This window comes from Heptranchias perlo, chromosome 3 (assembly GCF_035084215.1).
Source record: "Heptranchias perlo isolate sHepPer1 chromosome 3, sHepPer1.hap1, whole genome shotgun sequence".
Lineage (NCBI taxonomy): Eukaryota > Metazoa > Chordata > Chondrichthyes > Hexanchiformes > Hexanchidae > Heptranchias > Heptranchias perlo.
This window is the reverse complement of record NC_090327.1, coordinates 132063764-132207942: the sequence shown is the minus strand read 5'-3', so window position 1 is coordinate 132207942 and position 144179 is coordinate 132063764.

Sequence of the window (144179 nt, the reverse complement as noted above, 5' to 3'; positions counted from 1 at the left end):
TTGGTATGACAACAAGAATGTTATCTTCTCACAGATCTGACTTTCTTCTAATAAGATAATCCTCCCAGTGAATCATTTTTCTGACGCCCCCGCAGTGAAAACTTGCTCTCCCATTGATGCTAGCATCCTTGCATCGTGGTTCAGTCTTGAAGCTATCAGCCATCAGCACAGGTATGCCCACAGCAGGTCCCCACTGGTCTTTACACAGTGAAGCAGAACTCAAACAAAAGCAAAATACTGCGTTTGCTGGAAATCTGAAATAAAAACAGAAAATGCTGGCAAACACTCAGCAGATCAGGCAGCCTCTGTGGAGAGAGACATGGAGTTAACATTTCAGGTTAATGGCCTGATGAAGATCTCAGTCCCAGCAGGCACAACCTTTTGGGAGAGAGAATTCCAGATTTCTACTACTCTTTGTGTGAAAAAGTGCCTCCTGATTTCCCTCCTAAATGACCTAGCTCTAATTTTAAGATTATGTACCCTCGTTCTTGATTCCCCCATCAGAGGAAGTAGTTTCTCTGTATCTGCCCTATCAAATCCTTCTAACATTTTAAACCCCTCGGTCAGGTCACCCCTCACTCTTCTATACTCAAGGGAATACAAACCAAGGTTATGCAACCATCACTGAATCCCCCACTATCAACATCCTGGGGGTCACCATTGACCAGAAACTTAACTGGACCAGCCATATAAATACTGTGGCTACAAGAGCAGGACAGAGGCTGGGTATTCTGTGGCGAGTGACTCACCTCCTGACTCCTCAAAGACTTTCCACCATCGACAAGGCACAAGTCAGGTGTGTGATGGAATACTCTCCAATTGCCTGGATGAGTGCAGCTCCAACAACATTCAAGAAGCTCAACACCATCCAAGAAAAAGCAGCCCGCTTGATTGGCACCCTATCCACCACCCTAAACATTCACTCCCTTCACCACTGGCACACTGTGGCTGCAGTGTGTACCATCCACAGGATGCATTGCAGCAACTCGCCAAGGCTTCTTCGACAGCACCTCCCAAACCCGCGACCTCTACCACCTAGAAGGACAAGAGCAGCAGGCACATGGGAACAACACAACCTGCACGTTCCCCTCCAAGTCACACACCATCCCGACTTGGAAATATATCGCCGTTCCTTCATTGTCGCTGGGTCAAAATCCTGGAACTCCCTTCCTAAGAGCACTGTGGGAGAACCTTCACCACAAGGACTGCAGCGGTTCAAGAAGGCGGCTCACCACCACCTTCTCAAGGGCAATTAGGGATGGGCAATAAATGCCGGCCTCGCCAGCGACGCCCACATCCCATGAACGAATAAAAAAAAACCTGTCCTCATAATTTAACCCTCTAAGCCCTAGTATCATTCTGGTGAATCTGCGCTGCACCCCCTCCAAGGCCAATATATCCTAAAACGGAATGCAGTACTCCAGATGGGGTGTGACCAAGGCTGTGTACAACTGAAGCATCACTTCCTCCCATTTGTAATCCAGCCCCCTTGAGATAACACTCCATTAGTCTCTTTGATTGCTTTTTGCACCTGTCCACTAGCTTTAAATGGCTTGTGTACTTGCACCCCCAAAATCTCTGCACTCTGCAGTTCCTAGTTACTCGCCATTTAGAAAATACTCCGATTTGTCTTTCTTGAAGGCAAAGTGGGTGACCTCACACTTTCCCACATTGAACTCCATCGGCCACAGTTTTGCCCACTCACTTAATCTATCAATGTCCCTTTGCAACTTCCTGCTCCCATCTACACTACTGTGCCTCCTAATTTTATGTCATCAGCAACCTTGGATACCGGGAGAGGTTTGTTGGCGGGGGGGGGGGGTGGGGGGGTGGTTAAAATACCGGAATCGCATAACCCGACCCCAACCCCCCATATTCCCAACCACCATAATATTTACGGCAGCGGTTCAGGCCCTGGACGAGGCTCCAGCTAAAAGCAGGCGGGGCCTACTTAAGATTCAGAAATCACGCCCCGATGATATAATCCGCATGGCAATGTATTTTTAACCTCACCACAGGGGGAGTCCTGTGCTCTCTGTTACCCGGCAGCAGAAACGTGGCGGAGGAGCCGACTGGCCAGAAGAGGCCAAAAGTTTTACAACTTTGCCTGTCTTTAAGCTCCTTGTGGGCCAGGAGGAGCAAGAGTGCAGCCCCCCAGGCCTCACAAAGAAGTTTTTAGCCTTCCCAGCCCCGGCCTTCAGCCGATCGTGCCCAGACCTCCTCCTCTCCCGATTGGGATTGTGCCCAGACCTCCCCCACTCCCGATCGGAATTGTGTCCAGACCTCCCCCCCTCCCGATCAGGATCATGCCCAGACCTCCCTCCCTCCCGATCGGGATCATATCCAGACTAAACCCCCTCCCGATCGGAATTGTGTCCAGACCTCCCCCCCTCCCGATCAGGATCATGCCCAGACCTCCCTCCCTCCCAATCGGGATCGTGCCCAGACCTTCCCCCCCGCCCCCGCCCCCCCCCCCGATCGCGATTGTGCCCAGATCCCTCCCCGCTAAATCAGGATCATGCCCAGACCTCGCCCCATCCCGATCGGGATCATATCCAGACTAAACCACCTCCCGATTGGGATCGTGCCCAAGCCTCCCCCCTCCTGATCAGGATCACGCCCAGACCTCCCCCCGTCCCGATCAGGATCGTGCCCAGACCACCAACCTCCTGATCGTAAGCATGCCCAGACCAACCTCCTCCAGATAGGGATCGTGCCCAGAGCCATTCCTCCTCCTCCTCTGACTATCAAGGACCGTTCCCACGGGTCCCCGGCTGTGGCCTCCTGCCGCTAATGTACCACCCCCACCTATCGGCTACACTGTTAATCTGGCGGGCCGTCGGGCGGGAGTCTGCACATATGTATTTAAATGAGGCCCTGCCATTAAGATTGGCCTTGCCGGGTTCTTCTCCCGCTACCGGGCTCCCCTGCACCCTCCTCACCCTCCTGTTAATATCGGGGCCTCTATTTCTTTATCGAATCATTAATAAATATGGTGAAAAGTTGAGGCCCCAGAACAGATCCCTGGGGAACATGACTAGTCACATCCTGCAAATCTGCGTACATTCCACTTTATCCCCACCTCGCAAACAATTTCCAACCCAAGTCAAAAGGCTACATCCAATCCCAAGTGCTTTCATTTTTGCAAACAATCTTTTGTGTGGAACCTTATTGAATGCCTTCTGGTAGTCCATATTGATAACATCCATTGACATTACTTTATCTATCTTAGTGACCTCCTCAAAAGATTCAGCTAGATTAGTCAGACATGTCACCTTTAACAAAGCCACGCTGACTCGCTCGGACCAGCTCATGTTTGTTCAAGTGCTCATTCACTATATCCTTAATGACAGATTCTAGTAGCTTTCCCACAACTGACATTAAATCACAGCTAATCGCAACTACCTTTTATAACTTATAACTTTATAACTTTTAGAACTTTAGGGCCTAGAAATTTGATCGCGCCCAAAAACAGGTGCGCAGAGGACTGGATGCCCGCTGCACGAGCCTGTTCACGTGGGCGCAGGGACAACGTGAAATTCGTGCAGGGACCTCATTATAATCAGTCAGATGTGCAGCCAGCGCCACCTGCACTGCTTATTGGCTGATTGCCTGTTTGTGGGAAGGGGGGGTGGGGGGGCGGGAAATTGGGCTTCACTGATTCCACTTAAAATTAGCCAGCACCTCTTAAAGGGGTGGTGCACTGTGGCTGCAGATAGCAGGAAAACTTCAGAAGTGGAAAAATGGCTACAAGACATCCATCCGTCCCTCCATTCCTCCGTCCATATGTCCATACATCCATACGTACATACACACATCCATTCACCCATCCAATACATCCATTCATCCATCGATCCATACATATATACATACATCGATACATACATACATCCATCCATCCAGCCATCCATTCATACATACATACATACATATATACAGCCATACATACATACATCCGTACATACATACATACATACAGCCATACATACATACATACATACATACATACATCAATACATACATACATGCATAAATAAATACATATGTCCATACATACATCAATATATCCATTCATACATACATATACAGCCATACATCCATACATATATCCATACATATTTCCCCTGATTGCCCAGTGCATTGGGCCAGAGTTGTGAGCTACAACCTGTTAGGGGGCCCCATATAATTAAACTGTGTTTGAGTCAAACAAAACCATGATTAAACACCATGTCCAACTCTCAAACTATTTTGTGTTTCTTGAAATCCTTGGAACATGCCCTTTCCACCTCCTTCACTTCTGCCTCTCCATAATAGGAAGAAAATTAGCAGGAAAAGTTACAACCAAAATCATGGGTTATGAGGCGAAATGTTCATATTTTCTCTGTATAATTTCTTATATTAAACAACCATTTTCAACATGCTTTTCCAGTTAACCACTGACCTGCATTTACCACCTGCAGAAGTATTACTAGAGTCATTAAAAACCTCAAGTACCTTGTGAGGAGTTGAATTCTGTGGGATGGTAAGGCATTTTTCATGGTAAATGTGTGCAGATAGCAGATTTTACTGAGAAATGTAATTATGATATTCTTCACATTCTGCATGTTAATATACTGCCAAGTTAAGCCACCTAATGTTAAATTAAATTAAATTATGCTAATTTACTACATTAATAACCATAAATGAGCCACTTAACCTTTGCTAATGAGTATAGCAAACAGATGGAAAAGTACAGGAAAGGGTTCTAAACCCAGAGTTACATAAATAAGTGCCATGCTTCATGGAGAAAGAAGTGCACTTATTAATTTAGATATAAAAAGCTATTTTATTAAAATAAATTATCTGAAGCTCTCCATAAACCACGAAAACCTTGTGGTAGCTGAAGTGGCTGAGCTAAGGTAACCCAAAAAATAGACACAGAGGAATACAAAGAGAAAGTATGAACAAATTTAATAGAACAACTTACTTTGTATAGCGCCTTTAATGTAACAAATATCCTAAAGCATTGGGGAGCACATGAACCTTTTAAGTGATAGCAACTGAAATGACTTGTGCAAATAAAATGCTTAAAGTGGAGGGAACTGGTTGGCACATTGGAATAAACACATTAAAGATCATTTTCAGCTTTGTCACCCGGGCACTAACCTGGCAGAGCGGATCGTCCGCCCTCGTAGAATCCGTTGGTTTTCAGCCCGTTGAAATCTGCCAGGTTACCACACAGGCAGCAAAGTGAAATATTGCCCCCATTGTCCTTTCACCTCTAGAAAACTAGGTTTGCAAGCGGCAAACTGATGGTTGGAAAATCTCCTTTCTCTGTTGGCTACAAGGATCCTATGTGAAATGAGTGTGGGTGACCTCAACCCTCAGTTCCTCATGGGCGTTGGACCAAATCTGTCCATAAATCGGCAATTTATGTGACTTGAACAAGTAAGATACTCATGCTAAAGGGGGAAGGGTGTCACAGTGAACAACCTGTTCTTTCACCTATGCAACCTGGCTCTGACTGTTTTCTGATGCACAGAGTAACTCTACCTGGCGCCTTACGCATGGGAAACTACATCTTCTGTAATGGATTTTCAGGTTAAAAACATTTAGGCAGGAGGACGAACTGCATCAGAATTACTGCGGTTGTTCAGTATGTGTCAGCAACATCACCAGCTAGACAGCAGGAATTGATTTTTCTGACATGATCTTGGGGTCGGCTGGTCTAGCCTGGGAATGGGTAACAGTGGCTTCGGAATTGGAAAGTCAAGTTAATCAGTGGGAGGTAGATGCGACCTCCAGGAGGCAAATAAAGTGGACAGGATTGCTATGCAAAACAGTGCATAAGGAATATATTTGAACTTTGAATAGGGCTTTTCCTAGTTGCTTATAGTGTTTACTAATACAATTGGCACAGTATAGCGTTATCCAATGGAAGGCTTCCTCAGATTCATATCAAAGCCCTTGTGTAATCAGGTTGCACCAGTGATTGATGTTTCATGAACTGGCAGAGTCATTTGCACTTACCTTGTATAAATATATGTTTGCATTCAGGTTAAATAAAAAAGGAAACACAGAACCCTTGTGTGTATAGAATGCTCAAAATAACACTTTGACACGTTTGGGTATTTGACATTTTGCTGCTTCCAAAATATAAAAAGTCCAACGCTGACTTGGAATAATATTCTGAATGGCTTTCATCAGAGGCAATCAATTGAACAGAGCAAGAGGTGAAAGGTTAATTATTCCCAAACAGCTGACCTTGCATTCATGCCTGTTAACCCTGAACTGAGTGAAAGATGGAAAATCAAGCAAAACAAGTGACCATAGTATGAACTACCCTTCAATAACAAACTCGAACATAATGTGAAGAATTGTGCTGACACTCACATACTGAAAGAAAGAAAAAGAAAAAACTTGCATTTATATAGCGCCTTTCACGACCTCAGGACGTCCCAAAGCGCTTTACAGCCAATGAAGTATTTTTGAAGTGTAGTCACTGTTGTAATGTAGGAAACGCAGCAGTCAATTTGTGCACAGCAAGGTCCCACAAACAGCAATGTGATAATGACCAGATAATCTGTTTTTAGTGATGTTGATTGAGAGATAAATATTGGCCAGGATACTGGGGAGAACTCCCCTGCTCTTCTTCAAATAGTGCAATGGGATCTTTTACGTCCACCTGACAGATCAAAATACCAACACGGGGCAATTTTCACCATCATCACCCAGGTGATAAAATGATGGAGCAGATCACCCGCTCATTGCAGAACCCGCCCGATTCTCATCCCATTAATTTCTACAATCCCATTGAGTTCTACAACGGGCAGGTGAACCATTCCACTAGATGGCCACCCAGGCAGTGAAGGTGAACATTACCCCAACAATCAATACCATCATTGGCTTTCCAAGAATGTGACAGTAACAAACTCAAAAAGGTTTGTAGAACTTGAGGACCGAGCAGTTCCCTTCCCAAGGACTATTGAATTTTTACCTGTCTCTGGGTAATACGCATTCGATGAGTGACATCCAGGTCAAGTCATAACTTTGATGGCTGTTTTTTCTCTGCATCTACAGAGTGGTGGGAAGCCTCAAAATTCCCAGTGGATGAGCACCAAACATGGACTAGTCATTTGAGGAAAGGATCGAAGTAGTGGACAAGCACTTCTTCATAGGGAGGAAGAGAGGAATTTCAGGCCCTTGGACTTTAGCAAAACCTTTGATAAAGTAGCACATAGGAAATTACTTTACAAAGTAGAAAAGCTTGGAATAAGAAGGAAGCTTTTGAATGAATAACTAACTGGTTGAGTCAGGAGATGCAAATTGTAGCTGTTAAGAGAGCAGTGGATCATATCAGTAGGAGGATTAAGGAGGCCACTTATTCCTTGGAAACTAAATGGGGTAGGGGAGCAGAGAGCTGACAATACAGATGTATAAATCATTAAAATTAACAACACAAGTTGATAAGGGCATAAAGAATGCAAAAGAGTACTGGGGTTCATTTCTAGAAGTAATCATGGTGTCATGGTGCTTGCTTGATTGATTTAGGTAGTTGGAGAGTAATTTCCCAGAGTTTTTCCTGAGTTTGGATGTGACTGTTACGACCAAATATCAGAAGCATATTTTTGAGTATTGAAAGTAGTAGGACTCCCATATACAAGGGATATGTGTGTACAATTTTTCACACATACGCAGTGTAAAAGCTGGGTTGGGCACAGCCACAACCTGTTGAGCTATAAAGGCACATACATAGAAATTAAAATTTATTCCGAGAGGTTTGTACAAACATCCGCAGAATGGTACTTCATTTTCTGGTTCTGCTCTGATGTGTGCTGTACCAGGAGAGCTGACAGACTTGTTGTCTTAATAGCTGATAAAAGTCTGCGGTGAGAAGCATTTCTGCTGAAAGACAACAACCGCTGCCTGCAGCACAAGCCCTTGTAATAGAGCAGCTATTAACGGGATAAATAGTGAAGAATCTGTTAAATAATACAGCATGTCAGCAGAGAATTCATTCTTAGTAAGTAAGCGTGAAATCGCCTTTAATCATCACAGGCTCAGAATAAATGAAGATGCAATGATCAAATTATTTTTCACATGTGAAATGATGTACCAATTAGTAGAAGCTTTTCCATGGAGATGGATGACAGTCTGCTGACTGGAAACTTAGAACCATATGTTTCTTAGATCTGGCATAGTTTCTTGTCCAGTTACACACATAGAATTATAGAATCGTAAAATGGTGCAGCACAGAAGGAGGCCATTTAGCCCATCGTACCCATGCTGGCTGTTTGTAAGAGCTATCTAATTATTCCCACTCCCCTACTCTTTCCCCATAGCCCTGCAAATTTTTCCACTTCAGTATTTATCCAATTCCCTTTTGAAAGTCACCATTGAATCTGCTTCCACCACCCTTTCAGGCAGTGCATTCCAGATCATAACAACTCGCTGCGTAAAAAATGTTTCCTCATGTCGCATCTGGTTCTTTTGTCAGTTACCTTAAATCTGTGACCTCTGGTTACTGGCCCTTCTGCCACTGGAAACAGTTTCTCCTTATTTACTCTATCAAAACCGTTCGTGATTTTGAACGCCTCTATCAAATCTCCCCTTAGTCTTCTCTGTTCTAAGGAAAACAACCCCAGATTCTCTAGTATCTCCACATAACTGAAGTCTTTCAACCCTGGCACCATTCTAGTAAATCTCCTCTGCACCTTCTCTAAGGTCTTGACCTCCTTCCTAAAGTGTGGTGCTGGGGCCTAACCATTGATTTCTAAAGGTGTAGCATAAGTTCCTTGTTTTTGTACTCGATGCCTCTATTAATAAAGCCAAGGATCCCTTATGCCTTTTTAACAGCCTTCTCAACTTGTCCTATCACCTTCAAAGATTTGTGTACAGACACCCCCAGGTCTCTCTGTTCCTGCACCCCCATTTAAAATTGTACCATTTAGTTTATATTGCCTCTCATTTTAACAAAATGAATCACTTCACATTTCTCTGCATTAAATTTCATCTGCCATGTGTCTGCCCATTTCACCAGTCTGTCTATGTCCTCCTGAAGTCTGTTACTATCCTCCACATTGTTTACTACATTTCTGAGTTTTTGAGTACCTCCTTTATCTATTTTTATCCTATCCAATTTCTTACTACCTCCTCCTTTGTTGTGACATTGGCAGCATCCTCTTTATTGAAGACAGATGCAAAGTTCTCAATTAGTACCTCAGCCATGCCCTCTGGCTCCACAAGAAGATCTCCCTTTTGGTCTCTAATCCTCCCCCCCGCCCTTCCTTTGACCACCGTTTTACTAATTATGTGTTTATAAAAGACTTTTGGGTTCCCTTTTATGTTACCTGCTGATCTATTCTCATATACCCCTTTTGTCCCTCTTATTTCCTTTTTCAGTTCTCCCCTGTATTTTTTGTAATCAGCTTCGTTCTCTGCTGAATTATGAACCCAACATTTATCATAAGCCTCCTTTTTCTGTTTCATTTTAATCTTTATATCTTTAATCATCCAGGGAGCTCCAGCTTAGGATGCCCTTCCTTTCACTCTCATGGGAATGTGTCTAGTGTTTACCTGAACTATCTCCTCTTTGAGCGCATCCAAAACTCTGCTGCCCGTATCCTAACTCGCACCAAGTCCCATTCACCCATCACCCCTGTGCTCACTGACCTACATTGGCTCTTTGTCCGGGAACGCCTCGATTTTAAAATTCTCATCCTTGTTTCAGATCACTCCATGGCCTCGCTCTCCCTATCTCTGTAACCTCCTCCAGCCCGACAACCCTCTGAGATCTCTGCACTCCTACAATTCTGGCCTCTAGCTCACCCCCGATTTTAATCGTTCCACCAGTGGCTGCCTAGACCCTAAGCTCTGGAGTTCCCTCCCTAAACCTCTCTGCCTGTCTACCTCTCTCTCTTCCTTTAAGACACTCCTTAAAACCTACTTCTTTGACCAAGCTTTTGATCACCTGTCCTAATATCTCCTAATGTGGCTCGGTGTCAAATTTTGTTTCATAATGCTCCTGTGAAGCGCCTTGGGACATTTTACTATATTAAAGGAGCCATATAAATGCAAGTTGTTGTTGTTGCTGTTGTTGTATATCAAGCAGATTAACAGAGCGACAAGCACGGGTAGTGCAATCAGTGACATGCACAAAGTATATACAGGAGATTAATACAGGGAGTAACATGCACAGGACCAAGGGGTTCATAGAGAGGGGCCTATTTTAACATGTGGAGGGGCATGTTCGGTCAGGCAGTGGTGCGTAGGGTTGCCAACTCTGGTTAGAGGCACTCCTGGAGGTTTGATCACGTGATGTTCTGACCACCTGACATCTGACCATGTGACGTCTGATCACATGACTTCTATAATTGTTATTGCATTTACCTTATAAAGGTTGGGTCCCCTGTACTTGAGTATTTTTGCTTGTGGCTTTGCACCAGCAGCTGTTGTGCGAGGAATTCCAAGAATCAGGAGGCCACCTGTGATCAGGTGAAGAGGGGAAACTGAGGGCGGGGGAGAGGGGAAACTGAGGGCGGGGGAGAGGGGAAACTGAGGGCGGGGGAGAGGGGAAACTGAGGGCGGGGGAGAGGCGAAACTGAAGGTGGGACTGTGGAGGCCCAAGGATTCCTTACAGAGCTTTCTGTTCCCCCTGGCCCATAAGGTTTCCACAGAAAAATATATTTTTTAAACTTACCTTGGCCTCAACAACAACAGGTAGTAAAATGTCCCAAGGTGCTTCACAGGAGCGTTATGAAACAAAATTTGACACCGAGACACATAAGGAGATATTAGGACAGGTGACCAAAAGCTTGGTCAAAGAGGTAGGTTTTAAGGACCGTCTTAAAGGAGGAGGGCGAGGTAGAGAGACGGAGAGGTTTAGGGAGGGAATACCGTAGCTTAGGACCCAGGCAGCTGTAGGCACGGCCGCCAATGATGGAAATGAGAGATGCGCAATAGGCAAGAATTGGAGCAGCGCAGAGATCTCAGAGGGTTGTAGGGTTGGAGGAGGTTACAGAGATAGGGAGGGGTAGGTTCGGCTGCCAGAGTTGGTCTCATGTGGGCCTCCCGAATGCTGAAGTTAAAATGCCGCCATCGTGTCCATGACGTCATGGGGCCAAGCCTTTGAGTTTTAAATTAGGCTCCTGCGTGCCTGCAGCGGGAGCCTCGACCGACTTCAAAGGTGGGCGGGACTGGTGCGTTCTCGGAGCGTTAAATGGACTCGAACTATTTTAACCTCTTCCACTCACTGTGCCCGACAGGCAGGATTAAAATCGACCCCAGAGTTATATATTACGTGATCAAAAATTGAGTTGTTTTGCAATGAAGCGGCACTCACTCACCAATAACCTGCTCACCGATGCTCAGTTTGGGTTCCGCCAGGACCACTCGGCTCCAGGCCTCATTACAGCCTTGGTCCAAACATGGACAAAAGAGCTGAATTCCAGAGGTGAGGTGAGAGTGACTGCCCTTGACATCAAGGCAGCATTTGACCGAGTGTGGCACCAAGGAGCCCTAGTAAAATTGAAGTCAATGGGAATCAGGGGAAAACTCTCCAGTGGCTGGAGTCATACCTAGCACAAAGGAAGTTGGTAGTGGTTGTTGGAGGCCAATCATCTCAGCCCCAGGACATTGCTGCAGGAGTTCCTCAGGGCAGTGTCCTAGGCCCAACCATCTTCAGCTGCTTCATCAATGACCTTCCCTCCATCATAAGGTCAGAAATGGGGATGCTCGCTGATGATTGCACAGTGTTCAGTTCCATTCGCAACCCCTCAGATAATGAAGCAGTCCGAGCCTGCATGCAGCAAGGCCTGGACAACATCCAGGCTTGGGCTGATAAGTGGCAAGTAACATTCACACCAGACAAGTACCAGGCAATGACCATCTCCAACAAGAGAGAGTCTAACCACCTCCCCTTGACACTCAACGGCATTACCATCGCCGAATCCCCCACCATCAACATCCTGGGGGTCACCATTGACCAGAAACTTAACTGGACCAGCCATATAAATACTTTGGCTACAAGAGCAGGTCAGAGGCTGGGTATTCTGCGGTGAGTGACTCACCTCCTGACTCCCCAAAGCCTTTCCACCATCTACAAGGCACAAGTCAGGAGTGTGATGGAATACTCTCCACTTGCTTAGATGAGTGCAGCTCCAACAACACTCAAGAAGCTCAACACCATCCAGGACAAAGCAGCCCGCTTGATTGGCACCCCATCCACCGACCTAAACATTCACTCCCTTCATCACCGGCGCACTGTGGCTGCAGTGTGTACCATCCACAGGATGCAATGCAGCAACTCGCCAAGGCTTCTTCGACAGCACCTCCCAAACCCGCGACCTCTACCATCTAGAAGGACAAGAGCAGCAGGCACATGGGAACAACACCACCTGCACGTTCCCCTCCAAGTCACACACCATCCCGACTTGGAAATATATCGCCGTTCCTTCATCGTCGCTGGGTCAAAATCCTGGAACTCCCTTCCTAACAGCACAGTGGGAGAACCGTCACCACATGGACTGCAGCGGTTCAAGAAGGCGGCTCACCACCACCTTCTCAAGGGCAATTAGGGATGGGCAATAAATGCCGGCCTCGCCAGCGACGTCCACATCCCATGAATGAATAAAAAATAAATTCCCCTGAACTTCTGAGGTGCAATTATTACTATTGTAATCATTCCCATTTTCCCATTTTTTACTGAATTCATAGACAGTGTTATTTTTCAGAACAAAGAAAGAAAGATCTTGCTTATATAACGTCTTTTACGACCTCAGGGCGTCCCAATGCGCCTTACAGGCAATGAAGTATTTTTGAAGTGTAGTTACTGTTGTAATGTAGGAAACGCAGCAGCCAATTTGCGCACAGCAAGGTCCCACAAACAGAAATGTGATAATGATCAGATAATCTGTTTCTCGGTGATGTTGGTTGGGGGACAAATATTGGCCGGGACACCAAGGAGAACTTCCCCTGCTCTTCTTTGAAATAGTGCCGTGGGACATTTTACGTCCACCTAAGAGAGCAGACGGGGCCTCGGTTTAACGTCTCATTCGAAAGACGGCACCTCCGACAGTGCAGCACTCCCTCAGTACTGCACTGGAAGTGTCAGCCTGGATTTTGTGCTCAAGTCCAAAAATGAAGTCTGGTGTGTGGTTGCTGGGTGATGGGGGATGTCATGGCTGACATCAGCAGCATCATTCACTTGACACACGAGACAGTCCTCAGTGAAAAAGTACATTTGTAACATAATCGCGACAAGATTGCTGGACTTCAATCTGCCATGCATTACTGGGAAATAATATTGCTCTACATATTACACAAAAGTAACCATGTATCTATACAGCTTTAATTCCAAATACGAAGCCTCTAAACAAATCTCAGCTTTGCTCTCATATTGTTAGTGACAACTGCTCTGTGCCGTTTTATAAATAAAATATATAGGATTACGAAGGGGTTGGGAGTCTGTAATTTAATTGAGCTGTTTAAATGATATCACAAACTATGAGGGTAAGGAATTACTCCTTTATGGATGCCATCTGATCTCTCAGATTAAAGCACTGCTTTACTATTCATTCCCAATCATTTATTACTTTAATGATACTAACAGATTTGTTGTGCCACTGCTTAAGGCAAGTGAGAGGTTGTAAAGGGGTGGAAAGGGTAAGGAAGTGATGCATATCTCCAGTCAAAGAATGTGGAAAGAAATTTGCAAGAGATCTCCCCGGAGACAGTGAAATAAATGTTTTCGATTGGATGTAAATTACAGGCAGCACACTCGTGATTTCCCGAGATGCACTCCCTGCAAGTGTCACTCCCCACTGCGAGCGCTGGATAATGGAATTACCTCTCATAAGATAGCTGCATTATATATATCCCTTTACATATTTATTTAACTTTAATCTCTTACCCAAGATACACAGCTAGGCAACATGTAAGAGGTTGAAGGTAGGCAGGTGGGGTTTAGCAGTAAAGGGTCAGATGTGGAGAGAGTTGTGGGTTCAGCAGCAGATATGGGGGACCTGAGCAGCAACGGGGTCTGGTAGCAGCGGGAGGAGATCCAGCGCGTGGCAGCATTGGGAATGCTGAAGGTCCTGGAGTCTATCGGCATTTTAGAGAAGTACCAGGATCTGTCAGCACTGGAGACACAGGGTCCCAATGTGTGGGAGCACTGCAGCCTGGAGCACTGAGGGTGGGTCCTCGCGTGTATCAAATCAGGGGCAGAGGGCAAGTAGCATGTGGTATGTTTTCTTTACCCACTGTAGTTGGATAAATAGGTAGGATGGGTGTATAATTACATTTTTCTGTAAACAAATCATTGTTAGGAAATATTAACTGTAAGCAATTCAAGCACAGGTGCCTCCGTTATCTCTTCCTTTCTGGACTACCCTCCCTTTCCAAAGTTCAAAACTTGCACTGCATTATAGATTACTGTGAAATTTCACCTCAGGCTGCTTCTAAAATTTATTTTCCAATATTTTCAAACTATTTGGAAAAGCAAACTGTTTGCTTTTGTAAAGATGCAAACCAAGTTTTCCACGAGAAAATGAAGTTTTTATAAGCAATAATTTTAATAGTTTTAAAGTAAAGGGAAACACAGTGTGCAATCAGCCATGTCTGCCTCTCTCCCTCTGTCTCACAGCTAGCCATCTTAATTGAAGTAAAAGCACGCTCAATATTACTTTAGGCTAAGGGCAAGAAAATTACCAAGGTGCCTGTTACCAAGGGGCAGTCAGGAGTCTGCAGCAGCTGAAAACCAATCCCTCACCAAAATGGCGGTGGGCCAGACATCGGCGAGAACAAGACGGTAAGTGATGTGCTGCCAGTTTCATCGTGCTACCGCCCTATTGCCACCCCACAAAGTGGGGGGGGGCGTGGGGGGGAGAGTGGGGATGGAGATTGGCCCCATGGTTCTTAAATGTTTAGAAATTCGACACCTTCGTAGCAATTAATCCATTGCTAAATCATTGGAATTCTATCATTACTGTGACATATTGGTGCGATTCATTCATTTATACATTTCCTTCAGACAAGCTAATGGAATTTTTGCAATGCATCAGGAACACAAAAGTTCTACTGCCTGCTTTATAAAATATTGGAGTATATTATTTAATTTCTATAATGACATTGCTAAGAAACCCTTCTGAATGATCTAGATCATGTTATTGTTTTTAGACAGCACTAGATTTATATTATTTTTAGATGGCTAGTAGCTCTCAGTGGTGTTGCTTACAATGGCTCAGAGATATTTTAAGAACAAGGGTATTTTTTGAGGTAGGATTACCAGGGTCACTGATTTATCAGCATTGGGGTTGATTGTGGGATCTGGCAGTACTGGGATGATGTCTCACGGTCTAGCATTACATTGAGGTGGGCTCCCAGGCTTCTAGGAACACTGGTGACGATGGTTCTAGGAACATTGGGCCAGGTCCTGGGATCTGGAATTGCTGGGAGAAGGATTTCTCAAAGGAATCAAAGAACACTGGGAATGTAGTCGTGGGGTTTGTGAACGTTTAGGTGAGCCCGTGGGATCTAGGAGTGGGGGTGGGGTGGGGGGATGAAGGAAGTCTAAGGAGGGAGACCCTTTAGTCCAGCAGGACCTGGGAAAGAGTTTGGAGCAACTAGGGCAGTTGGGATCTGACAGTATTGGGTAGAGCGGGGTCTAACACCCTTGTGGGGAATGGAGCCCAGGAAAATGGGATCCAAACTGACATAACCCCATTCAAACTGTCAGAGCCCTACCCTCACATGTTCCCTGTGTCAGTTACCCCTCTAACACTTCCCCCATCACCAGTCAGTTCATAAGAACATAAGAAATAGGAGCAGGACTAGGTAACATGGCACCTCGAATCTGCTCCACCATTCAATCAGATCATGGCTGATCTTCGACCTCAACTCCACTTTCCTGCCCGATCCCCATATCCCTTGATTCCCCTAGAGTCCAAAAATCTATCGATCTCAGCCTTGAATATACTCAACGACTCAGTATCCACAGCCCTCTGGGGTAGAGAATTCCAAAGATGCACAATCCTCTGAGTGAATAAATCCCTCCTCATCTCAGTCTTAAATGGCTGGCCCCTTATCCTGAGACTATGCCCCCTAGTTCTAGACTCTCCAGCCAGGGGAATCAACCTCTCAGTGCCTACCCTGTCAGGCCCCCTCAGAATCTTATATGTTTCAATGAGATCACTTCTCATTCTTCTAAACACCACCTGCACGTTCCCCTCCAAGTCACACACCATTCCAACTTGGAAATATATCGCCGTTCCTTCATCGTCGCTGGGTCAAAATCCTGGAACTCCCTTCCTAACAGCACTGTGGGAGAACCGTCACCACACGGACTGCAGCGGTTCAAGAAGGCGGCTCACCACCACCTTCTCAAGGGCAATTAGGGATGGGCAATAAATGCCGGCCTCGCCAGCGACGACCACATCCCATGAACGAATAAAAAAAAAGTATAGGCCCATTCTACTCAACCTCTCCTCATAGGTCAACCCTCTCATCCCAGGAATCAATCTAGTGAACGTTCATTGCACCACCTCTAAGGCAAGTATATCCTTCCTTAGATAAGGAGACCAAAACTGTACACAGTACTCCAGGTGAGGTCTCACTAAAGCCCTGTACAATTGTAGTAAGACTTCCTTACTCTTGTACTCCAACCCCCTTGCAATAAAGCCAATATGCCATTTGCCTTTCTAATTGTTTGCTGTACCTGCATGCTAACTTTCTGTGTTTCTTGTACGAGGACACCCAAATCTCTCTGTTTCCATCTTTATGTTCTTGCCTTCAAGCATTTTGGCATAAATGTTCTCCTTGTTAAAATTAGTGGACAGAAAATCATAGGTTGGGGATGCGCAATTTCCTGATACACCCTCCAGGCATGCAACAGAAGCACGCCATCAGTGAGTTCGCTGACTTATACAGTTTTTAATATGCATAAATTTACATAAGCAAAAGAAAAATTCATAATGCATTCAAATTCATTGTTAATGCAGTTTTTATATATATAAAAGTTAAGTTTCAAAAATACCTCTAACTGAATATATACTACCGAAACTAATGATTGACTAAAAAAAAATCCATTCTCTACAAACAATCTTTCTTTTCTTTTCTAATCAGCTACAAAAAACATGAACAGCTGTTATTGTCAGCATTTCTGTTTCAGTTTTTTTTAATGAGCAGTTCATAAAGAAAAGCACAATTGTAGTATATATAAATTCATCATTTGGCTGAAATAAAAGCTTTGGGAATTCAACCTTCATTTTGGAGGAAACAAAGAAATTCTCAATTCCTCAGGATGAGGTGACACACCCTTTGACCTTTCAACTCCAGTTGACGTACAGACTGCATGCTGGGAAATTCCGCAAACTGCACATGCTCAGAATGCACACAAATTATTGAAAATTCTCAATTAGCTGTTGAGAGATAAAATTGTCCAATCGAAGCCCAGGATTATGAGATGGCCTTCAAGTAAAGGGAAGAACTTAGTCAATTTAATATAAATAAATAAAATGGCAATGGAGAAAATAATGGGCCTTAAGATAGACAAATCTCCAGGACCTGATGGTTTCCACCCCAGAAAAGAAATAGGTGAGGAAATTGCAGATGCGTGAGTCACGATTTTCCAAAGTTCTTTAGATTCAAGATTTCTGCCATTGGATTGGAAAATTACAAATGTCATTCCATTATTTAAGAAGGGAGAGAGAAACCGGGTAACTACAGACTATAGTTTAACATCAGTTGTAGGCAAGTTACTTGTGAAGGGTAGGTCATCTCTGGCTAATCCAGTTAATTTTTTTGAGGAGGTCACTAGCATGGTGGATAGGGGAGGGTCTACAGATGTTGTCTATAGGGACTTCCAGAAGGCATTTGATAAGGTTCCGCACAAGAGATTATTCGAAAAAGTGAAATGCACACAGGTTAGTAATTGATTGGAAGGTTGGAGACAGAGTGTAGGAATAAAGGGAATGCTCTCTGATTGGCAGAATGTGACAAGTCCTCCAGAGATCCATACTAAGGCCTCAGCTTTTCACCATATATATTAATGACTTGGATGAAGGAATAGAGAGTTGTGTATCCAAGATGACAAAACTATGGTAGACGGAGTAAATGTGGGGAAGTGTGAGGTCATCCAGTTTGGATCTGAGAAAAACATATAGGAATATTTTCTTAATAGTGAGAGACTAGAGGCTGTGGAGGAGAACAGAGATTTAGGTGTCCATGTACACAGATCACTAAAAGCTAGAGCACAGGTACAAAAGGAAATCAAAAAGGCTAATGGAATGTTGTACTTTATCTCAAGGGGGTTGGAATACAAAATTAAGACAATTATGCTTCAGTTGTACAATTTTGGTCAGACTCCATCTGAAGTATTGCGTTCAGTTTTGGGCACTGAACCTCGGAAAAGATATTTTGCCTTTGAATCTTTGCACAGATTCACCACAATGATACCAGGGCTCAAAGAGTTAAGTTATGAGGACAGGTTACAAAAACTTGGCTTGTATTCCCTTGAGCTTAGAAGGTGGACAGGTGAGCTAATCGAGGTGTTTAAAATGATAAAGGGATTTGATCGGGCAGATACAAAGAAACTATTCCTCCGAAAGGGAAGTCCAGAACAAGAGGAAATAATCATAACATTAAATCTAGGCCATTCAGGGGTGAAATCAGGAAGCACTTTTTCACAAAAAGGGTAGTGCAAATCTGGCACTCTCTCCCCCAAAAGGCAGTTGAAGCTGGGAATCAATTGAAGCTTTCCAACTGAGATCGGTAGATTTTTATTAGATAAGGGTATCAAGGCTGGTGGAGCCAAGGCAGGTAAATGGAGTTGAGGTACAGATCAGCCATGATCTAATTGAATAGCGGAACAGACTCGAGGGACTGAATGGCCTACTCCTGTTCCTACGTCCCTAAAAACTTTAGGGCAGGCACAACAGAAAATTCAATTGATAAATTTAATCATGTTTTTGTGAAATATGTGATTTTTGAGTTTTTAATTTTTTTTTGTTTAAACCCTTACTTTGGAAATTAAAAATGTCAATTACAGAGGGAAAATTGGCAGCTCAAAACATTAAGATAATTGTTGACAAATCTGTTAAACATTGCTACCTGGTAGCCACAATATGTAACTATAGAGCTACAAGCTTTTGTTTTATTCGTTCATGGATGTGGGCGTCGCTGGCGAGGTCAGTATTTATTGCTCGTCCCTAATTGCCCTTGAGAAGGTGGTGGTGAGCCACCTTCTTGAACCGCTGCAGTCCGTGTGGTGAAGGTTCTCCCACTGTGGGAGTTCCAGGATTTTGACCCAGTGACGATGAAGGAACGGCGATATATTTCCAAGTCAGGATGGTGTGTGACTTGGAGGGGAACGTGCAGGTGGTGTTGTTCCCATGTGCCTGCTGCCCTTGTCCTTCTAGGTGGTAGAGGTCTCGGGTTTGGGAGGTGCTGTCGAAGAAGCCTTGATGAGTTGCTGCAGTACATCGTGTGGATGGTACACACTGCAGCCACAGTGCACCGGTGGTGAAGGGAGTGAATGTTTAGGGTGGTGGATGGGGTGCCAATCAAGCGGGCTGCTTTGTCCTGGATGGTGTCAATCTTCTTGAGTGTTGTTGGAGCTGCACTCATCCAGGGAAGTGGAGAGTATTCCATCACACTCCTGACTTGTGCCTCGTAGATGGTGGAAAGGCTTTGGGGAGTCAGGAGGTGAGTCACTCACCGCAGAATACCCAGCCTCTGACCTGCTCTTGTAGCCACATTATTTATATGGCTGGTCCAGCTAAGTTTCTGATCAATGGTAACCCCCAGGATGATGATGGTGGGGGATTCGGCAATGGTAATGCCGTTGAATGTCAAGGGGAAGTGGTTAGACTCTCTCTTGTTGGAGATGGTCAGTGTCTGGCACTTGTCTGGCGCGAATGTTACTTGCCACTTATCAGCCCAAGCCTGGATGTTGTCCAGGTCTTGCTGCATGCAGGCTCGGACTGCTTCATTATCTGAGGGGTTGCGAATGCAATCATCAGCGAACATCCCCATTTCTGACCTTATGATGGAGGGAAGGTCATTGATGAAGCAGCTGAAGATGGTTGGGCCTAGGACACTGCCCTGAGGAACTCCTGCAGCAATGTCCTGGGGCTGAGATGATTGGCCTCCAACAACCACTACCATCTTCCTTTGTGCTAGATATGACTCCAGCCGCTGGAGAGTTTTCCCCCTGATTCCCATTGACTTCAATTTTACTAGGGCTCCTTGGTGCCACACTCGGTCAAATGCTGCCTTGATATCAAGGGCAGTCACTCTCACCTCACCTCTGGAATTCAGCTCTTTTGTCCATGTTTGGACCAAGGCTGTAATGAGGTCTGGAGCCGAGTGGTCCTGGCGGAACCCAAACTGAGCATCGGTGAGCAGGTTATTGGTGAGTAAGTGCCGCTTGATAGCACTGTCGACGACACCTTCCATCACTTTGCTGATGATTGAGAGTAGACTGATGGGGCGGTAATTGGCCGGATTGGATTTGTCCTGCTTTTTGTGGACAGGACATACCTGGGCAATTTTCCACATTGTCGGGTAGATGCCAGTGTTGTAGTTGTACTGGAACAGCTTGGCTAGAGGCACGGCTGGATCTAGAGCACAAGACTTCAGCACTACAGCCGGGATGTTGTTGGGGCCCATAGCCTTTGCTGTATCCAGTGCACTCAGCCGTTTCTTGATATCACATGAGGTTGAATCGAATTGGCTGAAGACTGGCTTCTGTGATGGTGGGGATATCGGGAGGAGGCCGAGATGGATCATCCACTCGGCACTCCTGGCTGAAGATGGTTGCAAACGCTTCAGCCTTGTCTTTTGCACTCACGTGCTGGACTCCGCCATTATTGAGGATGGGGATGTTTACCGAGCCTCCTCCTCCCGTTAGTTGTTTAATTGTCCACCACCATTCACGACTGGATGTGGCAGGACTGCAGAGCTTTGATCTGATCCGTTGGTTGTGGAATCGTCTTAGCTCTGTCTATACCATGTTGCTTCCGCTGTTTAGTATGCGTGTAGCCCTCAGTTGTAGCTTCACCAGGTTGGCACCTCATTTTTAGGTACGCCTGGTGCTGCTCCTCGCATGCTCTTCTACACTCCTCATTGAACCAGGGTTGATCCCCTGGCTTGTTGTTAATTGTAGAGTGAGGAATATGCCAGGCCTTGAGGGTATAGATTGTGCTGGAATACAATTCTGCTGCTGCTGATGGCCCACAGCGCCTCGTGGATGCCCAGTTTTGAGCTGCTAGATCTGTTCTGAATCTATCCCATTTAGCACAGTGATAGTGCCACACAACACGTTGGATGGTGTCCTTAGTGCGAAGACAGGACTTCGTCTCCACGAGGACTGTGCGGTGGTCACTCCTACCAATACTGTCACGGACAGATGCATCTGCGACAGGTAGATTGGTGAGGACGAGGTCAAGTAGGTTTTTCCCTCGTGTTGGTTCGCTCACCACCTGCCTTAGGCCCAGTCTGGCAGCTATGTCCTTCAGGACTCGGCCAGCTCGGTCAGTAGTGGTGCTACCGAGCCACTCTTGGTGATGGACATTGAAGTCCCCCACCCAGAGTACATTTTGTGCCCTTGCTACCCTAAGTACTTCCTCCAAGTGGTGCTCAACATGGAGGAGGACTGATTCATCAGCTGAGGGAGGGTGGTAGGTGGTAATCAGCAGGAGGTTTCCTTGCCCATGTTTGACCTGATGCCATGAGATTTCATGGGGTCCAGAGTCAATGTTGAGGACTCCCAGGGCCACTCCCTCCTGACTGTATATCACTGTACCGCCACCTCTGGTGGGTCTGTCCTGCCGGTGGGACAGGACACACCCAGGGATGATGATGGAAGAGTCTGGGACATTGGCTGAAAGGTATGATTCTGTGAGTACGGCTATGTCAGGCTGTTGCTTGACTAGTCTGTGGGACAGCTCTCCCAATTTTGGCACAAGTCCCCAAATGTTAGTGAGGAGGATTTTGCAGGGTCAACTGGGCTTGGTTTGCCTTTGTCGTGTCCGGTGCCTAGTGGTCCGATGCCGGGTGGTCCGTCCAGTTATATTCTTATTATGACTTTTTTTTAGCGAGATTTTACAACTGAGTGGCTTGCTAGGCCATTTCAGAAGGCAATTAAGATTCAACCACATTGCTGTGGGTCTGGAGTCACATATAGGCCAGCCCGGGTAAGGACAGCAGGTTTCCTTCTCTCAAGTACATTAGTGAACCGGACGGGTTTTTACGACAATCCGGTAGTTTCATGGTCACCATTACTGATACTAGTTTTTTTAATTCCAGATTTTATTTAATTAATTGAATTCAAATTCTTCAGCTGCCGTGGCGGGATTTGAACTCATGAATCCGGATTGTTCGTCCTTAATGGAGAAATCCTATTACAAATGTGAGATCAGGCATTACCAGATGTGGATCAAATTAATATTCAATAACCCATAGACACTGATACATAGGACTTTTGAATGGAAAGATGACAGGACATAGCATTTTAAATCCCATGTCAGTCCCTCCCATGTATTGCACATGGGGAGTCAAGACCTAATGTGGTAGTTGGATCAAGCAGGTTAGAGGCCAGGAGGCATATTGGACCCAGGTGCGAGTAGGGGGCAGAGTTGATGGCGAGAGGCAGATGGGAGGGGGTGAAAAAGTGTGAGCACGGGGAGAGAAAGGGAGGGGGAAAGGGAGGGAAGGAGAGGGATGGGGAGAGGGATGGGGAGAGGGAGAGAGGGAGGAGGAGATTAAGGAGAGGAGGAGGATGGTGGACGTAGATGGGGAAAGGGGAAAGGAGGGGAGGCCAGGGTGCAAAAGGGAGATGGGGAGGTGAGAGGCAGAGAGGGGAGATGAAGGAAAAAAGGGCCCCAGGAAGAGGTGAAAGAGAGCGGGGAAGTGAGGGAGGCGGATGGAGTTGGGCGGAAGAAGGTCAGGAAACTCTCTCAGCGAGGAGGGGGTTGGGCAGCTGTCCCTCGGTCCAGGCCCCGAATCATTGTTCAGTGGGGAAGGGGAGAGGGATACGTCTCCATCAGTTCAGGACCTGAATTGAATCCTTGCTCGGTGGGGTGGGAGGGGAGTTATTCCTGAGTTCAGGACCTGAATCATTACTCAGTCGGGTGAGGTGTTGGTCAAGAACAGTCAGAGACTTTAAAAAGCACTTATGACTAGAGGGGGCCATTGCCCAGTTGAGCACTGAGCCATTAAAGCAAGCATTTAGGACCAGAGATCAGTTGTGGCTCAATGGGCAGTGCTCTTGTTTCAGAGATCAGAAAGTTGTAGGTTCAAGTCCTACTCCGGACACTTGAGTAAATAAATGAGGTTGACACTTTGGTGCAGTACTGATGGAGTGCTGCTCTTTTGGATGAGATATTAAACATCTGCCCTTTCAGGTGCATGTCAAAAAATCCCATGGCACTATTTCGAAGAAGAGCAGTGGAATCCTGGCCAATATTTATCACTCAACCATCTTCACTAAAACTGGTCGTTATCTGGTCATTATCACACTGCTGTGTGTAGGACATCACCATGTGCTAATAGGCTGCCGCATTTCCTACATTACAACAGTGACTACACTTTAAAAAAATGTACTTGTTTTGTTGTAAACCGCTTTGGAACATCCTGAGTTACATCGAAACTACAGCACAGAAACAGGCCATTCGGTGTTTACGCTCCACACGAGCCTCCTCCCTCTCTACTTCATCTAACCCTATCAGCATACCCTTCTATTCCTTTCTCCCTCATGTGCTTATCCAGCTTCCCCTTAAATTCATCTATGCTAATTACCTCAACTCCTCCTTGTGATAGCACGTTCCACATTCTTACCACTCTTTGGGTAAAGAAATTTCTCCTGAATTCCCTTTTGGATTTATTAGCAACTATTTTATATTTATGATCTTTAGTTTTGGATTCCCCCACAGGTAGAAACATTTTCTCTACGTCTACCTTATCAAACCCTTCCATTATCTTAAAGACCTCTATCCTTCTACCCCTCAGCCTTCTCTTTTTTAGAGTAAAGAGCCCCAGCCTGCTCAGCCTTTCCTGATAAGTACATCCTCTCAATTCTGATATTATCCTTGTGAATCTTTTTTGCACCCTCTCCAATGTCTCTATATCCTTTCTATAATATGGAGACCAGAACTGTTCACAGTACTCCAAATGTAATCTAACCAAGGTTCTATACAAGTTTAACATAATTTCTCTGCTTTTCAATTCTATCCCTCTAGAAATGAACCCTAGTGCTTTATTTGCCTTTTTTATGGCATTATTAACCAACATCACTACTTTTCGTGATTTCTGTATCTGTATCCCTAGATCCCTTTGCTCCTCTATCCCACTTAGACTTATTATCCAAGCAGCATGTGACCTCCTTATTCTCCCTATAAAAATGCACCACCTCACACTTATCTATATTAAAATTCATTTGCCAGTTACGAGCTTATCCTGCAAGTTTATTAATGTCTTCTTGCATTATGGCACATTCCTCCTTTGTATTAACTACACCTCCCAATTTGGTGTTGTCTGCAAATTTTGAAATTGTACTTCTGATTCCCAAATCCAAGTCATTAATGTAAATTGTGAACAACAGTGGTCCCAGCACCGATCCCTGTGGAACACCACTTCCCACCTTTTGCCAGTCTGAGTAGCTACCCTTAACCCCCACTCTCTGTTTTCTGTTTTGTAGCCAACTTACTATCCATTCTGAGGTCGTAAAAGGCGCTATATAAACGCAAATCTTTATTTTCTTATGCACTGGTAGACATACAATATTTAGACAGAGGTTACCTAGAAATTGCAAAGGCAACTTAATTAGCCTGCCAAGGACACTGGAGGCACACAAATAGGGTTGGGGAGAGAGCTGTGCCTTAGGACGGGAATCGGGAATACCTGGTCAGTGGCAGATGCAAGTGGTGTCGGAAAAAGTGGAGAGAGGTTTTGCATGATTAACAAGGATTAAAATTACAGAGATAAGGGAAAAGGGAAGGCTTTGTCTGCCACTACAGCCCATGAGGGATGATAGAAAATAGATTCCAGCTAAAAGAGCTGGCCATAGATTAAATTTTAGGCAATATTTTACACCTGGGAGGAGGAAATGAAAGGTTAACAAATTATTTAGAATATAAAAACATAAATAAAAGCTAACAAACTCATCTTGCTTTTTATATATATCTTGTAGAGTAAGAATCCAATAATGGTGTCAATTTGGAAGTGAGGAGAATGATTCACTGGTCCCCAGTGTATATTGCTGCTCCCCAGTGGCCAGAACTTACAACTGCAGCACGTTAATGGGAAAATCCTGCAATAGGCAGGAATTACCCGGTGTGGACACAATATGGAAAAATCCACATGCCGTGTTGACATAGGATTTTTGAGTGGAAAAGTTACAGGACATATCATTTTTAATAATAGATAGACGGATTGGTCCGGCAAGTTTAGCGAGGCCTGGCACAGAGCCTTGCTTGACAGGAGCATGGATCAGAGAATAGAGTGCGACCCGATTCAGGGTGCTGCAAATTTCCCAGTGATTAATCTTTCGCAGGGCTCTGCTCCTGGTGCCCTTGCATAAAAGATTAATCACCAGAAAATCAATCCTAATTGATCACCAGAAAATCAATCCACTTGCTGCGCTAATATTTGGAATACTGCCCTTCCCTTTTTACAACAAATGTTGCAATTGCAGAAGGGAATATTAATAGAAATAAGTCCTGAACTCCTGAGTACAACTCCAGCACTTACTTTTATTTACGTTCCCTTGTGCAATTCTGTGGGAGTTTATCAGAATAAGACTTTATTGAAGCCTTCACAGTTTTTAACTGGCCATGATTTTCTATCACCGATTTTAGGCTGGGACAAAAGTTCAGAGTAGAGGTAAAAATGGGCACAAAGTCTGTTCGCACTTCCTGCTGGTCTTACTCCCCATTTGTTCACATGTACTTTTTAATTAATTAAGAGGAAAATATGGTCTCAAGTTTATAAACAGAGATGTGCACAATGATGTGGTCAACAGAGGAACAGGAGTAGGCCATTCAGCCCCTCGAGCCTGTTCCACCATTCAATGAGATCATGGCTGATCTGTATCCTAACTCCATTTACCCGCCTTGGCTCCATATCCCTTAATACCTTTGGCTAGCAAAAATCTATCAATCTCGGATTTAAAATTATTAATTGAGCTAGCATCTACTGCTTTTTGTGGGAGAGAGATCCACACTTCTACCGCCCTTTGTGTGAAGAAGTGTTTCCTAATTTCTCTCCTGAATGGCCTGGCTCTGATTTTAAGGCTGTGTCCCCTTGTCCTTGACTCCCCCACCAGCGGAAATAGTTTCTCTCTATCTACCCTATCAATTCCTTTCAAAATCCTAAAAACCTCAATCAAATCACCCCTTAACCTTCTATATTCCAGGGACTACAAGCCCAGTTTATATAATCTCTCCTCTTAATCTAACCCTTGAAGACCTGGTAACTTTCAATGGTGTATCAATAGTATTTCCCCCCAGTACAATCCCGCCCTTACCCGATATCGGCAACTGCTCAATTTCCGACAGAAGTCATTGGATAGCAACCAGGAGCAGGAACCTTAGCTGATTGTTTGCTGTGCCTTACCAGTCACTACCTGAGACCAATGGTCGCACCCAGTCAGCTAATTCAACAAAGGTAATGATTGGACATGAGGCCTTCTTGTTCTGTACTCTTCAGGATAACACGATGCAGCACATTTATCCATTACACCATCAGAGGAACTGAGTAAGAACTGCCACTCAATTAAAAAGGAGAGAAACATGGAAATTAAAAAGTATTTTTAAAGAGATCCACCTTGTGTGAAGCAATTGGCTATCAATAAGTATGTACAGATTCAGAACAGACACTTCAAACTTTGATCAAAATGACTTCATTACCTTCAAGAGGGAATTGGATATGTACTTGAATTGGAGAAATTTATAAAGCTGTGGGGAAAGAACAGGATAGCTCTTTCAAAGAGTTGGCACAGACACGATGGGCCAAATGGCCTCCTTTTGTGTTGCATGATTCTATGATGTATTACAAGAAGACTTATTTTGTGATGATTTTCCCAATTCACCAACCCATGCTGAGTTTGTTCCATGTCTGGCAGCTGGATTTGGATTTATTTATCATAAAATCAAACCACCCACCTATACATTCCCCAACCACAAAAGAAGTATTTTGTATGTGCAAAAATGGGCCAATGATACCATTAGCAGGCCTTTCAACAGCTGTCATGACAAAAGTTTCCTTAGAAGAATAAATTCATCTTCCATCTATATCTGAATATATATAAACTATTGTTGCAATGTCCTTACACTCACCTGCTATTTCTTCAAGGGCAAATGTTACTGTTTGCACAACTAAACAAGCTCTCCTGTCCTTCATATCACAAGGGATCCTTGCAGGAAGAGGCCAGCCACTCTGATGACCATCCAGGCACTTCCAGATGCACAGGTGCTGCCATGTCATCACCAACCCCGTCCTTGCATCTTACCCACAGAACTGAAATGGCCCTTATCAAAGTCACAAATGACATCCTATGTGACGGTGGCCAGGATGAACTATCTCTCCTCATCCTTCTCGACCTATTGAACAAGCCATCCTCCTCCAACTCTTCTCCTCCGTTGTCCAGCTGGGTGGGACTGCCCTCGCCTGGTTCCATTCTTATCTATCCAGTCGCAGACAGAGAATCACCTGCAATGGCTTCTCTTCCTGCTCCCGCACCGTTACCTCTGGAGTCCCCCAAGGATCTATCTCTCGACCCCTCCACTGCCTCTGATTTCTCATGCTGCTTGTCCGACATCCAGTACTGGTTGAGCAGAAATTTTCTCCAATTAAATATTGGGAAGACCGAAGCCATTGTCTTCAGTCCCCACCACAAACTCCGTTCCCTAACCACTGACTCCATCCCTCTCCATGGCCACTGTCTAAGGCTGAACCAGACTGTTAACAACCTTAGAGTCCTATTTACTCTGAGATGAGCTTCTGATTCTATATCCTGTTCATCAGCAAGACTGCCTACTTCCACCTCCGTAACATTGCCCATCTCCGCTCCTGCCTCAGCTCATCTACTGCTGAAACCCTCATCCATTGCATTTGTTACCTCCAGATTTGACTATACCAATGCTCTCCTGGCACCCTCCATAAACTTGAGCTCATCCAAAGACTTTGCTGTCCATATCTTAACTTGCACCAAGTTCCGTTCACCCATCACCCCTGTGCTCCCTGATCTACATTGGCTCCCGGTCTGTCAAAACCTCGATTTTAAAATTCTCATCCTTGTTTTCAAATTCCTCCATGGCCTCGCTCCTTCCTACCTCTGTAACCTCCTTCAATCCTACAACCCTCTGAGATCTCTGCATTCCTCCAATTCTGGCCTCTTGTGCATCCCCAATTTTATTCGCTCCACCATTGGCGGCCGTGCTTGCAGCCACCTGGGCCCTAAGCTCTGGAATTCCCTCCCTAAGCCTCCCCGCCTCTCTACCTCTCTCTCCTCCTTTAAGACGCTCCTTAAAACCCAACTCTTTGACCAAGCTTTTGGTCACTTGGCCTAATATCTGCTTATGTGGCTCGGTGTCAAATTTTGTTTGATAATCGCTCCTGTGAAGCGCCTTGGGATGTTTTACTACATTAAAGATGCTATATAAATGCAAGTTGTTGTTGTTGTTTATCCGTCAAGAACCAGCACAGAGATACCCACTCATGAGGAATTAGTTAGACTGTCAGAAGGGTTGTCACTGGGTGAGTCACTGAACACTAGTAAAGAAAGAAAGACTTGAATTCATAGAGCGCCTTTCAGGGCCTCAGGACGTCCCAAAGCACTTTACAGCCAATGAAGTACTTTTGAAGTGTAGTCACTGTTGTAATGTAGGGAAACTCAACTGCCAATTTGCTCACAGCAAGGTCCCAAAAATATCAATGAAATGCATGACCAGATAATCTGTTTTAGGTGTTAGTTGAGAGATTTTTTATGTCCACCTAAGAGGGTACATGGTATAATGTCTCATCCAAAAGATGGCACCTCTGACAGTGCAGCACTCCCTCAGTACTGCACTGGAGTGTCAGCCTGGATTAAATACTCAAGTCTCAGGAGTGGGACTTGAACTCACAACCATTTTGACTCCAAGGTAAGAGTGTTACCACTGAGGTAGTGCCCATTTGTTTGTCTGATTACACCTCAATAAAGTACCTTGGGATATTTTTCTATGTTAAAGACGCTATATAAATTCAAGTTGCTGTTATTGTCATAGTATTCTTTTGCTTCGATATAATTACAATCCTTGTCAATGAACACAATTACTAGTTTCAGCTTGAACTGCATGGTATAAATGTTTGATGTTTTATGCCTTTTGGACTGGAGTACTTGGTGGGCAGTCGAACAAATCAGCAATACAATATATAAAAGGATAATTGTTCATCCTCTGACTCAGTCAGAGCACAAGTAAAGATAGAATTTTTGGATCATAATGTGGGAATGAGTAAAGAGAGTTCGGGCGAGCGTAGATTGTAACATCCACCCGCATAAAATTATCACCACATCTTGGACCAAACAGATCTTTTACTCTCGTCCTCTAACTTACTGAGGGTGAAATTCAACTTCAGCGGAGGAGCAAAACAGGCGACAGCAGATCCGTTGCCCATTATACATCCGCCCCATTGTTCCTCTGCCCCGTTGTTCCTCCGCCCCGTTGTATCTCCGTCCCGTTGTTCCTCCGCCCCGTTGCATCTCCGCCCCATTGTTCCTCCGCCCCATTGTTCCTCCGCCCCGTTGTATCTCCGTCCCGTTGTTCCTCCGCCCCGTTGTATCTCCGCCCCATTGTTCCTCCGCCCCATTGTTCCTCCGCCCCGTTGTATCTCCACCCCGTTGTTCCTCAGCCCCATTGTTCCTCCGCCCCGTTGTATCTCCGTTCCATTGTATCTCCGCCCCATTGTTCCTCCGCCCCGTTGTATCTCCGTCCCATTGTATCTCCACCCCATTGTTCCTCCGCCCCGTTGTATCTCCGTCCCATTGTATCTCCGCCCCATTGTTCCTCCGCCCAATTGTTCCTCCGCCCCATTGTTCCTCCGCCCCGTTGTATCTCCGTCCCATTGTTCCTCCGCCCAATTGTTCCTCCGCCCCATTGTTCCTCCGCCCCATTGTTCCTCCGCCCCGTTGTATCTCCGTCCCATTGTTCCTCCGCCCAATTGTTCCTCCGCCCCATTGTTCCTCCGCCCCGTTGTATCTCCGTCCCATTGTTCCTCCGCCCAATTGTTCCTCCGTCCCATTGTTCCTCCGCCCCGTTGTTCCACCGCCCCATTGTTCCTCCGCCCCGTTGTATCTCCGTCCCATTGTTCCTCCGCCCAATTGTTCCTCCGTCCCATTGTTCCACCGCCCCATTGTTCCTCCGCCCCGTTGTATCTCCGCCCCGTTGTTCCTCCGCCCCGTTGTATCTCCGCCCCGTTTTATCTCCGTCCCATTGTTCCTCCGTCCAATTGATCCTCCGCCCCATTGTTCCTCCGCCCCGTTGTACCTCCGCCCAATTGTTCCTCCGTCCCATTGTTCCTCCGCCCCGTTGTTCCTCCGCCCCGTTGTATCTCCGTCCCATTGTTCCTCCGTCCCATTGTTCCTCCGCCCCATTGTTCCTCCGCCCCGTTGTATCTCAGCCCCGTTGTATCTACGTCCCATTGTTCCTCCGCCCAATTGTTCCTCCGTCCCATTGTTCCTCCGCCCCGTTGTTCCTCCGCCCCGTTGTATCTCCGTCCCATTGTTCCTCCGTCCCATTGTTCCTCCGCCCCATTGTTCCTCCGCCCCGTTGTATCTCCGCCCCGTTGTATCTACGTCCCATTGTTCCTCCGCCCAATTGTTCCTCCATCCCATTGTTCCTCCGCCCCATTGTTCCTCCGCCCCGTTGTATCTCTGCCCCATTGTACTCCGCCCCATTGTTCCTCCGTCCCATTGTTCCTCCGCCCCATTGTTCCTCCGCTCCGTTGTATCTCCGCCCCATTGTTCCTCCGCCCCATTGTTCCTCCGTCCCATTGTTCCTCCACCCCGTTGTATCTCCGTCCCATTGTATCTCCGTCCCATTGTATCTCCGTCCCATTGTATCTCCGCCCCATTGTTCCTCCGCCCCGTTGTATCTCCGTCCCATTGTATCTCCGCCCCATTGTTCCTCGGCCCCATTGTTCCTCCGCCCCATTGTTCCTCCGCCCCGTTGTTCCTCCGCCCCGTTGTTCCTCCACCCCGTTGTTCCTCCGCCCCGTTGTATCTCCACCCCGTTGTTCCTCCGCCCCATTGTTCCTCCGCCCCGTTGTATCTCCGTCCCATTGTATCTCCACCCCATTGTTCCTCCGCCCCATTGTTCCTCCGCCCCATTGTTCCTCCGCCCCATTGTTCCTCCGCCCCGTTGTATCTCCGCCCCGTTGTTCCTCCGCCCAATTGTTCCTCCGTCCCATTGTTCCTCCGCCCAATTGTTCCTCCGTCCCATTGTTCCTCCGCCCCATTGTTCCTCCACCCCGTTGTATCTCCGCCCAATTGTTCCTCCGCCCCATTGTTCCTCTGCCCCGTTGTATCTCCGCCCAATTGTTCCTCCGCCCCATTGTTCCTCCGCCCCGTTGTATCTCCGCCCCGTTGTTCCTCCGCCCCATTGTTCCTCCGCCCCGTTGTATCTCCGTCCCGTTGTTCCTCCGCCCCGTTGCATCTCTGCCCCGTTGTTCCTCCGCCCCATTGTTCCTCCGCCCCGTTGTATCTCCGCCCCATTGTTCCTCCGCCCCGTTGTATCTCCGTCCCATTGTATCTCCGCCCCATTGTTCCTCCGCCCCATTGTTCCTCCGCCCCATTGTTCCTCTGCCCCGTTGTATCTCCGCCCCATTGTTCCTCCGCCCCATTGTTCCTCCGCCCCGTTGTATCTCCGCCCCATTGTTCCTCCGCCCCATTGTTCCTCCGCCCCATTGTTCCTCCGCCCCGTTGTTCCTCCACCCCATTGTTCCTCTGCCCCGTTGTATCTCCACCCCGTTGTTCCTCAGCCCCATTGTTCCTCCGCCCCATTGTATCTCCGTCCCATTGTATCTCCGCCCCATTGTTCCCCCGCCCCATTGTTCCTCCGCCCCATTGTTCCTCCGCCCCGTTGTTCCTCCACCCCATTGTTCCTCCGCCCCGTTGTATCTCCACCCCGTTGTTCCTCAGCCCCATTGTTCCTCCGCCCCATTGTATCTCCGTCCCATTGTATCTCCGCCCCATTGTTCCTCCGCCCAATTGTTCCTCCGCCCCATTGTTCCTCCGCCCCGTTGTATCTGCGTCCCATTGTTCCTCCGCCCAATTGTTCCTCCGCCCCATTGTTCCTCCGCCCCGTTGTATCTCCGTCCCATTGTTCCTCCGCCCAATTGTTCCTCCGTCCAATTGTTCCTCCGCCCCATTGTTCCTCCGCCCCGTTGTACCTCCGCCCCGTTGTATCTCCGTCCCATTGTTCCTCCGCCCAATTGTTCCTCCGTCCCATTGTTCCTCCGCCCAATTGTTCCTCCGTCCCATTGTTCCTCCGCCCCATTGTTCATCCACCCCGTTGTTCCTCCGCCCCATTGTTCCTCCGCCCCGTTGTATCTCCGTCCCATTGTTCCTCCGCCCAATTGTTCCTCCGTCCCATTGTTCCTCCGCCCCATTGTTCCTCCGCCCCGTTGTATCTCCACCCCGTTGTTCCTCCGCCCCGTTGTATCTCCGCCCCGTTTTATCTCCGTCCCATTGTTCCTCCGTCCAATTGATCCTCCGCCCCGTTGTTCCTCCGCCCCGTTGTACCTCCGCCCAATTGTTCCTCCGTCCCGTTGTTCCTCCGCCCCGTTGTATCTCCGCCCCGTTGTATCTCCGTCCCATTGTTCCTCCGCCCCATTGTTCCTCCGTCCCATTGTTCCACCACCCCGTTGTATCTCCGTCCCATTGTATCTCCGTCCCATTGTATCTCCGCCCCATTGTTCCTCCGCCCCGTTGTATCTCCGTCCCATTGTATCTCCGCCCCATTGTTCCTCCGCCCCGTTGTATCTCCGTCCCATTGTATCTCCGCCCCATTGTTCCTCCGCCCCATTGTTCCTCCGCCCCGTTGTTCCTCCGCCCCGTTGTTCCTCCACCCCGTTGTATCTCCACCCCGTTGTTCCTCCGCCCCATTGTTCCTCCGCCCCGTTGTATCTCCGTTCCATTGTATCTCCGCCCCATTGTTCCTCCGCCCCATTGTTCCTCCGCCCCATTGATCCTCCGCCCCATTGTTCCTCCGCCCCGTTGTATCTCCGCCCCGTTGTATCTCCGTCCCATTGTTCCTCCGCCCAATTGTTCCTCCGTCCCATTGTTCCTCCGCCCAATTGTTCCTACGCCCCATTGTTCCTCCGCCCCATTGTTCCTCTGCCCCGTTGTATCTCCGCCCAATTGTTCCTCCGCCCCATTGTTCCTCCGCCCCGTTGTATCTCCGCCCCGTTGTTCCTCCGCCCCATTGTTCCTCCGCCCCGTTGTATCTCCGTCCCGTTGTTCCTCCGCCCCGTTGCATCTCTGCCCCGTTGTTCCTCCGCCCCATTGTTCCTCCGCCCCGTTGTATCTCCGCCCCATTGTTCCTCCGCCCCGTTGTATCTCCGTCCCATTGTATCTCCGCCCCATTGTTCCTCCGCCCCATTCTTCCTCCGCCCCATTGTTCCTCTGCCCCGTTGTTCCTCCGCCCCATTGTTCCTCCACCACGTTGTATCTCCGCCCCATTGTTCCTCCGCCCCATTGTTCCTCCGCCCCATTGTTCCTCCGCCCCGTTGTTCCTCCACCCCATTGTTCCTCCGCCCCGTTGTATCTCCACCCCGTTGTTCCTCAGCCCCATTGTTCCTCCGCCCCGTTGTATCTCCGTCCCATTGTATCTCCGCCCCATTGTTCTTCCGCCCCGTTGTATCTCCGTCCCATTGTATCTCCGCCCCATTGTTCCTCCGCCCCGTTGTATCTCCGCCCCATTGTTCCTCCGCCCAATTGTTCCTCCGCCCCGTTGTATCTCCGTCCCATTGTATCTCCGCCCCATTGTTCCTCCGCCCCGTTGTATCTGCGTCCCATTGTTCCTCCGCCCAATTGTTCCTCCGCCCCATTGTTCCTCCGCCCCGTTGTATCTCCGTCCCATTGTTCCTCCGCCCAATTGTTCCTCCGTCCCATTGTTCCTCCGCCCCATTGTTCCTCCGCCCCGTTGTATCTCCACCCCGTTGTTCCTCCGCCCCGTTGTATCTCCGCCCCGTTTTATCTCCGTCCCATTGTTCCTCCGTCCAATTGATCCTCCGCCCCGTTGTATCTCCGCCCCGTTTTATCTCCGCCCAATTGTTCCTCCGTCCCATTGTTCCTCCGCCCCGTTGTTCCTCCGCCCCGTTGTATCTCCGTCCCATTGTTCCTCCGCCCAATTGTTCCTCCGTCCCATTGTTCCTCCGCCCCATTGTTCCTCCGCCCCGTTGTATCTCCGTCCCATTGTTCCTCCGCCCAATTGTTCCTCCGCCCCATTGTTCCTCCGCCCCGTTGTATCTCCGCCCCATTGTACTCCGCCCCATTGTTCCTCCGTCCCATTGTTCCTCCGCCCCATTGTACCTCCGCCCCGTTGTATCTCCGCCCCGTTGTTCCTCCGCCCCATTGTTCCTCCGTCCCATTGTTCCTCCGCCCCGTTGTATCTCCACCCCATTGTTCCTCCGCCCCATTGTTCCTCCGTCCCATTGTTCCTCCGCCCCGTTGTATCTCCGCCCCATTGCACTCCGCCCCATTGTTCCTCCGCCCCATTGTTCCTCCGCCCCGTTGTATCTCCGCCCCATTGTATCTCCGCCCCATTGTTCCTCCGCCCCGTTGATTCTCCGCCCCATTGTACTCCGCCCCATTGTTACTCCGCCCCATTGTTCCTCCGCCCCATTGTTCCTCCGCCCCATTGTATCTCCGCCCTATTGTTCCTCCGCCCCATTGTTCCTCCGCCCCGTTGTATCTCCGTCCCTTTGTATCTCCGCCCCATTGTTCCTCCGCCCCATTGTATCTCCGCCCCATTGTTCCTCCGCCCCATTGTTCCTCCGCCCCGTTGTATCTCCGTCCCATTGTATCTCCGCCCCATTGTTCCTCCGCCCCATTGTTCCTCCGCCCCATTGTATCTCCGCCCCATTGTTCCTCCGCCCCATTGTTCCTCCGCCCCGTTGTATCTCCGTCCCATTGTATCTCCGCCCCATTGTTCCTCCGCCCCATTGTTCCTCCGCCCCATTGTTCCTCCGCCCCGTTGTATCTCGGTCCCATTGTATCTCCGCCCCATTGTTCCTCCGCCCCATTGTTCCTCCGCCCCGTTGTATCTCCGTCCCATTGTATCTCCGCCCCATTGTTCCTCCGCCCCATTGTTCCTCCGCCCCATTGTTCCTCTGCCCCGTTGTATCTCCGCCCAATTGTTCCTCCGCCCCATTGTTCCTCCGCCCCGTTGTATCTCCGCCCCGTTGTTCCTCCGCCCCATTGTTCCTCCGCCCCGTTGTATCTCCGTCCCGTTGTTCCTCGGCCCCGTTGCATCTCTGCCCCGTTGTTCCTCCGCCCCATTGTTCCTCCGCCCCGTTGTATCTCCGCCCCATTGTTCCTCCGCCCCGTTGTATCTCCGTCCCATTGTATCTCCGCCCCATTGTTCCTCCGCCCCATTGTTCCTCCGCCCCATTGTTCCTCTGCCCCGTTGTTCCTCCGCCCCATTGTTCCTCCGCCACGTTGTATCTCCGCCCCATTGTTCCTCCGCCCCATTGTTCCTCCGCCCCATTGTTCCTCCGCCCCGTTGTTCCTCCACCCCATTGTTCCTCCGCCCCGTTGTAACTCCACCCCGTTGTTCCTCAGCCCCATTGTTCCTCCGCCCCGTTGTATCTCCGTCCCATTGTATCTCCGCCCCATTGTTCCTCCGCCCCGTTGTATCTGCGTCCCATTGTTCCTCCGCCCAATTGTTCCTCCGCCCCATTGTTCCTCCGCCCCGTTGTATCTCCGCCCCGTTTTGTCTCCGTCCCATTGTTCCTCCGTCCAATTGATCCTCCGCCCCGTTGTATCTCCACCCCGTTGTTCCTCCGCCCCGTTGTATCTCCGCCCCGTTTTATCTCCGTCCCATTGTTCCTCCGTCCAATTGATCCTCCGCCCCGTTGTATCTCCGCCCCGTTTTATCTCCGCCCAATTGTTCCTCCGTCCCATTGTTCCTCCGCCCCGTTGTTCCTCCGCCCCGTTGTATCTCCGTCCCATTGTTCCTCCGCCCAATTGTTCCTCCGTCCCATTGTTCCTCCGCCCCATTGTTCCTCCGCCCCGTTGTATCTCCGTCCCATTGTTCCTCCGCCCAATTGTTCCTCCGCCCCATTGTTCCTCCGCCCCGTTGTATCTCCGCCCCATTGTACTCCGCCCCATTGTTCCTCCGTCCCATTGTTCCTCCGCCCCATTGTACCTCCGCCCCGTTGTATCTCCGCCCCGTTGTTCCTCCGCCCCATTGTTCCTCCGTCCCATTGTTCCTCCGCCCCGTTGTATCTCCACCCCATTGTTCCTCCGCCCCATTGTTCCTCCGTCCCATTGTTCCTCCGCCCCGTTGTATCTCCGCCCCATTGCACTCCGCCCCATTGTTCCTCCGCCCCATTGTTCCTCCGCCCCGTTGTATCTCCGCCCCATTGTATCTCCGCCCCATTGTTCCTCCGCCCCGTTGATTCTCCGCCCCATTGTACTCCGCCCCATTGTTACTCCGCCCCATTGTTCCTCCGCCCCATTGTTCCTCCGCCCCATTGTTCCTCCGCCCCATTGTTCCTCCGCCCCATTGTTCCTCCGCCCCGTTGTATCTCCGTCCCTTTGTATCTCCGCCCCATTGTTCCTCCGCCCCATTGTATCTCCGCCCCATTGTTCCTCCGCCCCATTGTTCCTCCGCCCCGTTGTATCTCCGTCCCATTGTATCTCCGCCCCATTGTTCCTCCGCCCCATTGTTCCTCCGCCCCATTGTATCTCCGCCCCATTGTTCCTCCGCCCCATTGTTCCTCCGCCCCGTTGTATCTCCGTCCCATTGTATCTCCGCCCCATTGTTCCTCCGCCCCATTGTTCCTCCGCCCCATTGTTCCTCCGCCCCGTTGTATCTCCGTCCCATTGTATCTCCGCCCCATTGTTCCTCCGCCCCATTTTTCCTCCGCCCCGTTGTATCTCCGTCCCATTGTATCTCCGCCCCATTGTTCCTCCGCCCCATTGTTCCTCCGCCCCATTGTTCCTCCGCCCCATTGTTCCTCTGCCCCGTTGTATCTCCGCCCAATTGTTCCTCCGCCCCGTTGTATCTCCGCCCCGTTGTTCCTCCGCCCCATTGTTCCTCCGCCCCGTTGTATCTCCGTCCCGTTGTTCCTCCGCCCCGTTGTATCTCCGCCCCGTTGTTCCTCCGCCCAATTGTTCCTCCGTCCCATTGTTCCTCCGCCCAATTGTTCCTCCGTCCCATTGTTCCTCCGCCCCATTGTTCCTCCACCCCGTTGTATCTCCGCCCAATTGTTCCTCCGCCCCATTGTTCCTCTGCCCCGTTGTATCTCCGCCCAATTGTTCCTCCGCCCCATTGTTCCTCCGCCCCGTTGTATCTCCGCCCCGTTGTTCCTCCGCCCCATTGTTCCTCCGCCCCGTTGTATCTCCGTCCCGTTGTTCCTCCGCCCCGTTGCATCTCTGCCCCGTTGTTCCTCCGCCCCATTGTTCCTCCGCCCCGTTGTATCTCCGCCCCATTGTTCCTCCGCCCCGTTGTATCTCCGTCCCATTGTATCTCCGCCCCATTGTTCCTCCGCCCCATTGTTCCTCCGCCCCATTGTTCCTCTGCCCCGTTGTATCTCCGCCCCATTGTTCCTCCGCCCCATTGTTCCTCCGCCCCGTTGTATCTCCGCCCCATTGTTCCTCCGCCCCATTGTTCCTCCGCCCCATTGTTCCTCCGCCCCGTTGTTCCTCCACCCCATTGTTCCTCTGCCCCGTTGTATCTCCACCCCGTTGTTCCTCAGCCCCATTGTTCCTCCGCCCCATTGTATCTCCGTCCCATTGTATCTCCGCCCCATTGTTCCCCCGCCCCATTGTTCCTCCGCCCCATTGTTCCTCCGCCCCGTTGTTCCTCCACCCCATTGTTCCTCCGCCCCGTTGTATCTCCACCCCGTTGTTCCTCAGCCCCATTGTTCCTCCGCCCCATTGTATCTCCGTCCCATTGTATCTCCGCCCCATTGTTCCTCCGCCCAATTGTTCCTCCGCCCCATTGTTCCTCCGCCCCGTTGTATCTGCGTCCCATTGTTCCTCCGCCCAATTGTTCCTCCGCCCCATTGTTCCTCCGCCCCGTTGTATCTCCGTCCCATTGTTCCTCCGCCCAATTGTTCCTCCGTCCAATTGTTCCTCCGCCCCATTGTTCCTCCGCCCCGTTGTACCTCCGCCCCGTTGTATCTCCGTCCCATTGTTCCTCCGCCCAATTGTTCCTCCGTCCCATTGTTCCTCCGCCCAATTGTTCCTCCGTCCCATTGTTCCTCCGCCCCATTGTTCATCCACCCCGTTGTTCCTCCGCCCCATTGTTCCTCCGCCCCGTTGTATCTCCGTCCCATTGTTCCTCCGCCCAATTGTTCCTCCGTCCCATTGTTCCTCCGCCCCATTGTTCCTCCGCCCCGTTGTATCTCCACCCCGTTGTTCCTCCGCCCCGTTGTATCTCCGCCCCGTTTTATCTCCGTCCCATTGTTCCTCCGTCCAATTGATCCTCCGCCCCGTTGTTCCTCCGCCCCGTTGTACCTCCGCCCAATTGTTCCTCCGTCCCGTTGTTCCTCCGCCCCGTTGTATCTCCGCCCCGTTGTATCTCCGTCCCATTGTTCCTCCGCCCCATTGTTCCTCCGTCCCATTGTTCCACCACCCCGTTGTATCTCCGTCCCATTGTATCTCCGTCCCATTGTATCTCCGCCCCATTGTTCCTCCGCCCCGTTGTATCTCCGTCCCATTGTATCTCCGCCCCATTGTTCCTCCGCCCCGTTGTATCTCCGTCCCATTGTATCTCCGCCCCATTGTTCCTCCGCCCCATTGTTCCTCCGCCCCGTTGTTCCTCCGCCCCGTTGTTCCTCCACCCCGTTGTATCTCCACCCCGTTGTTCCTCCGCCCCATTGTTCCTCCGCCCCGTTGTATCTCCGTTCCATTGTATCTCCGCCCCATTGTTCCTCCGCCCCATTGTTCCTCCGCCCCATTGATCCTCCGCCCCATTGTTCCTCCGCCCCGTTGTATCTCCGCCCCGTTGTATCTCCGTCCCATTGTTCCTCCGCCCAATTGTTCCTCCGTCCCATTGTTCCTCCGCCCAATTGTTCCTACGCCCCATTGTTCCTCCGCCCCATTGTTCCTCTGCCCCGTTGTATCTCCGCCCAATTGTTCCTCCGCCCCATTGTTCCTCCGCCCCGTTGTATCTCCGCCCCGTTGTTCCTCCGCCCCATTGTTCCTCCGCCCCGTTGTATCTCCGTCCCGTTGTTCCTCCGCCCCGTTGCATCTCTGCCCCGTTGTTCCTCCGCCCCATTGTTCCTCCGCCCCGTTGTATCTCCGCCCCATTGTTCCTCCGCCCCGTTGTATCTCCGTCCCATTGTATCTCCGCCCCATTGTTCCTCCGCCCCATTCTTCCTCCGCCCCATTGTTCCTCTGCCCCGTTGTTCCTCCGCCCCATTGTTCCTCCACCACGTTGTATCTCCGCCCCATTGTTCCTCCGCCCCATTGTTCCTCCGCCCCATTGTTCCTCCGCCCCGTTGTTCCTCCACCCCATTGTTCCTCCGCCCCGTTGTATCTCCACCCCGTTGTTCCTCAGCCCCATTGTTCCTCCGCCCCGTTGTATCTCCGTCCCATTGTATCTCCGCCCCATTGTTCTTCCGCCCCGTTGTATCTCCGTCCCATTGTATCTCCGCCCCATTGTTCCTCCGCCCCGTTGTATCTCCGCCCCATTGTTCCTCCGCCCAATTGTTCCTCCGCCCCGTTGTATCTCCGTCCCATTGTATCTCCGCCCCATTGTTCCTCCGCCCCGTTGTATCTGCGTCCCATTGTTCCTCCGCCCAATTGTTCCTCCGCCCCATTGTTCCTCCGCCCCGTTGTATCTCCGTCCCATTGTTCCTCCGCCCAATTGTTCCTCCGTCCCATTGTTCCTCCGCCCCATTGTTCCTCCGCCCCGTTGTATCTCCACCCCGTTGTTCCTCCGCCCCGTTGTATCTCCGCCCCGTTTTATCTCCGTCCCATTGTTCCTCCGTCCAATTGATCCTCCGCCCCGTTGTATCTCCGCCCCGTTTTATCTCCGCCCAATTGTTCCTCCGTCCCATTGTTCCTCCGCCCCGTTGTTCCTCCGCCCCGTTGTATCTCCGTCCCATTGTTCCTCCGCCCAATTGTTCCTCCGTCCCATTGTTCCTCCGCCCCATTGTTCCTCCGCCCCGTTGTATCTCCGTCCCATTGTTCCTCCGCCCAATTGTTCCTCCGCCCCATTGTTCCTCCGCCCCGTTGTATCTCCGCCCCATTGTACTCCGCCCCATTGTTCCTCCGTCCCATTGTTCCTCCGCCCCATTGTACCTCCGCCCCGTTGTATCTCCGCCCCGTTGTTCCTCCGCCCCATTGTTCCTCCGTCCCATTGTTCCTCCGCCCCGTTGTATCTCCACCCCATTGTTCCTCCGCCCCATTGTTCCTCCGTCCCATTGTTCCTCCGCCCCGTTGTATCTCCGCCCCATTGCACTCCGCCCCATTGTTCCTCCGCCCCATTGTTCCTCCGCCCCGTTGTATCTCCGCCCCATTGTATCTCCGCCCCATTGTTCCTCCGCCCCGTTGATTCTCCGCCCCATTGTACTCCGCCCCATTGTTACTCCGCCCCATTGTTCCTCCGCCCCATTGTTCCTCCGCCCCATTGTATCTCCGCCCTATTGTTCCTCCGCCCCATTGTTCCTCCGCCCCGTTGTATCTCCGTCCCTTTGTATCTCCGCCCCATTGTTCCTCCGCCCCATTGTATCTCCGCCCCATTGTTCCTCCGCCCCATTGTTCCTCCGCCCCGTTGTATCTCCGTCCCATTGTATCTCCGCCCCATTGTTCCTCCGCCCCATTGTTCCTCCGCCCCATTGTATCTCCGCCCCATTGTTCCTCCGCCCCATTGTTCCTCCGCCCCGTTGTATCTCCGTCCCATTGTATCTCCGCCCCATTGTTCCTCCGCCCCATTGTTCCTCCGCCCCATTGTTCCTCCGCCCCGTTGTATCTCGGTCCCATTGTATCTCCGCCCCATTGTTCCTCCGCCCCATTGTTCCTCCGCCCCGTTGTATCTCCGTCCCATTGTATCTCCGCCCCATTGTTCCTCCGCCCCATTGTTCCTCCGCCCCATTGTTCCTCTGCCCCGTTGTATCTCCGCCCAATTGTTCCTCCGCCCCATTGTTCCTCCGCCCCGTTGTATCTCCGCCCCGTTGTTCCTCCGCCCCATTGTTCCTCCGCCCCGTTGTATCTCCGTCCCGTTGTTCCTCGGCCCCGTTGCATCTCTGCCCCGTTGTTCCTCCGCCCCATTGTTCCTCCGCCCCGTTGTATCTCCGCCCCATTGTTCCTCCGCCCCGTTGTATCTCCGTCCCATTGTATCTCCGCCCCATTGTTCCTCCGCCCCATTGTTCCTCCGCCCCATTGTTCCTCTGCCCCGTTGTTCCTCCGCCCCATTGTTCCTCCGCCACGTTGTATCTCCGCCCCATTGTTCCTCCGCCCCATTGTTCCTCCGCCCCATTGTTCCTCCGCCCCGTTGTTCCTCCACCCCATTGTTCCTCCGCCCCGTTGGAACTCCACCCCGTTGTTCCTCAGCCCCATTGTTCCTCCGCCCCGTTGTATCTCCGTCCCATTGTATCTCCGCCCCATTGTTCCTCCGCCCCGTTGTATCTGCGTCCCATTGTTCCTCCGCCCAATTGTTCCTCCGCCCCATTGTTCCTCCGCCCCGTTGTATCTCCGCCCCGTTTTGTCTCCGTCCCATTGTTCCTCCGTCCAATTGATCCTCCGCCCCGTTGTATCTCCACCCCGTTGTTCCTCCGCCCCGTTGTATCTCCGCCCCGTTTTATCTCCGTCCCATTGTTCCTCCGTCCAATTGATCCTCCGCCCCGTTGTATCTCCGCCCCGTTTTATCTCCGCCCAATTGTTCCTCCGTCCCATTGTTCCTCCGCCCCGTTGTTCCTCCGCCCCGTTGTATCTCCGTCCCATTGTTCCTCCGCCCAATTGTTCCTCCGTCCCATTGTTCCTCCGCCCCATTGTTCCTCCGCCCCGTTGTATCTCCGTCCCATTGTTCCTCCGCCCAATTGTTCCTCCGCCCCATTGTTCCTCCGCCCCGTTGTATCTCCGCCCCATTGTACTCCGCCCCATTGTTCCTCCGTCCCATTGTTCCTCCGCCCCATTGTACCTCCGCCCCGTTGTATCTCCGCCCCGTTGTTCCTCCGCCCCATTGTTCCTCCGTCCCATTGTTCCTCCGCCCCGTTGTATCTCCACCCCATTGTTCCTCCGCCCCATTGTTCCTCCGTCCCATTGTTCCTCCGCCCCGTTGTATCTCCGCCCCATTGCACTCCGCCCCATTGTTCCTCCGCCCCATTGTTCCTCCGCCCCGTTGTATCTCCGCCCCATTGTATCTCCGCCCCATTGTTCCTCCGCCCCGTTGATTCTCCGCCCCATTGTACTCCGCCCCATTGTTACTCCGCCCCATTGTTCCTCCGCCCCATTGTTCCTCCGCCCCATTGTATCTCCGCCCCATTGTTCCTCCGCCCCATTGTTCCTCCGCCCCGTTGTATCTCCGTCCCTTTGTATCTCCGCCCCATTGTTCCTCCGCCCCATTGTATCTCCGCCCCATTGTTCCTCCGCCCCATTGTTCCTCCGCCCCGTTGTATCTCCGTCCCATTGTATCTCCGCCCCATTGTTCCTCCGCCCCATTGTTCCTCCGCCCCATTGTATCTCCGCCCCATTGTTCCTCCGCCCCATTGTTCCTCCGCCCCGTTGTATCTCCGTCCCATTGTATCTCCGCCCCATTGTTCCTCCGCCCCATTGTTCCTCCGCCCCATTGTTCCTCCGCCCCGTTGTATCTCCGTCCCATTGTATCTCCGCCCCATTGTTCCTCCGCCCCATTTTTCCTCCGCCCCGTTGTATCTCCGTCCCATTGTATCTCCGCCCCATTGTTCCTCCGCCCCATTGTTCCTCCGCCCCATTGTTCCTCCGCCCCATTGTTCCTCTGCCCCGTTGTATCTCCGCCCAATTGTTCCTCCGCCCCGTTGTATCTCCGCCCCGTTGTTCCTCCGCCCCATTGTTCCTCCGCCCCGTTGTATCTCCGTCCCGTTGTTCCTCCGCCCCGTTGCATCTCTGCCCCGTTGTTCCTCCGCCCCATTGTTGCTCCGCCCCGTTGTATCTCCCCCCCATTGTTCCTCCGCCCCGTTGTATCTCCGTCCCATTGTATCTCCGCCCCATTGTTCCTCCGCCCCATTGTTCCTCCGCCCCATTGTTCCTCTGCCCCGTTGTTCCTCCGCCCCATTGTTCCTCCGCCACGTTGTATCTCCGCCCCATTGTTCCTCCGCCCCATTGTTCCTCCGCCCCATTGTTCCTCCGCCCCGTTGTTCCTCCACCCCATTGTTCCTCCGCCCCGTTGTAACTCCACCCCGTTGTTCCTCAGCCCCATTGTTCCTCCGCCCCGTTGTATCTCCGTCCCATTGTATCTCCGCCCCATTGTTCCTCCGCCCCGTTGTATCTCCGTCCCATTGTATCTCCGCCCCATTGTTCCTCCGCCCCGTTGTATCTCCGCCCCATTGTTCCTCCGCCCAATTGTTCCTCCGCCCCGTTGTATCTCCGTCCCGTTGTATCTCCGCCCCATTGTTCCTCCGCCCCGTTGTATCTGCGTCCCATTGTTCCTCCGCCCAATTGTTCCTCCGCCCCATTTTTCCTCCGCCCCGTTGTATCTCCGTCCCATTGTTCCTCCGCCCAATTGTTCCTCCGTCCCATTGTTCCTCCGCCCCATTGTTCCTCCGCCCCGTTGTATCTCCACCCCGTTGTTCCTCCGCCCCGTTGTATCTCCGCCCCGTTTTATCTCCGTCCCATTGTTCCTCCGTCCAATTGATCCTCCGCCCCGTTGTATCTCCGCCCCGTTTTATGTCCGCCCAATTGTTCCTCCGTCCCATTGTTCCTCCGCCCCGTTGTTCCTCCGCCCCGTTGTATCTCCGTCCCATTGTTCCTCCGCCCAATTGTTCCTCCGTCCCATTGTTCCTCCGCCCCATTGTTCCTCCGCCCCGTTGTATCTCCGTCCCATTGTTCCTCCGCCCAATTGTTCCTCCGACCCATTGTTCCTCCGCCCCGTTGTATCTCCGCCCCATTGTACTCCGCCCCATTGTTCCTCCGTCCCATTGTTCCTCCGCCCCATTGTACCTCCGCCCCGTTGTATCTCCGCCCCGTTGTTCCTCCGCCCCATTGTTCCTCCGTCCCATTGTTCCTCCGCCCCGTTGTATCTCCGCCCCATTGTTCCTCCGCCCCATTGTTCCTCCGTCCCATTGTTCCTCCGCCCCGTTGTATCTCCGCCCCATTGTACTCCGCCCCATTGTTCCTCCGCCCCATTGTTCCTCCGCCCCGTTGTATCTCCGCCCCATTGTATCTCCGCCCCATTGTTCCTCCGCCCCGTTGTATCTCCGCCCCATTGTACTCCGCCCCATTGTTACTCCGCCCCATTGTTCCTCCGCCCCATTGTTCCTCCGCCCCATTGTATCTCCGCCCCATTGTTCCTCCGCCCCATTGTTCCTCCGCCCCGTTGTATCTCCGTCCCTTTGTCTCTCCGCCCCATTGTTCCTCCGCCCCATTGTATCTCCGCCCCATTGTTCCTCCGCCCCATTGTTCCTCCGCCCCGTTGTATCTCCGTCCCATTGTATCTCCGCCCCATTGTTCCTCCGCCCCATTGTTCCTCCGCCCCATTGTATCTCCGCCCCATTGTTCCTCCGCCCCATTGTTCCTCCGCCCCGTTGTATCTCCGTCCCATTGTATCTCCGCCCCATTGTTCCTCCGCCCCATTGTTCCTCCGCCCCATTGTTCCTCCGCCCCGTTGTATCTCCGTCCCATTGTACCTCCGTCCCATTGTTCCTCCGCCCCATTGTTCCTCCGCCCCGTTGTATCTCCATCCCATTGTATCTCCGCCCCATTGTTCCTCCGCCCCATTGTTCCTCCGCCCCGTTGTATCTCCGTCCCATTGTATCTCCGCCCCATTGTTCCTCTGCCCCATTGTTCCTCCGCCCCATTGTTCCTCCGCCCCGTTGTTCCTCCGCCCCGTTGTTCCTCCACCCCGTTGTTCCTCCGCCCCGTTGTATCTCCACCCCGTTGTTCCTCCGCCCCGTTGTTCCTCCGCCCCGTTGTTCCTCCACCCCGTTGTTCCTCCACCCCGTTGTATCTCCACCCCGTTGTTCCTCCGCCCCATTGTATCTCCGCCCCATTGTTCCTCCGCCCCATTGTTCCTCCGTCCCATTGTTCCTCCGCCCCATTGTACCTCCGTCCCATTGTTCCTCCGCCCCATTGTTCCTCCGCCCCGTTGTATCTCCATCCCATTGTATCTCCGCCCCAGTGTTCCTCCGCCCCATTGTTCCTCCGCCCCGTTGTATCTCCGCCCCACTGTTCCTCTGCCCCATTGTTCCTCCGCCCAATTGTTCCTCCGCCCCGTTGTTCCTCCGCCCCATTGTTCCTCCGCACCGTTGTATCTCCGCCCCATTGTTCCTCCGTCCCTTTGTTCCTCCGCCCCATTGTTCCTCCGTCCCTTTGTTCCTCCGCCCCATTGTTCCTCCGCCCCATTGTATCTCCGCCCCATTGTTCCTCCGCCCCTTTGTTCCTCCGCCCCGTTGTTCCTGTGCCCCATTGTTCCTCCGCCCCGTTGTATCTCCGCCCCATTGTTCCTCCGCCCCATTGTTCCTCCGCCCCATTGTTCCTCCATCCCGTTGTATCTCCGCCCCGTTGTTCCTCCGCCCCATTGTTCCTCCGCCCCGTTGTATCTCCGCCCCGTTGTATCTCCGCCCCATTGTTCCTCCGCCCCATTGTTCCTCCGCCCCGTTGTATCTCCGCCCCATTGTTCCTCCGCCCCGTTGTATCTCCGTCCCATTGTATCTCCGCCCCATTGTTCCTCCGCCCCATTGTTCCTCCGCCCCATTGTATCTCCGCCCCATTGTTCCTCCGCCCCATTGTTCCTCCGCCCCGTTGTATCTCCGTCCCATTGTATCTCCGCCCCATTGTTACTCCGCCCCGTTGTTCCTCCGCCCCGTTGTTCCTCCGCCCCATTGTTCCTCCGCCCCATTGTACCTCCGTCCCATTGTTCCTCCGCCCCATTGTTCCTCCGCCCCGTTGTATCTCCATCCCATTGTATCTCCGCCCCATTGTTCCTCCGCCCCATTGTTCCTCCGCCCCGTTGTATCTCCGTCCCATTGTATCTCCGCCCCATTGTTCCTCTGCCCCATTGTTCCTCCGCCCCGTTGTTCCTCCGCCCCGTTGTTCCTCCGCCCCGTTGTTCCTCCACCCCGTTGTTCCTCCGCCCCGTTGTATCTCCACCCCGTTGTTCCTCCGCCCCGTTGTTCCTCCGCCCCGTTGTTCCTCCACCCCGTTGTTCCTCCGCCCCGTTGTATCTCCACCCCGTTGTTCCTCCGCCCCATTGTATCTCCGCCCCATTGTTCCTCCGCCCCATTGTTCCTCCGCCCCATTGTTCCTCCGCCCCATTGTTCCTCCGCCCCATTGTACCTCCGTCCCATTGTTCCTCCGCACCATTGTTCCTCCGCCCCGTTGTATCTCCATCCCATTGTATCTCCGCCCCATTGTTCCTCCGCCCCATTGTTCCTCCGCCCCGTTGTATCTCCGCCCCATTGTTCCTCTGCCCCATTGTTCCTCCGCCCCATTGTTCCTCCGCCCCGTTGTATCTCCGCCCCATTGTTCCTCCGTCCCTTTGTTCCTCCGCTTCATTGTTCCTCCGTCCCTTTGTTCCTCCGCCCCATTGTTCCTCCGCCCCATTGTATCTCCGCCCCATTGTTCCTCCGCCCCATTGTTCCTCCGCCCCGTTGTTCCTGTGCCCCATTGTTCCTCCACCCCGTTGTATCTCCGCCCCATTGTTCCTCCGCCCCATTGTTCCTCCGCCCCATTGTTCCTCCATCCCGTTGTTCCTGTGCCCCGTTGTATCTCCGCCCCGTTGTTCCTCCGCCCCATTGTTCCTCCGCCCCATTGTTCCTCCGCCCCGTTGTATCTCCGCCCCGTTGTTCCTCCGCCCCATTGTTCCTCCGCCCCGTTGTATCTCCGCCCCGTTGTATCTCCGCCCCATTGTTCCTCCGCCCCGTTGTATCTCCGCCCCGTTGTTCCTCCGCCCCATTGTTCCTCCGCCCCATTGTTCCTCCGCCCCGTTGTTCCTGTGCCCCATTGTTCCTCCGCCCCGTTGTATCTCCGCCCCATTGTTCCTCCGCCCCATTGTTCCTCCGCCCCATTGTTCCTCCATCCCGTTGTTCCTGTGCCCCGTTGTATCTCCGCCCCGTTGTTCCTCCGCCCCATTGTTCCTCCGCCCCATTGTTCCTCCGCCCCGTTGTATCTCCGCCCCGTTGTTCCTCCGCCCCATTGTTCCTCCGCCCCATTGTTCCTCCGCCCCGTTGTATCTCCGCCCCGTTGTTCCTCCGCCCCATTGTTCCTCCGCCCCATTGTTCCTCCGCCCCGTTGTAACTCCGCCCCGTTGTTCCTCCATCCCGTTGTATCTCCGCCCCGTTGTTCCTCCATCCCGTTGTATCTCCGCCCCGTTGTTCCTCCGCCCCGTTGTTCCTCGGCCCCGTTGTTCCTCCGCCCCATTGTTCCTCCATCCCGTTGTATCTCCGCCCCGTTGTTCCTCCATCCCGTTGTATCTCCGCCCCGTTGTTCCTCCGCCCCGTTGTTCCTCGGCCCCGTTGTTCCTCCGCCCCATTGTTCCTCCATCCCGTTGTATCTCCGCCCCATTGTTCCTCCGCCCCGTTGTTCCTCCGCCCCGTTGTTCCTCCGCCCCATTGTTCCTCCATCCCGTTGTATCTCCGCCCCGTTGTTCCTCGGCCCCGTTGTTCCTCGGCCCCGTTGTTCCTCCGCCCAATTGTTCCTCGGCCCCGTTGTTCCTCCGCCCAATTGTTCCTCGGCCCCGTTGTTCCTCCGCCCAATTGTTCCTCGGCCCCGTTGTTCCTCCGCCCCGTTGTTCCTCCGCCCCGTTGTTCCTCCGTCCCGTTGTTCCTCCACCCCGTTGTTCCTCCGCCCAATTGTTCCTCGGCCCCGTTGTTCCTCCGCCCAATTGTTCCTCGGCCCCGTTGTTCCTCCGTCCCGTTGTATCTCCGCCCCGTTGTTCCTCCGCCCCATTGTTCCTCGGCCCCGTTGTTCCTCCGCCCCGTTGTTCCTCCGTCCCGTTGTATCTCCGCCCCGTTGTTCCTCCGTCCCGTTGTTCCTCCGTCCCGTTGTTCCTCCGCCCCGTTGTTCCTCGGCCCCGTTGTTCCTCCGTCCCATTGTTCCTCCGCCCCGTTGTACCTCCGCCCCGTTGTTCCTCCGCCCCGTTGTTCCTCCGCCCCGTTGTTCCTCCGCCCCGTTGTTCCTCGGCCCCGTTGTTCCTCCGTCCCATTGTTCCTCCGCCCCGTTGTACCTCCGCCCCGTTGTTCCTCCGCCCCGTTGTTCCTCCGCCCCGTTGTTCCTCCGCCCCATTGTTCCTCCGCCCCGTTGTTCCTCCGCCCCGTTGTTCCTCCGTCCCGTTGTTCCTCCGCCCCGTTGTTCCTCCACCCCATTGTACCTCCGCCCCGTTGTTCCTCCGCCCCGTTGTTCCTCCGCCCCGTTGTTCCACCGTCCCGTTGTTCCTCCGCCCCATTGTTCCTCCGCCCCGTTGTTCCTCCGCCCCGTTGTTCCTCCACCCCGTTGTATCTCTGCCTCATTTTCCTTTCCCCTTGTTTTTGTGCCTGTTTTGAATTTCACCCCCACTGACTCAACTTCACAGATTCATCTTCCACTTCTGAAAGATCTGGTCCCACGTTTTACTTTCATTCCGGATACTTGCACGTCTTTTCCTTCATGTACTTCTTAATTAATTCCATTTTGTTTACACTATTTATTCCTTTGGTGTTTAACAGTTCCCAGTTGATGTCTTACAGATTTCTAACAAAATTGGCTTGAGGCGTTCATCGTCCTAAGTTAAATCAACACTTTCGATAACTTTCAGATGCCACTTTTCTGGCACTGCCAATCCCTACTCCCAATTTATTTTGCACTATACTTTTTTTGCATTGAGTATTTTAAAGCCCACTACATAAATTAGTGCTAACTGGGTCTGTATTAACTCAACTATAGACACCTTCTCATTCTATACACAATCCTCAATCTTCAGTACCTTGTCCCTCTTGTCCTACAGCTTATCAATATTATAATTCCTGATCTGTGTTAATGCATCAGCTTTTTCATTATAAATATTTGCTCCATCCTTACATCTTGTTTCTTAACATTCCTTATTGAATATTTTACCTTACTCCCACCACCTTTGCTTCTAGCCTAATTATTTCTCAAATGCATTGCGCAAATTCATTTTCTCAACTCGTCTTTAATCTAAAATAGTACATTCCTATTAACCAGTGTAAACTTTCTCTAAAACCAATTCCGATTTTCAATATTCCTACTCCCCTACACTATTTGTCCAACCTGAAGGTAATGTGATTAAAGGACTTTACATTATCTCACACCAGCACACCAAATATTGCAGGTGGCACCAGCATTACAATTCTATCCTGCACCATTAGAACATCCCCTTGTATTAATATTAAAATCTCAGATATCTCATTATTTTATAATCCCAGCATGGGTACACAGACTCATTTCCATCAGCCTATAAAATGGCTCGTCATGTAGGGGTCGATTTCATAAGAACATAAGAAATAGGAGCAGGAGTAGGCCATTCGGCCCCTCGAGGTGCTCCGCCAATCAACAAGATCGTGGCTGATCTTCCACCTCAAGTCCACTTTCTCGCCCTATCTCCATATCCCTTGGTTCCCTTAGTGTCCAAAAATCTATCCATCTCAGTCTTGAATATACTCAACGACTGAGCATCCACAGCCCTCTGGGGTGCCCGCAATGATTTTCCTTTCCACTGAAGTCATGCACTGTCGGTCACTCAGCCTCCTCTGTTGGGAAGCAAGCTCGGTCACTTCTCAGCTGGACCACTGTGCAGCACCATAAAATGAAGCAAAATATTGTGGATGCTGGAAATGTGAAATAAAAACAGAAAACGCTGGAAACACTCAGCAGGCAACATCTGTGGAGAGAGAGAGAGAAATAGAGTTAACGTTTCAGGTCGATGATCTTTCATCAGAACTGCGACATTGCTGCAAGGTGCTGCAGTGCTATGGTGTGTTGGGACGCACTTGGCTGGAACAAATGGACATGTTCATAGTATCATACAGCGCAGAAGGAGGCCATTCGGCCCATCGTGCCTGTGCCGGTACTTTGAAAGACCTGTCCAATTAGTCCCACTCCCCTGCTCTTTCCCCATAGCCCTGTAAATTTCTTCCCTTCAAGTATTTATCCAATTCCCTTTTGAAAGTTACCATTGAATCTGCTTCCACCACCCTTTCAGGCAGTGCATTCCAGACCATTACAACTCGCTGTGTAAAAAAATGTTTCCTCATGCCACCTCTGGCTCTTTCGCCGATCACCTTAAATCTGTGCCCTCTGGTTACTGACTCTTCTGCCACTGGAGAAAGTTTCTCCTTATTTACTCTGTCAAAACCCTTCATAATTTTGCATACCTCTATCAAATCTCCCCTTAACCTTTCATGCTCTAAGGAGAACAACCCCAGCTTCTCCAGTCTTTCCACATAACCAAAGTCCCTCATCCCTGGTACCATTCTAGTAAATCTCTTCTGCATCCTCTCTAAGGCCTTGACATCCTTCCTAAAGTGTGGCGCCCAGAATTGGACACAATATTCCAGCTGAGGCCTAACCAGTGTTTTATAAAGGTTTAGCATAAATTTCTTGCTTTTGTACTCTATGCCTCTATTAATAAAGCCAAGGAAAATTTATTCTTTGATAATTTAATTTTGTACTTCCTCTTTGCTTTCCTGATTGTTTTTTTTTGATTATCCTTCCTAACCTCTTCGTATTCCCTTTTGTCGTCCTCTCCTTTATTGTCTATGTACTTAGTGTATGCCTTTTTCTTTAATTTCAATTTTACCCATATCTCTTTATCCCTCCACGGTGTTTCATTATTGGCTAGTTTGTTCTTGTTTCTTAGAGGAATATATTTCTCCTGAACTCTATTGATCACTGTTTTAAATATTTCCCACTGCTGTACTTTCTCTTTGTCAATTTTTTTCCAGTTTACATTCCCCAGTTCCATTCTCATTCCCTCAAAATTAACTTTTTTCCAATCTATTATTTTGGCCTTTGTCTTATTTATGTCTTTCTAAGTCATTATTTTAAACCTTATTATGTTATGATCGCTATTGCCTACATGTTCCCCTACCACTGACTTCTCTTATCTGCTCCGGTTCATTTCCCATTACTAGATCCAGCAGTGATTCCTCTTTTGTTGGGCTTCTCATATACTGGGTAAGAAAGTAGTCCTGTACACCCAAGTAAAAACTCCATTCCCCTTTTCCCCTTTCTCTACCTCTTCTTGCCAGTTTATTTGGTGGTAGTTGAAATCTCCCATAATTATTATTCAATTTTTTTTACTGAGTTCATAGATTTGTCTACATAATTCTTCCTCCACTTCCCATCCATTATTAGGTGGTCTGTAGAATATACTTATTAATATGATCGATCCCTCCTTATCCTTTGTCTCAATCCATATGGATTCTGTTTCTATCTTAATGCTACTTATGTCCCTTTTTTTCTACTGCCATTGTGTTGTCTCTAATTATTACAGCTACTCCCTTCCCTATCCTTTATAAATAGATTATATCCTGGAATATTTAACTGCCAGTCCTGTTCTTTATGTAGCCATGTTTCAGTCATCCAAATTAGTCGCTCTTTCAGAGAGCTGGCACAGACACAATGGCCTCCTTCTGTGCTGTATAATGCTATGATTCTATTTGAAGACCTCTGTCCATAAAAACCTTTATAAACTGCAGCCTCATTCCCAGCTGGTTACTTCTCCTGGGAATTTTTTGAACGAGTTAATCCTGTCCTCCCAATTGAAAGAGGCTGCATGGCACCAAAGAAGAAAATACATTCTAAATCAGGAATAGTAATCATGTTTCTTTATTTAATGAACATAATACAATTCAAATTGTAGCAAGATTTTGTTACACTCAAAAGAAAAACAGATGTAACACTGGGGAAAAAAACCCCACAGATGTGCATCTAATTTAATAGAAAATACAATTCGTTCTTGTTTGTGCTCGTATTTCAAATGCTGGTCACAATCTGTGATCAAATTGTTCCATAGCAAACAGCCTGGAGCAGTACATTGGGAGATCAGCATTTGCAGACTAAGCACAGGGGTGCAAAAACAAATGATTAACTGGAGGTTCCCACAGGCGCTAAAACATAGATTTATATCTTCTGATGCTTACTATCAGGGGCATAAGCCCATCAGTAAAAAGCACTCTCTGCAGGGTATAAGCCTGATCTAAAATCAAGTCACAATATTGTAGAGATTGATCGAATAAAACGACTGAAGGGAAATGGATAATGACCGTACACCGGGACACACTTGGCTACGTTGTACTCAACCATGTTGAGCAAGAGATGTTCTTTGTAAATTCAACGGTAACCTTATCTTCGAGCTATCCTGTGGAAATTAATGCAAGTCAGAAAAAACAAAGGGTCAAAGGATGTGACGTGTTAAGGACAACGAATGCAGCAAAGGTGTGAGACCAGGGCGAGGGGGTGGGGGAGGGGGAGATTTCACCTCCAAGAATGGGTGGGTCGGGGGCAGGTGGGAGGTTAAAAGAACCGCTTTTTGGAGTGGGACCGCTTCCCGGCTCCAACGCCCCCATTTCTGGGTTTGGCCCAGGCAGGTTTCTGTGCATGCACACAACAGACACCAGGAAGTCCCGCCCCCACTTAAAGCCGGCGGGCCGATATTTGAAGGGGCAATGTACCTCATTGAGATACTCGAGGTACTCAATATTTTGTGTGTTAGAAAAGTAAAATGAAATTAACCTTACCTGTTCAGATTTCCCATTGTTTCCGATTCACATCAGGTGAAAGGAGGCAGGAAGGGCCAGATCCATGGGGTGTGTGCCTTTATTGCACTGCTTGTGGGCCTGGAGGAGTAGGCGTGCTTCATCCAGGCCCAACAAGCTCACCTGGTCGACAGGACCCCCGTGATCGGCTGAACCCACCCCATCACTCCCCCCTCCCCATGGTGGACCTCCCCCCAGATGGTGGCCCCCTACCTACCTCCGACTCTTCGGGCGACCTCCAATCTCGTCTTCCGATCTCTAACCTCTTCGAGCGACCTCTGATCTCCTCTCGACATCAGCAACCACCACCGCCCCCCCCCCCCCCCCCCCACCCCCCCCACTCCAAGTCCTGGCATCAGACCACCCAATCTCCACCTCCCGGTAACGATCTTCTCCTCACCCCTCCGAAGTCTTCCCCAGTCCATGATCCCTCCCTCACTCCCTCCGATCCCTGGCTGCGGCCTGTTATGGCAGGCCTTCCTGTCCAATGGCCAGCCAGCCTGGAAGTAAAATTTGTTGACCTCATTAAGGTCGCGATCGCAGATTGCGACCCGTCGACTTAACTTCTGGGTTTCGCAACCGGAAAATCTGCCCCCCCCCATCCTCACTCTCTTCCCGGCTCGAGGTCAAAACCATGCCCCAGAACACAAAGTGTGATGGGCCTGCAGATCATCAAAGAGCAGATGGCTGATTAAAACTAGCTTGGGCACAGAGTATGCTGCTTTGTTCTGTAAAGAAGTGCTGAACCAGCAGGATAGATTGATAAGGGAAGATGTGTTGAACCAAGGACAGACTTAAACGATGTTGAGTGTAGAAACAAAAGATTGAGATCATAAGAGCCCCGAAACACCACTGGCTGAGGCTGTGTCACCAATGGCAAGAGAACACATATCCAGAGACAGGATGGGATTGGCAGATTTGAACAACAATGCAGGAAAACCAAGAAACAAGCAGTGACAAAGTGGATACAAGGAGAACCTTGGGCCCACCTCGGTTGCTAGCTGACGGTGGAGGCAAAGAAACCATCTACAAGGAAGAAGAGAGCAGAAGTGATGGGTCCGCTGTTATTTGTTATTTATATTAATGATTTGGATGAGAATTTAGGAGGCATGGTTAGTAAGTTTGCAGATGACACCAAGATCGGTGGCATTGTGGACAGTGAAGAAGGTTATCTGGGATTGCAACGGGATCTTGATCAATTGGGCCAGTGGGCCGATGAATGGCAGATGGAGTTTAATTTAGATAAATGTGAGGTGATGCATTTTGGTAGATCGAATCGGGCCAGGACCTACTCCGTTAATGGTAGGGCGTTGGGGAGAGTTATAGAACAAAGAGATCTAGGAGTACAGGTTCATCGCTCCTTGAAAGTGGAGTCACAGGTGGATAGGGTGGTGAAGAAGGCATTCGGCATGCTTGGTTTCATTGGTCAGAACATTGAATGCAGGAGTTGGGATGTCTTGTTGAAGTTGTACAGGGCATTGGTGAGGCCACACTTGGAGTACTGTGTACAGTTCTGGTCACCCTATTATAGAAAGGATATTATTAAACAAGAAAGAGTGCAGAAAAGATTTACTAGGATGCTACCGGGACTTGATGGTTTGACTTACAGGGAGAGGTTAGACAGACTGGGACTTTTTTCCCTGGAGAGTAGGAGGTTAAGGGGTGATCTTATAGAAGTCTATAAAATAATGAGGGGCATAGATAAGGTCGATAGTCAAAATCTTTTCCCAAAGGTAGGGGAGTCTATAACGAGGGGGCATAGATTTAAGGTGAGAGGGGAGAGATACAAAAGGGTCCAGAGGGGCAATTTTTTCACTCAAAGGGTGGTGAGTGTCTGGAACGAGCTGCCAGAGGCAGTAGTAGAGGCGGGTACAATTTTGTCTTTTAAAAAGCATTTGGACAGTTACATGGGTAAGATGGGTATCGAGGGATATGGGCCAAGTGCAGGCAATTGGGACTAGCTTAGTGGTATAAACTGGGCGACATGGACATGTTGGGCCGAAGGGCCTGTTTCCATGTTGTAACTTCTATGATTCTATGATTCTATGATTCTATAAGTGCTTGGTGGAACCTCCAGAGAGCGAAAGAGCTGATCACTTCTTGATTCTGGGTGCAGTGCAGTGCAAACAAAGGTTGTACGTGTTTGATTGCTGAATTTCACAGTAAATTTAGTTACTAAGTCTTGGTAAACTCTGTAGTAAAAATTGGGATTGTGTAGTGAGTATTCATTTTTGTTTTAATAAAGTGAACAAAAAGGGAACTACTCTTAGCGTCTGTGGCTATGTTTATCACTCCACTCAGTAGCTTGTTCAAGATGAGCCTCACAGGGTTAATGAGAAAACCCTACAACATTATAATTGCAGGGGGAAGAAAGGAAGGGGATGAGACTCTGGTAGAAAGCAAATTTAGCGGAGAGGCACAAAATAGAAACTGCGTTTGGCAACTTCCGTTCCGAAGTAAGAGTAAATTGTTTGTTGGCCAGAATCAGTGCTTGGCTAATAAAGGTACAAGGCCCAGACTTATACTGTGTTCACCGGTGGTTCCATTTATTCCACTGTTACCCATCAAACAGGGATTTGAGAATCAACAACACTTTTATTTATTTCTTCTCTCCTCTGCGCATGACCTCAGTGAATCGGCAACCAACCTGCTCCCAGATGTCCATCCAGCATTGCTGCACTGTTTGGGCCACTAACAGGAAGTCTTGCCGTCCACTTTTTCTTCCCCACCCCCAGGGGTTGGAGGGAGCAGGTGCTTAGCCCCCATTGACAGGTAAAACTTTGTAGTATTTCTTTGATTCATTTAACTAGGAATACTGGGAGCTTGGCAAGGTGTCACAGATGTGTTTGAGCAGATTTGTTTCTCCGTCGCCCCCTTGCTCTGTTTTAAAGTTGTCTTTCCTCCTATCATCAGATTCCTTCGCCTTCACGTGGGCCACCCCAACTGAGAGGTTAGGAAGCTAGCCTGTTCCTGAGCCTTTTCCGAGGCTGCAACCAGCTGTTCTCTGAGGTATCTCTGTATCATTGTGACTTCATACAAAATAACACAGTAATCTTTGGACATTTTTACCATTTTAATGTAGTGACTATTAATGTTAAAAAAAAAGTCCACAGTTTGGGGCCCTCTGGGTCTCTGTATGATTGCCGTCAATTCTGCTTCTTGGTCAACTCATCAGGTGCCACCTTTGGATCTCTGCGCTCCTCCAATTCTGGCCTCTTGCGCATCCCCGATTTTCATCGGCCCACCATTGGCGGCCGTGCCTTCAGCTGCTTAGGTCCTAAGCTTTGGAATTCCCACCCTAAACCTCTCTGCCTCTCTATCTCTCTCTCTCCTCCTTTAAGATGCTCCTTAAAACCTACCCCTCTGATCAGACTTTTGGTCACCTGTCCTAATATCTCCTTATGGGGGCTCGGTGTCAAATTATGTTTGATAATCACTCCTGTGAAGCGCCTTGGGACATTTTACTATGTTAAAGGCGCTATATAAATGCAAGTTGTTGTTGCTGTCAGAGGAAAGGACTCTCCTTTTCCAGTCAGATATTCTTCCCTCTGGACTTGCAAAATAGGACAATCATAGGGAAGCCCAAGTTCGAATGCTATTAACTGGGATTAAAATTCAGGCCTTCCAGGAAAGCTCAATTCTCTGGCACTGGTGGGTAATTTTGACTTTGTGCGATAGTGTGAAACGGGTGATAGCAAATTGTCAGCGAATTGACTTCAATGGAATTAAAAATAAAAACCATGAGGGATGTAAAACGGGCTGTCAATTCATTATCACCCATTTTACACTATCGCACAAAGTCAAAATTACCCCCACTGGCTCCAATAACAGAGGGCCCCAAACTGTGGACTTTTTTTTAACATTAATAGTCACTACATTAAAATGGTAAAAATGTCCAAAGACTACTGTGTTATTTTGTATGAAGTCACAAATGATACAGAGATACCCCAGAGAACAGCTGGTTGGACACAAATTACACAGATTCGCTTAAACTTCCAGCTGTACTCCAGAGCGAAAGCACCAAGAGGCGAAGGAGCACAATGAGAAGCCATCTTGCTTTCCAGCAGCTGTCATCGTTATAAACACTCAGCGACAACAATAAAAAAAAGGGAAGGATTGTTCTCCACCCCGAAACAAACAGGAAGGACGGCCAAGTCAGGGTGTGCCAACGTATTATAGAAAAAACTCAAAAAGAGAGGGAAAGGAACCTCTCAGTGTTAAATTTCTTTCAAAGTGTGTACCGTGTCAATGTATTCTGTTGAGCAAAGGTCTTTAAGATGTTGACTTTTATGTGTGGAATGTAAGGGATGCCACCAAGGGATAAGTCCAATAAACCATTTTGTGAACTTAGGTTGATGTGTTCGAGTATGTGTGGGTTGTACCTGATGGATTGCAACTTTGGAGTCCGAGCACATTCCTGGCCTGACTGATTTTCTCGTGATGTGGAAGTGAAGCAGCTTGCACTACCACACCGACAATGAACAAGAAAACGTTTGTTAATTTGACATCGCGTTGCTAATTTTTTTTCCCCAGTGGAACACCATGGAAATTTAAATTTAAACGTAGTATTTACATGATTTTCCTTCCCCTCTACTGATCATCGTACTCTCACTTTCCGTTTGCTGTTCCATTTTATTAAGAACTTTTGCCTTTTCAGTCAGTCCTTATTTTCTCTTCTTCTGAACGTTACTTTTGTGCTGTCAGATCTTGTCCACTGCCAAGTTTACAGCTATTACTGGATCTCCAGTCCGATTGCTTACAGTAAGTAGGAGGATAGGCTACTTTATGAGGGGAGCATTATGCCATATAATGCATAATATATTATTCTGCTGCTGAGGGGAAGCAGGCACATCCTTGGGTTATGTAGAGGTTGACTGGGGCAGAGACCGCATCATATAGAAGGCAAGTGTCTTTATAGATTAGACTTGGTCCATGTGATCTCCTGGACTGGTTTCGATCGCCTGGGGGTCGGAGAAGAATTTTACAGAGTATTTTCTCCCTTTATTGGCCCTGGGGTTTTTTTCTGTTTTTATTGCCTCTCGCAAGACGTGGCTGCAGGAATTGGGTGGGGTGAGGGAGAGAGGAGGGGGGAGAAACCATACAGGAAATGACTGGCTTTCTTTCTTTTTTTTAAGATGCTTTTTAAAAATGTGACATAGAAATTTGTGTGTGTGTGTGTGTGTGACAAAGTGTGATATCTGAAATGTGACGGACATGTTTCGAAACCTTTATATGTAGATTTATTTTGTTTCACACATGATCATGCCACCGTTCACAACTCCCTTCCAATGAGCAGCGTTAAAATAATTAGCGAGGATTCTAGAAAACACAAGTTCATTCACCCTGGCTATTTAATTTGTACATGGACCCAATCTCAGCATGGAGAAAACAATGGAAGTGTAAAAAAAATCTTGTTGGAGGATAGAAGGATCTTTTGGGTACAAGACGGTTCTCATAACAAAGCTCCACATGTCAGTCACGAGTTAAAAGGACATTTCTCTGAGGCACAAATACTCATTTCGAAGTGAATTCCTGTTATTATTGCTTTCTGCATATATATCATCTTTAAATAGCTTGAAACTACATCACGACAATTTATCGTTTGCCTACATGTAAACAATTAGCAGTGAGCACTCAACAGTGAGTGATAAATCAATGCAATCAAACAATGCAATAATTGCAGCTAGTTTGCTCTGGTTATATTCATTAATTCATCCATCATACTGCTATAATTAAAAAGCCTTTCATCTAACACATCTGTGGTGGATGGGAAAGTTTACATCAAAGTGTCACACATACAAGTGCATGGCAAACCGCCAAACTTCCAGCACAACAACCTGATTGGCTCAAATAAGCACTGTTAAGTAACCATACCGATTCGTTCAAATGTAGATAGGTAGGAAAAGATACCAATCACGAAACAGCAACCCACACATCTAACCAATTGATTGCTTAATCTCTTTTCAAAATTGCTAGCCAGTTACTTCCCCAGAATGAATCAAACAAATCATGACTTTACAATTTGCTTTTGGTTGCAATTATTCCTTCCTCACTTGGGTCAGTGTTTGCATTATGTAGACGATTTTTTAAAAATCAAATGTACCTACAGAATTAGTTATTTAGTGTTAGAATTGCTCGCAAAAATGTTTCGTCCCGAGAGGTCTGTTTCTCTTTAGCGAGCATGGAGCTTCATTTTGGCCAAAGGCCCAGAGTTGGAAATTACGCCAGGGCCTTGGGTCTGGACACTCGATGGAGATGAAAATCGAGTGGTTTCTATAACTGGCATCCGATCCACAGTGCCAGCTTTATGCCCAGAGGCCGGTATGTGAGAGGTGGTTGGCTGATCATGCTTTACAAACAGGTCATGGGACTGAGATGGCCCTCCTGTCGAAGAAGCCTTGGCGAGTTGCTGCAGTGCATCCTGTGGATGGTGCACACTGCAGCCACCGTGCACCGGTGGTGAAGGGAGTGAATGTTTAGGGTGGTGGATGGGGTGCTAATCAAGCGGGCTGCTTTGTACTGCATGGTGTCGAGCTTCTTGAGTGTTATTGGAGCTGCACTCATCCAGGCAAGTGGAGAGTATTCCATCACACTCCTGACTTGTGCCTTGTAGATGGTGGAAAGGCTTTGGGGACTTGCATGGTGCTCTGAGGGGAAAGGCCAGAGATCTGGCATGTGGTGCTGTTCTGAGCGACAGCTGTAGCTCCAGCCTTGTGTCCCCACTGATCGCTAAAGGTCTAATGGCAGCTATCAGATCCTAAAAACTCTTGAGAGACAGCAGCATGCATTGTGGCCACCATGGTTTGGAAGCTGCTAAGCAGTGTGCTGAATATCCTCTCCTCTATTGCCATCAGGGTTGCAGCCTATACTTCTGTAGAGGTGGAGGCACCAATTGGTCCTTGGCCTCTTCTGAGGTGGAGGTCTGCTGCAGACTCCATTGACGTGGCTACACGTTCCACTGGTGCCTGCAACAAAGACAAAGCTTCCCTGATGTTGCCACAGACGAGAGGTGCAGACTCAAGAGTCACACCTGGTAGTTGCCGCACATCCTCAGAGCCTGCAGGCGGGTTTCTCAAACATCCTCCTTTATGGGGAGTACCCAGCCATTTCTCTGGAGTTTCTGCCCATCTTCCACTGAAATTATAGCAGGCGATCAGAGAAACCACCCCCCCCCCCCCCAAGGAAATGTTACCCCATAGTCGGTACAGGAGTCTAAATTCCAGTAACCTTCCAGGGATTACAACACGGTTTTAATGTTTCAGCAAGCGCACCATCGCACATCAATAGGATGAAGTGCCTCGTCCATCAATACGAACATACGGAAATGAAAGGCAGAAAAAGGCCAGATGGTCCATCAAGCCTGCCCCACACGCGTGACGCCTGGAGCATCGTGACTATCTACCCCGCCCCGGCCCTCCCACCAGGAGCCATTTAATCTCTTGGGCGAGGCAAAAAAACAGAAAAATCCCAGGACCAATAAGGGAAAAAAAAACTCTGGAAAATTCCTCCCCCCCCCCCCAGGCGTTCGAAACCTGTGCAGGGGATCACATGGATCATGTGTCCGTTAACTGTTGATTCACTTATCTTCTATATGATGCGATCTCTGCCCCAGTGACAGCTACCTAGGAGAAAATAAAGGAGAGAAGGAAAAGCAAATGAGGCCCACAATCTCCAAAGTACATATTATAAGACGTAAAAGATACATAGATAATAACAGGGACATACCTAGAAAATAATCCAGCCTCCAATTTCAATCCCACCTCAGGTCTCACTTCCAGTGTTTATGACGCTGTCTGAATCCCTTGATTAGACTGTTTACTACGCTGTCTCCCTCCATTATTATCTTACATGTATTGAATACACATCATCCTGCAATCAACTGGAGAGTATTTCTCAGTGAGCTGCCAGTCAGAAATGTCACAATAAAAAGAATTGCAAGTTTACTTACATTTTGTAAAATGTTCCAGCATCAATTTAAATTAATAACAGACAGAAGAGAGTAATTTCAAAATTGTGACGTGCCCTCAGGGCTGAGAGAATGCTCATTAACTGCTCAAACTTTTCTCTCCTTATCGAATGTACCATCTGAACCCAGTGATTAGGATTAGGTGAAAAGCCTGCCATTCTCTCCTGCTGCCCGCAGCCTACTAATCTGATAGATGACCGTGTATCAGGACTAATGATCTTGGCCCATTGATTATCATCCCCCTTGATGACCCTTAGGGTTGACAACCCTCCTGCGTTGTCCTGCAGTCTCCCAGATTTAAAGATTAATCTCTCAGACACTCATGCCAGCATTCCAGGAGAAATATCCTAGGCTCATTTTCATCTCCTCTTTCAATCCGGCCGGACTCGCAACAAACAGCATGGCTGCAAAACGCCCAGCATGCACGTCTCTGGTAAAACCATGCAAAGGATAGGGTGGTTTCTGGAGCACGGAGGATTGTGGGTATTGTAGTCACCATTATTGACTGATTGCTGTATTGGGCGGCCAATGGCAGGAGCATGGGGGCAGGGCAGTCGGAGGTGGGAAGTCTCGTGATTATACTCCCCACCAGAGTTGGCAACCCTCGATACGCCCAACCCAAACAGATCCCGATAACAGCTGCGTATGGTCACACTGTGTCATCAGATCTGATTAATTAGCTGCATTTTTGTATTAATCAGAGGTGAGGGATTTTAGTGCTGCCATCACCTTGTGTCAGCATCAAGCACTCCTAGATCAGGTATAGCACAGACAGCTGCAGAGTAAAACTCCATCTACCCTGCCCCTGGCAATGTGCCTAAACCACAACGTTAGAAGGTTCTTATCACTCCACTAATATGAATGTTTAATTTCCCACACCCGCCACCCTTGTGGTCTCTGAGAAAGATTAACTGCGGGCAGAGTAAAGCAGCACAGACCGCAGGTACGTGAAACATCTGAAACCATTGAATTTCACTGTGGGGACAGCATAGCCGTACAGTCTCATACAATGTTACAGTGCATAAACCGGCCATGTCTGTGTACTTGCAGTTTGCTTCTAGTAAACTGGCACATTTCAATCGTATAAGATTTATTTATTTTTTGATTAATATTTTCTTCTTCCCTTCCCGAGATAATTCTTCTCCTTCCGTTCCCAATATGCTGTTCCAAGAGGTGAGACACGGACCATGCTCTTCGGTCTCTGCCGATGCTGCTCTGCGACAGGCCAGTAGGTGGTGTGCAAGAGGGTCGTTGGGAAATTCATTCTCACTTTCCATTCTTTTTTTCCTACTTCACTTAATTTTTTGAAGTATGTCCTTTAAGCGCAGAAATGGGCAAAAACGTCAAAAGAAGTGCATAGAAAAATGGTGCTAAAGTTGTAATTGTTTCGCTTTTCAAATAAGATACTGTATTGATGATGAATGTTTCTTAAACACACACAGGGATCAGAAATTCAACTGAAAATCAGCTTCATAGAAATGGATAAAAAGGGATGTTCGTAGTGTGGTATAGTGTCTTGAGCATTAAGAGAAAGGTCAGAGTAACAAGGTTCTCAGTGCAGCAGGTGCAGTATCTGCTGCAATGTACAGTTTGGAGCACTATCCATCATGGAGGTTGTGAAGCCAAGATTTCAGAATATGTTGTTTCTGGCTGTTGCAGCCTGAATATTTTTTTTTTCTGGCTGAACGAGACCAAAAATGCCCTATGGTGCTGACACAACCCCTTTAAAGAACGAAAGGCTTGCATTTATATAGCGCCTTTCACAACCTCAGGACATCTCAAAGCACTTTACAGCCAATGAGTTCTTTTTGAAGTGTAGTCACTGTTGTAATGTGGGAAAGGCAGCAGTCAATTTGTGCACAGCAAGGTCCCACAAACAGCAATGAGATAACAACCAGATAATCTGTTTGAGTGATGTTGGTTGAGGGGTAAATATTGGCCAGGGCACCAGGGAGAACTCCCCTGCTCCTCTTCAAATAGTGTCATAGGATCTTTTATGTCCATCTGAGAGAGCAGAATGGGGCCTCGGTTTAACATCTCATTCAAAAGATGGCACTCTCTCAATACTGCATTGTGAAGCTGGATTTTATGTTCTAAGTCTCCTGAAGGAGGAACTTGAACCCACAATCTTCAGACTCTAGAAATAAGTGTGCTACCAACTGAGCCACAGCTGACTCAACTTAAAACAGAAGTGAAAATTTCCACTCAAATGGAACTTTCATTTTTTTAAAATTTATTTGCTATAAACCAAGAAGAAAGCTCTCTGCTGATAAAGCTGAGGATTACATCAGCCAAACAATCTTATCAACATAATGACTACTCCACTGCACCACTTTGATTCCAGTGCACATCAGCGACTCAGCGCGTGTGGACAATCCCCCTTCTGGCCATAAGGTGAAATGGCCTAGCAAGCCATTCAGTTGTAAAATCTCGCTAAAAAAAGTCACAATAAGAATAAAACTGGACGGACCACCCAGCATCGGACCACTAGGCACCGGACACGACAAAGGCAAACCAAGCCCAGTCGACCCTGCAAAGTCCTCCTCACTAATGTAAGGAGTCGTACAACACCAGGTTATAGTCCAACAGCTTTATTTGAAATCACAAGCTTTCGGAGCTTTGCTCCTTCGTCAGGTGAAGTGAAGAGTTACATAAAGGCACTGCATATATAGTCAGAGAACAATGCCTGATGATTACAGATAATCTATCTAACTGCCCTTTATCACAACTCGGCAGAGAGATAATCACAGCAATCAAAGGAGTGTCCAAACAGGTTAGCCAGGGAAACCTTACATCCAAGAATACTGAGGTGGGGTCACAAGGGGTCAAATGTAGCAGATGATGGGGTTTGTATTAAAAACAGATAACTTTTTTTGCTGGAAATCGCAGCAGGTCCGGCCGCATCTGTGTATGGAGAACAAGTCAACTACGACTTGAGTCTGGATGACTCTACGTCAGGTGGGGTTACATGTAGCGTGACATGAACCCAAGATCCCGGTTGAGGCTGTCCTCATGGGTGCGGAACTTGGCTATCAATTTCTGTTCGACGATTTTGCGTTGTCGTGTGTCTCGAAGGCCGCCTTGGAGAACGCTTACCCGAAGATCGGAGGCTGAATGTCCTTCACTGCTGAAGTGTTCCCCGACTGGGAGGGAACCCTCCTGTCTGGCGATTGTTGCACGGTGTCCGTTCATCCGTTGTCGCAGTGTCTGCATGGTCTCGCCAATGTATCATGCTCCGGGGCATCCTTTCCTGCAACGTATGAGGTAGACAACGTTGGCCGAGTCACAGGAGTATGAAACATGTACCTGGTGGGTGGTGTCCTCTCATGTGATGGTGGTATCTGTATCGATGATCTGGCATGTCTTGTAGAGGTTGCCGTGGCAGGGTTGTGTGGTGTCGTGGTCGCTGTTCTCCTGAAAGCTGGGTAATTTGCTGCGAACGATGGTCTGTTTGAGGTTAGGTGGCTGTTTGAAGGCGAGTAGTGGAGGTGTGGGGATGGCCTTAGCGAGGTGTTCGTCGTCATCGATGACATGTTGAAGGCTGCGAAGAACATGGCGTAGTTTCTCCGCTCCGGGGAAGTACTGGACGACAAAGGGTACTCTGTTGGTTGTGTCCCGTGTTAGTCTTCTGAGGAGGTCTATGCAATTTATCGCTGTGGCCCGTCGGAACTGTCGATCAACGAGTCGAGCGTCATATCCCGTTCTTACGAGGGTGTCTTTCAGCGTCTGTAGGTGTCCATCGCGTTCCTCCTCGTCTGAGCAGATCCTGTGTATTCGCAGGGCCTGTCCATAGGGGATGGCCTCTTTGACGTGGTTAGGGTGGAAGCTGGAAAAGTGGAGCATCGTGAGGTTGTCCATGGGCTTGCGGTAGAGTGAGGTGCTGAGGTGCCCGTCTTTGATGGAGATTCATGTGTCCAAGAATGAAACCGATTCTGAGGAGTAGTCCATGGTGAGCTTGATGGTGGGATGGAACTTGTTGATGTTATCGTACACGATAACATCAACAAATTCCATCCCACCATCAAACTCACGAATCTCCATCCAAGAATACTGAGGTGGGGTCACAAGGGGTCAAATGTAGCAGATTTGAGTGTAAAAGACAAGGCTGAAGTGTTTGCAACCATCTTCAGCCAGAAGTGCCGAGTGGATGATCCATCTCAGCCTCCTCCCGATATCCCCACCATCACAGAAGCCAGTCTTCAGCCAATTCGATTCACTCCACGTGATATCAAGAAACGGCTGAGTGCACTGGATACAGCAAAGGCTATGGGCCCCGATAACATCCCGGCTGTAATGCTGAAGAATTGTGCTCCAGAGCTAGCCAAGCTGTTCCAGTACAGCTACAACACTGGCATCTACCCGACAATGTGGAAAATTGCCCAGGTATGTCCTGTCCACAAAAAGCAGGACAAATCCAATCCGGCCAATTACCGCCCCATCAGTCTACTCTTAATCATCAGCAAAGTGATGGAAGGTGTCGTCGACAGTGCTATCAAGCAGCACTTACTCACCAATAACCTGCTCACCGATGCTCAGTTTGGGTTCCGCCAGGACCAGTCGGCTCCAGACCTCATTACAGCCTTGGTCCAAACATGGACAAAAGAGCTGAATTCCAGTGGTGACGTGAGAGTGACTGCCCTTGATATCAAGGCAGCATTTGACCGAGTGTGGCACCAAGGAGCCCTAGTAAAACTGAAATCAATGGGAATCAGGGGGAAAACTCTCCAGTGGCTGGAGTCATACCTAGCACAAAGGAAGATGGTAGTGGTTGTTGGAGGCCAATCATTTCAGCCCCAGGACATTGCTGCAGGAGTCCCTCAAGGCAGTGTCCTCGGCCCAACCATCTTCAGCTGCTTCATCAATGACCTTCCCTCCAACATAAGGTCAGAAATGGGGATGTTCGCTGATGATTGCACAGTGTTCAGTTCCATTCGCAACCCCTCACATAATGAAGCAGTCTGAGCCCGCATGCAGCAAGACCTGGACAACATCCAGACTTGTGCTGATAACTGGCAAGTAACATTCGCGTCAGACAAGTGCTAATCAATGACCATCTCCAACAAGAGAGAGTCTAATCAACTCCCCTTGACATTCAACGGCATTACCATTGCCGAATCCCCCACCATCAACATCCTGGGGTTCACCATTTACCAGAAACTTAACTGGACCAGCCGTATAAATATTGTGGCTACAAGAGCAGGCCAGAGGCTGGGTATTCTGCGGCGAGTGACTCACCACCTGACTCCCCAAAGCCTTTCCACTATCGACAAGGCACAAGTCAGGAGTGTGATGGAATACTCTCCACTTGCCTGGATGAGTGCAGCTCCAACAACACTCAAGAAGCTTGACACCATCCAGGACAAAGCAGCCCGCTTGATTGGCACCCCATCCACCACCCTAAACATTCACTCCCTTCACCACCGGCGCACTGTGGCTGCAGTGTGTACCATCCACAGGATGCACTGCAGCAACTAGCCAAGGCTCCTTCGACAGCACCTCCCAAACCCGCGACCTCTACCACCTAGACTGACAAGGGCAGCAGGCAAATGGGAACAACACCACCTGCACGTTCCCCTCCAAGTCACACAACATCCCGACTTGGAAATATATCGCCGTTCCTTCATCATCGCTGGGTCAAAATCCTGGAACTCCCTTCCTAACAGCACTGTGGGAGAACCTTCACCACACGGACTGCAGCGGTTCAAGAAGGCGGCTCACCACCTCCTTCTCAAGGGCAATTAGGGATGGGCAATAAATGCTGGCCTCGCCAGCGCTCCCACATCCTATGAACGAATAAAAAAAAAACTGCAGGGCATTCAGGAGCATCGACAATAAGAATGACAATTAAAAGGTGTCATGCAGTTTTACAAAATTTACATTTATCTACTATCTCAAAACATCTCAAAGTGTTTCACACAATGAATTACTTCTGAAGTGCAGAGATTTGTCACTTAGTTAAATTTGGCAGTTATTTTGCAGGTGCAACATCCCAAAAGCAGCAATGAAATAAGGGACCAGTTATTCTATTTTTGGAGGTGCTGTTGATTGAGGGAGAAATTTTGGCCAACTAATGCTCTGGGATCTTTAACATCCGTCTAAATCAATGGACAGGACCTGAAACAGCATCGCAGGATAATAAAATCGTTCCAATTATGGGTTAGTAACATAGAAACATTAGGAACAGGAAAAGGCCATCTATCCCTTTAGATCATGGCTGACCTGCACCTCAACTCCATTTACCCACCTTTGCTTCATATCTTGATATCCTCACCTAACAGAATTCTATCTATCTCAGTCTTGAAGATTTCAATTGTTCCAGCATCCAGAGCCTTTTGGGGGAGAGAGTTCCAGATTTCCACTATCCTTTGTGTGAAAAAGTGCTTCCCGATTTTGCTGCTAAATGACCTAGCTCTAATTTTAAGATTATGTACCTTCGTTCTTGACTCTCCCACCAGAGGAAATAGTTTCTCTGTATCTATCGTATTGAATCCTTTTAACATTTTAAAGACCTCGATTAGATCACCCCTCAATCTCCTGTACTCAAGAGAATACAAACCACCTCTATGCAACCTGTCCTCATAACTTAACCCTCTAAAGCCCGGTATCATTCTGGTCGATGTGCGCTGCACCCCCTCCAAGGCCAATATATCCTTCGTGCAGCAGGTGATCAAGAAGGCCAACGGAATGTTGGCTTTTATTGCTAGGGAGATAGAACATAAAAACAGGGAGGTATTGCTGTAGTTATATAAGGTATTGGTGAGACCGCATCTGGAATACTGCATACAGTTTTGGTGTCCACACTTAAGAAAAGACATACTTGCTCTCGAGGCAGTACAAAGAAGGTTCACTCGGTTAATCCCGGGGATGAGGGGGTGGACATATGAGGAGAGGTTGAGTAGATTGGGACTCTACTCATTGGAGTTCAGAAGAATGAGAGGCGATCTTATTGAAACATATAAGATTGTGAAGGGGCTTGATCGGGTGGATGCGGTAAGGATGTTCCCAAGGATGGGTGAAACTAGAACTAGGGGGCATAATCTTAGAATAAGGGACTGCTCTTTCAAAACTGAGATGAGGAGAAACTTCTTCACTCAGAGGGTAGTAGGTCTGTGGAATTTGCTGCCCCAGGAAGCTGTGGAAGCTACATCATTGAATAAATTTAAAACAGAAATCGACAGTTTCCTAGAAGTAAAGGGAATTAGGGGTTACGGGGAGCGGGCAGGAAATTGGACATGAATTTAGATTTGAGGTTAGGATCAGATCAGCCATGATCTTATTGAATGGCGGAGCAGGCTCGAGGGGCCGATTGGCCTACTCCTGCTCCTATTTCTTATGTTCTTATGTTCCTGAGGTGCAGGTGCCCAGGACTGAATGAAATACTCCAGACGTGGTCTGACCAAGGTTCAGGTGACACTTCTACATCAGTCGAGCTTTGCTTTTATGACCCACGTCATTCAAAGCTCTATTCCTTGATGATCATTCCAAGGTTTCCACTTTCCACTTTGTTTTTGATCTTTATTGTACATATTTAACCCCAGGAAACTCGCTTTTTATAGTTAATAATTTTCAGTCAACTTCGTCCAATGCTCCCCCCAACATTAATCGACGATTAACTGAATCGAACTTTTTTAAAAAGTACAGGTTCTTGCGTAAGCTGAGAAAAAGAGTAAGGTCCAGCTTTGCAACCATGAGCAAAACGATCTTAACATTTGCGTTGCCCATAGTTAATTACTGCCCTCTAGTGGAAACTACTGTGATGCAATTTCTTGACAAATTCAAGTGATGTTTTTATTCAATGACATTATTCAAATGAAGCAGGTGATGTTGGTTTCTTTATTTAAAAAGGTTACATCCAGTCAACAATCAGAAAAATTATTATTCTAGCCAATTTAAAGGTAGTGAAAAAGTTGTCAGAATATATCCAAAGAGTACTGGATAGTCAATAACAAATAATGCAGCATTATCCCATCAGTAAATTGCATTCTAACAATCCATATTCCAGGCAATAAACTGTTTTACATTGGCTCAAAGTCTAGACAATTGCCTTCTAATAAGGAAGAAAAAAGGTTGCCTTTATAAAGTGCTACACCATGTCCTAGTACACAAAGCAGCCAGTAAACCACTCTCAAATCATGTATAATATGGCTTTTAAACCGCTCTTGAATGGTACATAATCCAGCCAATAAACTTCTTTCCACTGGTACATAATCCAAGCATTATCCAGGCAATAAACTGCTGTCATTTGCTGCATAATCCAGTCAATAGACTGCCTTCTAAATGTGCATAGACACAATGGACTAATGGTGCATAAAATTACATGGAATTACAGAGAATTTACAGCACAGAAACAGGCCATTTGGCCCAACTGGTCTATGCTGATGTTAATGCTCCACATAAGTCTCGCCCACCCATTTTCATTTAACCCGATCAGCATACCCTTCTATTCCTTTCTCCCTCATGTGTTTATTTAGCTTTCCCTTAAATGCATCTACACTATTTGCCTCAAATACTCCATGTGGTAGCAAGTTCCACATTCTAACCACTCTCTAGATAAAGAAGTTCCTCCAGAATTACCAGTTGGATTTATTGATGACTATCTTGTACTAATGGCCTCTAGTTTTGGACTCCCCCATAAGTGGAAGCATTTCCTCTACCAAGCCCTTTCACAATCTTAAAAACCTTTATCAGGTCATCTCTCAGCCTTCTCTTTTCTGGTGTAGAGAACCCCGGCCAGAACTATGCACAGTACTCCAAGTGTGGTTTAACCAAGGTTCTATATAAGTTTAACATAACTTCTCTGCTTTTCAATTTTAACCCTCTAGAAATGAACCCCAGTGAACATAAGAACATAAGAAATAGGAGCAGGAGTAGGCCAATCGGCCCTTCGAGCCTGCTCCGCCATTTAATAAGATCATGGCTGATCTGATCCTAACCTCAAATCTAAATTCATGTCCAATTTCCTGCCCGTAACCCTTAATTCCCTTTATTTGTTTTTTTTAATGGCCTCATTAACCTGTGTCGCTACTTTTAGTGATTTGTGTAACTACACCCCTGGATCCCTTTGCTCCTCTACCCCATTTAGACCTATTTCCAAGGAGAATGTGGCCTCCTTATTCTTCCTACCAAAATGCTGCAAGTGTTGCTGATAAGAGTATAGCTGATCATGCCTCTTTGAGCAGGGCTAGTCCAGAGGGGACATTTATACATATATATTTACCCAGTCAGTCCATCTCTTCACTTTTTCTGTGAATGTTTAGCTACAAATTCACTAACAGACATTTATATTACACTTTATAACATTGCAAAAGGTCATCCTTTTAATGGTGCGAATTCCAGTCAATAAACTATTCTCGAATGGTGCACTATGCACTTAATGAACTGTTCTCAGAAGGTGCATTATCCAGTCAGTAAGCTTTCTAATGGTCCAGTGTCCAGTTAATAAAGTGCCCTCTAATGGCGTACATTGTAGTCATTAGACTGTTCAAATGGTGCTTAGTCCTGACAATAGTTTGCTCTTGATGGTGAATATTACAGGCAAGAAACTACCCTTGAACGGTACAAAGTAATTCATAAACTGTGCTCAAATACTGCACATTAAAATACACATATTCCTCTAAAAATGGCCCATAATCCAATCAGTGAAGTGCTCTCAAATGGAGCGTTATCCAGTCTATAGTGGGCGAAGGAGGTGCTAAGTAATTTAAACCAAGGGACAACGGTAAATAAGTAAATATATAAAGAAACAATCGGAGTAGTGGGGCATTTAACAGTCAAAATATTGCTGTTGAGTTTTGCATGATGCAGTCAATTCAGTCTTGAATGGTGCAGATTATATTCAATAGACTGCCTTCTAATGGGTTATATCACTGCTAACAAATTTCCTTCTAATAGAGCATAGTCTCGTCAATAAACTACTCTCAAATGGTGCTTATTACAGTCAACAAACTGCTCCTGAAGGATGCATTATTTAGTCAATAAGCTACTCTAGAATGGTGCAAATTGCAATCAACAAATTGCTTTCTAATGGTGCAAGAAGTGGCTCTCAAATGGTGCATAGTCCAGTTAACAAACTGCTTTTGAATGTTGCATTGTCCGATCAATAAACTGTTCTCGAGTGAAGCATTAGTCAGTCAGTTTTAACCACAGACCTCGGTGAGAGTCAGGTGAATCTACTAAATGGAGTGACTTGCTAAACAGAGTGATGTTGGGAATTTGGTGAGAGTGGGAATTAGGTGCAGAGGGGGAAGGAGGTGATAAGTAAATATATAAGTAAATAATCAGAGTAATTATTTAGATCTGAGAGGATAAAATTAAAATTAACTAAATAGAGGATACCAATATTAAAGGGTTTGAATTGCATTAAATAAAAATCTGGTATACATAAATATAATTAGGAGTTAAGGGGATATTGATATAAAGAAGGTAATAAATAAAAAACAAGACTAATGAATTACAAATTAATCTGAAATCAAGTTAAATCCATCTGCTAAATATAATCTAGATCTCAAGTAATTGTATTATATCCAGAATTAAATTACTATTAATAAATAAATAAAAACTAGAAATGGCCGTGCAGGCTATATGTCAGGACTGGGATGTGTGGGAGTTTGTGAACAGTGAGACTGTCCCAGATTGCCACATCTACAGGAAATGTCTCTGCCTTGAGATATTCCAGCTCGGAGTCCTTGAGCTGGAGTGCGAGTTAGAGACACTCCGTCATATGGGGAGGGGGAGGAGTTTTTGGCTAGTTTTCTCCAGAGTAGAGTCACACCTCAGAGGAAAGCACAGGAAGGAGAGAGTGTGATGTTGATCAGCAGGGTAAGGGGAACCAAGGGGAGGTAGAGATGGAGGTCCCGCAGACACTGGTCCTGTCCAACAGGTACAATGTACTTTCTACCTGTGAGGATAAGGATGTAGGCTGTGGGGAGGATGGCCCGAATACTAATCATGGACTGTGGAGGAGGAGGCAGTCCAAGGGGTGGAGGAGTAGAATAGAAAGGTTGGAGTCATAGGGGATTCTATAATCAGGGGAACAGATAGCATCCTCTGCACTGTGAGTCCAGGAGGGTGTTTTGCCTACCTGGCGCAAAGGTAAAGGACATCTTGGAGCAACTGGAGAGGAACTTAGAAAGGGAGGGGCAAGATCCAGTTGTTGTGGTCCATGTTGGGACCAATGACGTGGGGAAGAAAAGGTAGGAGATCCTGCTAAGGGAATATCAGAAGTTAGGAACTCAATTAAAAACCAGGACCTCACGGGTGGTAATCTCGGGATTACTACCTGAGCCATGTGCTGATTGGCATAGAAATAAACAGATCAGGAAGGTGAATGCGTGGCTGAAAGAGTGGTGTGGGAAGGAGGGGTTCCATTTCATGGGACACTGGCACCAGTACTGGGACAGGAAGGAGCTGTACTACTGGGACGGACTCCACCCGAACCGGAATGGGACCGGAGTCCTAACGGAAAGGATAAATAAGGCTGTGGAAAGGACTTTAAACTAGTGAGATGAGGGGAGGAATCTGGTGAAAATAACATAAATTTAAAGGTAAAAGAAATAGGAGATGAGAGCTAAGGTCAGACCAAGATAAGGAACAAGGGTTATAAACGGTCAGGGAACAAATACATTTATAGAATATAAATACAAAATGACTGTTAAAAATAAAGTGAGGGCAACAATTATTAAAAACAAATTAAATTACCTGTACAGCAATGTGCACAGCATCCGAAACAAAATGGGGGAACTGGAGGTAATAATTCATAGCGAGAAGTCAGATGTTGTAGGGATAACTAAAACATGGCCACATAAAGAACAGGACTGGCAGTTAAATATTGCAGAATATAACGTATTTAGAAAGGATAGGGAAGGAGGTAGGGGAGGGTGGGGTAGCTGTACTAATTAGAGACACTATAATGGCAATAGAAAAAAGGGACATAAGTAGCATTAAGATAGAAACAGAATCCATGTGGATTGAGACAAAGGATAAGAAGGGATCGATCATGTTAATAGATATATTCTACAGACCACCTAATAGTGGATGGGAAGTGGAGGATGAAATATGTAGATAAATCTATGAAATGAGTAAAAAACATTGAATAATGATCATGAGCGATTTCATATACCCCCAAATAAACTGGCAAGAAGAGGTAGGGAAAGTGGAAAGGGGAATGGAGTTTTTACCCGTGTGTATAGGACTCCTTTCTTACCCGGTATGTGAGAAGCCCAACAAGAGAGGAATCACTGCTGGAAATAGTAATGGGAAATGAACCGGAGCAGATAAGAGAAGTAAGCATTAGGGAACATCTAGGCAATAGCGATCATAACATAACATGGTTTAAAATAATGATTGAGAAAGACATAAATAAGACAAAGGCCAAAGTAATAGATTGGAAGAAAGCTAATTTTGAGGAAATGAGAATGGAACTGGGGAAGGTAAACTGGAAAATAATTTTGACAAAGAGATAGAACAGCAGTGGGAAATATTTGAAACAGTGATCAATAGAGTCAGGAGAAATATATTCCTCGAAGAAACAAGAACAAACTAGTCAATAATGAAACACCATGGAGGGATAAAGAGATATGGGTAAAATTGAAATTAAAGAAAAAGGCATACACGAAGTACAGACAATAAAGGAGAGGATGACAAAAGGGAATATGAAGAGGTTAGGAAAGAAGTCAAAAAACAATTCGGAAAGCAAAGGAAGTACAAGATTAAATTATCAAGGATTATAAAAAGAAACAGTAAAGTATTCTACCAACACATAAATAGCAAAATAAAAATCAGAATAGGCATAGGCCCAGTAAAGGGTGTACAAGATAAACTCACAGGTAATGACAGTGAAATGGCAGAAATATTGAAAAGTTATTTTGCTTCATTATTTACCAGGGAGACTAACAAAGTGGGCAGGACATTAGAAAAAGAGATCAAAAAAGTTATAAAGACATTTAAGCTAGAAAGGCAGGAGATATTTGATAAATAATCAAACTTAGAGAGGATAAAACCCCTGGTCAAGATGGATTACATCTGTGCATGTTAAAAGAAGTTGGAGAAGAGATAGCAGAGGCACTATTACATTTATATAAAAAATCATTAGAAAAGGGAATAGTGTCAGAGGACTGGCGGACAGCTAATGTTATTCCTATATTTAAAAAGGGAGCTAGGACAAGTCCAGGGAACTATAGACCAGTTAGCTTAACGCCGGTGGTAGGAAAGATAATGGAATCTTTCACTCAAAGATGTAATAGAAAAACAACTGGAAAATGAAAATATAATAAAGAATAGTCAGCACGGATTTCAGAAGGGAAAGCCATGCTTGACCAACCTTATTGAATTCTTTGAAGAAGTAACAGAAAGAGTAAACAAGGGCAATGTAGTAGATGTAATATATTTGGATTTTCAAAAGGCCTTCGACAAGGTATCACATTGTAGACTCATGACTAAGGTCAGAGCATGTGGAGTCAGGGGACAGGTAGCAGAATGGATAGCAAGTTGGCTACAAAACAGAAAACAGAAAACAGGAGTTAAGGGTAGCTACTCAGGCTAGCAAAAGGTGGGAAGTGGTGTTCCACAGGGATCCGTGCTGGGACCACTGTTGTTCACAATTCACATTAATGATATGGACTCAGGAATCAGAAGTACAATTTCAAAATTTGCGGACAACGCCATATTTTGGGGTACAGTTAATACAAAGGAAGATTGCATCAAAATGCAAGAAGACATTAATAAACTTGCAGAATGGGCGTGTAATTGGCAAATGAATTTCAATATAGATACGTGTGAGGTGGTGTATTTTGGTAAGAAGAATAAGGAGGTCACATATTGCTTGGATAATAAGAGTCTAAATGGGATAGAGGAGCAAAGGGATCTCGGGGTACAGATACAGAAATCACTAAAAGCAGAGGTGCAGGTTAATAAGGCCAGAAAAAAGGCAATTCAAGCACTGGGATTCACTTCTAGAGGGATAGAATTGAAAAGCAGAGAAGATATGTTAAACTTGAATAGAACCTTGATTAGACCACACTTGGAGTACTGTGCACAGTTCTGGCCTCCATATTATAGAAAGGATATAGAGACATTGGAGAGGGTGCAAAAAAGATTGACAAGGATGATACCAGAACTGAGAGGATATAGTTATCGGGAAAGGCTAAATAGGTTGGGGCTCTTTTCTCTAGAAAAGAGAAGGCTGAGGTGTGACCTAATGGAAGTCTTTAAGATAATGAAAGGGTTTGATAGGGTAGACGTAGAGAAAATATTTCCACTTGTGGGAGAGTCCAAAACTAGAGGTCATAACTATAAGATAGTGACTAATAAATCCAATCGGGAAATCAGGAGAAACTTCTTTACCCATAGGCTGGTAAGAATGTGGAATGCGTTACCATAAGGAGTAGTTGAGGTAAATAGCATAAATACATTTAAGGGAAATCTAAATAAGCACACGAGGGAGAAAGGAATAGAACGGTATGCTGATATAAACAATCTTACAACACCAAGTTATAGTCCAACAATTTTATTTGAAAATCACAAGCTTTCGGAGGCTTCCTCCTTCGTCAGGTGAATGTCAGGAAATCCTTGAACGTTTCGCATTTATATTCAGAGAACAATACCTGGTGATTACAGATAATCTTTCCAACTACCCGTTGTCAAGGCAATCAAAGTGTTCAGACAGAGAGGTGTTACCTACAGGACCACCGAATATACAAACGGCCAGAACACAAAACAGAGAGAGAGAGGGAGAAACATCCGAAAGGAAGAGAAAGACTGAAAATGACTCATTGAATTAAAAACAGATAACTTTTATTTGCTGGTGGGGTTACGTGTAGCGCGACATGAACCCAAGATCCCGGTTGAGGCCGTCCTCATGGGTGCGGAACTTGGCTATCAATTTCTGCTCGACGATTTTGCGTTGTCGTGTGTCTCGAAGGCCGCCTTGGAGAACGCTTACCCGAAGATCGGTGGCTGAATGTCCTTGACTGCTGAAGTGTTCCCCGACTGGGAGGGAACCCTCCTGTCTGGCGATTGTTGCACGGTGTCCGTTCATCCGTTGTCGCAGTGTCTGCATGGTCTCGCCAATGTACCAGGCATCCCTTCCTGCAACGTATGAGGTAGACAACGTTGGCCGAGTCACAGGAGTATGAACCATGTACCTGGTGGGTGGTGTCCTCTCGTGTGATGGTGATATCTGTGTCGATGATCTGGCATGTCTTGCAGAGGTTGCCCTGGCAGGGTTGTGTGGTGTCGTGGACGCTGTTCTCCTGAAAGCTGGGTAATTTGCTGCGAACGATGGTCTGTTTGAGGTTGGGTGGTTGTTTGAAGGCGAGTAGTGGAGGTGTGGGGATGGCCTTAGCGAGGTGTTCGTCGTCATCGATGACATGTTGAAGGCTGCGGAGAACATGGCGTAGTTTCTCCGCTCCGGGGAAGTACTGGACGACGAAGGGTACTCTGTTGGTTGCGTCCCGTGTTAGTCTTCTGAGGAGGTCTATGCGATTTTTCGCTGTGGTCCGTCAGAACTGTCGATCGACGAGTCGAGTGTCATATCCCGTTCTTACGAGGGCGTCTTTCAGCGTCTGTAGGTGTCCATCGCGTTCCTCCTCGTCTGAGCAGATCCTGTGTATTCGCAGGGCCTGTCCATAGGGGATGGTCTCTTTGACGTGGTTAGGGTGGAAGCTGGAAAAGTAGAGCATCGTGAGGTTGTCCATGGGCTTGCGGTAGAGTGAGGTGCTGAGGTGCCCGTCTTTGATGGAGATTCGTGTGTCCAAGAAAGAAACCGATTCTGAGGAGTAGTCCATGGTGAGCATGATGGTGGGATGGAACTTGTTGATGTTATCGTGTAGTCTCTTTAGTGATTCTTCGCCGTGGGTCCATAGAAAGAAAATGTCGTCGATGTATCTGTTGTATAGCGTTGGTTGGAGGTCCTGTGCAGTGAAGAAGTCGTGCTCTAACTTGTGCATGAAAATGTTGGCGTATTGGGGTGCGAATTTGGTTCCCATGGCTGTTCCTTGTGTTTGGGTAAAGAACTGGTTTTCGAAGGTGAAGACATTGTGATCCAGGATGAAGCGGATGAGTTGTAGGATGGCATCTGGAGATTGGCTGTTGTTGGTGTTGAGTATTGATGCTGTTGCAGTGATGCCGTCATCGTGGGGGATACTGGTGTAGAGTGCCGAGACGTCCATCATGGTGAGAAGTGTTCCTGGTTCAACTGGTCCGTGGGTACTGAGTTTTTGTAGGAAGTCTGTAGTTTCACGACAGAAGCTGGGGGTTCCCTGTACGATGGGTTTCAGGATGCCCTCGACGTATCCAGAGAGGTTCTCACACAGGGTTCCGTTGCCTGATACGATAGGACGTCCGGGTGTGTTGGCTTTGTGTATCTTTGGGAGGCAGTAGAAGTCTCCCACGCGGGGAGTCTCCCATGCTGATAGGCTTAGATGAAGTAGGGAGGGAGGAGGTTCGTGTGAAGCATAAATGCCGACATAGACCAGTTGGGCCGAATGGCCTTTCATTATCTTAAAGACTTCCATTAGGTCACCCCTCAGCCTTCTCTTTTCTAGAGAAAAGAGCCCCAGCCTATTTAGCCTTTCCCGATAACTATATCCTCCCAGTTCTGGTATCATCCTTGTGAATCTTTTTTGCACCTTCTCCAATGTCTCCATATCCTTTCTATAATATGGCTCTACATCCTTTCTATAATATGGAGGCCAGAACTGTGCACAGTACTCCAAGTGTGGTCTAACCAAGGTTCTATTCAAGTTTAACATAACTTCTCTGCTTTTCAATTCTATCCCTCTAGAAATGAATCCCAGTGCTTGATTTGCCTTTTCTATGGCCTTATTAACCTGCACCTCTACTTTTAGTGATTTGTGTATCTGTACCCCTAGATCCCTTTGCTCCTCTATCCCATTTAGACTCTATGTAACTTGATGCAGTTGATTGCCTTCCAATGATGCATAATCCACTCCATAAATTGTTCTCAATTGGTGCATAACCTAGTCAATAAAGTGTTCCTGAATGGTGCATTATCCATTCATTAGACGGCCTCCTAATAGTGCAGTTCGATCAATAAAGTGCACTTGAATGGTTCATGTTCCAATTAGCTGCTTTCAAATAATACATTGCCCAATCAATAGATGGCCTTCCAATAAGAAAGAAAGAACTTGCATTTCTATAGCGCCAGTCACAACCTCAGGATGTCCAAAAGCGCTTTACAGCCAATTAAGTATTTTTGAAGTGTAGTCACTGTTGTAATGTAGGAAAACACGGAAAGCCAATTTGCGTACAGCAAGATCCCAGAAGCAGCAATGAGATAGTGACCAGATAATCTGTTTTAATGATGTTGGTTAGAATCATAGAATCATAGAATGGTTACAGCACAGAAGGAGGCCATTTGGCCCGTCGAGCCCGTGCCGACTCTCTGCAAGAGCAATCCAGCTAGTCCTGCTCTCCTGCCCTTTTCCCATAGCCCTGCATTTTTTTTCCTTCAATTCTTATCCAATTCCCTTTTGAAAGCCATGATTTAATTTGGTTCCACCACCTTTTCAGACAGTGCATTCCAGATTATAACCACTCACTGTGTAAAAATGTTTTTCCTCCTGACGCCTTTGGTTCTTTTGCCAATTACCTTAAATCTGTGTCATCTGGTTCTTGACCCTTCTGCCAGTGGGAAAAGTTTCTCTCTATCTACTCTATCTATACTCCTCATGATTTTGAACACCTCTATCAAATCTCCTCTCAACCTTCTCTGCTCTAAGGAGAACAGCCCCAGCTGCTCCAGTCTATCCACGTAACTGAAGTCCTTCATCCCTGGAATCATTCTAGTAAATCTTTTCTGCACCCTTTCTAAGGCCTTCACATCCTTCCTAATGTGCGGTGCCCAGAATTGGACACAATACTCCAGTTGTGGCCGAACCAGTGTTTTATAAAAGTTCATCATGACGTCCTTGCTTTTGTACTCTATGCCTCTATTTATAAAGCCCAGGATTCTCAACCTGCCCTGCCACCTTCAGCGATTTGTGCACATATACCCCCAGGTCTCTCTGTTCCTGCACCCCCTTTAGAATTGTACCCTTTAATTTATATTACCTCTCCTTGTTCTTCCTACCAAAATGTATCACTTCGCATTTTTCTGTGTTAAATTTCATCTGCCATGTGTCTGCTCATTCCACCAGCCTGTCTGTATCCTCTTGAAGTCTATCACTATCCTCCTCACTGTTCACTACACTTCCAAGTTTTGTGTCATCTGCAAATTTTGAAATTGTGCCCTAAACACCCAAGTCCAAGTCATTAAAATATATCAAGAAAAGCAGTGGCTAAGGGATAAATATTGGCTAGGACATGGGGAAAACCTCCCATCTCTTCTTCAAATAGTCCCATAGGATCTTTCAAGCCCACCTGAGAGGGCAGACGGGGCTTTGGTTTAACAACTCATTCGAAAGACAGCACCTTCGACAGTGCAATACTCCCTCAGTCGTGCACTGGAGTGCTAGCCTAGATTATGTGATCAAGTCTCAGGGATGGGACTTCATAGAATCATAGAAACATAGAATCATGCAGTATAGAAGGAGGCCATTCAGCCATTTGTGTCTGCATTGGTTCTTTAAAAGAGCTATCCAATTAGTCCCACTCCCCATAGCCCTGCAAATGTTTCCTTTTTAATTATAGATCTGGCTCCCTGCAAGAGCAATCCAGCTAGTCCCATTCCCTCTATTAAATCTCCCCTTAACCTTCTCTGCTCTAAGGAGAACAATTCCAACTTCTCCAGTCTCTCCACATAACTGAAGTCCCTCATCCCTGGTGCTATTCTAGTAAATCTCCTCTGCGCTCTCTCCAAAACCTTGACTTCCTTCCTAAAGTGTGGTGCCCAGAATTGAACACAATACCCCAGCTGAGGCCTAATCAGTGATTTATAAAGGTTTAGCATAATTCCCTTACTTTCAAACTCTATACCTCTATTTATAAAGCCAAGGTTCCCGTAACAGTGTAATCAACTTGTCCTGCCACTTTTGACTCAAACCCACAACTTTCTGAATCATCACTCCCTCAGTACTGTACTGTACTAGATTATATGCCTAAGTCTCTAGAGTGGGACTTGAACCCACAACCTCCATGACTCAGAGGCAAGAGTGCAACCAACTGAGCCAAGGCTAACACCTATAATGGCCTATAATTCTCTGAGTAGACTACTCTCAAATGATACATTGTCTAATCAATAGACTCCCTTCTAATAATGCATAGTGTACTCAATAAACTGGTCTTGAATGTGTATAATCCGTTCAATAAATTCTTCTTGAATGATAGTGTCTATTTGATAGACCGCCTTCTAGCAATGTGCAGTCCACTCAATAAACTGTCTTCAAATGGTGCAGAATCCAGTGAAAAAACTGCTCTTGGATGATATTGAAGTGATTCTGGTCCTTCAGTAATGTCAGAGTGCATGATGGACTGCTTGTCTGCTGTGTGCGGAAGCTTTTGAGAAAACGCTAAGACTTCAAAACAAAATCAGTAACATTGGAGAGGTGAGACTTCAAAGCAGAACAGGTGTCGATGCCACAAACATCAATGACAATTGTAAAGAATCTTACAACACCAGGTTATAGTCCAACAATTTTATTTGAAAATCACAAGCTTTCGGAGATTATCTCCTTCGTCAGGTGAGTGACGAAGGAGGTAATCTCACTCACCTGACGAAGGGGATAATCTCCGAAAGCTTGTGATTTTCAAATAAAATTGTTGGACTATAACCTGGTGTTGTAAGATTCTTTACATTTGTCAACCCCAGTCCATCACCGGCATCTCCACATCATCAATGACAATGGCCCAGAAGATTATCAGAAGGAACCGTCAACAAACCCACGGCTGTGTTGGAGTGCCTTAAATCAATACCACTCGAATAGATTGGACAAAACAATGACTACAGAAGATCAGAAGGAACTATCAACAAACGCACAGGTGTGAGGAAGTTATGTCTTTAAATTGACACCACTCGAATAGATTGGGCAAAACAATGATGACAGAAGACTTTAACCTATCCCTTTCTTGATCAGAGCTTGATTGATACAGGCATGAAAACAGAGATGCGGTATAAAGAAGGCATGACTCCTAAGCTAAGGTGTGCACCCAGAATCAAGGGATCCTGAAGAAGAGGAGGCGTCAAGGGATGCCTAGGAAACACCAACACCAGTAAAGAAGGAACGGAAGATGACATGGCAGGCTAGCTTCCAAGACTGAGAATCTGAACAACCTGAGGTCTCGAGAGCCACTCTCCAAGCTAAGGTTATATTACTGTCATTTTTTCCGTGTATAACTGGTGTCAGCTTCATTAAGAAAGTTAACCTTGAATTAACAAAGTAATGTACGTTTATCTCTCTCTCTCCGTAATCGGTGTTACCTACGAGTTGAACTTATGATAAGGAATGGATAGAAGTGATCTACTACCTTACAATGCACAGTCCAGTCAACTAGCTGTGCTAAAATGGTGCATTAATCAAGAAAATAAACTGTTCTTGAATGTTGCATAATCCAATCAACAGGCTACTCCTTAATGGTGATTAGCCCAGTTAATAAATTGTTCTTGAATGATGGATTGTTCAGACACCAGAACGCCTGTAAATTGCACATAATCCACTCAATAAACTGCCACTGAATGGTTCATAATCTGTCAATATAGTGCTCTCAAATAATACATTGTCCAAAATTGGATTGCCTTCAATATACTGTCAAATGCCACATTGCCCAGTGAATAAACTTTTCTGGAATGGTGCATAATCCAAATAGTAGACTGCTTTATAGCTGTGCATTGTCCAGTCAATAGACTGCCTTGTAATCGTGCTTAGTCCAGTCAATAGACTGCCTTGTAATAGTGCTTAGTCCAGTCAATAGACTGCCTTGTAATAGTGCTTAGTCCAGTCAATAGACTGCCTTGTAATAGTGCTTAGTCCAGTCAATAGACTGCCGTGTAATAGTGCTTAGTCCAGTCAATAGACTGCCTTCTAATGGTGCTTAGTCCAGTCAATAGACTGCCTTGTAATGGTGCTTAGTCCAGTCAATAGACTGCCTTGTAATAGTGCTTAGTCCAGTCAATAGACTGCCTTGTAATAGTGCTTAGTCCAGTCAATAGACTGCTTCTAATGGTGCTTAGTCCAGTCAATAGACTGCCTTCTAATGGTGCTTAGTCCAGTCAATAGACTGCCTTGTAATGGTGCTTAGTCCAGTCAATAGACTGCCTTGTAATAGTGCTTAGTCCAGTCAATAGACTGCCTTGTAATAGTGCTTAGTCCAGTCAATAGACTGCTTCTAATGGTGCTTAGTCCAGTCAATAGACTGCTTCTAATGGTGCATATTACAGTCAATAAACTGCTCTTAAATGGTGTATAAACCAGTCAATATACAGCTCTCAAATGTGGATAATCCAGCCAATAGAATGCATTCTAATGGCTGGAATCCATTCAAAAAGTAGCTTATGAATTGTGCATAATTCACCCATTAAACTGTTCTCAAATGGTGTATAATATTATTAATAAACTGTGCTCAAATAGTGAATATTACAGCCCATAAACTATTTTCTATTGGTGCACATCAAAGTGAACATAATTGCTGTCAAAATGGTGCATATTCCAGTGAATAAACTGTTCTTTAACGGTGTGTATTCCAGTCAATAGACTGCTCTCGAATTGTGCATTTTACACTCAATGCACTGCCTTCTGATGTTTCATAATCTAGAAAGAGGAAAGAAAGAACTCGCATTTATATTGCACCTTTAAAACTTTAGGTTGTAAAAGGTGCCAATGAAGTACTTTTGAAGAATAGTCACTGTTGTAATGTTGGGAAGCACATCAGCCAGTTTGCATAGAGCAAGATCCCACAAACAGCAATTCAATAAATGACAAGATAATCTGTATTAGTGATGTTGGTTAAGGGATAAATATTGGACATGTCACTGAGGAGAACTCCCCTGCTCTTCTTCAAATAGTGCCATGGGATCTTTTACATCCACCTGAGAGAGAAGACAGGAGCCTCAGCTTAGTGTCTTAGTCAAAGACAGCACCTCTGACAGTGCAGCACTCCTTAAGTGCTACACTGAAGTATCAGCCGAAATTAAGTGCTCAAATCTCTCGAGTGGGACTTGAACCCACCACCCAGAGGCAGGTGTGCTGCCATTGATCCTAAGCTGTCACAACAGGGGTGATTTTAAGCCTACCCACCAGATGGAAACCAGACAATTGGGCAGTTACAATTTCCCAAGTTACTTACCCGCCCCAAAGCTGCCGGGAACCGACTCAACGCAATTTTCACCTGCCCAACAGAGCAGGCCACCCACCCAAAGCCGGTGGAGTCCTTTCTTACATATACATGTTAGCTGCAACTGCAATTTTAACTAGGCGGCCTGAGCGGGAAGCGGCAGTGAGTTTCCCGCCAGGCCAACCCAGCAAGGAAATGGATCGGGGGCAATTTTTTTTTTACTTTCCTCGTGGGGCCAGGAGGAAATGCAGTGCTGGTAATTAAACCTGGTTGAATGTGTACAACACAGGCTGTAGGTTAAAGCTGCTCCAACAATGCACTTTAACCCAAGCTTAGAACAACACTCCGGATCGTCCGAATTTATGGCAGACAAAAGGGAGAAGCCCAGCGGAAATTCAACCGCTTCATTTTGGGGGCAAGGCATCAAACCAATCCTGTCTGCCCTCTCAGGTGGACATGGAAGATCCCATGGCACTATTTCGAAGAAGAGCAGGGGGGTTCTGCCTGGTGTCTTGGACAATATTTATCCCTCAATCAACATCACTAAAACAGATTATCTGGTCATTTATGCCATTGCTGTTTGTGGAACTTTGGCTGCTGTGTTTCCAATTTCAAAAAGTACTTCAGTGGCTTGAAGTGCTTTGGGACCTCCTGAGGACATGAAAGGCTCTATTCAAATAGAAGTTCTTTCTATTCTTGACCTAGATGTGCTCAATTCCCAAAGACTGACATCCCTCAACTTAATGAGCGTAAAATTTCCCTCACAAGTAAATTAACATAAGAAACAGTTTCAGAATGAACAACTATAGACAAAAAAATGTTAAGCATAATTCTTTTCAACTGATTCTTCAGACAGCTGTGGGTGGTGAGCCTCCTTCATTAAGGTACTGTGCCAATTAAAGTCAGGTTACTAGGAGCAAATTGAGCCACTTAAACCTTAAAGTGTTAGAACGTCAGACAGATTCTTCTTTTGACATAAGTTATATGGAACAAGGCACGAGTTTGATAGTCTAGAGTTGAGGAGGCTAGGAGTAATGGAGCTGTAACTGAATCGGGTTCTACAGATGATATCATAAGCCTCAACAGTGGAGTTCAAGTAGTTTATGGATGTGATTTGAACCACGAGGTTAAATTACATTTTCACACATGATCTCCTATCCATATTGTTATAGTATAGACTCCATGAAATGAATGGTGCTAGTGGCAGGGCCAAGTCGACCCACACACAGACATGAATTGAAGGCTGGAAACAGCTACCGTGAGGCCATCATTACACACTGATATTGTCACACTCATATTCAGGACAGCACAATAAAGAAATTATATAGCAGATCTAAAGCAGAACTGCAAAGAATTAAAAAGTTATGTTTGCAAATGGATTATGATGTACAGCAGTAATTAATCAGCAGTTTTATAACTGTGGTGATGAATGATCTACTAACCAAATACAACAATAGGTGACTTACTGGGCTGTTTCATTTCTGTTTAAAGCAAATGCCAAAATTCAATTAACAGGACTTACTGGTAGCAAAATCTACAATGATTGAGCAAAAACTCCTTAATATGCTGCTTCACCATAATGAGCTTCTACAAAGCAGTATCTGCTGACAAGAGATTTGCGTTTCCAGCGATTGTTCAAGACCATATAGGTTCCCTATCTGCAGCCACGGACAATCGGGTGGTGGGTTTAATATTAATTTAAATTGAAATTATTAAAATAAATTACAGGGAAATTGGATGGCCCGTGAGATGGGCTGTGTGCCCAATTGTCCATCTGACTTCCTGTCAAATGAGATTCTGCACCGGGAGATTTAACTTGTAAAACACACCTATCTTTGAAGTAGTGCTGAACTTTTGTCAACACAGCCCTGGATGACACAGGGCTTTTAATGAAAAAAAAATTCCATTCCCTAGGATACAATGTTCCTAGTGTTAAGGGATGAGGATAGCTAGAAACCATCAAAAAGCCAAAAGATATCAGATGAACCAGTGGACCATTAAAAGCAATGAGAGTTGAATACAACTTCAGGGACGTACTTAAATTAAAGGAACATTGACATCTGGAAATTCTGGCAGGCAAACTTAAAATCCCCTTGTGCACCAACAATTGCAAACGCTCAGAAGGCAAATTGGAAGCACAAGTACAAGTGCTGCAACTTCTGAAAGCTGCTTGACAGTTTCAAAGATCTTCACCAAGCAGCTAAGAATTAATTGACGGAACTTTTTTGTAGCTATCCGAAAACGTCTTATTCTACATTTTGTTAATGGAAACAAATTTTTGCAACTTTTTGTGATTCTCTGAAGTCTGGTTTGTCAACAAAAACTTGTGGCTTTCGGTATTGATAAAGAATTAGTGCCAATTCAGAAACTTCAGACAATACCCCTTTAAAAGAATTAAGTAATTGCTTTTGCACTGTAATGTTGGCAAACACTTGAACGATTCTATCAAGTTACGCTGTACTTACCATATATCACTGTTGTCAATGGAAGACCAACTTTAGCATCTTTCCTCTAAAAAATATAGGGCTGCACTGCTTTTTTAAAATTTGTTCATGGGATGTGGGCGTCGCTGGCGAGGCCAGCATTTATTGCCCATCGCTAATTGCCCTCGAAGGTGGTGGTGAGCCGCCTTCTTGAACCGCTGCAGTCCGTGTGGTGATAGTTCTCCCACAGTGCTGTTAGGAAGGGAGTTCCAGGATTTTGACCCAGCGACAATGAAGGAATGGCGATATATTTCCAAGTCGCCACAGTATTTATATGGCTGGTCCAGTTAAGTTTCTGGTCAATAGTGACCCCCAGGATGTTGATGGTGGGGGATTCGGCGATGGTAATGCCGTTGAATGTCAAGGGGAGGTGGTTAGACTCTTTCTTGTTGGAGATGGTCATTGCCTGGCACTTGTCTGGCGCGAATATTACTTGCCACTTATGAGCCCAAGCCTGGATGTTGTCCAGGTCTTGCTGCATGCGGGCTCGGACTGCTTCATTATTTGAGGGGTTGCGAATGGAACTGAACACTGTGCAGTCATCAGCGAACATCCCCATTTCTGACCTTATGATGGAGGGAAGGTCATTGATGAAGCAGCTGAAGATGGTTGGGCCGAGGACACTGCCCTGAGGAACTCCTGCAGCAATGTCCTGGGGCTGAGATGATTGGCCTCCAACAACCACTACCATCTTCCTTTGTGCTAGGTATGACTCCAGCCACTGGAGAGTTTTCCCCTGATTCCCATTGACTTCAATTTTACTAGGGCTCCTTGGTGCCACACTCGGTCAAATGCTGCCTTGATGTCAAGGGCAGTCACTCTCACCTCACCTCTGGAATTCAGCTCTTTGGTCCATGTTTGGACCAAGGCCGTAATGAGGTCTGGAGCCGAGTGGTCCTGGCGGAACCCAAACTGAGCATCGGTGAGCAGGTTATTGGTGAATAAGTGCCGCTTGATAGCACTGTCGACGACACCTTCCATCACTTTGCTGATGATTGAGAGTAGACTGATGGGGTGGTAATTGGCCGGATTGGATTTGTCCTGCTTTTTGTGGACAGGACATACCTGGGCAATTTTCCACATTGTCGGGTAGATGCCAGTGTTGTAGCTGTACTGGAACAGCTGCTAGTTCTGGAGCACAAGACTTCAGCACTACAGCTGGGATGTTGTCTGGGCCCATAGCCTTTGCTGTATCCAGTGCACTCAGCCATTTCTTGATATCACGTGGAGTGAATCGAATTGGCTGAAGACTGGCTTCCGTGATGGTGGGGATATCGGGAGGAGGCCGAGATGGATCATCCACTCGGCACTTCTGGCTGAAGATGGTTGCAAACGCTTCAGCCTTGTCTTTTGCACTTACGTGCTGGACTCCGCCATCATCGAGGATGGGGATGTTTGCAGAGCCTCCTCCTCCCGTTAGTTGTTTAATTGTCCACCACCATTCACGACTGGATGTGGCAGGACTGCAGAGCTTTAATCTGATCCGTTGGTTGTGGAATCGCTTAGCTCTGTCGATAGCATGTTGCTTCTGCTGCTTAGCATATATGTAGCCCTGAGTTGTAGCTTCACCAGGTTGGCACCTCATTTTTAGGTACGCCTGGTGCTGCTCCTGGCATGCTCTTCTACACTCCTCATTGAACCAGGGTTGATCCCCTGGCTTGTTGGTAATGGTAGAGTGAGGAATATGCCGGGCCATGAGGTTACAGATTGTGCTGGAATACAATTCTGCTGCTGCTGATGGCCCACAGCGCCTCATGGATGCCCAGTTTTGAGCTGCTGAGATCTGTTCTGAATCTATCCCATTTAGCACGGTGGTAGTGCCACACAACACGTTGGATGGTGTCCTTAGTGCAAAGAAGGGACTTCATCTCCACGAGGACTGTGCGGTGGTCGCTCCTACCAATACTGTCATGGACAGGTAGGTTGGTGAGGACGAGGTCAAGTAAGTTTTTCCCTCGTGTTGGTTCGCTCACCACCTGCCGCAGGCCCAGTCTAGCAGCTATGTCCTTCAGGACTCGGCCAGCTTGGTCAGTTGTGGTGCTACCGAGCCACTCTTGGTGATGGACATTGAAGTCCCCCACCCAGAGTACATTTTGTGCCCTTGCTCCCCTCAGTGCTTCAGCAGGAGGTTTCCTTGCCCATGTTTGACCTGATGCCATGAGATTTCATGGGGTCCAAGAGTCAATGTTGAGGACTCCCAGGGCCACTCCCTCCTGACTGTATATCACTGTACCGCCACCTCTGGTGGGTCTGTCCTGCCAGGTGGGACAGGACATACCCAGGGATGGTGATGGAAGAGTCTGGGACGTTGGCTGAAAGGTATGATTCTGTGAGTATGGCTATGTCAGGCTGTTGCTTGACTAGTCTGTGGGACAGCTCTCCCAATTTTGGCACAAGTCCCCAGATGTTGGTAAAGAGGACCTTGCAGGGTCGACTGGGCTTGGTTTGCTGTTGTCGTGTCCGGTGCCTAGTGGTCTGTCTGGTTTTATTCTTATTATGACTTTTCATAGCAAGATTTTACAACTGAGTGGCTTGCTCGGCCATTTCAGAGGGCAATTAAGAATCAACCACATTGCTGTGGGTCTGGAGTCACATTTTGGACAGACTGGGTAAGGACGGCAGGTTTCCTTCCACTAAAGGACACTAGTGATCCAGGTGGGTTTTTATGACAATCCAGTAGTTTTATGGCCATCATTACTGATACTAGTATTTTAATTCCAGATTTTTATTTAATGAATTGAATTAATTAATTCAATTTAAATTCGCCAGCTGCCGTGGTGGGATTTGAACTCATGACGCTGGATTTTAGTCCAGGCCTCTAGATTACTAGTCCAGTAACATAACCACTATGCTACCTCCAGGGGCTCAAAGACCCACTTAAAGAGGTGAGTTTGAGCACTGCCTCGGGAAGCAATAGCATTCGAGGCACCAATAATCTGGACTGTGGACTATTAGCTGGGTAAATGGAATTGAGGTACAGATCAGCCATGATCTAATTGAACGCCGGAGCAGGCTCAAGGGGCTTAATACTGCTACGTTCATGGGAACATAGGAACAGGGGTAGGCCATTCAACCCCTCGAGTAATGTAATGGTCACATTATCGGCAGAAGCCATCATTTTGTCAGAATGTTATTACAGGCCTTTAGAAATCTACCCTAAGCACCTGGGAAGGTGCACCAGCCAGTAAAGTGGTGAACTATGACTTTAAAAATAACTAAGCACATAAAAGCTCGGAGGTGGGCAGTGTTTCCATTTTTGGGTACTTTGAAATCCATACCACAAAGTGTGCATTCCTCAGCCACAGGCGTTATTATAAGAACTGCTTCTCCAATATAAATATATTACTTTCTGGCTTGTTGTCAGCAAGTCACTGATGCATGATTTAAATCCCATTCAGCACCTACAGAGATGTCACTTCATCTCCTGAGCTTTCTATAGGCTTTATGGTGATAATGGGAGAACTAAAAATGCATGATCTACAAATTACTGGAGTTAATCCTGTCTGATCAGTTTTCCTTCAAAAATACATGACTTTCATCAGTTATTAGTTTACTCAAACACCATGAGAAAGTTAAACAAAGAATGCACATCCCTCGTTGATCTGCATCTTAAAGTGAAATATAGTGAAAAAATCATTTCAGAGGATCTTCTGTCTTTTTTAAATACCAAAAAGATAAAAGCTGATGAGGGGACTATTAATTGTTGCAAACAAGGACAAATCTAGGTCCTAGAAAGATGCAAATTTTAATTTGTTTGGTTTAATTCATATAGGCCTGAATACAATTGCTTTCTATTTGTTTAACTTACATTTCTGATCATTTTCTTTATCTGCTCATTGAGGTGAGAGATGTCAGTCACAATAATGGGATATGTCCCACTACTGGCATCTAGGGGGACCCCCAAGAACGGGTGGGTTGGGGGCGGGTGGGAGGTTAAAGTAGCAGCTTTCTGGAGTGGGACAGCATCCCGGCCCACTTCCGGGTTTAACCCAGGCGCGTTGGGATGCGCGCTCAACAGAAACCCGGAAGTCCTGTCCGCACTTAAAGCCGATGGGCCGATATTTAAAGGGCCAATTCAGGTAGTTGAAACACTTGAGGTACTCAACTTTTTGTGGATTCTGCAACAGAAACGGATTTAACTTCTCCTGAGCGTGTCTCCTGTGGCTTCTGAAACACGCTATTGAGACGGAGGCGAGTTGCAGCCGAAGCTCATTTGGCTCTTTAAACCAGTGATTGACATATCTCAATAAAAGGTGAGGTATTGCAGCTGGGCACTCAGTTCTCTCAAACATTTGGCTGGGAGTTCTTTGTGCTTCGACCGAGATTTCTTTGTTGAGACTGAGAATTCTCATGTTCAGACAAATTTATCTACATTTTGGACCCCCTCAAACTGACAAGATCAGGATGGGGGGTGGGCACAATGGATCTATTCCACAGTACATCTGAGGAGGAGGATCATGAAGATGGGGAACCTATCGCCAGAGCAGCCCCGCACATTGCTGCCCCTGATGCCAGGGATGCCCTCATCTCTTAACAGGTTCACATAGTTAGATGTGCGAATTGAAGACTTTGAAATAATCAGGCCGCCTGGAACAACCACCACCCCCAATCCCCTCCTCCCTTTGCACGACTCAGTCCTTCAATCACGCATAGGCCCATTGCACACGCACCCAATGGGTGGCATCATGACTTGGCATTCATGATGAAGCACATGAAAGGGTGAATTCACAAAAGGGACTCAAGAATGGTCAAGATATGGCAGTGGTGGTGATAATGATTAAATTTAATGTGCCATAGCAAAAAAAATTAACAACATGACAGCTTCTCCATCACCCTTGTGTTGATGAATTACAAAACCTTAGCCTATCTCTTTCTATCGCTTCTACGCGGTGCATCCCGTGTGGTTTCAGTAGAGGTAGTGGCAGGTTGCTCAGGTCCCTGCCTTGACTGCTGAGATGCTCTCAACCTGCACCCTCTGGGTTTTGGAGCCCGTGAGGGCCCTGCCAAAGACTGCTCCACCTGCACCTGTGTAGGGGCAGACTCAATCATCGGGAGATGAGGCAGTATAGCGGGTACTGATTGAGGGGAGGGGGCAACGGATGAGACGTGGGAGCACCTTGGGTGGAGTCTCCACTTCCATATCCCCTTTCACCATCATCCCTTTCCTGGGCCAGGCCCACATCACTCCTACCACTCTGCTGGACAGTAGTTTGGTGAACAAATGTGCCGTCTTATACGGCCATGGCTAAAGTATCTGTCAGCCTGTTTAAGGCGGCATTCATGTTGGCTTCCAGAGTCCCCATGGCCGTTGTCAGTGCCTGAATGGACTCATTTGAGAGCCGTCCATGAAGCTCAATGGAGGCTGCCATTCTCCACTGAAGGCATTCCCACACTTACCTGCACCACCAATCCACTAGCGATGGAGTTGGACTCCTCCATTCTCTCCGGCACTTTATCCATTACCTCGTAAAGTTGCTGCTGTCCCTCTATCATTCTCCCTCCCATCGATCGCCCCCAGGGTTCAGCATCTGTGTCCAGCTGAGCAGAGCTTAGAGAGGAGTGCGGCCCCCTGACACGGACTCGCCACAGCTGCCCCTGGCACCAGTGTCTGCCAGTGCTCACTTGTGAATTGTGAATCACCAGGTGACAGCCCAACTAACCGTCTAACAGGACCCACCGAAGTGTGAGTATCAGCGCTGGTACACGGCTGTATGTCCTGTGACGGTGCACCCTCAGAAGGAATGAGCTCCTCTGAGAAATCCCTTTCTTCCATTTTTGCTGATTCCTCGTGAATGCCCTGGAAGACAATAGAAAGCGATATTAATGATTCATTGCAAGAGTGACAATCTGTCCAATGACCATGCTGAGGTGTGGCACAGTTACATCATTGATAAAATCAATTCATCATGTGTGTGAAAGACGTTAAAGTTCTGTCACCAGCCATCTGCGGGTTGCCAGTCTCTCCATTTCTGATGTTATAGGCATGCGATGGTCCGATTTCCATGGCTGCCTCCTCCACGTCAGTCACCTCCCACTATGTGGTGGGCCTCCTCCAGTTCTGCTCCTCTCCTTTGCATTTTGAGCTCTCTTCTCCTACAAAGGGAGAAAGAACAGACTTGTGAGTGACTGAAGCTGACATATTCACCCGATGGATGCAATACTTTGAGTGAAGCTGACCATGAAAGAGATGCATCAGAGGCTGACTATCAGACAGATACATCACATTGCGTTAGGATTGGGGTGAATGGCAGTGGTGGGTGAGTAAATGGGCAGTTGAGGAAGTGCATAGAAAGTGAAGGACGGTTGCTGCTGCTGACACTTAAGTGGGCGTGAGGAGTTATGTGATGGGTTCGGCGAGCCAACACAGAGTGACGGGGGTGTTGAACAACATAGGATGTGGGTGAATCAGTAACTCACTTTTCCTGACCTGAACCCAAGACCCAGGCACTGTGCTCCTGCTGCTCACCTCTTCTGCCACGTCCAGCTGAGCATTTTTGGTTAGAGAGCTAAGTTTTCTCCTACCATCCATTGGAAATATTATCTCCCCCCGGCTCTCACTGCAGCCAGCAGTACATCCAGGGAGGCATCATTAAATCTACGGGCAGCCTTTGTTTCCCTGGACTCCATGGGGGCTAGATTGGGCCACATAGCGGCCGTTGTGTAGGTGTTACACGGACTCCAAAGCCCCGAAAATAGTGTCCGGTGTGACGTGCGCAGGACACCATCTTGGTAAAGGTGGCTGTGCGCGCACACCTATCAAATGCCGGCAACATATTGAGTAGGGAGATTATGACGTGAATCAGTGTTCAACGCTGATTTGAAGCAGCCAGTGGCATTTTGGAACTCCCCGCCCCAGCCAATGCGCTGTCTTAACTGCGGACAGCTGAACAGGAGTTAAAGGGCATGAAGGACCCCCACCAGTGCTATTTAAAGTGACCATGCAGGAGTTACAGGTTGGTTGCTGGATTAGTTATTCTGGCTGCTGATACAATTGTGGGTGTTTGTGGAAGTTTCCTTTATTTGGAGAAAGTTGCAATGTTATATAAAGGGTGGCCTGGGTGGTCGTGCAGTACTGTTAGTGGCATTTAAAATAATGTGCTGAATAATGTTGCTTCCAGACATGGGTGGTCTGCTAGGGCTTCGTCTGGGAATTGAACATGACTGGGAGCATGCAGAGAGGCCACGCATAGCGGGACAAGCTGCTAGAAGAGGGAGGAGGAGTTGGAGTAGGTGCAGGGCATTCAGCAACTAGGGCCTTCAGAGTCCAATCCTCTTACCTTAACTTCAGCGACGACCAGCGCATCAGACGGCTGTGGTTCACTAAAGAGGTCGTGACTGAAACTTGTCAACTGCTGCAGCCATAACTGCAGCCTCAGAGCAGGGCAAGGACAGCATTGGCTGCGGCTGTCAAGGTGACCGTGGCACTTAATTTTTATGGTTCTGGCTCCTTTCAGGCTGCTGCCGGTGATATAAGCAACATCTCACAATTTGCAGTGCCCTGCTGTATAAGGGAGGTCACGGAGCCTCTGTATGCACTCAAACAGATTCATCATGTTCCCTCTTGCCATTCATGCTCCATGTCAACACTCGGCCATATTCATGAACAGAAAGGGATTCCACTCCCTCAATGTGCAGCTAGTGTGCAACCACGTGCAATGTATTATGCAGGTCAATGCCCGCTATCCTGGCAACTGTCATGACTCCTTCATTCTGCGGCAGTCCAACGTGCCACCTGTAAGAACATAAGAAATATGAGCAGGAGTAGGCCATACGGCCCCTTGAGCCTCCTCCACCATTCAATCAGGTCATGGCTGATCTTCGACCTCAACTCCACTTTCCTGCCCCATCCCCATATCCCTAGATTCCCATCAAGTCCAAAAATCTATCCATCTCAGCCTTGAATATATTCAGTGACTCAGCATCCACAGCCCTCTGGGGTAGAGAATTCCAAAGATTCACAACCCTCTGAGTGAAGAAATTCCTCCTCATCTCAGTCCTAAATGGTCAAAAGCTTATCCTGAGACTGCCCCCTAGTTCTAGACTCTCCAGCCAGGGGAAACATCCTCTCAGCATCTACCCTGTCAAGCCCTCTCAGAATCTTATATGCTTCAATGAGTTCACCTCTCATTCTTCTAAACTCCAGAGAGTATAGGCCCATTCTACTCAATCTCTCCTCATAGGACAACCCTCTCATCCCAGGAATCAATCTAGTGAACCTTTGTTGCACCGCCTCTAAGGCAAGTATATTCTTCCTTAGGTAAGGAGACCAAAACTGTACACAGTACTCCAGGTGTGGTCTCACCAAAGCCCTGTACAATTGCAGCAAGACCTCCTTACTCTTGTATTCCAACCCCCTTGCAATAAAGGCCAATGTATTATTTGCCTTCCTAATTGCTTGCTGTGCCTGTATGTTAACTCTCTGTGTTTTGTGGACAAGGACACCCAAATCCCTCTGAACACCAACATTTAATAGTTTCTCACCATTTAAAAAATATTCTTTTTTTTATTCTTCCTACCAAAGTGAATAACCTCACATTTCCCCACATTATACTCCAACTGCCACCTTCTTGCCCAATCACTTAACCTGTCTATATCCCTTTGTAGCCTCTTTATGTCCTCCTCACAACTTACTTTCCCACTTAGCTTTGTATTGTCAGCAAACTTGGATACATCACACTTGGTCCCTTCATCTAAGTCATTAATATAGATTGTAAATAGCTGAGGCCCAAGCACTGATCCTTGCGGCACCCCACTAGCTACAACCTGCCAACCTGAAATCGGCCTGTTCATTCCTACTCTCTGTTTTCCGTCCATTAACCAATCCTCTATCCATACTAATATATATTACCCCCAACCCCATGAGCCCTTATCTTGTGTAACAACCTTTCATGTGGCACCTTATCGAATGCCTTTTGAAAATCCAAATATACTACATCCACTGGTTCCCCAATATTTACCCTGCTAGTTACATCCTCAAAAAACTCTAATAGATTTGTCAAACATGATTTCCTTTCATAAAACCATGTTGACTCTGCCTAATCATATTATGATTTTCTAAGTGCCCTGTTACCACGTTCTTAATAATGGATTCTCGCATTTTCCTGACGACTGATGTCAGGCTAACTGGCCTGTAGTTCCCTGTTTTCTCTCTCCCTCCCGTCTTGAATAGCAGTGTTACATTTTCAACCTTCCAATCCACAGGAACCATCCTAGAATTTAGGGAATTTTAGAAGATCACAACCAATGCACCCACTATCTCTGCAGCCACCTCTTTTAGAACCCTCGGATGTAGGCCATCAGGTCCAGGGGATTTGTCGGCTCTTAGTCCCTTTAATTACTCCAGTACTTTTTCTCTACTGATATTAATTACTTTAAGTTCCTCACTCTCATTAGCCCCTTGGTTCCCCACTATTTCTGGTATGTTTTTTGTGTCTTCTACTGTGAAGACAGATACAAAATATTTGTTTAACGCATCTGCCATTTCCTTATTCCCCCATTATAATTTCTCCTGTCTCAGTCTCTAAGGGACCCACGTTTACTTTCGCTAATCTCTTCCTTTTTACATACTTGTAGAAGCTTTTACAATCTGTTTTTATATTTCTTGCTAGTTTACTTTCATATCCTGTTTTCCCCCTTTTTGTCAATTTTTTGATCGTCCTTTGCCGGTTTCTAAAACTCTCCCAATCTTCAGGCTTACTACTCTTCTTGGCAACATTATAGGCCTTTTCTTTCAAACTAATACTATCCTTAACTTCTTTAGTTCGCCACAGATGGATCGCTTTTCCTGTGGCGTTTTTATTTTTCAACCTGCAAGTCAATGGTTGGCTACTGGGCGACAAGGGTTACCCTCTCAAGAAGTGGCTAATGACTCCGGTCCGCATTGCACGCACACGTGCAGAGCAGGCTGCACGCCGAGAGCCACGCTGCCACACGGAGCATCATCGAGCACACTATAGGTGCCCTCAAGCAACACTTCCGCTGCCTGGACCACTCCGGAGGAGCCCTGCATTACTGAGCTGAGCTGAGGTATCAAGATTTGTCATTGTATGCTGCATGCTGCACAACCTCGCCATTATGAGGGAATAGCCCTTGCCACCGCCTATCAGGCGAGATCCTGAGCAACAGGCAGAGGAGGAGGAAGAGGAGGAGGAGGAAGAAGAGATGGAGGAGGAAGTGGAAGAGGAGGAGGAAGCATAGCAGGAAGTGGAGGAAGAGGCAGGGAGGCAACAAGGTCGACAGGACCTGTCTGCCCGGGCTCTGCGTGATCAGATTATTAATAAGAGATATCGCTAACTTCAATGACACCTCCCCATTCACCAACAGTCCCACACTCCTTACCTTTCCACTCCCACATGACCATCAAATCGTCCTCCTTATGATTACACATTCCTTCCTCCCTCAGTTCATCGCAGAAATAAAAACCACCACCAAATACACATCCAAATCTAAATTTATCAATTAATAAATGCAATAAAGCAAACAAAATTAGACTATTCACCCTTATGCATTCCCTGAGTGCCTGTTGTTCGTGTGCCTTTACCTTTCCTAGTGCTCCTACGAGGTGCATCCCCAGTGGCTGGAGCATGGGTGGTGGAAGACTGCTGGCCTCCAATTGAGGATCATGCAGATGGCCATGGAGGATGACCTCGAGCAGCCCTGGGCCGGGAGGGTCCGGCTTTACACTGCACCGTCTCAGCCTGGAGAAGGAGGATTAGGTATGCAGAGACTCTCATCAGCACCACCAGTGGCCACGGCCACAGCGATGGACCGCCCAATGATCACCAGCACGGTGCCCCCTATGGGGGTGAGGATGTGTAGGCGCGCCTGTTCTCCTCCAGGTCTTTCCTGCTGCCTCATGTTATGCGCCACCTTCTCCTGCAAGAAAGAGGGAAGTGTGTCGGTGAGTGTCCTGCAAGATGTTTCGGTGATGTGGCTGTCATGGTTGAATAGTTGCCAGTGTGTGTGACCTGTGAAATGCGGGTGTGCGGCTTGCAAGAGTGGTAATGTGTGAGGGTGAGATGCAGCGTTTGATTCACAGGGTTGAGTACTGATTGAAAGAGTTAGTTGATAGGTGGGTGATGGGAGGCGTAGTGTGTGGAGTAGTGGAGGAGACTAGTGGTGCAGTTGGTAGGAGACGCCACTTGACAGTTGAACTCACTCACCTTGACCACTCGTGTCAAATCATTAAACTTCTTCCTGCACTGCATGTGCCTGGACTGATGCTCCTGGCATTGACCTCTTCCGCCTCAGCCTCCCACTGCCTCTTGAGGATGCGTCTGGAGGGCCTCCTGCCCCCCTGTGGAAATAGGATGCCCCTCCAACTGCCCACCTCTTCCACCAAGGCCTGCAGTGCACCGTCTGAGGACCCTGGTGAATCTCTCCCAGGCACTGCCAATCCTCAATATCTTCTAACCCTGGAATCATTTCACACCACTTCCTGCAGCCACAGTGCACTTCCCCTTTAAGAGGTGCAGGCTGCCTTTAAGTGGAGCTAGCGGGGCCCCCTGCTGGTGAGCAGCCACTTAACAGCGCAGGTAACGCTGACTGCACACAGCAATCGTGCAGATTAGCAGGCAGCAAGAATGTTACATGCTGCCTGCATCTCAACGACTGGGCACGGGTTAATCACACACCGCGATCCCCGCGCCCGTTGTTGTGGGTTAACCAATTTAATCCCCCATTTTTTCTTTCTCCTTCAAAATCCATTCTTGGACTGGCCCTTTAAATATTGGGCTTTAAATCACATCATTCGGGTGTGCAGTAGGCATGCTGCGCAGCTTGGAGATGTGAAACCCGGAAGCAAAGGTAATTAACTGCAATCGAGATACGATCGCAGATTTAAACGCGCTCACTTTGCCTTTGGGTGCCCCACGAGTGAATCTATCCGCCCTTTGACTTCCCGCCGCCATGCTAAAATCATGGCCCTAGTCTCAGAAACGGACACAACCAGTTTTGCTGTAATACAACCAATGCAGATTAAAGCCGTCTGTCTCTGTCCCATCAATGATCTTTAGATAGTAATCCTGACTGCATCACTAGGAATTTTCCCATTTCTAATGCCAGCCTCACCTGACCAACAGGTCACGAGCCGTCACTGCCATGGCTATACAATTTCCCCACATTCCTTGTTGTAACAACTGTTGGGTAAAATACCTTAACATGAAATATGAAACTAAAGGCCCAAAATTCCAATTTTTTGGGAGGGGTGGCAAAATTGGAGTAGTTCTGACATAGAGAGCTAGAATTTGAGCTGTAAATCAGATAAGCCAGAATTACATTTGTTCTAAAATACAAGCTAAATTCCACTAGAAGTTGTTGCTGGCAGAAGATGCGTCCACCCCCAGAGTGGTGCATATATGCAGATGACAGGATGATGAGGGCAAAAGGTGACTCCAACGCAAAAGAGTATCGGGCGGAGTGTAAAATGGGATTCCGATTCTGATTCTCTAACCCCCTGTTTTGCGCTTCCACTCAAAGCAAATTCCACCTCTGCTGTTTCAAATATTCTGCCGTTTATACCAGAATTGCACCTGATGTGCGTTAAAGCTGTGGAAAAGATGGCTAAATTATCTGCGTGTCCTTTCGAACCGGAAAGCGATTGAGTTTACAGGCTTTGAATGTCGGAAACATCAGCTTTGACTGAAACAAAAAGTCTGCTCTCGGCTGATGTTAAAGTTTCAGGCAGGGGAATCTTATTCTTCCCGCTCTTCTGTCACTGAGTGCTGGCCATCGGGTTCATTATGGGCAATCCCACAAATGTCCTTATGATGGAGGCAGAACAGTAACAGGAGGAAGAGGAGATAACAGAGGCAAGCAGGGTAAAGCTACACCAAAGGAGACCAAATAGGAGGTAGTCTTTCACCATAATCTACATACTAGAGTCTACAGTCCATTCTACTCCCTCAGTCATGACTCAGAAGAGGTCTGCTTAAGGAGGCAATGTTTTTTTTATTCGTTCATGGGATGTGGGCGTCACTGGCGAGGCCGGCATTTATTGCCCATCCCTAATTGCCCTTGAGAAGGTGGTGGTGAGCTGCCTTCTTGAACCACTGCAGTCTGTGTGGTGAAGGTTCTCCCACAGTGCTGTTAGGAAGGGAGTTCCAGGATTTTGACCCAGCGACGATAAAGGAACGGCGATATATTTCTGATTTAGGATGGTGTGTGACTTGGAGGGGAACGTGCAGGTGGTGTTGTTCCCATGCGGCTGCTGCCCTTGTCCTTCTCGAAGGTAGAGGTAGACCCCCCCACGATCTCCAGCTCCCCCACAATCTCCGACCCCCTCACGACCTTTGAACCCCCCCATGATCTCCGTTCCCCCCCACAATCTCCGACCCCCCCCCACGATCTCCGAACCCCCAAGATCTCCGAAACCCCCCACGATCTCTGACCCTCCCCAGGATCCCTAACCCCCCACGATCTCCGAACCCCCCCATGTCCACCCCCCCAATCTCCAACCACCCCCCCAATCACCAACCCACCCAATGTCCAACTCCCCCATGTCTGAGCCCCTGATGACCCCCCAATGACTCCTGACCCCAATGACTCCCCCTGACGACCACCCCCCCCGCTGATGACCGGCCCCCTTGCCCGCCCCTCCCCCCCCCCCCCCCGACATCAGACTTACCTGCTGGCATCCATTCCCTGGCTGCTCTCCCGTCCGACTTACAGCCAGCCAGTCAATCTGGCTGGCTGTCGTGCGGCAAACCTACAGAAAAATCGTAAGGACGTCCGGGAAACCCGTACTGCCGGGTTTCCCATCAGGAATTACCCCCACTCCCCACAGCCCTGTTCCTGGCTCCCTGTTAAAATTTACCCCCAGGTGCCTGAGCAGCCCAGTCTTGTATTTTGTTACCTACTTGAGTAGGCTGACTGGAAAGGCCACGTGAGCTGTCATCAGGAGAGAAGCCAGCATCACGAAGGCTGAACCCACTTGTGCTAGGTCCTGGATGTGAGTGCCCGCTGATCATTGGGAGGGTGGGCCTGATGTATCATTTAGATCCTGCAGACCCCGAGAGATGGCATCCGAATCTCTCAGAGGCCGGTTGCCATTGTTCCCTCCAGACAGTCCCCCAAGGCCTGAAGGTAAGTGGTCAAAACATCCATGTGGAATGCACTGTCTGGCCTGGCCGATTCCCTGATGGATGCAGATGTTCCTGGTGCTGCCATTCACTTCAGGCAATGCTGCAACGTCTCAAATCCTTCTCAGATATTGTCACTGAGGGTGGCGTTGGACACCACTGTGACCTCTGTCACCTCAATCAAATCACTCCTTAATCTTCTTTGTTCTAAAACAGCCCCAATTTTCCAAGTCTTTATTTGTAATTGTATTGCTTCATACCAAGCAGTATCCCAGTGATTCCACGTTGTACCCTCTCTGTTGCCTCAACATCCTTTCTATAGTGTGGAGCCCAAAACTACACACAGTACTTCAACAATGGTCTTATTAAGGTTTTATATGGGTATTTACCAAGCTCGCTCCGCACCCCCCTGACCCCCACCATTTTTGCTACCTCCAAGTATTCTTGCTCTGTTCCCTTGGCATCCTCGCACCCCCCCACCCCCCCCAGCCCAGGTATTTTCCACTCTGCCCTTCTCTCTATGTATTCTCAGCTCCCCCCTCCCCCAGCCCCAGATACTTTCCGCCTTCCCTCCACTGTGCCGGTCAGTTAGTGGCAATTTGGGTCATAACCCTTATCCCTTCACTCTTTCCTGCTTTATACCCCCCACCACCCCCCCACCTCTACCACTCACAGCATAGCTGAGATGTTTTATGCTGTTTTTACATAGTATACCGGCCTCTCAGTATTTAAATTAGCTGACCTTGCACTTTATGGCAGTACCAGCGCCATGACTTCAAGACGGATGGAAGTCCCATCTCCGCCCCCTCCACGTCCACACATCACCCCGTCCAGCCCTGCTCCGGCCCGCCCCGCTCCCGTCCCTGCCCCCGTCCCTGCCCCCATCCCCGCCCCATCCACATCCCCACCCTCATCCCCGTCCCCGCCCCCATCCCTGCCCCTGTCCGTGCCCTCGTCCCCATCCCGACCCACCCCTGCCATCGTCACCATTCCCGCCCCCATCCCTGCCCTCGTCCCCGCCCCCATCCCCATCCCCTTCCCCACCTCGTCCCCATCCCGGTCCCATCCCCGCCCTCATCCCCATCCCCGCCCCCATCCCCGCCCCCATCCCCGTCCCCATCCCAGCCCTCATCCCAGCCTCGTCCCCGCCCCCATCCCCATCCCCGTCCTCATCCCAGCCCTCATCCCCGTCCCCATCTTCATCCCCATCCTGCCCCGCCCCTGCCCCTGCCCCCATCACCGTTCCCGCCCCGTCCCCATCCCCGCCCTCATCCCCATCCCCCTCCCCACCACATCCCGTCCTGCCCCGACCCGCCTCAGTTTCAATGGCCCCGTCAGTATTTTGGGCCTTAAGCCTTTAAAAATCACTGTGATAATCTTGAAAAAAAAAGGACAATGCACATTTTTAAATCTGGGCCCGAGGTTTATGGGATATCGACCAGCATCGACTGGATCTTGTCACACATGTTGTCAGCTTTGTTCAAATCATGGAGTATCCGTCTTTGGACAACATCAGCATTAGACATCAGCATTACTTTTATAATCTCAGTCATTTGCTTGTCTTCATAATTGATGTTATTTTGTTGTGCTGCTGAGCAAACCACCACTCAAGCCTAGGCCGATTAACTGCAGCACACTAATAATAGTTATTAGATTATAACGTTTATTCTACTTTATAGATCTTCGAACTCCCCACTTTAAGGCTGGTTTATGAGAGCTCCTTTAGGAGGGCAGTTAGTCCTGAGGTTAGTACACAAGATTATCCTTCTCTCATTGCCAGAATATGGATTTTCAGACAATTTTTCATTTAATCGCCATGCCAAACCAGACCACATTAACATTCTCTTCAATTAACTAAACTCTTTTTCGAGTGTTTCTTAAGATGTCAATATTTTGTGTAATAGAGTGAGAGAGGGACGATATGTCAGCCATAGGCTTTTGGGAGCTCTGTATCCGCTATAGGGGTACATCTTTCGGAAATTGTATAAAATGTCAGAATGACCAAGGCAAAGCGGTATAGCTTCAAGAAATCTTTAAAGGCAATTATGGTCAATCGGGGGACTCTCAGCCTTGGAAGGATAAAAGGCAGGGAAATAGTTTAGTAGGAAGGAATGGGAAGAGTTGGAAGCTGGACCTGTTGTGGGTGAACAAACCTCACTTGTTTTGTACATTAAGCACTAGTCTACCTGTCTAATTGACCACTGGGCCTGCTTTAGCTTGTTACACGTGGTGTCCAAAGTGGAATTCAGCGCCCTGAGAAAGGTCAAGACCCACCATCATGGAGGAACTGCTGACAGCGTTCATGAAGGCCACATCAGCACAACTGACTTGGCAGACTAACAAGATTCTGGAACTCCAACATGAAACTAATTGGATCATGAAGGTGAAAGTGGAAAGAACTGAGGCTGAGATCCAGAATTTGATGTAGAGACTGGTGTCGGGAGGATCCAAAACAACAGACCCATAGCCTATTCCGGCCTAGCTTGGTAGTGGAAAAGATGATTCCTAATGATGATGTACCTTTTGGCCTTTGAATGACGTGTAGAGTGAGAAAAGTGGCCAAAAGATCAGTGGGCAAGGATTGTGGCTCCCTTTTTGGTAGGACGTGCCCAAAAGGCATACTTTTGGATGCAGCTGATTACTGGATGCTGAAGACGGAAATCCTGGCCCGTACCGGAGTAACCCCCATGATGAGAGCTTGACGGTATCAAGCCTGGACCTATGAGGTGGGGAAACCTCCAAGATCACAAATGTACGACCTGATCCACCTGGCCCTGGTGATGGCTGCAGCCCGAGGCAAATAACCCGGTGAAGATCGTGGAGCGGTTCATCCGAGCTCTACCCCCTGAACTTCAGGAGAGGGATCGGACAGGGAGAGCCGGCTGAGGACTAGGAGTTGGTGACAGAGGAATTGGCTCAAGATCATGGAAATTCAGGGCCAGACTCCTTAAAGCCACCAAAAAAAAAGAGACTTTGATCCAAATAATATGTGCCTGGATTCAATATGAAATCCTAGAGTTGAAGGAATAGGGTGGGGCCTCTTCCTCAGGGATGTGATATTTCAAAACGTACTTTTGGTGGGTGACGGGCAGTTCCTTTTGTCCATTTGGTCTTATTTTGTTATTTGGTGACTGACGCCAGTTTAAGAGGCAATGCCTCTAACAACTTGCCTTCCAGTTGTATTTTGGTGTACTGTTCCCACGTTGACATCGTTTGTGCAGTGTCAAGTTTAAAGGTTGTTTTCGTGCTGCCAACCACAATCTCTTCAACCAATAATCAATATTTCCCACTGCTGCTATTTCCAACAGAGAATTAATGAATAGTTCATGTGGCCATAATCAAGATAGCATATGGATTATCTTTAAAAACAGACTTATTTAAAGGCAAAACTTAGATGCTTAGCATCAGGGAAGATATAGCTCAAAACATAGGAACAGGAGTAGGCCATTCAGCCTCTTAAGCCTGTTCTGCCAGTCAGTTAGATCACGGCTGATCTGTACCTCAACCCCATTTACCGGCCTTTGCTCCACATCCCTTGATCCCCGAACCCAACAAAAATCTATCGATCTCAGTCTTGAAAATTTCAATTGACCCAGCTTTTTGGGTAACAAAGTTCCAGATTTCCACTACCCTTTTGCTTCTTAACTTCATTCCCAAATTGCCGATCTCATTTCAAGATCATGCGCTCTTGTTTTGGATTCCCCCACCAGAGGAATTTGTTTCTTTGGGGGGAAAAATTCGATAAGGGTCGTTTTTGGGTGGGGGTAATGTGATGCGCTAACACCCCGCGCCCGATGGACCCTACACAGGCAGCGTAGTGAACTTCGTGCTGCCTGCTAATTATCATGATATCTCTGTGCAGCAAATGCAACCCGCGTTGCTGAGAGGTGCCTGGAGAATGAGGAAGTTGGAAATGGGGCGTGCACAGCGCACGTCATCAGCAGCCTGCACCTCTTAAAGGTGCAGGTACACATTTCAAATGGCAAGTACACAACTTACTTGGAGGAGGGAAAGATGGCCACAAGAATAGCAGGACTGGCACGAGAGAGGGCTCCACGCTTCTCTGATGATGCTCGGGAGGCCCTGGTAGAAGGCGTGGACGAAAGGAGGGCCAACATATGCCCGCAGGGTGGCCGGAGACCCTCCAGACTGTAGCTCCGCAGGCTGTGGCGCAGGAAGTAAACACCAGGAGCTTTGCACCATGCGCGGGGGTGCAGTGCCAAAAGAAGTTCAATGATGGACCAGGCTACAGAAGATGACTGATGGACGTACACCACCAAATGCTTGGGGCACTGCAAAACCTGCCAGAAAGACTGCGCACAATGAGAAGGGGCATGGAGGAGTCCAGCTCCAATTTGGAACAGGACTTTACACAGATCTTGGAGCCCATCCTTTCCCACATGGAACGGGTGGTCACCTCCATCAGCACACCTGTGGAACCCACCATGATGCAGCGTCTGATGACTGTCATTGCAGCACAAACATCTGCCATCCAAGGTCTGATTGCTGCATTTGGAGCTCAGACTGATGCCGTGGAAGCTCAGACTGCTGCTATCATGGCTCTGGGCTCCACTGTGGAACAGGGCTTCCAGGGCGTCACAACACTCCAGATATCCGTTCTCCAGCTGATCACCAGGGTTGCTGAGGCGCCGCCCCGGGAGAGTGGCAGTGGTGCCATGGCAGTTGGACCTGCTGTCCTCTCCCAGGAGGACAGCCTTCCTGCTCCCACCCCTGCCACTCCACCAGTGCCTCAGTTGTTGCCTATCGGCCAGCCAGGCCAGACTGCTGCAGCCCATGCTGAGATGGTGCAGTCTGAAGCTAGGCCCTCCCGGCCCAGGGCTGCTCGAGGTTGTCCTCCAAGGCCACCTGCACGTTCCTCCATTGAAGGTTGGGAGGAATGTTGTTTAACCACAGTTGTAACTTTTTGACCCGTAAGGCAGTACCTGCCAAACCACTCTCAAATGTAGTCCAGGAACTCTCAGTAAGAATAGGGAGCTTCAAAAAACACTTCCTCCTCCTCCAGCAGCCAGAAGCAATAATCCAGCAACTAACCTGCAACACCTGCATTGCCCCTTTTAAATAGCATTAATGGGGGGTCCTTCAGGCACTTTAAGACACGTTCAGATGGTCAGGATTAAGACTGTGTGTTGAGTTGAGCTTTAAGGTCCAAAATGGTGTCTATCACTTTAAATCAGCACACTGATTGCATACATTTTCTCCCTACTTTACATTCTTCTAGCGTTCGGTATTTGCGCCTGTGCTAACCCCTATACCAAAATGGCATCCGGCGCACATCACACTGGAAACGTGCATGCGCATCCAAGACGCCATCTTGGATGTCAGAGGCCGTGTAATGCCGAAACAATAGGCACTACACAGCCCAATTTAGCGCCCTTTTTATCTGCCCTATCAAATCCCTTTATCACTTTAAACACCTCGATTAGATCATCCGTCCACCTTCTAAACTCAAGGGACTACAAGCCATTCTGATGAATTTGCACTGTACCCCTTTCAAGGCCAATATATCTTCCCTGAGGTTCGGTGGCAAAAACTGAACACAGTGCTCCAGATGCGGCTCTGACCAAGGGTTTGTACATCTAAAGCATCACTTTCTCACTTTTGTATTCCAGCCCTCTTGAGATAAAGGCCAACATTCCATTAGCCTTTTTGTACCTATACATTAGCTTTTAGTGATTTGTGTACATGGACACCCAAATTCCTTTGACCTCTACAGTTCCCAGTATCTCACCATTAAGGAAATACAAACACCAGTGCAGAAAGTTTGCATTAATAAATTAATGCAAAGTTATGTTTTCATAGCTGTGAGTTCTGCCCATGTTTTGAGATTCAGGCAAAAGTCTATGTTCCAATTAAACTACTTAATTAGTATAATATTCCTAACAGCATAATGATTTATAGCTGTTTTTTAGAGCTTACATTTTTTCAGTTATATGAGTGACCCTGTTACATATTTAATCTATGGTGGTATATGCAAATCAGGATTTGTTAGCATGAATCATTATGTTCTCCCCATCAACATAATTATTGTGGCCTTCAAGATTTTAAGGTTATTAGAATTATTGATGAAAATCTACAAAGGTTACATCAATGATGCAGATAATAATCCTTTCTCCTGATACCTTCTGTTACAAAAAAAGCAAAATTTAGGTTACTACCAATGCACAGTTGGCAAAATCCATAGAAAGTAATGGGGGATGTTGTCAATTTTTGTTAATATAACCCTGTTGTAACTTCCAAATCTTAATTTAAGCCATCTTGTGTTAAGTACACTACTTCATGCTACAGACAACATTTATACAAAACCATCGTTGTGTTACCAGGAACATCCAAAAATTAATTATATTATATCAAGAGGCAGTGATCCTTAAAATTATACCACTCCAACTACAACCATTCCAATTGTCATGCACTCTGCACATGTGACAATATTTCTTAATCTTATCTCCTCCAGAGATTTTTCCTGAATCCTGCCATCAGTCGCACAAATGTCCTCTTGATTGACAGCTATGAAGCTACTAAGCTTTCGTTTATGCCAGCATTCTTGCAAGTGCTACTGAAAAACAGTTTTTTTTAATGTCATATATACCCTGTGGTATACACTAGAGGATACATGGCATGCTTCTCTTTAATACACCATAGATATTGTGCACTCCATTCATTACCCATCTTCCACAGCCGTATCTCCCTCGCTGACCCTTTATGAACTTCTCCCTGTCTCAACCCTCTAGGTAACTGCATCTGTCACAATACATTGAATGGAATTAACTAAAGGTAATGGAATGAATGTGTGTCTATCACAAAATAGGGTTTGGAATTTAACTCACCATACATAGCCCTTGTTTATTGTCCACAAATTAACTTTATACTCTATCAATGTGCTGATCACACAGTTAATCGGTATTAATAATGCAAAGTCCACATTGGATCTGTATTTTTCTTACTGTTAAGCCAGATGTTGGTCTGCTCGTGTTCTTTCTTTGGTGGAGGAGCAGTAAATGGAAAAGCAAAAAGTATCTAGAAAGGAGCATTCCATGTAATGGAAACCTTCAATCTTCATTCTATTTGGCTATTTATTATAGAAAGCCAGGTTATGGAAATGGTGGGGGGAGGATTGGAGGGAAAATGTCCTCTGTTCGCTAGGTTTAGTGAAATTGTAAAGACTGGGTTAGCAATTTCACTCCGCCTAGTATGGAGAGGAAGACTTCTTCCGTGGCACTGTCTGTTCAATTTGTTTAGTGACGTAGCAGTTGGTAAGTTAATTTAACCATGGAGAGAACCGTTGAAAGGGCAAATGAACATCAGAAACTGGAACAGTGAAAGACCATTCTTTTGAATAAATCATGCAAATTTGCAATCATGGGCTTTCCGGAAATGACAGAATCTCCTAAAATAGCTGAATATCTACAGGCAAAACTCTCAAGAATCTAAAGGGGCTGCTCCTCTTTGGGGCGGTGTTCCGCCGAGGTGGGGCCTCCGCCCATCCCTCCGCCCATCCCTCCGCCCATCCCTCCGCCCATCCCTCCGCCCATCCCTCCGTAACTGCTCCTCCCGACCTATTTTCTTAGGTTGGGTCTCATAGCATATATACACCATGGGCTGTTGATGGATTTGCCCCATCAAAAGGGAGCCCACCAGTGCAAAGGCAGAGAATAATACCAGAAGAGGTGGCGTGGGACCTTTTAAAGGGGCAGAAGCACCCTGAACCTCAGACTGAAGGCCCCGGTCACGACTCCATTTGGGGAACTCTGGGCCTTGACCGTTGCTTACCAGGGCCGACTGCCACCTTCCACATAGCGGCCCCATGAAGTGGTGATAAGTGGGGCAGAAAGAAGAAAGATCTGCTGAGAGTCCAGGCATTGCCTGTCAGTCATTCGCCTGCAACGAGTGAGAAAGGAATGGCCAGCAGTGATCCTGACAGGGGCAGGGGGAGAGAAATCTCGGATGTGGTAGTGAGGCGGAGGTAGTCCATCATGACCCTACCCAATTTTGTTAAATTTCTCCCTGACCACCAAAAAGTAATTCAACAAAAACTATAGGATATGTATTTGACATCACAATCCACATTATCATGCTATCATACAGCATAGACAAGGCCATTTGGCCCATCATGCCTGTGCTAGCTCTTTGAAAGAGCTATCCAATTAGTCCCACTGTCCTGCTCTTTCCCCATAGCCCTGCAAATGTCTCCTTTTCAAGTATTTATCCAATTTCCTTTTGAAAGTCACTATTGAGTCCGCTTCCACCACCCTTTCAGGCAGTGAATTCCAGATCATAACTCGCTGCGTAAAAAAAACATTTTCCTCATTTCCCCCCTGGATTTTTAACCAATTACCTTAAATCTGTGTCTTTGACCCTCCTGCCACTGGAAACAGTTTTTCCATATCTACTCTATCAAAACCCCTCATAATTTTGAACACCTTTGTAAAATCTCCCCTTAATCTTTACTGCTCTAAGAAGAACAACCCCAGCTTCTCCAGTCTCTCCACATAACTGAAGTCCCTCATTCCTGGTACCATTCCGGTAAATCTCCTCTGCACCCTCTCCAAGGCCTTGACATCCTTGACATTATTCAATTCTGAGAAGTCGTATTCCATAGATGATATCTCCAATGGTCTTGGCAATATGGGGGTCTCAATCTTGAAAATTGAAATTGACCCAGCATCCACAGCCTTTTGGGGGAGAGATTTCCATCACACAAAGGGTAGTGGAATTCTGGAACTCTCTCCTTCAAGGTTGTGGATGCTGGGTGAATTGAAATCTTCAAGACTGAGATTGATAGAATTTTGTTAGGTAAGGGTAGCAAGGGATAGGGAGTTGAGGCACAGATCAGCCATGATGGGACTGAATGGCAGAACAGGCTCAAGGGGCTGAATGGCCTACTTCTGTTCCTTTGTTCCTATGGTGTTCCATAACATGTTCGGTCTACTCTTCAGAAGAACTTCATTGGCTATAAAATGCTTTGGGTGTAAAAGGCACTGTATGAATGCAAGTTCTTTTATTCATGTCCTTATTTACGTCAATACTTTCTTAACCACATGTCTGTCCAGCTTCTTTTTCAATCAGTTAATCGATACAGCATGAATTGATTTTCATGTATACTACCTGGGGAAAATTAATCTCTAGACTCTCTTAAAGCTTGTCAGTTTGTTTCTCATGCCCTCTAATTTTACAATCACAGTTAAAGTTAAACAACGTAAGTACATCTACTTTACCTATACTTCTCAGCATTTTAAATACTTCGATCATATTGCCTTGTTTTCATTGGAGAAAATAAAATTAAGTTCAATTCTGTCACTTTCCCCTCATGAGTTTAAAGATTTAACTCCCTGTATTATTATTGTCGATCCTCGCTGAACCCTCTGCACCACATCAATGTTCTTTAGGAGGTCGGGTTCCCAAAACTGTGCATAATATCTCAAATGTGATCCTAGCAGGGCTAAATAACTTGTTTTGATCTTATAATTAAATGTACTTCAGCTGTATCCCAATACACACTTACACAGGGCTTTAATAGCTTCTTTCATCTTTATAATTAAATGTTTTTCAGATGCTTTGGAACTAGAATGGTTCCAGGGATGAGGGACTTCAGTTACGTGGATAGACTGGAGAAGCTGGGGTTGTTCTCCTTGGAACAGAGAAGGTTGAGAGGAGATTTGATGGAGGTATTCAAAATCATGAAGGGTTTAGATAAAGTAAACAGAGAAACTGTTCCCATTGGCGGAAGAGTCGAGAACCAGAGGACACACAATCAAGGTGATTGGCAAAAGAACCAAAGGCGACATGAGGAAAAACTTTTTTACGCAGCGAGTAGTTATGATCTGGAATGCGCTGCCTGAAAGGGTGGTGGAAGCAGATTCAATCGTGGCTTTCAAAAAGAAATTGGATAAATACTTCATAGAATCATAGGAAATTTACAGCACAGAAGGAGGCCATTCGGCCCATCGTGTCCTCGCCGGCTGAGAAACGAGCCACCCAGCCGAATCCCACTTTCCCACATTTGGCCTATAGCCCTGCAGGCTACGGCTCTTCAGGTGCACATCCAGGTATTTTTTAAATGAGTTGAGGGTTTCTACCTCTACCACCCTCTCAGGCAGTGAGTTCCAGACCCCCACCACCCTCTGGGTGAAAAAATATTTCCTCATTTTCGCTCTAATCCTTCTACCAATCACTTTAAATCTATGCCCCCTAGTTATTGACCTTTCTGCTAAGGGAAATAGTTCCTCCCTATCCACTCTATCTAGGCCCCTCATAATTTTGTACACCTCAATCAAATCACTCCTCAGCCTCCTCTGTTCCAAGGAAAACAACCCCAGCCAATCTGTCATCATCGCTAAAATTCTCCAGTCCTGGCAACATCCTCGTAAATCTCCTCTGCACCCTCTGTAGTGCAATCACATCTTTCCTGTAATGTGGTGACCAGAACTGTGCACAGTACTCAAGCTGTGGCCTAACTAGTGTTTCATACAGTTCCAGCATAACATCCCTACTTTTATATTCTTTGCCTCGGCTAATAAAGGAAAGCATTCCATATGCCTTCTTAGCCACCTTATATACATGTCCTACTACCTTCAGGGATCTGTAGACATGCACTCCAAGGTACCTCACTTCCTCTACACCTTTCAGTATCCTTCCATTTATTGTGTATTCCCTTGCCTTGTTTGCCGTCCTCAAATGCATTACCTCACACTTCTCCGGATTGAACTCCATTTGCCACTTTTCTGCCCAACTGACCAGTCCATTGATACCTTCCTGCAGTCTACAGCTTTCCTCCTCACTATCAACCACACGGCCTATCTTTGTGTCATCCGCAAATTTTTTAATCATGCCCCCTACATTTAAGTCCAAATCGTCAATGTATACCACAAAAAGCAAAGGTCCTAGTACCAAGCCCTTGAAGGGGAAACATTTGCAGGGCTAAGGGGAAAGAGCAGGAGAGTGGGACTAACTGGTTTGCTCTTACAAAGAGCGGGTATTGACTCGATGGGCCGAATTGCCGCCTTCTGTGCGGTAACCATTTTATGATTCTATGATTTCTAATACTTAATTGATCTGTTGGTCAAAGCCTCACACTAATTGAATCTTTTCAGTGAATAGTGGATAATTAGACCCAATGGTTAACAATCTTAGCCAGATGTTTTTTCTTTTTCCATTTTTGCCAGTGGGCCCACATTGGCCATGAAATTCCTTGGAGCTGCTCCGAGGAATTCCTGGCCATTGATTTTTGAACCAACAGACATTACATTACCATTACAAATATTAAAATGCAGCTGCTACTCTTTAAACCAATCTACTCAATGAGGCAGATTTTCCTGGACAACTCCCTTATGGGCGTCCATTCCTCCCACCCAATTTTCCTGTATTTACTGCACCGAAGCAATCATAGAATCATAGAAATTTATGGCACAGAAGGAGGCCATTCGGCCCATTGTGTCTGTGCCAGCCGAAAAAGAGCTATCCAGCCTAATCCCACTTTCCAGTTCTTGGTCTGTAGCCCTGTAGGTTACCGAATTCAAGTGCATATCCAAGTACTTTTTAAATGAGTTGAGGGTTTCTGCCTCTACCACCCTTTCAGGCAGTGAGTTCGAGATCCCCACCACCCTCTGGGCCCCTCATAATTTTATACACCTCAATTAAATTCCCTCAGCCTCCTCTGTTCCAAATAAAACAATCCCAGCCTATCCAATTTTTCCTCATAGCTAAAATTCTCCAGCCCTGGCAACATCCACGTAAACCTCCTCTGAACCATCTCCACTGTAATCACATCTTTCCTGTAATGTGGTGACCAGAACTGCACACAATACTCTAGCTGTGGCCTAACTAGTGTTTTATACAGTTTTAACATAACCTCCCTGCTCTTATATTCTATGCCTCTGCTAATAAAGGAAAATATCCCGTATGCCTTTTTAACCACCTTATCTACCTGTCCTGCTACCTTCAGGGATCTGTAGACATGCACTCCAAGGTCCCTCTGTTCCTTTACACCTCTCAGTATCCTCCCATTTATTGTGAATTCCCTTGCCTTGTTTGCCCTCCCTAAATGCATTACCTCACACTTCTCCAGATTGAATTCCATTTGCCACTCCATTGATATCTTCCTGAAGTGTACAGCTTTCTTCCTCATTATCAACCACACAGCCACTTTTTGTATCACCTGCAAACTTCTTAATCATGCCCCCTACATTTAAGTCTAAATCATTAATATATACCACAAAAAGCAAGGGACCTAGTACTGAGCCCTGCGAAACCCCACTGGAAACAGCCTTCCAGTCACAAAAACACCCGTCAGCCATTACCCTTTGCTTCCTGCCACTGAGCCAATTTTGGATCCAACTTGTCACTTTCCCTTGGATCCCATGGGCTTTTACTTTTCTGACCAGTCTGCCATGTAGGACCTTGTCAAAAGCCTTGCTAAAATCCATGTAAACTACATCAAATGCATTACCCTCATCGACCCTCCTTGTTACCACCTCAAAAAAATTCAATCAAGTTAGTCAGACACGAACTTCTTTTACTAAATCCATGCTGACTGTCCTTGATTAATCCGTGCCTTTCTAAATGAGGATTAATACTGTCCCTCAGAATTGTTTCCAATAATTTGCCCAGCACCGAGGTTAGAATGACTGGCCTATAATTACTCAGTCTATCCCTTTCTCCTTTTTTAAACAATGGTACAATGTTAGCAGTCCTCCAGTTCTCCAGCACCGCTCCTGTATCCAGGGAGGATTGGAAAATTATGGTCAGAGCCTCCGCTATTTCCTCCCTTGCTTCTCTTAACAGTCTGGGATACATTTCATCCAGTCCTGGCGATTTATCTACTTTCAAAGATGCTAATCCCTTTAATATTTCCTCTCTCACTATAATTTATACCATCCAATATTTCATTCTCCTCCTCCTTATCTACAATGTCTGCATCGTCCCCCTCTATAATGAAGACAGACGCAAAGTATTCATTAAGAACCATACCCACATCTTCCACCTCCACACATAGATTACCTTTTTGGTCTCGAATAGGCCCTAATCTTTCTTTAGTTATCCTCTTGCTTTTTATGTATTTATAAAACATCTTTGGGTTTTCCTTAATTTTACTTGCCAGTATTTTTTCATGCCCTCCCTTTGCTTTCCTAATTTCCTTTTTAATTTCACCCCTGCACTTTCTATACTCCTCTAGGCTTTCTGCAGTATTGAGCTCTCGGTATCTGACGTAAGCTTCCCAATCCAAAAGCTCCAGGTGCTGGAACAGGAAAACCTGCCCCAATTTGCCTGGATCCCAATTGATTTTCCACCCACCACCCCCAGCCCCCCTCCCCCCCGCCATCACACACTGGCCCACTACATAACTTGGCCCCATCAGCAAATTTTATAATACGCCGGTACGTTCTTTGATATTGTTCTTGAATAATGTAAACATCGGGTGCACAAGGACAGGCCTCTGCAGAATTATATGTCATTGCAGCCCCGAACAGAATCTTTTCAATATATAAGGGGAATTTTAACTCTCATGAAGAAAGCTGGCTAGATATGCGAGCCTGGAAGCTGCAGTGGGAGGCCTGGTCCGTTTTAATGGCTGGGTCTCATCAACATTTCACCTGTCAGCTTTGGGCCTGTAAAGATCAGGTGGCCCTGAGACGGGAGGGGGGGAATCGGGAGGGTTTCAAGCGGAGGAGCCTGTGGCGAAATCGGCCCTACTTTCTTCGTGGGGCCTCCTGGCCCTACAAAGATAAGCTGTAAGCTCACCTGACAGGGCCTCTGCTGGGTGTCCATCAGGTTTCGCTGCGTGGAGTGGATGCTGTGCTCAGTAACCAGTTAAAATTGCATTGGGGTCCTAATGACAACATAGGATGCCAATTGACATTTATTTATGAGGCCCCCGCCTGAGTCAGGCGGGCACCTGAACCTCCCAAATAAACGGCAGCAATTAAAATTGCTGTAGGGCAGGAAAAGAGCAGTAAATCTATGGCTTGAATTTTAACTCCCGTTCCACCTGATTTTCACCGAGCTGAGGGCATTAACATTCCCCTAATCCCGTTCTTCTACTTTCCATTGTCAAGCTACTTTTCAAACAAGTTATCTAATCGGCCATTTACTCCATGAGCTTTTTTATATATACACACATATACAAGTCTCACATGCATAATCAAAAGCAAAATACTGCAAATGCTGAGAATCTGAAATAAGAACAGAAAATGCTGGAGAAGCTCAGCAAGTCAGGCAGCAGCTGTGGAGAAAGAAACAGAGTTAACGTTTCAGGTCAATGTCCTATTGTCAGAACTGTTTTTATCTCACATGCATAGACTAATCAAATGCCTTCTTAAAACCCAAGCAAATTATACCTGTAGGTCGCCGTTGAGCACTAATTTAGTTACCTACTGAAGGAATTCCAATAGATTTGCAGAGAATTGACTGATGTTTTTAAATCACAAAGATAAGTACAGATGAGGGAGGCCATTAGGATGCTATATTATTCTTCCATTGAATCTATAATTCCCCCCTCCCCCAGCCCCGGTCATCCCCTCGTTTGATAAAGTGCCACATAAGAGACTTATGGAATTAACACATGGAATTAGGGAGAATGTGCCTGCATGGACAGAGATGATTAGAATGAAGGAAGGGGTAAGATGAAGTTTCTCAGACTGGGAAGATATGGTGAGTGGACTTGGGAATTGAGGAAATTTGCTAATGTCATACAACTGGGGGACATGGCAAATTGTGAAAGACTGCAGGAGGGCATAGGTTGTAGTTTTCAGTTCAATGTAGAAAAATAGGCAAAAATACATTTTGGAAGCAAGAATAGAGAAAGGAAATACATTTTTAAAAATTTGTTCATGGGATGTGGGCGTCGCTGGCGAGGCCAGCATTTATTGCCCATCCCTAATTGCCCTTGAGAAGGTGGTGGTGAGCCGCCTTCTTGAACCGCTGCAGTCCGTGTGGTGAAGGTTCTCCCACAGTGCTGTTAGGGAGTTCCAGGATTTTGACCCAGCGACGATGATATATTTCCAAGTCGGGATGGTGTGTGACTTGGAGGGGAACGTGCAGGTGGTGGTTCCCATGTGCCTGCTGCCCTTGTCCTTCTAGGTGGTAGAGGTCGCGGGTTTGGGAGGTGCTGTTGAAGAAGCCTTGCTGCAGTGCATCCCGTAGATGGTAAGATGGTACAGTTAAATGGTAAGATTTTAAAAGGAGTAGAGGAACAGAGGGACCTTGGTGCACAGATATACAGATCATTAAAACATAGGTATAGCCATAAAAAGCAAATTGCATTCTTGGTTTTACACAAAAGCAAGGAGGTGATGTTGAAATAATGTATTCCGTTCTGGGCACTACTCCTCAGGAAAGATATACTGGCCTTGGAGGGATGGAACACAGATTCACCAGAATGATACCAGCGCTAAAAGGGTTAAATTATGAAGACAGGGTACATAGAATAAGCTTGTATTCCCTTGAACATAGAAGATTAAGGAGAGATCTAATTGAGGTGATCATAGAACGGTTACAGCATGGAAGGAGGCCATTTGGCCCATCGAGCCCATGCCGGTCCTCTGCAAAAGCAATCCAGCTGGTCCCACTCCCCCGCATTTTCCCTGTAACCCTGCAAATTTTTTCTCTTCACGAACCTATCCAATTCCCTTTTGAAGGCCGTGATTGAATCTGCCTCCACCACCCCCTCGGGCAGTGCATTCCAGATCCTAACCACTCGCTGTGTAAAAAACATTTTCCTCATGTCACCTTTGGTTATTTTGCCAATCACCTTAAATCTATGTCCTCTGGTTCTTGACCCTTCTGCCAATGGGAATAGTTTCTCTCTATCTACTCTGTCTAGACCCTTCATGTTCAAATCTCCGCTCAACTTTCTCTGCTCTAAGGAGAACAATCCCAGCTTCTCCAGTCTATCTACGTAACTGAAGTCCTTCATCCCTGGAACCATCCAAGTAAATCTTTTCTGCACCTCACATCCTTTCTAAAGTGCAATGCCCAGAATTAGACACAATACTCCAGTTGTGGCCGAACCAGTGTTTTATAAAGGCTCATCATAACTTCCTTGCTTTTGTTCTCTATGCCTCTATTTATAAAGCCCAGGATCCTGTATGCTTTTTTAACCGCTTTCTCAACCTGCCCTGCCACCTTTAACGATTTGTGCACATATACCCCCAGATCTCTCTGTTCCTACACCCCTTTTAGAATTGTACCCTTTAGTTTATATTGCCTTTCCTCGTTCTTCCTACCAAAATGTATCCCTTCACACTTTTCTGCGTTAAATTTCATCTGCCACGTGTCCGCCCATGCCACCAGCCTGTCTATATCCTCTTGACGTCTATCACTATCCTCCTCACTGTTCACTACACTTCCAAGTTTTGTGTCATCTGCAAATTTTGAAATTGTGCCCTGTACACCCAAGTCTAAGTCATTAATATATATCAAAAAAAGCAATGGTCCTAGTACTGACCCCTGGGGGACACCACTGTACACCTCCCTCCAGTCCGAAAAACAACCGTTCAACACTACCCTCTGTTTCCTGTCACTTAACCAATTTCGTATCCATGCTGCCACTGCTCCTTTTATTCCATGGGCTTAACTTTGATGACAAGCCTATTATGTGGCACTTTATCAAAGGTGTTTAAGATGAATAGAGGATTTGATAGGGTAGATAGAAAGAAACTATTTTGTCTGGTGGGGAAGTTCAGAACAAGGGGGCATGGCCTTAAAATTAGAGCCAAGCTGTTCAGGGATGATATCAGGAAGCACTTCTTCACACACAGGGTAGTGGAAATTTGGCAAACTCTCCCCCAAAAAGCTGTTGAGGCTGGGGGTCAATTGAAAATTTCAAAACTGAGATTGATAGATTTTTGTTAGGCAAGGGCAATAAGGGAACCAAGGCGGGTAGATGGAGTTAAGATACAGAACAACCATGATCTAATCAAATGGAAAAGGGGCTGGTTGGCTTTCTCCGGTTCCTATGTTCCTATGTGCCTTAGTTCAGGCCACTGTTGGAGTACTGTGTACAATTTTGGAGCCCCCATTATGAGTAGGATATAAAAGCAATAGAAAAGTTGAGGCACAGATCCTCCAGGATGTTACTAGGGTTAGAGTTTTCTTTTATTCGTTCATGGGATGTGGGCGTCGCTGGCAAGGCCAGCATTTATTGCCCATCCCTAATTGCCCTTGAGAAGGTGGTGGTGAGCCGCCTTCTTGAACCGCTGTAGTCTGTGTGGTGAAGGTTCTCCCACAGTGCTGTTAGGAAGGGAGTTCCAGGATTTTGACCCAGTGATGATGAAGGAACGGCAATATATTTCCAAATTGGGATGGTGTGTGACTTGGAGGGGAACGTGCAGGTGGTGTTGTTCCCATGTGCCTGCTGCTCTTGTCCTTCTAGGTGGTAGAGGTCGCGGGTTTGGGAGGTGCTGTCGAAGAAGCCTTGGTGAGTTGCTGCAGTGCATCCTGTGGATGGTACACACTGCACCCACAGTGCGCTGGTGGTGGAGGGAGTGAATGTATAGGATGCTGGATGGGGTGCCAATCAAGTGGGCTGCTTTGTCCTGGATGGTGTCGAGCTTCTTGGGTGTTGTTGGAGCTGCACTCATCCAGGCAAGTGGAGAATATTCCATCACACTCCTGATTTGTGCCTTGTAGATGGTGGAAAGGCTTTGTGGAGTCAGGAGGTGAGTCACTCGCCACAGAATACCCAGCCTCTGACTTGCTCTTGTAGCCACAGTATTTATATGGCTGGTCCAGTTAAGTTTCTGGTCAATGGTGACCCCCAGGATGTTGATGGTGGGGGATTCGGCAATGGTAATGCCGTTGAATGTCAAGGGGTGGTGGTTAGACTCTCTCTTGTTGGAGATGGTCATTGCCTGGCACTTGTCTAGCGTGAATGTTACTTGCCACTTAATGAGCCTTAGCCTGGATGTTGTCCAGGTCTTGCTGCATGCTGGCTCAGACTGCTTCATTATTTGAGGGGTTGCGAATGGAACAGAACACTGTGCAATCATCAGCGAACATTCCCATTTCTGACCTTATGATGGAGGGAAGATCATTGATGAAGCAGCTGAAGATGGTTGGGCCGAGGACACTGCCTGAGGAACTCCTGCAGCAATGTCCTGGGGCTGAGATGATTGGCCTCCAACAACCACTACCATCTTCCTTTGTGCTAGGTATGACTCCAGCCACTGGAGAGTTTTCCCCCTGATTCCCACTGACTTCAATTTTACTAGGGCTCCTTGGTGCCACACTCGGTCAAATGCTGCCTTGATGTCAAGGGCAGTCACTCTCACCTCACCTCTGGAATTCAGCTCTTTGGTCCATGTTTGGACCAAGGCTGTAATGAGGTCTGGAGCCGAGTGGTCTTGGCGGAACCCAAACCGAGCATCGATGAGCAGGTTATTGGTGAGTAAGTGCTGCTTGATAGCACTGTCGACGACACCTTCCATCACTTTGCTGATGATTGAGAGTAGACTGATGGGTCGGTAATTGGCCGGATTGGATTTGTCCTGCTTTTTGTGGACAGGACATACCTGGGCAATTTTCCACATTGTCGGGTAGATGCCAGTGTTGCAGCTGTACTGGAACAGCTTGGCTAGAGGCGCAGCTAGCTCTGGAGCACCAGACTTCAGCCGGGATGTTGTCAGGGCCCATAGCCTTTGCTGTATCCAATGCACTCAGCCGTTTCTTGATATCATGTGGAGTGAATCGAATTGGCTGAAGACTGGCTTCTGTGATGGTGGGGATATCGGGAGGAGGCCGAGATGGATCATTTACTCGGCACTTCTGGCTGAAGATGGTTGCAAACACTTCAGCCTTGCCTTTTGCACTCACGTGCTGGACTCCGCCATCATTGAGGATGGGGATGTTTACAGAGCCTCCTCTTCCCGGTGGTTGTTTAATTGTCCACCACCATTCACGAGCTATCAAGAGCCTGAAGGGCTACGGTTATGAAAAGATACTTGAGAAGTTAGAGCTGAGAAAGCTAAGGGGTGATCTAATGGAAGCTATCAAGAGCCTGAAGGGTTATGGTAAGATAGAGAGTAATAGATTGCTTCCAATGGTTGAGGAGATGATAACAAAAGGGCACAAATTTAAGATAATCATAAATATAATTAAAGTGAAGGTTAGAAAAAATTATTTAAATAGAGGGTGGTTAGAAATTGGATTTTTATGACAAAAACTGTCATTGAAGCTCAGTCCATAAATTCTTTTAAAAGGGAACTAGATAGTTGCCTGATAAAGAGGACTATTAAAGGGTATGGGGTGTAAGCAGGAAAGTGGGATTAGACTACATGGCTAATGCGGTGAAAAATACTGGCACGGACTTGATGGGCTGACTATCTTGTTTCTGTGCTGTAAAATTCTATCGTTCTACAGCATCTAAATATCCCTTCAGTGATTCCCGAGTTTTCACCTCCACCAACTTATCAGGTATTAATCACTCTTTGTGTAAAACAGTGCTACCAGACATCAGCCCTGGACTTGCCTTTTACTAATTTATTTCTCTGTTCCCTTGATGATTTAACCTGAAATGGCACTCTTGATTAACCCTATCTATTCTGCATAGTATCTTATATCGCTCTATAAGGTCCCCTCATTCGCCTCCTTTCAAAGTTGAAAAGTCTGAGATTTTTGAACCATTCCTTATAACTCAGTCCTCTACAGATCAGCATCATGGCTCTTTTCTGCACGTGTTTCTCATGTGTTTCAATGACCAGAACGAAGGGGGTGCTCAAGATATAGCCTGACTACAGCATAATGGAGTTTTCACTTTGGGCGAAACCAGGAAATTGAGCCCAAAATGCGCTGGAAATTGCTCTGGTCAGGTTACTCTTCAAGTTTCCGATAAAATTTATTTGCATGATCACAAATGTAAAATCTTCCATGAACCAGTGCACTTGGTCAGCGTAATAGATCGTAATCATTTCTTATTTTTTCTTTCCATTAAAATGTATTCCTTGATGTATTTAAGAGTGGTAACCTGGTGCAGTTTTATTAATACAGCTGAAAATGGGTTTATCACCAAATATAAGTACTTTTAATACGGGTGTCCAGTCCTCCACCTGTGAGTAATCTGATTTAATATCGCTGAAAATGACTTAAGAAAAACTATACTGAACCATTTAATAGTTTCTTTGGTGTACACTAGACAGTTTCTTAGTAAATTTAAATATTTTTTGATATGAAAAAACTTTTAAAACATGCCTACTAGTCCCTGTGCGCCTAAGAAAATGAGCGCAATTTGAAGAGTCTTCCTGAACCAGCGCAATTGGCGAATCTTGCAATTTCAGCCTGGGGTCATGGCAATTTTTGTGGGCGGGGCCTTATAGGGGCGAATTGAATCTTAGAACAGTGTAAAAGATCGCGGAAAACACGAGCGTAAGTGGTTTTGGGCGTAACTCACTTAAGTTTAAAACTCCCTGCTCTTTTGCGCTGGTTCGACCGATTTCACCAGGCTTACACTAATATTACTAGCGTAAACGAGTGGCAGCTCGACCCCTGTATGCTTTGGTCTGACATCCGTAGATTTATATTGTACTGATTCACCAATATAGGTCAGCATTCTGTTTGCTTTGTTGAATACATCTTTAATGACTGGACCTGACTGAAGTTGAGTCTAGTATCATTCGTCGATCCCTATCAGCCTCTCCCCGAGGTAGTTTAACACCATTTGTTGAGTAAGTATAACTATTAAATCCATGCTGACTGCCTGTTTACATGAGTTGACCAATAATACCATTCCATAAAAATGCTCATGCATATCTTCCCCACTACCGATGTTAGACTAAATGTGTATAATTACCAGATTCATATCGCTCATTTTATTAATATCAGTATAACTTTGACTGTCCTCTAGCTCTTAGCTGCAGTCTCCATATTAACAAAACTCTTTAACAGAGCCTTTCTTAAAGAGAGCCTTGCACTAAAGTTTGTACCTAAAAAGGATAGATCAGAGTACTTTCTAAACACTGAAAAGCTCGAAACAGCGGAGGTCCAAAGAGACTTAGGGATCCATGAACATAGATCATTAAAATGTCATGGACAGGTGCAGAAAATAATCAAAATGGCTAATGGAATGCTGGCCTTTATATCGAGAGGTCTAGAATACAAGAGGGCAGAAGTTATGCTGCAGCTATACAAAGCCCTGGTTAGACCCCACACCTGGAGTACTGTGAGCAGTTCTGGGCACTGCACCTTAGGAAGGATATATTGGCCTTGGAGGGAGTGCAGCGTAGATTTACTAAAATGATACCTGGACTCCAAGGGTTAAATTATGAGGAGAGATTACACAACTAGGGTTGTATTCCCTGGAATTTAAAAGATTAAGGGATGATTTGATCTAAGTTTTCAAGATATTAAGGGGAACTGATAAGGTAGATAGAGAGAAACTATTTCCACTGGTTGTGGAATCTAGGACTAGGGGACATAGCCTAAAAATTAGAGGCAGGACTTTCAGAAATGAAGTTTGGAAACACTTCTACACGCAAAGGGTGGTAGAAGTTGAAACTCTTTTCTGCAAATGCCAGTTGATGTTAGCTCAATTGTTCATTTAAAATCTGAGATTGATAGATTTTTGTCAACCAAAGGTATTAAGGGATATGGGGCTAAGGCGGGTATACAGAGTTAGATCACAGATCAACCATGATCTCATTGAATGGCAGAACAGGCTCGAGGGGCTAAATGGCCTACTCATGTCTCATGTTCCTACCCATTTCCTCATTCATTTTCTTTAAGGAATTTAGGTATATTATATCTGATAAGATGCACTTCAGATTTAGGGGGTGAAATTCTGCAAACCAAAAACTGGTGGGTGGCATTGATTGACACGATCATCCTGCGGGAACAGAGTTTACAAGTGTTCGACATGGGCTACATTGCAGTGCTGTCTCTAAGGGGCTGAGTTATTTAGAGAGCGATAGATTTCTAGATATTAAAGGGATATGGGAATGGTGCAGGAAAATGGCGTTGAGGTAGAAGATCAGCCATGATCTTGTTGAACGGAGGAGCAGGCTCGAGGGACCGGATGGCCTACTCCTGCTCCTATTTCTTATGTTCTGACCAAAGATAGCAGCACAACACTAAAGTTTGTCCTTTGGTGCCTGACATAGTTTTTTCAGATGAAGATTGGGACACTTAATGAGTTTGGGGATATCTGATCTCCACTCCTTTCAGTTAAGGGAATCTCCCATGCTACGGAAAACATCATGTAATGTTTTCCGTAGCATGGGAGATCCCTTGAAACTCCATAAAATCTTAGTAAGATCACAGTTGGGGCATTGTCTGCACTTTTGAGCTCCGTACCAAAGAAAGGATAGAGAGGGCACAGTGCAGATTCACTAGGATGCAGCCTAATAAGAACAAATATAAATATGAAGAAAGACTTGAAAATTGGGGCTGTTTTGATTAGAACGGAGGAGATTAGAGGGCGATAGAGTAATTTAAAATTATAAAGGGATTGGATAGAATAGGTCGAAGTTGTATCCAGTTGGTTGAGGAATTTGGAGCAAGATGTAAGATTAAATAGACAGAAGATTAAATGGAAGAGATTTAGGATTGAGACCAGGAGAAACTTTTTTTTCAAACAGTACATTGTGAGGCTGTGGAATGCATTACATACACTGATTGAAGCTGAGATCATGTCAAATTAATAGGTTAGATAGGTGGTTGAAGGAAAGGAGAATAAAGGGGTGTGGGAACAGGGTGGGCACATGGGATGAGGACTAATGTTCATGTGGCAGATAAACACCAACATGGCCTAGTTGGGCTGAACGGCCTGTTTCCCATTTGTAATTTCCATGTAATTCCTTGTTGCTTGCCCCTTCATTTCCCTGTCCCACTCCCACTCTACCTCCCTCCATCTACACTGTCCAATTAAGCTCCACACAAGCTAGAAGAACTGTGCCTTGTCTTTCTATTAGGCACTCTGCAGCTCTCTGCCTTAATATTGACTTTAATAACTTCAGACGTGAACTATAGCTCCCACTTTCGTGGTGTGGAATTAGCCCATAGGCATTTCTTTAAGGGGGGGGGGGGTGAGCAGGTGGTGAAGAAATGGTCCTTGGGGTGGAGAACTTTCATCAATACACTGCTGGCATCAACCTGCTTTTTTACCTCTCCCAGGCTCTGGGGCTGCTGACGGCAGCTCCGTTTAACCAATTTTTCAAGCTTCTATTTCTACCTGCATCATTTCCTCCCCCCCCCACTCCGTGCCCCCGCCTCACCTCCTCAGCTATTCACATGTTCTCTGTATCTCATTAATGTCTTTAATTTCTTTGATCTTTCTCACGATGCCCCCTATTTGTCTCCATGCTAATACCACTTCAGCCATTTAGTCATCTCTTGTTTTCCACTTCAGCACATTACAAGTCGTTCAGTTTCTTTTCCCACGTGTGTGTTCTCCCCCCACCCCACGGGCAACCCCCCCACCCTTTGTCCAGTTCTGCTTTAAACGCTGTTCATCTGTAATTCCCTCTTTGTTTCTTTAATGCTTTTGTCCATTACTTGACAGAGATGATCTGTTACATCATTTCCATTCATGATTCCTTTCTGGATTTGTGTTATATATATATATATATATAATATATATCATTTCCCTCAAAAAAGCTGTTGAGGCCAGGTCAGTTAAAAATATCAAAACTGAGATTGATCGATTTTTGTTAATTGTAAACAATTTTACGACACCAAGTTATAGTCCAGCAATTTTATTTTAAATTCACAAGCTTTCGGAGGCTTCCTCCTTCCTCAGGTGAACGATGTGGAAATCGATTTTTGTTAGACAAGGGTATTAAGGGTTACAGAACCAAGGCGGGTAAATGGAATTACAATACAGGTCAGCCATGATTTAATTGAATGGCGGAACAGGCTCGAGGGGCTGAATGGCCTACCTATGTTCCTATGAGTCAATGTATGTCATTCTTTCCTTCTCTGCAACGAAACATCTCATCACGGCATAACTCTTCATACACCATCTGACAGAAGTTCGACAGTCTACCCAACCGCAGTAAATGAGCCTGAGTGTCAGGCAGCCTGGGGAATTGAGCCAGTAACTTTCTCGTTGAGTCAGGTTCACTTTTTGCTTCAGCTAACAGTTCTGCCCTCAAGACATCAAACCTTTGAAAGGTTTTAATTATATACAGCTTAAACATAAAGAAAAACAAGAAAAAATGTATTCTTGTTAATGTTTTATTCAATCATTGTTACATTATATTTCAACTCTTCTCATTTATATTTTGTGTTTTTATTCCCTGAAGCAAAAACAAAAGAAAACAAGTGAAATTCAGAGTATTCAGTGGACTGTCTATAATCATAATAGACAGACTGATTTCAGCACTTTGCCAGAGCTCAGGTTACACGAGAAAACAACTCTAACAACTCTGATTAAATTGAGTTGCTTTCAAAGAACAACCACTAGCTGTGAATGGCAGCAATGATGGGATGTTTCATGAGGAAAAAGAAAGACACAACATCGCGATGACAGCAGAGCGCCAAAGAAATTGAAAGGCAGATCATAGGCGTGCTTACCTTAATGACTCGGTTCCAGAAAAGTGATGCTGAAACAAAGCCCCCTACTGTGTTAAAAACAGAAGAGACAAATTGAAATCCCGTCAGAGAGAAGAGCAGAACTTCTTCAAGGTGGGCATTCCTGGAGGAGAAGTGGCCATGAATTAAACACTAAATCAAAAGCAAAATACTGCGTGCTGCTCCTCCTGATTTATATTGTTGACCTACCACCAGCCTGTCCATAGGCTCATTAAAGACTAATTCATAAGATGGAGATCAATTGTTGTCATAGAATCATAGAACCAATGATTCATAGAATGGTTACAGCTCAAAAGGAGGCCATTCGGCCCATCGAGCCCGTGCCGGCTCTTTGTAAGAGCAATCCAGTTAGTCCCATTCCCCCGCTAAAAACAATAAATGGAAAGGCGCAGATCATAGGCATATGTACCTTAATGACATTAATTGTCAACATGGACATTGCCCACATGCAATCATAGCATGGTGTAAATAGGAAGCCAGTCACCTGGCTTTGTGCCACGCTTTATCGCACAGACCCAGCAGTTACAAAGCCAGTGTGGGGTGGGAATGGGCTGCTGAGGTTTGGGAATTGACACAGATCTGGTTGTGTGCACCTGCGGGCTTGCTTCACGATGCAAAATAGGGACAAAACCGCACAGAGGAATGGAACCAGCTTTATAACCAGCTGAGCAAAGACAGACAAAGCCGCATCTGCTGACAGCTCACAAGACCCCAGAGGCACTCTCAAGTTCGCACTCTTTTGTGAGTGCCATCAACAGCAGGCAGTAGAACTGCATATCTGCCATTGATGCCACTCCTTCAAAGTCCCTTGTGATTCGTCCCACTTTCATTAGCCTGTCTCTTGTGCTCAGCAGGTATAATACTGTCACAGCCAAATGAAACAACAAGAGTTTTGAAATGTTAGAACAAGTGGCCACAATTTCTAACAGGTATGTTGCCTGTAAGTTACAATTGACACTGTGATTGAAGAAGGTGCATATTTTTATGTGCTTAGAAAAATTATCTTCTGCAGAAATGAAGTGGGAGTAAATTTGGCTTTTAGAATTTAATATGCTTGAATGAATTGTGCAGTCACATCAATATATTCCTAAAGGAAATAACCCTTATAAAAAGACTTGTTGTTGAGATGACATGTTAACCGATCTCAATTAGGCTATTAACCTGGCTGTAGCCACAATTCTGTAGCTGGTTATTAGACGAATCCTTCTCTAAACCTTTCCAGGTATTGCAATATTAATCTATTTGAGAGTCTTCTTATATCACGCTGAAAGCACCACTAAATTATTTCCAGGAGGAAGTAAAAGACATTATAGCCGTATTAGTTGAAAAAGGAAATGAAAAGGAGGAACGTGTTTTTGCACTGCTGATTTCCTGCCATTTGATGCTAACAGCACAGTTTGAAATACCAGCTTTTGGATCATTTTCAACCTGCAGCAGCAGAAGCGGCGGTAAAAAGATAATGAGCTAAGATTTCCATCAATCACTTTGTTAATGGTTAATTTAATGATGGCATGCTAAATAAAAACCTCTACATAAATAAACATAAGCAAAAGAGAATAAGCCTAGAAATTTATGCTGTGCAGTATTAGTGCACAAACTCTTACCATGTTCATATGTAATTATTTTGTCCTTATAATTTTTTTCTGTCTGTTTAAAAAAAAAACAAAGTATTGAATGCTGTGACCATTGACACCTCCCCTGGACCCATGGGGCGCTAAATTGGGCCGTGCTGCGCCCATTGTTTCGATGCTACACGGCCTCTCTGACATCCAAGATGGATGTGCACACAAGTTTCTAGCATGATCTGCGCCGGACGCCATCTTGGTATAGGAGTTAGCGCAGGCGCAGATAACGAATGCTGGAATCATGTGAAGTAGGGAGAAAATGGCTTCAATCAGTGTGCAACGCTGATTTAAAGTGATAGACACCATTTTGGGACTTAACGCTCAACTCAACACACAGTCTTAATCCCGACCATCTGAACGTGTCTAAGAGTGCCTGAAGGTCCCCCCACCAGCGCTATTTAAAGGGACTATGCAGGATTTACAGGTTAGTGGCTGGATTATTGCTTCTGGCTGCTGAGACATTTGAGACTGTTTTTGGAGGTCTCCTATACTTGAATACTAGGACGCGGGGACATAGCCTAACATTTAGAGACAGGACGTGCAGGAGTGAAGTTAGGAAATGCTTCTACAGCAAAGTGTGGGAGGCGTTTGGAATGCTCTTCTGCAGACGGCAGTTAATGCTAGCTCACTTGTGAATGTTAAATCTGAGATTGATAGATTTCTGTGAACCAAGAGATATGGGGCTAAGGCAGGTATATGGAGTTAGGTCACAGGTCCACCATGATCTGATCGAATGGTGGAACAGGCTCGAGGGTCTAATTGCCACTGCCACTTGCCATCTCTTGATATGCGCCACCTTCTCCTGCAAGAAAGCGGGATGTGTGTCTGGGTGATGTGCCTGTCATGGTTGAATAGCTAGTGTGTGTGTCCTGTGAGTTGTGAGTGGGCGGCTTGAATTAGCGCTAATGTGTAAGGGTGAGAGGAAGCATCTGGTTGGAAGAGTTGAGTAATATATATGTCTGGAGGGCCTCTTGCCCCCCACCCCCCTGCAGATATAGAATGTCCCTCCTTCTGTCCACCTCTTGCACCAAGGTCTTTAGTGCATCAGAGAGAACCTTGGTGCACGCACTCTCGCAGGCCTGGTACCAACTCAGATGGGCAGATTGGTGAGGTCTGGCGTGCAGATTGGAGGATGTGGGATTTAGTAGTGCGCAACCTTTATTCAATGTTTTAACATAACTCATCGGTGTGTAAACATAGGGATGGACCTCCATCTGTGTTTTGTGTGTGCGATGTCTGATCTCTGTTCAGACTCCGTGCAGACAGTAGACTGTTATTTTCAGCAAATAACAGGTACCAGCTACCTTTAAGAGATTTCTAAGAAACATCCTTCCTTTAAGAGATTGGGCTTCCCCTGGTGGTGGAAAGTGCGAATTGCATTGATTCCACGTGCAAGGCCCGGAATGGAACACTGATTGCAGGTGAGTCCTCGGGCCGGCTGAAACTCAGGTCCTGCCTGCACAGGGGTCACTGGGCGTGGGGTAATAGCACATCATGCTACCTACGCCCAAAAACGGCCCCTATCCAATTTTTTTTTCTCCCCATGGTTAGTTTCTTGACCTGTTACTATCCCCTTTTGCCTTGCACCATCATCCATTTTGTCATTTAATCACTCCTGCCCTCCAACCTTTTGCTTTTTCCTCTCCCCATCCCCCTTTCCCGCCCCGCCCCGTCCTTCTCCCTGGCTTTGTACTTGCCTAAAAACTGTTAATCTCTAACATCTCCCGGTTCTGATGAAAAGTCATTGACCTGAAATTTTGGGGTAAATTTTAACCCCCAAGAGTGGGTGGCGAGTAAAAATTCTGTTTTCAGAGCGGGACCCCATCCCGGCTCCAACACCCCTACTTCCGGGTTTGACCCAGATACGTCTGAGTGTGCGCACGTGCTTCTGAAACGCGGAAGCGGGACGATATTTAAAGGGCCAACTGAGGTATTTAAACCTGTTAACTTTTTGTGTATTGAGCGACACAAGCCGTTTTAACTGCTCATGAACATGTCTCCCGTAGCCTCTGAAACACGCCACGGAAACGCAGACGAGATACAGCCAACCTTCTTTGGACCTTTAAGCCGATGATTGACGTGCGAAGAAAAGGTGAGGTTTTGAAGCAGGGAAATCAGTTTTCTCAGACAAACCTTTCGCTGGAAATTCTTTCTGTTTAGACTGAGAATTCTTGGTTCACACTCAGGATTCTTGTGTTCGGACGTATTCACCTACATTTTGGACCCCCTCAAACTGACAACATCAGGATGGGGGATGGATCTATCCCGCAGTACATCTGAGGAGGAGGCACATCACCATCCCCGGCAGGCACGGCCTGCAGTTCTGGGAGTTGCAGGTGGACAAGTCAGAGGTCCGCCACAAGGACCTGCAGAAGAGCAGAGAGGGGACCAACGGAGGGGCCGAAGTCGCAGGAGGCACTACCCATATGAGAGGGTCTACAGGCAGAGACTCAGCTTCCTGGACCTGGATGAGTGCCTACGAAGGCTCAGATTGAGTCACCAGATGGTCTCAGGTATCTGCAGGCTCCTTCATGCAGAGCTGCTCCCGGCTGGGCCTGGTGTCCACATATTGCCCGTCAGTTAAAATCACCACTGCCCTCAATTTCTTCACCTCCGGATTCTTCCAGGGCACCACCCATGACATCACCAGGATCTCTCAGTCGTCTGCACATAAATGTATACGACTGGTCACAGATGGCTTGTTTGCCAAGGCATCCGACTACATCACTTCCCCTGCAATGACATCAGCCAGACTGAGAAGGCAGTGGGTTTCCACACTCTGGCTGGCTTCCCATGGGTACATGGTGCAATTGATTGCACACACGTGAGCCAGGACTGTTCATCAACCGAAAAGGCTATCACTCCATCAATGCACAGCTGGTTTGTGATCACCGGAGGAGGTTTCTGCAGGTATGTGCCAAATTCCCTGGCAGCTGTCGTGATTCCTTCATTTTGCGTGAGTCCAACATCCCGGCCCTCTTCCACGCACAAGACAGACTTAAGATCTGGCTCCTTGGAAACAAGGGATACCCCCTACAGACATGGCTCATGACACCTGTGAGAAACCCCACCAGTGAAGCACAGCAGTGGTACAACAGCAGTCACATCACCGCCAGGTCTTCATTGAACAAGCCATAGGAATGCTCAAGATGCACTTCAGGTGCTTGGATCGATGTGGGGGATCCCTTCATTACTCACCGGTGAGGGTGTGTAGAATAATCGTTGTGCGTTGCGTCCTGCACAATATCGCTCAACAGAGAGTGTTACAGGTGGATGAGGTCCCGTGCACTCATGACGCAGCCGCACCTGCCATCAAGACAAGGAGGAGGAGGAGGAGGATGGGCAACCCATCGACAGAACAGCATCTCACCTGGCTGCTCGGGATGCCCGGGAATCACTTATATTTGATAGATTCTCATGAGATCAGCAAAGTGAAGATAGTGAAGTAATCAGACCACCTGGAACGACCATGACCACCAACACCTGCCCCCCTACCCCCACTCCGTTTGCACAATACAGTCCTATAACCACACATACACCCATTATAAACATGCCCAATGGGTGGCGTCAAGTTTTGCCATTCATGATAAGGGACATGTAAGGGAGCTTTCACAAAATGGACTCAAGAATGGACAAGATGTGGCAGTAGTGGTGACAAGTATAACATTTATTGTGAATGAAAGAAAAAACAAATATAAATGAAAAACATGACATTTAGTCAGACACCCTTGTGCCTGCCCTTCGTGATCACAAAACCTTCACCTTCCTCTTCCTACTATTTCTACGTGGTGCATCCCCTGTGGCTGCAGCAGAGGTAGTGGCAGGTTGCTCATGTTCATGCCCTGATTGATGCTCTTGGCCTACGCCTGTGAACCAGAGCCCAGCATCGATACCTTCAGGAGGGGATGGGAGGGGAGAAAAGTGGAGGGGGAAAAAATACACCGAAGTAGGTACAGTAGCCTAGTAGTTTTGGTACTGGACTAGCAACTCAGATTCCTGGTCTGTGCCAAATTAAATGTTTCCATCCATGGCAAGTCATGAAATAAAATCAATGAATCTGGTAATTTACGGGCTAGCAGCAGAAAATGACCACAAAAGCTGTTGGATTGTCATAAAGACCCAACTAATTCACTAACGTCTTTCAGGAAAGGAAACCTGCCACCCCTAACTGGTCTGGCCGACATATGACTCCAGACCCACAATATGTAGCTGACTCTTAATGGTCTCTGAAGTGGCCTACCACCCTCTTAGTTGTAAAACAACCGCTACAGAGAAATATTGAATGGACAGTCATCCAGTCATTGGATTATGACTGGACTCAGCAAAGACTCAGCAAAGTCCTCCTCACCAACATCTAGGACAGAAGTTCATGTTGGGAGAGCTGTCCTACAGACTAGTCAAGTAATAGTCTGATATAATCATATTAACAGTGATTTCTGTCAACCAAAAACCCAGAGCGTTCCATCACCATTCCTGGGTGTGTCCTGTCCCACCACCATATAGTCAGATGGGTAAGGTCACGGGAGTCCTCAATATTGACTCCAGATCCCATAAAATCTCACAGCTTTAGGTCAAACATAGCCAAGGAAACCTTCTGCTGATTCCCACCTACTGCTCCACCCCCCTCAGTTGATGAATCAGAACTCCTACATGTTGAAAGCCACTTGGAGGAAGCACAGAGTGAAGCAAGGGCACAAATTGTACTCTGGGTGGAGAATTTCAATGCCTCCCACCAAGAGTGGCTTGGTAATACCACCACTGACCGAGCTGGCCAAGTATTGAAGGGTATAGTTACCAGATTGGGCCTGTATCAAGTGGTGAGAGAACTCCCCTGTCTCAAGTCCATCTGAGAGGTTTAACGTCTCATCTGAAGGACGGCACCTCCGACAGTGCAGCGCTCCCTCAGTGCTGAACTGGAGTGTCAGCCTAGATTTTGTGCTCAAGTCTCTGGAGTGAGTGTAAACATCACTACAGAAATTCTTCAAGGCACCATCCTTGGCCCAACCATCTTCAGCTAGTTCCTTAATGATCTTCCCTGTCATAAGATCAGGAGTGGGGCTGTTTGCTGACAATTCTAGGAATCCCCGCCAGAGGCCACGGAAACAGTGTAGCCTAGGTCTCACAGCCTTTGGGAATCTCCACAATCTAGGAAAGTCTGATACAAACCAATTGGTAACAGTTAAGTGCTTTATTTGGAATAAGTCAAAGTTAAGTACACACAGTATATCAAACTGCGATTTATTCTGAACCACAAAGGCAAATCTCGGGTGGTTTTCAGTGCAGAGTTGTAGTCTGGCGCCAGCGCAGTTGTTCTGGACTGTCGCACCTTAATCGCACTATTTCTCTACAACAAGCATGAGTTTTGGGCTTATCTTTATAGTAGAAATGATGCCTGATGATCGACTGACATTAACCCATTCGGCACATGGGATCAACACCACCTGCACGTTCCCCTCCAAGTCACACACCATCCCGACTTGGAAATATATCGCCGTTCCTTCATCGTCGCTGGGTCAAAATCCTGGAACTCCCTTCCTAACAGCACTGTGGGAGAACCGTCACCACATGGACTGCAGCGGTTCAAGAAGGCGGCTCACCACTACCTTCTCGAGGGCAATTAGGGATGGGCAATAAATGCCGGCCTCGCCAGCGACGCCCACATCCCATGAACGAATAAAATAAAGGTGACTTTCCCCTATCTCTAGTTAGAGAGGGCCAATGGAGGGCTGCCAACAGTAGGCCCTGGGCTGGTGATGTTCACATGCCCAATAGTTACCTCCTTCTATGTTGGAGACCTTTGACCTTTCTTTGTTCAACTTTCTTGCAGACCCTGCAGTTTTTGTAAAGCTACCAAGCACGTAGCCATGCCTATACCCAGTCATGGGCCAATGTGAGTTACTGTTTCATCAAGGCCGCTCTTGGCAGCTGCGTGCCCTGTCTCTGTTGGGGAGGGCTGCCTGTCTTTTCCCAGACAGACAAGTTCAAGAAACTTACAAAGAAACCTTATGCTTGTGAATGCATTAGAGAGGTATCTGAAAACATGTGCAACTGCATTAATGATTATATGTTTCAAGCTACTGAAAGCTATCATGATCAGGTTTAAATCACACATGGTTTGTTTGTGCAAACTACCTACACAATTGTCCTAATATAGTAATGATTCGGAAACAGTAAACAGTAAATGGAAAGTATAAACATACATCCAGTAACAGAGGGTCTCATTTCCGTTCAGTCCGCCCTTTGGCAGCACAAAACTTTAAATTTAAGCTGTCATACAAACATACCATTCAGCTGTTGGGATGGCACGTACACCTCTCTGGTTTTCCCCAGCCATAAGTTATCTCACTCCCGTGCTCACTCTTAGACTGCGCCCTCGTCTCCACCAGCACCGCCCTCTTGCTAAATGCCCAGACACTACATGGGGTGGGATAATTTACTCTGCCCAGTTTAAACCATATTCTTACATCTCCAACCTTTTGAATCTGAATTGATCACCTTAACCTGTAACTTTCTTCTTGGTCTTGTCTAAGATCACCTTGAGTTACATTTTATTAACATCATGTTTACATAGACATATACATACTGCCTCTAAGTTTCATTTGGTTAATACAGAAACCTACAGTGTATCATAATACCAAGAAATCATGGACTTAAAAGATTCTCCAGCTCTCCTTTTACTAATATCCACCTTGTGGATTTTTTTTTACTAAATATTATTTTCTCCCTAGCCCAGTTTCATTGTTAACTGAAAGGAACCTAACTTTGAATTTTTGAAATCCAAATTATTATTACGCTCTTTACTTGAATTTCAATCCCTCTGATTGATACCAGTGTTCAACCCTATCCTGATTGTTTCATGAATTAGTCGGTTTCTCTATGGAGCACGTGTCAGTGCCTTGTTTAAAAGGTTTTCTCACTCTCCTGAACCACATTAACCATTTCATGTCATGCTGTTGTCTGAGACCCTTCTTCAGTGCATCTTCTTCATGTATTTCCAGATACTAGTTGCCTCATATGCAACATTTCATAACTTTCTGCTGGCCAGTTTCTTTTTCCTCATTGTATTTCCAAATGTGTTTTCCACGGCACACTTCATATGCTCAGTAAGATTCAAACCTGTAAGAGCAACTGCTCTGTTTGAAAAGTGGTTCCAATAGGGCCACCAAGCTGTAGGCCTTTGTAATCATGCTCTTCATCATGGTCTCTGTTTCCAATTGATGGCAACATACATTTTCTCTTCCATGTCCATTGTAGCCATTCTTGGGCTTTCAGGTTATCTTATCAAAAGATCGGGGTGAGGGCGGTGTCTGGAGATCTTTGCTTATTTCCCTTTGCAGGGTCCCGATGTCTCAGGCTATCAAATGCAGTTTTCTCATTGTTCAGTATAGGCAAGGACACAAATATCTCCGAGTGAAAACTATCAATTTACTATTCTCAATTATACTTTCCCAACTTTCACTAGATTGTACATTTATACCAGATTGATATCTTTATTAAATCATGCCCAGGTGATTGATTTACCCATAATCACCCAGGGTGATGACATTAGAGAGATTCCCATTGGGTGGTGTAATTTCCCTGTTTCTATACTTTAATTCCTAATCACTTCCTCTCATCCAATTTTACCCATCCCATTATATTACCAATCATGAGCTCTGGAGGAACTTTACTGTCCAAAACAATATTTACAGTCAGGTCCAATATCTTAATACATTTTTTTTTGTTTATTTTACTTAAATTCTTCTTGAACTGCTTTTCATTTCCCAATTCGAGAGCAGTACTGTTGGACTGACAGGACTTGTCAATGTACAATTTTATTCCCTCCACAAAAAATGTCTTCCTTGATACACAGCATTGGATAAAAGCCATTTAGACTGGACTTCTTTTATTTTAAAATATGATTTGACTATCCCCTTAAACTACAGGTAAATTTTCCCTTCTCGGGTGCTTGAACAGCAACACATATCAATTTTTCTTATCAATTCCAATTTCAGAAACAAATTAAGTCCAGGTTTTGTGGTTTTACGGTAGAGACAGAATTGCTTGTAATTACTTTTGGATATATCTCCCCCTCCTCACTAAAAGCACTCTGTCTCAGAAAATAAATGGGTTAAAGCAAAACAAATCAAAACATTTTCAAAAGAGGAAAAGCAGCTTGGATCAAGGCTGATGATTGCTTTTCCTTCTCTATGTAATTTTGAATTATCATAATCCAAGTCTTAAGTCTTAGTCCAAAACGTCATCACGCTGTGACATTTGATATCTGCCAATGTCTGCAGATAGAGTCTTAAATTCTTAACACCACTGGATCATTTTCTGCACCAACATTTCTCCAGCAAAGGTTGCTCTGTGATTTTCTAAAACCATTTTATGTGAAAGAACTCTTGGTAATCCCGTACCATCACCATGGTCCTGAAAACCATGGTCTCCTGTTTCAAAAGAAAAACAGAAAATCCATTGTGGTTCTTCTTGAGAGCCCAAGGGGTTAATTTGTCAATTCATGATTTTATTACTTCATTCTGTCACCGTGGGGAAATAGCCAATTAAATTATGTCAATTATTTAAATTAAATGCAAAGGTTGTTGCTCAGTGAACTAAAAACAGATATTGGTTTCCTTAGAGGGGGTTAACTTTTATTTGGCAGAAACAAAACAATTGAGTTTCAAATCAGACGCCCGCAGTGTTCTCAGCGTACGTCAACGTAGCTTTCGCGTAAATTTTTTTTTTTAAATTCATGTCGGGAGATTGCATTTCCCTTCGTTCATTTTAGTTTTTAGTTAGTCAACGTTTCCAGATTGTTGTGATTTTTCCATCTCTAATTTTTGTTCCATCAGCTTTTTGTTGAGACCACCCTCAGTTTCTAATTGATTCTTAAGTTTTATAATTTGCTGTCCTTGCCAGAGCATAACAAGAGTGTTCCAATTTTCCTATTCTCACGTTAGCTCCTAGCTGTTCTAAGTTTTCTGCTTTTTCTGTCAAGGAGATACGAGATATTCTTTATTTAATCTTTTCTGTTTCTCGGTCACTTTTTTTTTCTGACCACAGCAAATCACAAGATAAAAAGGGTGCTGTCAGAGATAACAGCTATCACATTTTAGAACAACCAAGATGATTATCCCCAAATTATCAAAATTGATGCCCTGTACTAGTTAACAAGATATCGTTCTTTGAGTTACAGTTACACACAACATTAACTCCTTACACATCAATTCACAACCACCAATGCTCAACACAACTTCAAACAGATTAATTTTCATACGTGATAATCTCATGTCGGGAATTTGAGACGCTCAGATTTTTTAATTACAAGGACCAGAATTTTACTTGGCCACAATCAAAGTCTGGTTGCCACAATTTAATAGGTTAGTTAACCCCAATAGCTCCAATTATAATTCAGCAATATCAAAATTAAACACAAGGCAAAACGGATGAAATTATCAATATTGCACGTTCTTACTAAAACCCAGTAAATTACATCGTCTTTCATTTCGTTCGTTCTTCAGGCGCACCTTTCCAAAAACTGTGAAAATACTGGAAATAACTGCTTTCACAGCTAAACAATTTTGTTACATTACACGAAAGAGGAAAACATATAACAAGCATTAAAGCATGAGGAAGACAGGCTTTTTAAAGAGACAGTACACTGAAAACAAAAGAACACATTCTGTAGCTTGTGATCCTCTCCCTTTCTCCTTCTTGATTCCATCATAGAACCCCTTTTCTGTACTGACTCAAAGACCCCAATATTAGAATGGAGGCGGGATGGCAGCGGGGGGGGGGGGGGGGGAGGGGGTGATCGGGCGCATGGGTAACCTGACCAATAAAAAATGTCCATTTCCCACATGATTGCAATTCAATTGGACCCACTTAACGTGGCTTCCGGGTTTGCCGTCCGAAAGCTGCGCAGCGGACGGACTGCGCACCCGCATCACAGGCTGTCACCTGGAGGAGCCCTATTTAAAGGGGCAGTCCTCCAAAGGCTTTTGCTGGAGCAAAGACCCACACACCACAATAGAGCAGCACAGGGGCAAGGCTGCTCCAAGGATCAACGATGCCTCACTCCAGATGCTACTGGATGGGGAGAGGAGGAGGAGGGAAGTGTTTTACCCAGCAGATGGGAGGAAGTGCACTGCATCTGCCACCAAGAAAGCCTGGCTTGAGGTGCCAGAGGAGGTCACCAGCAGCAGCAACATCTCCCGCACCTGGATCCAGTGCAGGAAGCGCTTCAATGATCTAACTAGGTCAGTCAAAGTGAGTACACTTACTGATTCTCCTACATTCCGTCTTCCACATCACCAACCCCACCCCCCAACTCATTCTGCACTGCCAACACTACTCCGTCACATTACTCCTCACACCCACTCAAAGCTCATCCTCAACTTACCTGCACTTCCTCAGCACTTCCTCACCTCCCCATTACTCACCCCACCACTACCACTCAACCCAATCCTCATACAATGTGATGGTTCTGTTTCATACTCACCCTCTGATGCACCTCTTTCACGGTCAACCTCACCCAAAGCAATGCATTCATCGGTTGGCCACTTCACCATCACCCATTCACATGTCTGTTCTTTGTCCCCTTCTAGGAGAAGAGTGTGCAAAATGTATGGGAGAGGGCGAGGACCGGAGGGGGGGCCACAACAAGTAGTGGTCCTCATAGACGAGGAGCAGGAGGGGATGGAGCTGAGCCACACACTCGAGTCCCTGTCCGTCGGGGACGGCAAGACTGTCATCACACCCCGTCTGGTGACACAACTTTAACATTCATCACACACAATATGAATTGATGTTAACAATGATTGGCATGTTCAACACCTCGGTATGCTCATCGCAACATGACACATCTGTGATGAAGCTTAATATTGCCTTCTGTTCTCTTCCAGGGCCTTCAGCGACCGCAGTGACGGCAGAGGGCGATTCCTCAGAGGAGCTCCCGGCCTCTGAGGGTGCACTGTCACATCTGAGTGGGCCATCCACCAGCACAGATACTCACACCTCAGTGGGTCCTAGTCCTCAGTTAGTTGGGTTAGCACCTGGTGAGTCACCACACACAAGTGTGCACGAGCAGACACTGGTGGCAGGGGCAGCTGTGGAGAGTCTGTGTCAGTGGGAGCACTCCTCTCCAGGCTCTGCTCAGCTGGACACAGATGCTGAACCCTGGGGGGCCATCCTTTAAAAGGAGAATGATCGAGGGGCAGCAGCACATTTGCGAGGTGCTGGAACAGGTGCCACGCACACTCTCCACAATAGCGCAGAGGATGGAGGAGTGGAATGAGTGGAATGGTGGCACAGGTACGGGAGGGAATCTCTGAGATAGTGTCACAGGGACGTGAGGGCATCTCTGAGATAGTGTCACAGGGACGTGAGGGCATCTCTGAGATACTGTCACAGGTACGGGAGGGAATCTCTGAGATAGTGTCACAGGGACGTGAGAGAATCTCTGAGATACTGTCACAGGTACGGGAGGGAATCTCTGAGATAGTGTCACAGGGACGTGAGGGAATCTCTGAGATAGTGTCACAGGGACGGGAGGGCATCCCTGAGATACTGTCACAGGTACGGGAGGGAATCTCTGAGATAGTGTCACAGGGACGTGAGGGAATCTCTGAGATAGTGTCACAGGGACGTGAAGGAATCTCTGAGATACTGTCACAGGGACGTGAGGGAGTCTCTGAGATACTTTCACAGGGACGTGAGGGAATCTCTGAGATAGTGTCACAGGGACGTGAGGGAATCTCTGAGATACTGTCACAGGGACGTAAGGGAATCTCTGAGATACTGTCACAGGGACGTGAGGGAATCTCTGAGATACTGTCACAGGGACGTGAGGGAATCTCTGAGATACTGTCACAGGGACGTGAGCAACTCTCTGAGATACTGTCACAGGTAAGTGCGGGAATGTCTGCAATGGAGAGAAGGCTAGCCTCCATTGAGCTTCAAGCACGGCTCATAAATGTGAGGCCCTGACAACGGCCACTCGGACTCAGGTTGAACAACATTTTGCCGCCTTAAACAGGCTGATAGATACTTTAGAAGTGGCTTTCCAACACATCACAAATGTCCACCATGCTGTTCTCCACCAGAGTGGTAGGAGTGGTGTGGGCCTGGCCCAGAGGAGGGATGATGGCAAAAGGGGACATGGAAGTGGGGAAGCTACTCAAAGTCCTCCCACGTCTCACCCATTGCCCCCCTCTCAACCAGTACCTGCAATGCTGCCTCCTCTCCAGGTGGCCGAGTCTCCCCCTGCACAGGTGCAGGTGGAGCAGTCTTTGGAGGGGCTCTCACGGGCTCCAAAACCCAGAGGGCGTAGGCCCAAAGCATCTAATCGGTCAGGGCATGAACAAGAGCAACCTGCCACTACCTCTACTGCAGCCACAGGGGAAGCACCACGTAGAAGTAGTCGTAAGAGAAAGGCAAAGGTTTTATGAGCACAAAGGGGTTGCACAAGGGTGTTTGACGGTTGGTCATCTTTTTCATTTGTATTTGCTTTTTGTTAAAGTCACATTAAATTTTATGATTGTCACCACTACTGCCACGTCTTGGCCATTCTTGAGTGGATTTTGTGATAGGGCCCTTTCATGAGCTTCACCATGAATGGTGACACTTGATGCCGCCCATTGGGTCACTTTACAGTGGGTGTATGTGTAATCGCCCAACTGTTTTGTGCAGGGAGGGGTGGGCGCTGCTTTTTCCAGGTGGTCTGACGACTGGACTCTTCACACTGTCTGATGTTAGGAGAACCGTTCACATATCAGTGACTCCCTGGCCTCACGAGCAGCCAGGTGAGCCATTATGGGTTCATCCTCCTCCTCCTCCTCCTCCTCAGTGTGGGTGGCAGATGTGAATGGGGCCTCCTCAAGTGGTACCCCTCTCTGTTGTGCCATATTTTGCAGGGCACAACACACGACTATAATGCGTCCCACTCTGTCTGGTGCGTTTTGAAGTGCTCCCCAGAACAATCAGAGCACCTGAATCACATCTTGAGCAGCCCTACAGCATGCTCAATTGTAGAGCTGGTGGCGATGTGGCTGTCAATATATCGACACTGTTGCTCGGTGATGGGGTTCCTCAGAGGTGTCATGAGCCATGTGTGCAGGTGCATGAACAAATTGTGGCAGCTGCCAGGGAACTTGGCGCACACGTGAAGGAATCTCTTGCGGTGGTCACAAACAAACCGAATGTTGATGGAGTGATACCCCTTTCTGTTGATGAACAGTCCTGGCTCGTGTGGAGGTGCTCGTATTGCTATATGGGTGCAATCGATTACACCCTGCACCCGTGGGAAGCCAGCCACAGCATGGAATCCCACTGCCCTCTCCGTCTGGCTGAGGTCGTCCATGGGGAAGCTGACGTAGTGCGAGGCCCTGCGAAACAAGCCGTCGGTGACCTGCCTTATGCACTTCTGTGCAAATGACTGAGAGGCCCCGGTGATGTCCCTGGTGGCACCCTGGAATGATCCAGAGGTGAAGAAGTTGAGGGCAGTGGTGACTTTGACAGCGACGGGTAATCAGCTGCCGTTCGGCCCAACCGGGAACAGCTCGGCATGAAGGAGGCTGCAGATGTCTGCAACTACCTGTCGACTGACTCTGAGCCTCCGTACGCACAACTCCTCAGAGAGGTCCAGGAAGCTGAGCCTCGGTCTGTAGACCCTGTGGCGAGGGTAGTGCCTCCTGCGACGTCACTCTCCCTGTTGTTGCCCTCTGTGCTCTTGTGCAGGTCCCTGTGGCGCAGCACTGTGTTGTGGAGCTCCAAGTGGCGGAGGTGGACACCGGGCCTGGCGATGCTGGTGATGTTGCTCGTCCTCAGATGTAGTGGTGAATGCAGCCATCGCGCCCCCCCATCCTGACGGTGTGAGTTTGAGGGGGTCCACAAAGTTGTTAAATATGTGTGAACAGAAGAATTGTGAGTGGAAAGTAAGAATTTTCAGTGAAAACACAAAGATCTCGCAGCCAAAGCAATAACTCACCTTTTCTCCCCATCTGTCAAACAAGCATTTAAATGTCCCACTGGCTGTTGGTTGAAACACATCTGGTCGAACATGGAGTGTTTCACACAGCACGGGAAACATGCTGAGGATGTTTAAAAATCGGACCCCTGCCTTAATGTGGACAAAATTAAGTACTCTAAGTCTTTCAAGTATCTAAATAAGTCTCTTAACTATCGTCCCGCCGGCATCAGTGGGGATCCCGGAAGTCTGCGGGTTGGAGCCGGGTTCCGAACCAGCTCGGGATTTCTGCTATTTTTCAAGCCCCCCTCCGCCCCCAACGCACCTGCTACTTCACTCGAAAATCGAGTCCAAAGTCTCAACCTCACAACCTCACCCAAGCCTGGAGTGGTGAAGCTTAGTCACCACCTCACACAAAGTTTGACAAGTTCCTATTTTAACTCCTCATCCTCCTGCACAATCTGACCCTCAGTTACTTAACTTTGAATCCATTTTTTCGCCTTTTGTCACGAGTCTGCTTCAGGACTAGACAAAAACGACACTAAATCTATAACACATAAATTTCTCAAACTTCTTATCTCGGGCTCTCTCGACATCCATGGAGCTATCCACTTAAACCATTTCCCGAGGGATAATTCCATCCCTAAGCTCGACACCATTCTGAATACCAAAAATCGCTGGAATCTCTGCCCCAAACCAAATCTTTCTCCACCGTAGGTTGGACTCCTGGCTCGGCTCGCCAATGAAGAATCCCCGTCAGAGGCCACGGAAACGGTGAAGCCTAGGTCTGACATCAGTAAACCTTTGGGAATCTCCACAATCCAGGAAAGTCTGACATGAACCAATTGAGTACTTTATTTGGAATAAGACAGAGTCAAGTACACACCGTACATCAAACAGCGAGTTTTCTGAACAACAAAGTCAAAGCTCACCTGGGTGGTGTTCAGGGCAGAGTTGTAGTCTGGTGCCAGCGCAGTTGTTCTGGACTGTCGCACTTTGGTCGTGCTATTTCTCTACAACAAACATAAGTTTTGGGCTAATCTTTATAGTAGAAATGATGCCTGATGATCGACTGGCATTAACCCATTCAGGTTACTTTCCCCTATCTCTAGTTAGAGTGGGCCAATGGAGGGCTGCCAACAGTGGGCCCTGGGCTGGTGATGTTCACATGCCCAATAGTTGCCTCCTTCCAAGTTGGAGACCTCAAATCTTTCTTTGTTCAACTTTCTTGCAGACCCTGCAGTTTTTGTAAAGCTACCAAGCACGTAGCCATGTCTATTCCCAGTCATGGGCCTATGTGAGTTTGTTTCGTCAAGGCCGCTCTTGGCAGCTGCGCGCCCTGTCTCTGTTGGGGAGGGCTGCCTGTCTTTTCCCAGACTGACAAGACTGTTAAACAAACATAAAAACAAAAGAAATAGGAGCAGGAGTAGGCCAATCGGCCCCTCGAGCCTGCTCCGCCATTCAATAAGATCATGGCTGATCTGATCCTAACCTCAAATCTAAATTCATGTCCAATTTCCTGCCCGCTCCCCGTAAGCCCTAATTCCCTTTACTTCTAGGAAACTGTCTATTTCTGTTTTAAATTTATTTAATGATTTAGCTCCCACAGCTTCCTGGGGCAACAAATTCCACAGACCTACTACCCTCTGAGTGAAGAAGTTTCTCCTCATCTCAGTTTTGAAAGAGCAGCCCCTTATTCTAAGATTATGCCCCCTCGTTCTAGTTTCACCCATCCTTGGGAACATCCTTACTGCATCCACCCGATCAAGCCCCTTCACAATCTTATATGTTTCAATAAGATCGCCTCTCATTCTTCTGAACTCCAATGAGTAGAGTCCCAATCTACTCAACCTCTCCTCATATGTCCGCCCCCTCATCCCCGGGATTAGCCGAGTGAACCTTCTTTGTACTGCCTCGAGAGCAAGTATGTCTTTTCTTAAGTATGGAGACCAAAACTGTATGCAGTATTCCAGGTGCAGTCTCACCAATACCTTATATAACTGCAGCAATACCTCCCTGTTTTTATATTCTATCCCCCTAGCAATAAAAGCCAACATTTCGTTGGCCTTCTTGATCACCTGCTGCACCTGCATACTAACTTTTTGATCTTCTTGCACTAGGACCCCCAGATCCCTTTGTACTGCAGTACTTTCCAGTTTCTCGCCATTAAGATAATAACTTGCTCTCTGATTTTTCCTGCCAAAGTGCATAACCTCACATTTTCCAATATTGTATTGCATCTGCCAAATCTCCGCCCACTCACCCAGCCTGTCTATATCCCCTTGTAGGTTTTTTATGTCCTCCTCACTCTCTACTTTCCCTCCCATCTTTGTATCATCTGCAAACTTTGATATGTTACACTCGGTCCCCTCCTCCAAATCGTTAATATAGATTGTAAAGAGTTGGGGACCCAGCACCGACCCCTGCGGAACACCACTGGCCACTGGTTGCCAGTCCGAGAATGAACCATTTATCCCAACTCTCTGCTTCCTGTTAGATAACCAATGCTCCACCCATGCCAGAATATTACCCCCAATCCAGTGATTCTTTATCTTGAGCAATAATGTTTTATGTGGCACCTTGTCGAATGCCTTCTGGAAGTCTAAATACTCTACATCCACTGGTTCCCCTTTATCCACACTGTACGTTATGTCCTCAAAGAACTCAAGCAAATTTGTCAGACATGACTTCCCCTTCGTAAAGCCATGCTGACTTTGTCCTATTAAATTATGTTTATCCAAATGTTCCGCTACTGTTATGTTCAAGATACTTACAAAGAAACCTTATGCTTGTGAATGCATTAGAGAGGTATCTGAAAACATGTGCAACTGCATTAATGATTATATGTTTCAAGCTACTGAAAGCTATCATGATCAGGTTTAAATCACACATGGTTTGTTTGAGCAAACTACCTACGCACTTGTCTTAATATAGTGATGATTCGGAAATATTCTGGTTATATATAGAGTGCAGTATAAACAAAGTTAACTCTGATTAAACTTAAGTAAATGGAAAGTACAAACGTACACTCGGTAACAGAGGGTCTCATTTCCCCTCACTAGAGTGTTCAACTATGTTCACATCTCCTTCGATAACGGAACTCATCAGCGAGCGTAGCTCACATCCCGTGAAAAAGAAAGTGATTTTACCTACAATAATTCAGTTATCTTGTTTGTTGGGCTTAGGAAGTTTAAGAAAAAACACTTAAAAAAAGGCAGAAATCGAACAATGAAGCAAGCTGATGAGGTACGGAAAAAACCTGTTACCAAGAGGGTATAACTGGGAGCTTCCCAGTATCTCTCTCTCTTTCTCTTCGCCTCCTGGCTCGTGGTCCTGCTGCCTGCTAGCAGCTAAGAAGGAAGGCCATCCAGTAAACCTTGCAAACACCTGTCGACGGCAGCAGCAGGGCATCAGAGGCCAGGCCTTTTCATCTGTTTCACCGGTGAGCATTAATTTTCTGGCCGCCACAAGACAACCTAGCATAGGTGTAAGGGTGGGGGTTAAAGGGGATTGCTAAACTTGCGATTTTAGAATTTTCCCTCGATGTGTCCGTTTCTTCCACCCCGTTAAGTGTAAGACTGCATTGTATCTATAGCGATTTCTTTATCTTCTGTATAATACTGTTTACCTTGCAGTTTTTAGTTTTCTTATTAATAAACATTGGTTTTCCTTGTACCAATCCACTGGTCTGTTAGTCTGTCTTTGTTACCGCTGGATAAGTCCTCAGCTCAGAATCAGGAAGGGGTAAGCGATTCGCAATCGCACAGCGGGCAGGGCAGCTCAGGAAAACATAACTGGCTGACCTATTATAAGCCCGAGAAACAGTAAAAAAAACCCTTACAGAGTGGATTGAAACTCGATTACTTTAAAGCGCAGTCAATTTGTAGGGAGTACTGGTGTGGTCTCCTCTACGTGCTCCAGCAGAGATTAGATATTCCATCCCCTTCCTCCAACACACAGACACAGATGCACACTAAACTATCATGGAAAGCAAATTAATAATTCTGTCTTTGGACCATTGGAACATTCAAGCTATCGTTGCTGCTAAGATTCCAACACACAGAGGGCAACGGCCCACTCTTTATCTACAGTGATATTAAGGAAATGTTCAGTAAGACAACAATACACATATGGACAGGGACATTTTGGCCTAGAACTTCCTTGGGGATGCGATCCCAGCATTTGTGCCCGGATTGCACCCGCCTTTGACCACTGCCATAGCCCCTGGCATAGGTCACGGTATCAAGG